A 144,179-nucleotide genomic window follows, 5' to 3' on the forward strand; every position below is an offset into this window, starting at 1 on the left:
TTCGGCCATCCAAGCCTGTGCCGATCTTGATGCCTGCCTAAACTAAAACCTTCTGCACTTCTGGGGACTGTATCCCTCTATTCCCATCCTATTCATGTATTTGTCAAGATGCCTCTTAAACGTCGCGATTGTACCTGCTTCCACCACCTCCCCCGGCAGCAAGTTCCAGGCACTCACCACCCTCTGTGAAAGGAACTTGCCTTGCACATCCCCTCTAAACTTTGCCCCTCTCACCTTAAACCTATGTTCCCCAGTAACTGACTCTTCCACCCTGGGAAAAATCTTCTGACTATCCACTCTGTCCATGCCACTCATAACTTTGTAAACCTCTATCATGCCGCCCCGACACCTCCGTCCTTCCAGTGAAAACAATCTGAGTTTATGCAACCTCTCGTCATAGCTAATCCCCTCCAGACCAGGCAACATCATCTTCTGTACCCTCTCCAAATCCTCCACGTCCTTCTGGTAGTGTGGCGACCAGAATTGCACGCAATATTCTAAGTGTGGCCTAACTAAAGTTCTGTACAGCTGCAGCATGACTTGCCAAGTTTTATACTCTATGCCCCGACCGATGAAGGCAAGCATGCCGTATGCCTTCTTGACTACCTTATCCACCTGCGTTGCCACTTTCAGTGACCTGCGGACCTGTACGCCCAGATCTCTCTGCCTGTCAATACTCCTAAGGGTTCTGCCATTTACTGTATACCTCACACCTGCATTAGACCTTCCAAAATGCACTACCTCACATTTGTCCGGATTAAACTCCATCTGCCATTTCTCCGCCCAAGTCGCCAACCGATCTATATCCTGCTGTATCCTCTGACAATCCTCATCATTATCCGCAACTCCACCAACCTTTGTGTCGTCCGCAAACTTACTAATCAGACCAGCTACATTTTCCTCCAGATCATTTATATATACTACAAAGAGCAAAGGTCCCAGCACTGATCCCTGTGGAACGCCACTAGTCACATCCCTCCATTCAGAAAAGCACCCTTCCACTGATACCCTCTGTCTTCTATGACAGAGCCAGTTCTGTATCCATCTTGCCAGCTCACCTCCGATCCCGTGTGACTTCACTTTTTGTACCAGTCTGCCATGTCCACCTTGTCAAAGACTTTACTGAAGTCCATATAGATCACATCCACTGTCCTTCCTTCATCAATCATCTTCGTCACTTCCTCAAAAAACTCAATCAAATTAGTGAGACACGACCTCCCCTTCACAAAACCATCCTGCCGCTCGCTAATAAGTCAATTTGTTTCCAAATGGGTGTAAATCCTGTCCCGAAGAATCCTCTCTAATAATTTCCCTATCACTGACGTAAGGCTCACCGGCCTATAATTTCCTGGATTATCCTTGCTACCCTTCTTCAACAAAGGAACAACATTGGCTATTCTCCAGTTCTCTGGGACCTCACCTGTAGCCAATGAGGATGCAAAGATTTCTGTCAAGGCCTCAGCAATTTCTTCCCTTGCCTCCCTTAGTATTCTGGGGTAGATCCCATCAGGCCCTGGGGCTTATCTACCTTAATGCCTTGCAAGACACCCAACATCTCCTCCTTTTTGAGAATGAGAAGACTGAGACTATCTAAACTCCCTCCCTTAGGCTCATCATCCACCAAGTCCTTCTCCTTGTTGAATACTGATGCAAAGTACTCATTTAGCACCTCACCCATTTCCTCTGGCTCCACACATAGATTCCCTTCTCTGTTCTTGAGTGGGCCAACCCTTTCCCTGGTTACCCTCTTGCTCTTTATATACGTATAAAAAGTCTTGGGATTTTCCTTAATCCTGTTTGCCAATGACTTTTCATGACCCCTTTTAGCCCTCCTGACTCCTTGCTTAAGTTCCTTCCTACTGTCTTTATATTCCTCAAGGGATTCGTCTGTTCCTCGCCTTCCAGCCCTTAAAAATGCTTCCTTTTTCTTTTTGACAATGCTCACGATATCCCGCGTTATCCAAGGTTCCCGAAACTTGCCAAACATATCCTTCTTCCTCACAGGAACATGCTGGTCCTGGATTCTAATCAACTGACATTTGAAAGACTCTCACATGTCAGATGTTGATTTACCCTCAAACAGCCGCCCCCAATCTAAATTCTTCAGTTCCTGCCTAATATTGTTATAATTAGCCTTCCCCCAATTTAGCACCTTCACCCGAGGACTACTCTTATCCTTATCCACAAGTTCCTTAAAACGTATGGAATTATGGTCACTGTTCCCGAAATGCCCCCCCACTGAAACGTCGAACACCTGGCCAGGCTCATTCCCCAATACCAGGTCCAGTACGGCCCCATCCCCAGTTGGACTATCTACATATTGTTTCAAGAAGCCCTCCTGGATGGTCCTTACAAATTCTGCCCCATCTAAGCCCTTATCACTAAGTGAGTCCCAGTCAATATAGGGGAAGTTAAAATCACCCACCACTACAACCCTGTTACCTTTACATCTTTCCAAAATCTGTCTGCATATCTGCTCCTCTATCTCCGGCTGGCTGTTGAGAAGCCTGCAGAAAACCCCCAACATCGTGACTGCACCCTTCCTATTCCTGAGCTCCACCCATATTGCCTCGCTGCACGACCCCTCCGAGGTGTCCGCCGGCATTACAGCTGTGATATTCTCCTTAACAAGTAATGCAACTCCCCTACCCCTTTTACATCCCCCTCTATCCCGCCTGAAGCTACTAAATCCTGGAACATTTAGCTGCCACTCTTGTCCTTCCCTCAACCAAGTCTCTGTAATAGCAACGTCATAGTTCCAAGTACTAATCCAAGCTCTAAGTTCATCTGCCTTACCTGTTGTACTTCTCGCATTGTAGGCCAGACCAGGTGAGGACAGCAGATTTCCTTCCCTAAAGGCCATTAGTGAAACAGATGGGTTTTTACAACAATCGATAATGGTTTCATAGCCATCATTAGACGAGCTTTAAATTCTAGATTTTTTATTAATTGAATTCAAATTCCACCTTCTGCTGTGGTGGGATTCGAACCCAGCAATACCTGGGGCTCTGGGTTGCTAGTCCAATGACAATACCAGTATGCCACCACCTCCCGATATGAAAAGGAAGAATGTGCAGGGTTATGAGGAGAAGGCGGGGCGATGGAACTGAGGGAGTTGCTCTTTCAGAGGGCCGGTGCAGACATGATGGGCCGAATGGTCTCCTTCTGCACTGTAACGATTCTGTGATTCTGGGAGGCAGCTGCAACCAGTGACCCAGCACCTACCCTGTGCCTGGAAACTCCTCCTCAACAGACAGAATCCATGGAGGCAAAGGCAGCAGAGGGAGAAACGGATTTGTGGCAAGTAGTCAAAAAGAAAACCACAAAGAAGCCCCCAAAAAAGGAACAGGTCACCACCCAAACCAGTGGCAAGAGGAGGCTACCGTCTGAGACGGACTACGGCAGCTGCTCCCCATCGGATGAGGAAGGGCCGGAAAGACGGCACATGCAAAAGAAGTGGCAGAACGCAAAGGAGCTGGAAGAGAAAGCCCCACCAGCTCCGTGGCACTGGAAGCAGCAATGGGCCCAGTGTGCCCCAACCTCAAAGCGCTGAACCCAGTGAGATGCCAAGCGCACCTCAGTTCCGGGAGACCGAGAGCAGCGAAGCGTCCCATGCACTACAGCTCCAGGAAGCCGGGAGCAGTAATGTTCTCAAGGAGGAACAGAGGGGAAAGACACCAGCAGCAGAGGACAGTCCAAACCTCGCTGCCTGCAAGAGCCCCCCTCCCCTCCCACCCCCGATGTCACCCCAGCAGAACAAACCCCCCGTGAGTGACCAGAAGGGTTTCTGAGCCCAATGCATCTGCAACAGTTTCTGCACACTATGGCTATGCAGGAACATACCCAAGGACTGGGACTACTAAGGATACCTGGTATGGTAAACAACATCCAGTTTTAAATGGGTATAAAGATTGTTTCCATTAATGTGTGCAGTGTTAAATCCACTATGTGATGTGTTCCGACCTTGGGTTACCTTGCCAAGGTCAAAGCCAACCTGCTGTTTCTGCAGGTGTGTGGAATTCCACACCTCAGCACCTACAGGCAATGGTCACAATGGTGATCCCACGGGCCATCGATCTGATCAGAGGGAAATGATTACCGTTTCTACGGCCTGGGTATTCAGCTGCGGGGAGGCAACTTCACCATCTCCGAAGTTAAGGAGGTGGTGGGTGGTCACCTCCTCGTAGCAGACATAATATACAACAATGCTCCACTCCGGTTAACTAACGTGTACACCCCGGTTCAATGCAGCGAGTGGCTGACCGTTCTCCAGCAGCTCCCACTGCTGCTTGTGACATCCAGGCCGGTCATTCTAGGTGGTGACTTCAACTGCATCATTAATGCAGCTGGACGATCCGGCAGTGACGACAGCAAACTGGACACTACAAAAGCAAAGGCTTACCGGTTGAGTTGTATTCGTCCCTGTGGGACTGGATCGGCCCAGACCTGCTGGAAGTGTACAAGAGTATGCTTCTGGCCAGCAGCATGTCAGAATCCATGAGGAAAGGCATCATCACCCTCATCTACAAGCGGAAGGGGGAGAGGGCAGAAATCAGAAATTGGCAGCCCATCTCACTGCTTAATGTAGACTCAAGATTCTGTCCAAAGTCATCACCAGTCGGGTCAGGAGTTGGTGATTCACCCTGACCAGACCTGTACTGTACCCGGCAGGAAGATTGCTGATAGCCTCAGGGATATGATCGCCTATGTACGGGACAGTGGGGTGGACACCTGCCTCATCAGCTTAGACCAGGAGAAGGCTTTTGACAAGATATCGCACACATACATGATGCACGTGCTCTCCAAAATGGGGTTTGGGGAGGGAATCCACAATTGGATCAAACTGCTCCACACAAATATCAGTAGCGCAATCTCAATCAATGGGTGGGAATCAGAAAGTTTCCTGATCCAATCTGGATTCAGACAGGGCTGTCCTCTCTCCCCTGTCTTGTTTGTTTGCTGTATCGAACCCTTTGCTGAGTCCATTTGGAAGGATGATCTGCGACCAGTTTGAACTGGCCTCGGGAGACAAAGTAAATCACGGTAAGAGCGAGGCCGTGTTCTTTGGGAACTGGGCTGACCGATCCTTTGTCTCCTTCACCATCAGGTCAGACTACCTGAAGATGCTGGGGATGTGGTTCGGTGGGGCTGGGGCATGCGCCAAAACCTGGGAGGAGCGAGTAGCCAGGGTATACCATAAACTGAGCATGTGGGAGCAGCGTTCTCTCAGCATTGTGGGTAAGAACCTTGTCATCAGGTGCGAGGTGCTCATGTTGTTGCTGTATGTGGCCCAGGTCTGGCTCATACCCAACTCCTGCGTCGTGGCGGTCACCTGAGCCATCTGCCACTTTATCTGGCAATCCAAACTGGACCATGTCTGGAGGGACACGATATTCAAACGTCTGAATAAAGGGGGAAAAAATCTACCCAATGTAGCCCTCATCCTGATGGCCACCTTTGTGTGCGGTTGCATCAAGCTGTCTGTGGAGCCCCAGTACGCAAACACCAAGTGTCACTACGTGCTAAGTTTCTATCGGTCCCCGGTGATGTGAAGGATGGGTCTGGCCACATTGCCGCGGAACGTTCCATCCAGTTGGACCATGCCGTTCCACCTATACTTCGTGGGAAAGTTTGTGCAGAAAAGCACCTTTGACCACCAATTCATCAGGCAGTGTTCTGCATGGAATGTCCTCAAGGTCCTGTGGGAAAAGGAGATGGTGGATCCTGTCGGATGGTTCCTCGAGCAGACTGCCAAAGTCATTTGGCAGACTGCCTCATCACCAGAACTTTCAAACAAGCACCAAGACATAGCCTGTGGTGGGAAAGAGTCTGTTGCCCACCTCCTTTTGGAATGTGACTTTGCAAACCAGGTGTGGAAAGAGATGCAGTGGTTTTTGTCGAGGTTCATCCCGATCAGCTCTGTAACACAGGAGTCTGTGCTCTACGGGCTGTTCCCGGGGACGCACACTGAGATAAACATCAACTGCTGCTGGAGGACCATCAATTCAGTGAAAGACACTCTTTGGTCTGCCTGAAACCTGCTGGTCTTCCAATGCAAAGAGTTGTCCACGATCAAGTGTTGCAGACCAAGGTCCAGGTCTAGATGCTGAGGGATGCAGTAAAGCTTGGGGCAGCCGCCACAAAGGTTCAATGGGGAAAGACCACTGAGTAAGATCCTCCCGCCATAGTGAACTGAAGGGTTGGAACCATGGAAAACCCCTCGGGCTATATACACCAAAATGTTTTTTACTATGTAATACATTGCATTTAAAATGGAGTGGCAAGGATTGTGAGGCATTTCATGTTTTTCAATATCGAAGAAATCTGATCTCTATTGTACTTACCTGAAATGTGAAATTTGAACTTTATTTTAAGGGATTTTATAAAATTTTTATGAATAAAGTATATTTTAGGAAAAAAATGATAAACAGGTCAACCTCCATCATCCCTTTTCCCATTGACTCTCCCCCGGCTCCATCATCCCTTTTCCTATTGGTTCTCCCCCAGCTCCATCATCCCTTTTCCCATTAAGTCTATCCCCCCACGCCCCACCCCCCCAACTTCTTGTCAATTATTCTCTGTGACCTTGTCCGATCAACACCATCCCTTTTGCTATCTCTTGCCCCACCCCCGCTTTATTTTCTTAAAAGCTATTACATTTACATTTCCGAAGAAGGGTCACTGACCCGAAACGTTAACTCTGCTTCTCTTTCCACAGATGCTGCCAGACCTGCTGAGTGAATCCAGCATTTCTTGTTTTTGTTTCAGATTTCCAGCATCCGCAGTATTTTGCTTTTATTACATTTCTAACCTTTGCCTGTTCTGATGAAACGTCACAGACCTGAAAATTTAACTTGGCTTTTCTCTCCATAGATGCTGCCAGACCTGCTGAGTATTTCCTGCACTTTTTGGTTTTATTCTCAGTGATCGGCGGCGCTCACTGGTCTCTGAGTGACGGTGAGGGACAGTTGCAGCTCCAACTGTGTACAGTATTAATATCGTGTAAAATAGCATCAACATAGAGTGATATAGTATTAATATAGAGTGTTAACACAGGGTTTGGTCTGGTTTGATTAATCCACAGTTCGTAGAGTAGATGGAGAATTTCCGGCTCCACTGATGGGATCAGACAGTGTGTAACCCGGGGAGAATGGACTGAGTGAGATCGGACAGTGAGTAACCTGGGGAGGATGGAACCAGCGAGATCAGACAGTGTGTAATCCAGGGAGGATGGACCCAGTGAGATCGGACAGTGTGTAACCCGAGGAGAATGGACCCAGTGAGATCAGACAGTGTGTAACCCGGGGAGGATGGACCCAGTGAGATCGGACAGTGTGTAACCCGAGGAGAATGGACCCAGTGAGATCAGACAGTGTGTAACCCGGGGAGGATGGACCCAGTGAGATCGGACAGTGTGTAACCCGAGGAGAATGGACCCAGTGAGATCGGACAGTGTGTAACCCGGGGAGGATGGAACCAGTGAGTTCAGACAGTGTGTAACCCGGGCAGGATGGACCCAGTGTGATCAGACTGTGTGTAACCCGGGGAGGATGGACCCAGTGAGATCAGACAGTGTGTAATCCGGGGAGGATGGACCCAGTGAGATCGGACAGTGTGTAACCCGGGGAGGATGGACCCAGTGTGATCAGACAGTGTGTAACCCGGGGAGGATGGACCCAGTGAGATCGGATAGTGTGTAATCCGGGGAGGATGGACCCAGTGAGATCGGACAATGTGTAACCCGGTGAGGGTGGACCCAGTGAGATCAGATCGTGTGTAATCCGGGGAGGATGGACCCAGTGAGATCGGACAGTGTGTAACCCGGGGAGGATGGACCCAGTGAGATCAGACAGTGAGTAACCCGGGGAGGATGAACGCAGTGGGATCAGACAGTGTGTAACCCGGGGAGGATGGACCGAGTGAGATCGGACATGGTGTAACCCGGGAAGGGTGGACCCAGTGAGATCAGACATTGCGTAACCCGGGGAAGATGGACCCAGTGTGATCAGACAGTGAATAACCCGGGGAGGATGGACCCAGTGTGATCAGACAGTGTGTAACCCGGGGAGGATGGACCCAGTGAGATCAGACAGTGTGTAACCTGGGGAGGATGGACCCAGTGAGATCGGACGGTGTGTAACCCAGGGAGGATGGACCCAGTGAGATCAGACAGTGTGTAACCCAGGGAGGATGGACCCAGTGAGATCAGACAGTGTGTAACCTAGGGAGGATGGCCCCAGTGTGATCAGACTGTGTGTAAGCCAACGAGGGTTGTTTCAAATGCAGAGTGATACAGCACATTTCTGCCCCCAAACTCTGACGATTTGCTGAAAGTCCACGAGACAGTGATTGGAATTGAACAAATTGACTTTCTCCTTCAGACCCTCAACATTGATCTCATTCTGGTTTGTTATAATTCGATCTCCTGGTGAATGATGGAGTGATGAACAAGTTCTGCAGCTGACAGTAAATAGGGATTGTAGACTGAGGAACAACAGCAGGTGAACCAGCACAGGATTGTGAGAGCACCAACCAGAGAGAACCCTTCCCATTCAAAGAGCTTCTATAGATCAACTGGGGAGAAAGGTAAGAGAAAGTCCCATTTACTGTGAGAAACACTGGTCCTGTAGACAGTACACAAAGGTTACATCGGGTGAGACAGGAAATGGTGAGAATGAGACTGGGAGAATCTGTCTAATACTCCGAAAACATCAGTTCAAACATTGCCATGGAAGCCGGTGGAATTTAAATTAAATAATTAATAAACCTGGAATAAAAAGGCGGTATTATTATTAACAATGCTGCACATTACCGAGGGGATTCCCTCCTGCAGACTAAGTGCAGACTAATCACCTGAAACGCAGCTCCACCTATCCGCTCCGCCTGCTGGTCACGGGTGTGCAGATTGACAACCTCCTCCACCAATAGGACAGGCCGGGGACAAACCGAGCTCCGCCCCATCCCGGCAGCGTGGTCGCTCACGCTCACGTGGCTCGGCCGTTAAACTGACTCTGCGCAAGTCAGGCAGCGATGGTCAGCCTCCTCTCCCCACTGCGCATATCCGTTTTTTGATTGATGCTCGCGAGGCGGAACAATCGGAGGGGGCGGGGCTGTTTAGTGCGCCTGCGCCGGACTCTCCAATGGTCGGCGGGATTTGCTGCTGAGACTCAGTTGAAGAGCGAGTTCAACAGGAAGGGTCACCGGCCTGAGATAACAAGGTAAGAGAGTAAATAGTGAGAATGAGACTGGGAGAGTCTGATCACCCAGTACAATTATCCAGCATGAAGACCTGCAATGGAAGGGCAAGTGGCAGCAATTTCTCTCTCATGACAGGATGGGGAACAAGAGGGCGCAGATTTAAAATAATTGACCAAAGAAGCAGAAGCGACTTTGAGGAAAATCATCTTCAGAGAGCGAGTCGTTCAGGTCTGGAATGTAATGTCTGAGAGTTTGGTGGAGGCAGGTTCAATGGAGACATTCAAAAGGGAATTGGACTCTGATCTGAAAAGGAAGTATGTGCAGGATTTGCGGGCGGGAGATTGACACCAGGTGAATTGCTCATTCGGAGAGCTGGTACAGACAGGATGGGCCGAATGGCCTCCGTCTGCCCTGTAACAATTCTGTGATTGTGATTCTGTGAAAATACACAGTCACAAGTGAATCTTCTGTGTATTTTAGATTAAAGGGATTTGATCTCTGAGTTAGTCTGCCCGGCAGATGTACACTAACTCCCAGCCCCCAATACCAATGGGGAAAGAACTGACCTTTGTGGTCCCCATAATGTTATACTGTGTGTTAATGTAGTCCGAGACAGTGCTACTGAATTCAGATATATTTCATATCCAACTATCAAAATAAATGATTTTATAATGCTGAACTGGATGCTGTGTTGTATTTCAGTTATTTCCCCTCAGCAAATCTATTTCTGGATTTCAAAATTGTCGTTAAATCACTGTCATTCAAATATAAACATGAAGATATGGAAAGCTTATTTTAATAAAAATGTGTTAAAATTAACAATAATCCCTTGGAATTATTTTCAGAACAAAGATTCTCGATCACCCAGTTCAGCTTGGCTGAGAGTTTTAAAAAAAAATTAAACTGAGAACAGTGTTTGTCCGGATACATTCTCTATTCATTTCTGTGCTCGTTCAACACAATCACCTGATTATTCTGGGGATCTTTTATTTCGGGGAGGCGGTGGCGTAGTGGACGAGTAACCCAGAGACCCAGGGTATTGCTCTGGGGACATGGGTTCGAATCCCACCACAGCAGAAGGTGGAATTTGAATTCAATTAATAAATCTGGAATTTAAAAAAAAGCCAGTCAAATGATGGCCATGAAACCATTGTCGATTGTTGTAAAAACCCATCTGGTTCACGAATGCCCTTCAGGGAAGGAAATTTGCTCTCCTTACCTGGTCTGGCCTTTGTGACTCCAGACCCACAGCAATGTGGTTAACTCTTAAATGCCCTCTGAAATGGCCGAGCAAGCCACTCAGTTGTACCTAACCGCTACGAAGTCAATAAAAAGGAATGAAACCGGACAGACCGCCTGGCATCGATCCAGGCACTGGAAACGACAACGGCAAACCCAGCCCTGTCAACCCTGCAAAGTCCTCCTTACGAACATCTGGGGGCTTGTGCCAAAGTTGGGAGAGCTGTCCCGCAGACGAGTCAATCAACAGCCTGACATAGTCATACTCACGGAATCATACCTTACAAACAATGTCCCAGAGACTGCCATCACCTTCCTCGGGTATGTCCTGTCCCACTGGCAGGACAGATCCATCAGAGGAGGCAGCACAGTAGTATACAGTAGGGAGGGAGTTGCCCTGGGAGTCCTGAACATCGACTCTGGACCCCATGAAGTCTCATGGCATCAGGTCAAACATGGGCAAGGTAACGTCTTACTGATTACCACCTACCACCCTCCCTCAGCTGATGACTCAGTACTCCTCCATGTTGAACAGCACTTGGAGGAAGCACTAAGGGTGGCAAGGGCACAGAAGATACTCTGGGTGGGGGACTTCAATGTCCATTACCAAGAGTGGCTCTGTAGCGCCACTATTGACCGAGCTGGCCGAGTCCTAAAGGACATAGCTGCTGGACTGGGTATGCAGCAGGTGGTGAGGGAACCAACAAGAGGGGAAAACATACTTGACTTCGGTCTCACCAATCTGCCTGCCGCAGATGCATCTGTCCATGACAGTATTGGGAGGAGTGACCACCGCACAGTCCTTGTGGAGACGAAGTCCCGCCTTCACATTGAGGATACCCTGCTTCGTATTGTCTGGCACTACCACCGTGCTAAATGGGATAGATTTCGAACAGATCTAGCAATGCAAAACTGGGCATCCATGAGGCGCTGTGGGCCATTAGCAGCAGCAGTACTGTATTCAACCACGATCTGTAACCTCATGGCCCAGCATATCCCCTACCCTATCATTACCATCAAGCCAGGAGACCAACCCTGGTTCAATGAAGAGTGCAGGAGGGCATGCCAGGAGCAGCACCAGGCATACCTCAAAATGAGGTGTCAACCTGGTGAAGCTACAACCCAGGACTATCTGCGTGCCAAACTGCATAAGCAGCATGCGATAGACAGAGCTAAGCGATCGCATAACCAACAGATCAGATCTAAGCTCTGCAGTCCTGCCACATCCAGCTGTGAATGGTGGTGGACAATTAAACAACTAACTGGAGGAGGTGGCTCCACAAATATCCCCATCCTCAATGATGGGGGAGCCCAACACATTTGTGCAAAAGATAAGGCTGAAGCATTTGCAACAAACTTCAGCCAGAAGTGCCGAGTTGATGATCTATCTCGGCCTCCTCCTGAAGTTCCCAGCATCACAGGTGCCAGACTTCAGCCAATTCGATTCACTCCGCGTGATATCAGGAAATGACTGAAGGCACTGTATACTGCAAAGGCTATGGGCCCTGACAATATTTTGGCAATAGTACTGAAGACCTGTGCTCCAGAACTTGCCGCGCCCCGAGCCAAGCTGTTCCAGTACAGCTACAACACTAGCATCGACCCTGCAATGTGGAAAATTGCTCAAGTATGTCCTGTTCGCAAAAAGCAGGACAAGTCCAACCTGGCCAATTACCGCCCCATCAGCCAACTCTCGATCATCAATAAAGTGATGGAAGGTGTCATCTACAGTGCCATCAAGCGGCACTTGCTTATCAATAACCTGCTTAGTGACGCTCAGTTTGGGTTCTGCCAGGGCCACTCAGCTCCTGACCTCATGACAGTCTTGGTTCAAACATGGACAAAAGAGCTGAACACAAGAGGTGAGGTGAGAGTGACTGCCCTTGACATCAAGGCAGCATTTGACCGAGTATGGCCTCAAGGAGCCCTAGCAAAACTGAGGTCAATGGGAATCGGGGGTAAACCCTCTGCTGGCTGGAGTCACACCTAGCGCAAAGGAAGATGGTTGTGGTTGTTGGAGGTCAATCATCTGAGCTCCAGGACATCAATGCAGGAGTTCCTCAGGGTAGCGTCCTTGGCCCAACCATCTTCACCTGCTTCATCAATGACCTTCCATCAATCATAAGGTCAGAAGTGGAGATGTTCGCTGATGTTTGCACAATGTACAGCACCAGTCGTGACTCCTCAGGTACTGAAGCAGTCTGTGTAGAAATGCAGCAATACCTGGACAACATCCAGGCTTGGGCTGATTAGTAGCAAGTAACATTCGTGCCACACAAGTGCCAGGCAATGACCATCTCTAACAAGAGAGAATCTAACCATCTCCCCTTGACATTCAATGGCATTACCATCGCTAAATCCCCCACTATCAACATCCTAGGGGCTACCATTGACCAGAAACTGAACTGGAGTAGCCATATAAATACCGTGGCTACAACAGCAGGTCAGAGGCTAGGAATCCTGAGGCGAGTAACTCACCTCCTGACTCCCCAAAGCCTGTCCACCATCTACAAGGCACAAGTCAGGAGTGTGATGGACTACTCTCCACTTGCCTGGATGGGTGCAGCTCCAGCAACACTCAAGAAGCTCAACACCATCCAGGACAAAGCAGCCCACTTGATTGGCACCCCATCTACAAACATTCACTCCCTCCACCACCGACGCACAGTGGCAGCAGTGTATACCATCTGCAAGATTCACTGCAGCAATGCACCAAGGCTCCTTAGACAGCACCTTCCAAACCCATGACCTCTACCAACCAGAAGGACAAGGGCAGCAAATGCATGGGAACACCACCACCTGCAAGTTCCCCTCCAAGTCACACACCATCCTGATTTGGAACTATATCGCCATTCCTTCACTGTCGCTGGGTCAAAATCCTGGAACTTCCTTCCTAACAGCACTGTGGGTGTACCTAACCCACATGGACTACGGCGGTTCAAGAAGGCAGCTCACCATCACCTTCTCAAGGGCAATTAGGGATGGGCAATAAATGCTGGCCTGGCCAGTGACGCCCACATCCCATGAATGAGTTAAAAAAAAACCTGCTTTTAGCAGAACTTAAAAATGCATCATGTTTCGGCGCTTTAAACACGTCCTGGAGTTTCACAAAATGTTTATCCAAATTTGGTATTTTGGATGTTTGGCGAACCTGATTATATTTTGCAATCAAATTAGTATTTTAGCAGTAATTTAAATGGTCACTGATGTTAGGACCAGGTGAGAAAGGTGTCTAGGGGTCTTTTACTATCTTCACCTGGTCTTATTGTAACAGGGATTAATTTTAAACACACTTTGTTTTACGCTCCCCCTTTGGTGAATGCTTGTTCACAACTTTCCAATTATAAGGCAAAGAAGTTACCACACCAGGTTTTCTTGCGTTTAAAGAAGAAAAGTGAAATGTATTAAACCTTAAACTTAGACTCTAATACAGTTAATGCCGACGGATATACCACGCACCCATAATAGCATGTACATGTGATACACACATGCAAATAGTGACAGAAAAGAGCAGAAGAAAAATAAAATGGAGAGGTTTGAGGCAATCTCTAAAGAGGGTTTTTGTTACTGTGCTTCGAGCTCGCTGTCTTCTTTGGCCTCCTTATCTCGAGAGACAATGGGTAAGTGCCTGGAGGTGGTCAGTGGTGTGTGGAACAGTGCCTGGAGTGCCTATAAAGGCTAATTCCAGAGTGACAGGCTCTTCCACAGTTGCTGCAGCAAAATTGGTTTGTCGGGGCTGTTACACAGTTGGCTCTCCCCTTGCGCTTTTGCCTTTTTTCCTGCCAACTGCGAAGTCTCTTCGACTCGCCATACTTTAGCCCCGCCTTTATGACTGCCCGCCAGCTCTGGCGAACGCTGGCAACTGACTCCCACGACTTGTGATCAATGTCACAGGACTTCATGTCGCGTTTGCAGACGTCTTTGAAGCGGAGACATGGACGGCCGGTGGGTCTGATACCTGTGGCGAGCTTGCTGTACAATGTGTCTTTGGGGATCCTGCCATCTTCCATGTGGCTCACATGGCCAAGCCATCTCAAGCACCGCTGACTCAGTAGTGTGTATAAGCTGGGGATGTTGGTCGCCTCGAGGACTTCTGTGTTGGAGATACGGTCCTGCCACCTGATGCCAAGTATTCGCCGGAGGCAGCGAAGATGGAATGAATTGAGACGCCGCTCTTGGCTGACATACGTTGTCCAGGCCTCGCTGCCATAGAGCAAGGTACTGAGGACACAGGCTTGATACACTCGGACTTTTGTGTTCCGTGTCAGTATGCCATTTTCCCACACTCTCTTGGCCAGTCTGAACATAGCGGTGGAAGCCTTTCCCATGCGCTTGTTGATTTTCTGCATCTAGAGACAGGTTACTGGTGATACTTGAGCCTAGGTAGGTGAACTCTTGAACCACTTCCAGAGCGTGGTCGCCAATATTGATGGATGGAGCATTTCTGACGTCCTGCCCCATGATGTTCGTTTTCTTGAGGCTGATGGTTAGGCCAAATTCATTGCAGGCAGCCGCAAACCTGTCGATGAGACTCTGCAGGCACTCTTCAGTGTGAGATGTTAAAGCAGCATCGTCAGCAAAGATGAGTTCCCTGATGAGGACTTTCTGTCCTTTGGACTTCGCTCTGAGAGGGGCAAGGTTGAACAACCTGCCCCCTGATCTTGTGTGGAGTAAAATTCCTTCATCAGAAGGCTTGAACGCATGTGAAAGAGCAGCAGGGAGAAGAAAATCCCAAAGAGTGTGGGTGCGAGAACACAGCCCTGTTTCATGCCACTCAGGATAGGAAAGGGGTCTGATGAGGTGCCGCCATGTTGAATTGTGCCTTTCATATTGTCATGGAATGAGGTGATGATACTTAGTAGCTTTCGTGGGCATCCAATCTTTTCCAGTAGTCTGAAGAGACCACGTCTGCTGACGAGGTCAAAGGCTTTGGTGAGATCAATGAAAGCAACGTAGAGGGGCATCTATTGTTCGCGGCATTTCTCCTGTATCTGACGAAGGGAGAGCAGCATGTCAACGGTCGATCTCTCTGCACGAAAGCCACACTGTGCCTCAGGGTGGATGCGCTCGGCCAGCTTCTGGAGCCTGTTTAAAGTGACTCGAGCAAAGACATTCCCCACTATGCTGAGCAGGGAGATTCCACGGTAGTTGTTGCAGTCACCGCGGTCACCTTTGTTTTTATAGAGGGTGATGATGTTGGCATCGCGCATGTCCTGGGGTACTGCTCCCTCGTCCCAGCACAGGCATAGCAGTTCATGTAGTGCTGAGAGTGCAGCAGGCTTGGCACTCTTGATTATTTCAGGGATAATGCTATCGTTCCCAGAGGCGTTTCCGCTGGCTAGAGAATCAATGGCATCACTGAGTTCCGATTTTGTTGGCTGTATGTCCAGCTCATCCATGACTGGTAGAGGCTGGGCTGCATTGAGGGCGGTCTCAGTGACAACATTCTCCCTGGAGTACAGTTCTAGGTAGTGCTCAACCCAGTGGTCCATTTGTTTGCGTTGGTCAGTGATTATATCCCCTGATTTAGATTTGAGGGGGGCGATCTTCTTGATGGTTGGCCCAAAAGCTCTCTTAATGCCATCATACATTCCTCTGATGTTTCCGGTGTCTGAGGCCAGCTGAATATGACTGCATAGGTGTTGCCAGTCGTCGTTTGCGCAGTGCCTGGCTGTTGTTTGTGCAGTGCTTCTGGCTGCTTTAGGTGCCATGGATGTTAACTCGCTGGGGGCTTTCTTGTAGTTCAACAGTGCAATGCGCTTAGCGGCTATGACAGGTTCCAGCTCTTCATTATGAGATTGAAACCAGTCTGCATTTCTCTTCGCACGTTTGCCATTGGTGGTCAAAGCTGACTCATAGATGGCGTCTCTGATGTGGGCTCACTTGGTCTCAGCATCCCCTGTGGGAGTGTTTTGAAGGGCTGTTACAAGTGAATTTAGAAATTTTTGTAACAGCTGTGGATGAGAAATTCTGCTCGTGTTGATGCGCGGGTGGCCCTTCTGCTTGGAATGATGCAACTACTTTGGTCTGAGTCTAACCTTGCTGCACACCAGGGAGTGGTCAGTGTCGCAGTCCGCACAGTGGAAGCTGCGTGTGATTTGAACACTGTTTAAAGAGGCTCACCTTGTGACCATGAGGTCCAGCTGGTGCCAATGACCTGATCTTGGGTGCCTCCATGAAACCTGGTGACAGGGTTTAGTGTGAAAGAACGAGTTGGTGATGCAGAGGTTATGATAGGTACACAACTCAAGCAGTCTCTGCCCATTCTCATTCATCCTTGGAACGTCATAGCGCCCAAGGCAGGAGGGCCATGAGTCATGGTCGGCCCCAACCCTGGCATTAAAGTCCCCCAGCAGGAATAGGTGTTCGGTGTTGGGGATGCTGCTAATGATATGGAGTTCCTCGTAGAACTGGTCTTTGGCTTCAGGTGGGGAGCAGAGTGTTGGAGCATAGATGCTGAGTAGGTGTACTGGACCAGAGGTGGTGAGCAGTCGGATGGACAGTATGCATTCCCAGCCATTTGAGGGAGGCTCAACTAATTCAACTAAATGTTCAAAAAGCTTCGTTAAAAGGGTCCGCTCTGGTTGGTGCTCTCATAATCCTGTGCTGGTTCACCTGCTGTTGTTCCTCAGTGTACAATCCTAGTTTACTTCCAGCTGTGGACGTTTCTCATCACTCCGTCATTCACCAGGAGATCTAACTATGACAGAACAGAAAATGAGACAAATATAGACAAATATCATGAATTTGAGTCCCAGGTCACCACATTCCTGTTGTTCGTTTGTTCATTGATGTTTCCTCCTTTCTACCTGAGGATAAAGCCTGTCCTGTGGCCATTCCCTCCCCACAGCAGCACCTCTCAGATCCCAACAAACCCCATTCCATTCTCTAAATTACCAGTTATTTTACCTCAAAGTTCAATACAGTAACTGACAGCTGTTTATTCGATGGGACTGAACTCACAGGGACACCACCCAGCCGCTCCCAGTGATATAATTCTTTATTATAAACACTGTTCCATCTCTTTCCTATTGCGCACTGCAGCTTATGGCACGCTGTGGCTCTCTGCAGTTGACAGCAGGAAATCTATTGCTGTATCGTATCAAAGAATGGTTACTGCACAGAAGGAGGCCATTCAGCCAGTTAATTCAGTGTCACTTCTCTGAGAGCAATTTAGCTACTCCTACTTCCTTGCCTTTCCACGTAGCCCTGCAATTTTGTTCCCCTTCAGATGCTTATCTAATTCCCTTTTGAAAGTCATGATTGAATCTATCTCCACCACATGTTTCAGACCGTGTGTTCCAGATCATAACCACCTGCTGTGTAAAAATGTTTTTTCTCATGCCGCCTTTGGTCCTTTTGCCATTTACCGTAAAGTTGTGTCCTCTATTTCGCAACCCTTTGCCAATGTAAAGTTTCTCTCTATCTACATTGTTTAGACCCTTCATGATTTTTAACACCGTGATCAAATCTCCTCTCAACCTCCTCTAAGGGCAAGAAACCCAGCTTCTTCAATCTACCCATGTAGCTGAAGTCCTTGATCCCCAGAACCGTAAAGCTTTTGCTGCATCCTCTCGAAAGCCATCAGATTCTTCCTGAAGTGTGGTGCCCACAATTGGGCACAATACTCCAGTTGAGGCTATACCAGTGATGTATGAAGGTTGATTATAATTTCCTTGCTTTGTACTCTATACCTCTTATTATAAAGCCCAGATTCCCATGTGCCTTTACAACTATCTTCTCAACCTGCCCCACCACTTTCAACAATTTGTTCACATATACCCCAGGTCCCTCTGCTAATACTGACCCCTGGGGAACACCATTTATACCTTGATCCAGCCCGATGAACAAATGTTCACCATTACTCTCTATCTCCTGTCGCTCAGGAAATTCATATTCGTGCTGTCAATGTCCCTTTTATTCCATGGGCTTCAGATTTGTTGATGTATATTGTGTGTAACAATCTCAGTCTTGAATATACTCATTGACTGATTATCCACAGCCACCTGGGGTAGAAAATTCCATAGATTCACAACCCTCAGACTGAAGAAATTTCTGCTCATTTCAGTTCTCAATGGACCACCCCTTATCTTGCTACTATGATCTCTAGTTCGAGACTCTTCAGCTGCGGCAAGCAGCCTCTCAGCATCTACCCCAACAAGCCTTCTAAGAATTTTATATGTTTCAATGAGATCACCTCTTCTAAACTCCAAAGAATATAGGCTTCATTCTAGTCAATCTCTCCTTATAGACTGTGCCCATCTCAGGAGGCAATCTCGTGAACCTTCATTCATAAGAAATAGGAGCAGGCCAATCAGCCCCTCGAGCCTGCTCCACCATTCAATAAGATCATGGCTGATCTGATTGTGGCTGTAACTTCACTTTCCTGCCTGACCCCTTCCACCCCACCCCGTAACCCTTAAATCCCCTGAAGATCAAAAATCAATCCAACTCAGCCTTGAAGATATGATTCAAATCCAGAAACCCAATTAATTTGTGATTCAAATCTTGAGCGAGCCCCCCAATTAATATAATTCAAATCCCAGACGAGAAACCCAATAAATATGTTACGACTGACCGCTCCTGTCAAAATCCCCAATCAAAATATATTATTCTGATTGTGGTGGGAGACACGCACTGATAATTCACAGATTGCCTAACATATCATTTATAAACTTTCCAAATGAAAGAAAGACCCAGCCAAATTGTACCATCTATTAACCCCCAAATGAGGCTAACCAAACCAGGTGCTTTTAAATCAACAAATTAACTGTTTAATTAAAAAAAATTCTTAAACACTATGAGGATATAAACGACATTTAAAATAGAAAAAAATTAGAGTCCTTGCAAATTAACAGTCCATTGTTGCTTGAAGTCCTCACCGAATGTTGCTTGAAGTCCTCACCGAATGTTGCTTCCTTCTCCAGCGAATTTCAACAGTTAACGACTTGCAAACACTTTCAGTAGAATCAATCTAACTTTAGAGTTTTTTGACGGATAATAGATTGTCACAGTCTAACTTTGCTTCCTCCAGTTTAAATTACCAGAGATCGCTGTTCCGGCTTGGCTTTTTTTTTCAGAATTTTGAGGTAATTAAACGGACAAAAATCCACTTCCTTCAGTTTAAATGGTAGAGAGCTCTTTTTCCAGGTGCTAACACCAGCTGTCTGTGTCTGTGTCTGTGTTCTGTTAGAACAAACTGTCTTCAACTAAAAAGCCAGTTCAAAATTGAATGGTAACACATGTATCGCTTAACACGCACTCCCAGTGGCTGTATCTATGGTAACAAGAATGCACCCTTTGAATCGCAGTCTCCAAATGGCTGTTTCTAAGGCAACGAAAATGCACCTTCCTATAACTCCCGAGGCTTGCTGCATCTTAAAGCAATAGTAATTCTTTGCAAGCCTTAAAGGCAAACCGCATATTTCTGGAAAAAATACTTCAGGACAATGACAATATATTCAATGACCGGGCCTCCACTGCACTCTGGGGAAGTGCTTTCCAAAGATTAACAACCCTCAGAGAAGAAATTCCTCCTCATCTCTGTCTTAAATGGTAGACCCCTTCATTTTAAACTGTGTCCTCTAGTTCTAGATTACCTCAGGAGGGGAAAACATTATCTCAGCATCTACCCTGTCAAGCCCTCTCAGAATCGTATATGTTTCGATAAGATCACATTTAATTCCTCTAAACTCCAATGAGTATAGGCTCAACCTTTTCAATAAGACAACACCTTCATCCCAGGAATCAACCTAATGAACCTTCTCTGAACTGCTTCCAATGCAAGTATATTTCTCCTTAAATACGGAAGCCGAAACTGTACCAAAACTCTAGGTGTGATCTCACCAGTACCCTGTACAGGTGTAGCAAGACTTTCACACTTTTATACTCCATCCCCCTTGCAATAAATGCCAACATTCTGTTGGCCTTCCTAATTACTTGCTGTACCTACAAGTTCACTTATTGTGGTTCACATCAAGATCGCCCAGATCCATCTCTACTGCAGTACTTTGCAGTCTTTCTCCATTTATATAATATTCTACTTTTCTATTCTTCACATTAAAATGGACAATCTCACATTTTCCCACATTATACTCAATCTGACAAATGTTTGCCCACTCACTCAACCTATCTATATCCCTTTGAAGACTGTGTCCTCTCACAACTTGCTTTCTGCCCTCTCTTTATATCTTCAACAAATTTGGCTAAAATACACTTGGTCCCTTCATCTAAGTCATTTTTTTTATTTCATGGGATGTGGGTGTCACTGGGAAGGCCAGCATTTGTTGCCCATCCCTCATTGCCCTTGACAACTGAATGACTTGCGAAGCTATTTCATAGGGCAGTTAAGAGTCAACCACATTGCTGTGGTCTGGAGTCACATGTAGGCCAAATCTGGTAAGGATGGCAGATTTACTTCCTTAAAGGGCATGAGTGAACCAGATGGTGTTTTACAACAATTGATGATAGTTTCATGGCACATTACTGAGACTAGCTTTCAGTTCAAGATTTTTTATTAATTGATTAATTTTAAATTCCACCAGCTGCCATGGTGGGATTTGAACCCATGTCTCCAGGGCATTAGCCTGGACCTCTGTATTATTAGTCCAGTGTGTCAGAGCAGTTTAAAAAAAAATTAAGGGGACTCTGTGTGCCTTTAAGACTGAAAGAAGTTTTAATCTCTGGGAAGGGTGTGTGCGAGGTGCAAGCCTGTTCCTAAGCAACAGCAAGGGAGATGCAGTCACATGTCATATTGTATCAGTTTGACTGTGTGTGAGAACTAGCTGCGAACTGGTTTGATCTGGCAGACCAGCAAAGCGTGCTCTCCCTGAAGGAAGGATTTGTCTCCCCCTTCAGCAGAAAATCTACATTGCCGACAGGCTGTGTTTTGCCTAAAGAGGAAACAACGCTTGGAAAGGAATCTTTGCATTATTGGAAGTAGCAAATTCCTTTGTGCACTCATCTCCAAGAAGTCTCTGCCTCAGGAATGACTTTCTGTTGTCTTTTGTGTTTCTGGGAGTCTAGAAACTCAGTTAAGTTTCTACTGATAGACTGCTAATTCAAAATCTAAATAGACCTTTTGTTATACTCCTTGGTGAAAGATCTGTGTGATGCCTACTGCAGCCAAAGTGCCTTGAAAACCTATCCATTCCAGACTTTTCATCAACTCACCTGGAGAGCTCGAGTGGCATCTGAATATTCGACTCTGCGACACTTCACTGATCTGGGAAAGCAACCAACGAGGACTAAAAACCCAGTTGTTTTATTATTCCTAAGAAACTGCTCAAATTTAAAACATCATTTTAGAACCGGTTAACCGTTGGTTTGTGAATATATGTGTGTGTGCATGAGGGTTAGGAGGAATAAGAAGCATCGATTTATCTCAGTATTGTTTATATTTAGTTTATTAATAAATAGTTAGTTTGTTGTTGTTTAAAGATATCTGATTTGATGTATTTTATTCTGGGGTTAATAAAGTGTTTAATTTGGCTAATTTCTGGTCGGGGGAAAACTTAATAATGTGCTGTGACCTGTGGAGTAATGGGACTGAATTGACAGTGCATTGCTCCCACTTCGGTCATACCAAGTCTCATTACCACTACGCCATTTCCCTTAATATAGATCGCAAATAGGTGAGGCCCCAGCACTGATCCCTGTGGCATTCCAGTAGGACCTTTCCAGAATCTAGGGAATTTTGGAAGAATACAACCAACGTATCCACCATCTCTGCAGCCATCTCTTTTAAGACCCTAGGATGCAGGCCATCAGGTCCAGAGGACTTGTTACCTTTAGTCCCATTCGTTTTCCTGGTACTTTTTCTCTAGTGATGTGGATTGTTTTAAGCTCCTCTTAATTTTCTGCTACTCTTGGGATGCTTTTTGTGTCATCTACCCTGAAGACAGCTACAAAATACTTGTTCAAAGTCTCTGCCACTTTCTTGTTTCCCATTATTAATTCCCTAGTGTTATCCTCTAAGGGACCAACGTTTACTTTAGCTAGTCTGGATTATTACCTGAGCCACATGCAATTTGGCATAGGGCAAATAAGATTAGAGAAATGAATGCATGGCTGAAAGACTGGTGTGGTAGACGTGGATTCTGGTTTGTGAGGCACTGGCACCAGTACTGGGGAAGGTGGGGGGCTGTACCGTTGGTATGGTCTGCACCTGAACCGTGCTGGGACCACTGTTCTAGCGAGCCACACAACTAGAAGTAGAGAGGGTTTAAACTAAATAGTGGGGGCAAGGGATCAAATTTGGGAAAATGTGGTAAATCAAAGAGTAGAGACAAGGCAAGAGAGAAATATATGAAGGTGGCAAATGATAAACAGACCATAACAGGAAGGGACAGAGAGTACAAATATGAGACTAAATCAGAATATCAGCCTAGAGGTTACAAAAATAATAAAAGGACAAAACAAAAGACTTTGTATCTGAATGCATGTAGCATTCGAAACAAAACAGATGAACTGATACCACAAATAGAAAAAAATAAGTATGATCTGATAGCCATTACAGAGACATGGCTGCAGGATGACTTAGATTGGGACCTGAATATTGAAGGGCACTTGACACTTGGAAAGAACCAGAAGCTGAGAAAAGGTGGATGGGTGGCTCTGTTAACTAATGATGATATTAGCACAATAGAGAGGAATGACCTAAGTTCAGGAAACCAGGATGGAGAAGCTGCTTGGTTAGAGATGAGAAATGATAAAGCCAAGACGTCACTTGTGGGAGTGGTGAACAGGACCTCTAACATTAACCACATGGTAGGACGGGGTACAAGGAAAGAAGTAATGGGAGCTATTCAGAAAGGTAGAGCAATAATCATAGGGGATTTTAATCTACATATGGACTGGAAAAATCAGATGGGCAAAGGTAGCCTGGACTGATATTTCTTAGAATGTTTTTGGGATAGTTCTGAAGCCAACCAGAGAGCAGGCTCTACTGGACCTGATATTGGGCAATGAGATAGAATTAATTAATGTCCTCAGAGTGAAGGACACTCCGAGGCAGCAGCAATCATAATATTGAATTTTACATTCAGTTTGAGGGAAAAAGCGGGCCTAAGACTAGTATTTTAAACATAAATAAGGGCAATGTGAGGGCATGAAAGCGGAGAAAGCTGAAGAGAACTGGCAAATTATGTTAAGGGATAGATCAATAGGGATGCAGTGACAGACATTTAAGAAGATATTTCAGAATACATAGAATAGATACATTCCAACGAGAAAGAAAAATTTCAAGGGGGATGACCCATCATCTGTGGTTAACAAAAAAATTAAAGATAGTCTCAATCTTAATGAAAAAGCATATAATTGCACAAAGATAAGTGGTAGGTCAGAAGATTGGACAAAATATAAAATAAGCAAAGAATGACTCAAAGCTTAATAAGGAGGGGAAAAATTAGAGTGCAAGAGAAAACTAGCTAGAAATATAAAACAGATAGTAAGAGTTTCTACAGATACTTAAAAAAGAAGAGTTAACAAAGTGAGCATTGGTCCTATAAAAGCGAGTCTGGGGCATTAAGGAATGAAAATGAAATGACAGATGAATTGAGGAGGTACTTTTCACTGGTCTTCACTGTAGAGGATACAAGTCACATCTCAGAAATAGTTGTAAATCGGGAAATGGAAGGGATAGAGGAATTCAAGAAAATTACAATCACGAGGGAAGTGGTCCCGAGCAAACTGTTGGAACTGTGGACTGACAAGTCCCAGGGTCCTGATGGACTTCATCCCAGGGTCTTAACTAGTGGCTGGTGAGATAGTTGATGCATTGATTTTAATTTTACAAAATTTCCTAGATTTGGGGAAGGTTCTATTAGATTGGAAAATAGTGAATGTAACTCCTTTTATTTTAAAAAGAGGGAGACGGAAAGTCGAAAACAACAAGCCAGCTGGCTTAAGATCTGTCCTTGGGAAAATGTTCGAATCTATAACTGAAGATGTTATAGCAGGGCACTGACAAAAATTCAAAGTAATCAGGCAGAGTCAATATAGTTTTGTGAAAGGGAAATCATGTTTAACCAATTTATTAGAGTACTTTGAAGAAGTAACATGTGCTGTGGATAAAGGGAAACTGGTTGATGTACTGTACTTACATTTCCAGAAGGCATTTGACAAGGTGCCACATCAAAGGTTTTTGCGGAAAATGAAAGCTCATGGTGTTGGGGGTAACATATTGGCATGGATAGAAGATCAGCTAGCTCAGAGGAAACAGGGACCAGACATAAATGCGCCACAGGAATCAGTGCTGGGCCTCAACTTCTTACAAATTATATCAATGACTTGGATTGGATGAACAACTATAGATATGGTTGCTAAATTTGCTGATGACACAAAGATAGGTATCAAAAGTAAGTTGTGAAGAGGTCATAAGGAGACTACAAAGGGCTATGGATAGGTTAAGTGAGTGGGCAAAGATCTGGCAAATGGAGTATAATGTGGAAAATGTGAAATTGTCCATTTTGGCAGGAAGAATAAAAACAAAGCATTTTATCAAAATGGTGAGAGATTGTGCAGCTCTGAGATGCAGAGGGATCTGGGTGTCCTAGTGCATGAATCGCAAAATGTTAGAATGCAGGTTCAGCAAGTAATTAGGAAATCTAATAGAATGCTATTGTTTATTGTGAGGGGAATTGTATATGAAATTAGGGAGGTTTTGCTACAGTTATACAGGATATTGGTGAGACCACATCTAGAGTATTATGTACAGTATTGGTCTCCTTATTTAAGGAAGAATGTAAATGCATTGGAAGCAGTTCAGAAAAGGTTTACTAGATTAATACCTGGAATGGGTGAGTTGTCTTTTGAAGAGAGGTTGGACGGGGTAGGCTTGTATTTGCTGAAGTTTATAAGAGTAAGAGGCAACTTGATTGAAACATGTAAGATCCTGAGGGATCTTGACAGGGTGGATGTGGAAAGGATGTTTCCTCTTGTGGGAGAATCTAGGACTCGGATTCACTGTTTAAAAATAAGGGGTCGCCCATTTAAGACAGAGATGAGGAGAATTATTTCTCTGAGGGTCATGAGTTTTTGGAACTCTCTTCCTCAAAAGGCAGTGGAAGCAAGACTTTGAATATTTTTAAGGCAGAGGTAGATATTCGTGATAAGCAAGGGGGTGAAAAGTTATCGGGGGTAGGTGGAATGTGGGGTTAGAATCAGAGCAGCCCCTTGATCTTGTTGAATGGTGGAGCAGGCTCGAGGGCCCTCGAGTAATTTGTATGTCCATGTAGTTATCAATGACATAGGACTAGGAAAGAGCTTCTCCATCGAGAGTATGAGGAGCTAGGCACTAACTTAAAAAGCAGAACCTCAAAGGTAATAATTTCTAGATTATTAATCGAGCCACGTAAGATGAATAATATTGGAGAGTTAAAATAAAAACAAGAAATGCTGGAAATACTCAGCAGGTCTGGAGCATATGTGGAGAGCGAAGCAGAGGTAGCGTATCAGGTCAGTGATCCTTCATCAGAACTGGCAAATATTAGAAATGTAATAGGTTTTAAGCAAGTAAAGCGGGGGTGGGAGAAGAGATAACTAAAAAGAAAGTGTTGATAGAACAAGGTCACAGAGAATAACTGACCAGAAGGTCATGGAGCAAAGGCAAACGGTATGTTAATGGTGAGCTGAAAGACAAAGAGTTAGTACAGAGAGGGTGTTCATTGACAGAAAAATGAACAGCCTTGGCCCAAAGCACAAACATGAAAAAAACAGTGGGTTGGCACAGTAGAAACAGAAAGTAAACAAACTAAACAAAGAAAAAATAACTAAAAATAAAAAGGTGGGCCCTCCATGCTCTGAAATAATTGAACGCAATGTTCAGTCCGGCAGGCTGTAGCTTGCCTAATCGGTAAATGAGATGCTGTTCCTCGAGCTTGGGTTGATGTTCACTGGAACACTGCAGCAATCCCAGGACAGAGATGTGGGCATGAGAGCAGTGGGGTGTGCTGAAATGGCCAGCAAGCAGAAGCTCGGAGACATGCTTTCGGACTGAGTGGAGGTGTTCCGTAAAGCGGGCACCCAGTCTGAGTTTGGTCTCTCCAAAGTAGAGGAGACCAAATTGTGAGCAGTGAATATAGCATACTAAATTGAAAGAAGTACAAGTAAATCACTGCTTCACCTGAAAGGAGTGTTTGGGGCCTTGGATAGTGAGGAGAGAGGAGGTAAAAGGGGAGGTGTCACACCTCCTGCGATTTCAGGGGCAGGTGCCGTGGGAAGGGAACGAGGTGTTGGGGGTAATGGAGGAGCGGACCAGGGTGTCATGGAGGGAACGATCCCTTCGGAATGCTGTCAGGGAAGGGAAGATGCGTTTGGTAGTGGCATCACGCTGGACATGATGGAAATGGTGGAGGATGATCCTTTGGATATGGAGGCTGGTGGAGTGGAAAGTGAGGACAAGGGGAACCCTGTCACGGTTCTGGGATGGAGGGGAAGGGGTGAGGATAGAGGTGCAGGAAATGGACCGGACACGGTTGAGGGCCCTGTCAACCACAGTGGGGGGTAGTCCTCGGTTGAGCAAAAAGGAAGACATATCAGAAACGCTGTCGAGGAAGGTAGCATCATCAGAGCAGATGCGTCGGAGCTGGAGAAACTGGGCGAATGGAATGGAGTCCTTACAGGAGGCAGGGTGTGAAGAATTGTAGTCGAGGTAGGTGTAGGAGTCACTGGGCGTATAATAAATATTAGTAGATGGTCTATCCCCAGAGATGGAAACAGAGAAGGCGAGGAAGGGAAGGGAAGTGTCGGAGATGGAGCATGTAAAGGTGAGAGTTAAGTGGAAATTGGAAGCAAAGTTGAGATAAAGTTTTCCATTTTGGGGCAGGAGCAGGAAACGGCACCGATACAGTCATCAATGTACCGGAAAAAGAGTCACGGGAGGGGCCTGAGTAGGACTGGAACAAGAAATGCTCGACATATCCCACAGAAAACAGGCATAACCAGGCCGGGCCAGTGGGTGTGGGTGCGGGGCTGGGCCAGTGGGTGTGGGTGCGGGGCCGGGCCAGTGGGTGTGGGTGCGGGGCTGGGTCAGTGGGTGTGGGTCAGTGGGACGGGGCAACAACAACACGTGAACTGGACAGGGTCGATGTGAAGTCAAGGCCTATATTGCAGATCCTCACTGCAAAGAAAAGATTAACTTCAGGAAGTTAGATGAACACACGAGGGGAAGGAATTAGAAGGTTGTGCTTATCGGGTTTGATGAAAAGAGGTGGGAGGAAGATCGTGTGCAGCATAAACAAGGAGCAGTTGTGTCTAATGATCTGTTTCTGTGTTGTTCGTTCTGTGTGAAAAGGGAAGTGACAATGACAGATTTTCTGCAGCAGTTTTGTACAGAGATTATTGGAAACTTTGCTCTAATTCTGTAGTTTGCATTGGAACAAGATTCTAGTCTCCCTGCCAGATTCTGGCACAAGGAATATTCTGTAAAACTGACCTGAGTTTAACTGTTTCTACAATATTAAACCATTAATGAGACTTGTGTTAATGTCTCGGGAGGTGATGAGGTCAGTGACAGTCCTGTGGACAGTAGCTTGATGTTCGATGGTGGGGTCATGGTCTGGGGGAAGTAGGAAGAAGTGTCTGAGAGTAGGCGCTGAGCCTCTGCAAGGTAGAGATCGGTACGCCAGACAACAACAGCACCACCCTTATCTGCAGGTTTTATGACAATGTCAGGGTAAGACCTGAGAGAACACAGTGCAACAAGTTCAAAGGGGGACAGGTTCGAGTGAGTGAGTGAGGGGGCAGAGAAATTGAGATGGCTGATGTCTCACTGACAGTTTTCAATGAAAAGATCAAGAGTGGGTAAGAAGCCAGAGGGAAGGGTCCAGGTGGAGGGAGAATGCTGGGGGTGGGTGAATGGGTCTGCTGGTTGCTGGGAGAACTCCTGGTCAAAGTGAGTCCAGAGGCAAAGGCGACGGAAGAAGAGCTCAAAGTCATGCCGAGGGCGAAATTCATTGAGGTGGGGACGTAAGGGGATAAAACCCAGTCCTTTGCTGAGTACAGAACGTTCAGCGTCAGAGAGGGGAAGGTCAGAGGGTATAGTGAATACATGGCAAAGGGTCAGATCAGGAAGGGTGGGGTCAGAGGGAAGTGAAGGGGAAGAAGGATCTGGAGGGGCATTAGTCCCCATTTGACCGCTGGAGTTTGCGTTCCTTAACATCTGAAAGGAAGAAAAAAGTTTTTTGTTAATGCATCAGATAAGACGAAGGATGAAATGAATCTGCGGAGTAGAACAGCTTTGAGATAAGGTGAGGTGGTGCTTCTGGAGAGAGAGGTTCAGTGTGTGCATGTGGTGGTGCATAGCACTGAATGTGGATCTTAGGATGTGGCTAGAACAGCAGTCCGAGGAACGTTGTATTTCTCGGAGATGCCTGTAATCCTGGGTGGATTCAAAACATGAAGGATGAAACTTCAGTTGGAATCCACATGGAATAAGTCGGAGCCGGAGACAGTCGCTGAGGAAGGAGATGTGGCTGTGAAAATGAGTTTTGGTCGATACTTTATCAAATACCAGGAGGGAAATAGAAAGCAATGAAGGTGAACAAGGTAAAAGAGACAAACGAAAATCCCGTTAGAGAGAAGAGCAGAACTTCTTCAAGGTGGGCATTCCTGGAGAAGTGGCAGTGAATTAAACACTAAAATAAAAGCAAAATACTGCAGATGCTGGAAATCTGAAATAAAACCAAGAAATGCTGGAAATCTTCAGCAGGTCTGGCAGCATCTGTGGAGAGAGAAGCAGAGTTAATGTTTCAGGTCAGTGACCCTGTATTTTATTTTGTTTGTTTTAGTCCAGCAGCTGTTGGTGTTGACTCTCCATGTTCCCATTGACATTTCCTCCACAACATCCAACTTTGTTTTTAACTTTCTTTTGGAATTCCAGATTCTTTCTCAACCTCCTCTGCCGCGCAGGCGCAGTCAGAGTCCTACAACTGCGCAAGCGCAAGTTTAGCCTTACCACTATGCAGGCGCACAGTAACGCCTTTCTTCCGGGTTTTCTCCGCGGCTGGTCTGTGAGTGACGGTGAGGAAGAGTTAGAACATTGTATAGTATTAATACCGAGTAAAATAGCATCAATATAGAGAGATAGAGTATTAATATAGTAATAATACAGTGATATAGTATTAATACAGTGTTAATAGAGGGTTTGGTCTGGTTGGGTTAATCTGCTTCACCGATGAAAATAAAATAATGAAAAGGACAAATAACAAAATTAATAAACTGACAAAATTAATAAACTGACAAAATTAATAAACTGACAGGTTTTAACCAAAATCTGGGTTTTACTAATCACTTATTTCCCATTGTTACATCTGTTTCTCAATTTAACACAATATTGGATGTAATGATTGATCATTAACTGGTGATAAAATTATAATCATGTTATTTTTACAGGATATATTTTTAAACTTGATTAAATGTAATTACTTTGTGTTCTGTCAGAATAAAGAGTTCTCAATGGTCACCTGATCCAGCTCCCAGCCTCGACCGAGGGTTTTTATTAAACTGAGAACAGTGTTTGTTCTGCTACATTGTTGATTCATTGCTGTACTCTTTCAACACAAATCACCTGGTTATTGTTGGGACCTGCTTTCAACAGGAAATGAAACGACCATGTTTCAGCCCTTTAAACACTCACTGGAGTTTTATTCCAGGAATCCAGATGTTCCTACTCCTGAAATGTATGTTGTAATACTCACAATACTTGCACTTCTGAAATATCAAATGTTTTGGCATTGAATTCAGTTTGTTCGCAGCAAGTTAAACAGTTACTGCTAACAATTCGAGGGTTAGATGGACCCAGTGAGATCAGACAGTGTGTAACCCGGGGAGGATGGACCCAGTGAGATCAGGCAGTGTGTAACCCGGGGAGGATGGACCCAGTGTGATCAGACAGTGTGTAACCCGGGGAGGATGGACCCAGTGAGATCAGACAGTGTGTAATCCGGGGAGGATGGACCCAGTGAGATCAGACAGTGTGTAACCTGGGTAGGATGGACCCAGTGTGATCAGACAGTGTGTAACCCGGGGAGGATGGACCCAGTGTGATCAGACAGTGTTTTTACTTTGGGGAAACTTCTAGAAACAGTAATTCGGGACAAAGTTAATCGATGGACAAATTTGGGTTAATTACAGGAAAAAAACAGGCTGAATTCGTTCAGATAAAATCATGTTTAACTGACTTGCTGGAGTTGTTGAAGTGGAAACTGAGATGGTTCATGAGGGATCATAGAAAATAGGAGCAGGAGTAGGCCATTCGGCCCGTCGAGCCTATTCTGCCATTGAAACGGATCATGGCTGATCATCTACCTCTCTGCCATTTTCCCCACTATCCCCATTTACCTTGCTGTTAGTATTCAGAAATCTATCGATTTGTGTATTGAACATGTTCAATGACTGAGCTTCCACAGCCTGCTGGAGTAGAGAAGTCCATAGATTCACCACTCTCTGAGTAAAGAAATTCCTCCTCATCTCAGTCTTAAATAGCCAGCCCCTTATTCTGAAACTGTGTCCCCTAGTTCTAGACTCACCAGCCAGGGGAAACATCTTATCCACATCTACCCTGCCACGTCCCGTAAGAATTTTGTCATTTTCAATGCGATCACCTCTCATTCTTCGAAGCTCGAGAGAATACAGGCCCAGTTTCTGCAATCTTTCCTCGTAAGACAATCCCACCGTCCCAGAGATTAGTCTGGTGAACCCCCATTGCACTCCCTCTATGGCAAGTATATCCTTACATAAGGAGACCAAAATTGTACACAATACTCCAGGTGCATTCTCACCAAGGGTTTATACAAGTGAATCAATACATCTTTACTCCTGTACTCAAATCCACTTGCAATGAAGGCCAATGTACCATTTGTCTCAGTCGCTTGCAGCACCTGCATACTAGCTTTTAGTGACTTGTGAACAAGGACACCCAGGTCTCTTTGGACATCAACATTTCCCAACCTCTCTCCATTTAAGAAATGCTCTGCAATTAATCCCCATATCCAAATCATTTATGTAGATTATATAGAGGGTAATTCTGTTGATGTAGTCTACATAGACTTCCAAAAGGCCATTGATACAGTGCCACACAACAGACTTGTGAGCAAAGTTATATCTCGTGGAATAAATCGATACAGAATTGGCTGAGTGACAGTTGTAGTTAATGGATATAAAAACAAGAAATGCTGGAAATACGCCACAGGTCTGGCAGCATCTGTGGAGAGAGAAGCAGAGTTAACGTTTCAGTTAACATTCTGAAGACAGGTTACTGACCTGAAACGTTAGCTCTGCTTCTCTCTCCGCAGATGCTGCCAGACCTGCAGCGTATTTCCAGAACTTTCTGATTTTATTTCAGAATTCCAGCATCTGCAGTATTTTGCTTTTATTTTAGTGTTTAATGGATGTTTTTGTAGTGGAGTTCCACAGGAGTCAGTGTCGGGACCCTTGATCTTCCTGATGTATATTAATGATTTACACCTTGGTGGACAGGACACAATTTCAAAATTTGCGAATGACAGAAAACTTGGAAGCATTGTGAACTGTGAGGAGGGTAGTGTAGAGCTTCAAGATGGTGGAATGGGGCACAAGTAACAGATGAAGTTCAATGTGGAGAAAAGTGAAGTGGTTCGTTTTAGTAGGAAGAAAATGGCGAGAGAATATAAAATAAAAAGTACAACTCTAAAGGCGGTGCAGGAACAGAGGTACCCAGGTGTCCATGTGCTTATGTTATTGAAGGTGGCAGGATAGGTTGAGAATGAGTAATAATGCAAACAGAATGCTTGGCTTTATGAATAGGGGAATAGAGTACAAGAGCAAGGAGGTTATGTTGAACTTGTATAATATACTAGTTTGGCCTCAACTGGTTTATTGCATCAGGTTCTGGGCGCTGCATTACAGGAAAGATGTGAATACGTTGGAGAGAGTGCAGAAAAGATTCATGAGAATGGTTCCGGGATGAGGAACTTCATTTTCATGGGAGCAGGAGTAGGCCATTCAGCCCAACGAGCCTGCCCCGCCATTCAATACGATCATGGCTGATCACCCACTTTAATGCCTTTTTCCCACACTATCCTCATATTCCTTTCTGTCATTGGTATTTAGAAATCTGTCAATCTCAGCTTTAAACATACTCAATGAACGAGCATCTACATCCCTCTGGGTTAGAGAATTCCAAAGATTCACAACTCTCTGAGTAAAGAAATTTCTCCTCATCTCTGTCCTAAGTGGCTTCCCCCTTATTTTAAAATTGTGTCCCCAGGTTCTAGACTCCCCAACCAGGGGAAACATCTTAGCTACATCTACCATGTCTATCCCTTTAAGTATTTTGTAGGTTTCAATGAGATCACCTCTCATTCTTCAACACTCGAGAGAATACAGGCCCAGTTTCCCCACTTTCTCTTCATAGGACTGTTCCGCCATTCCAGGGACGAGTCTGGTGAACCTTCATTGCACTCCCTGTATGGCAATAATATCCTTCCTAAGGTAAGGAGACCAAAACTGCACACAGTATTCCAGGTGTGGTCTAACCAAGGTTCTATACAATTGAAGCAAGATTGCACTACTCCTGTACTCAAATCCTCTTGTGATAAAGACTAATATACCATTAGCCTTCTTACTTGCTTGCTGCACCTGCATGTTAGCTTTCAGTGACTGATTGACCAGGGCACCCAGGTCCCTTTGTACATCTACATTTTCTAATCTCATACTATTTAAGAAATACTCTGTACATCTTTTCCTCCTACCAAAGTGGATAACCTCACATTTTTCCACATTATATTCCATCTGCCACGTTCTTGCCCATTCACTAAGTCTGTCCACATTCCCTTGAAGCTGCTTTGCATTTTTATCATAACACACATTCCCACCTAGTTTTGTGTCATCCACAAACTTGAAAATATTACATTTGATCCCGACATCCAAATCTCTGATATATTTTGTGAACAACTGGGGCCCAAGTACTGATCCTTGTGCTGCCCCACTAGTCACAGCCCGCCAACGCGAGAATGGCGCGTTTATTCCCACTCTCTATTTTCTGCCTGTTAACCAATCCTTAATCTATGCCAGTATATTACCTCCTATCCCATGTGCTTCAATTTTGCTAACCAACCTCCTGACGGGGAATTCATCAAAAGCCTTCTGAAAATTCTGCAAATATTTGGGGCGGCACAGTGGCGCAGTGGTTAGCACCGCAGCCTCACAGCTCCAGGGACCCGGGTTCGATTCTGGGTACTGCCTGTGCGGAGTTTGCAAGTTCTCCCTGTGTCTGCGTGGGTTTCCTCCGGGTGCTCCGGTTTCCTCCCACACGCCAAAGACTTGCAGGTTGATAGGTTAATTGGCCGTTACAAATTGCCCCTAGTAGAGGTAGGTGGTAGGGAAATATATAGGGACAGGTGGGGATGTGGTAGGAATATGGGATTAGTGGAGGATTAGTATAAATGGGTGGTTGATGGTCGGCACAGACTCGGTGGACCGAAGGGCCTGTTTCAGTGCTGTATCTCTAAAACTAAAACTAAAATTACATCCACCGACTCCCCTTTATCAATTCTGTTAGTAACAGCCTCATAAAACTCCAGCAGATCCGTCAAACATGGTTTCCCTTTCATAAATCCATATTGACGATGCCCAATCAGATCATTGCCTATGTACTGTCATACCTTTTAATGAATTTTCCCAATCCACCTTATCCAATTTGTCCCTCATGCCTTCTTGATTTCCATTGCCAATTTAAATCCTGGCTTCAGATTCAAATACCTCACTTTCAAACATAATGTAAAATTCTAGCATATTATGGTCACTCATCCCTAAAAGTTATTTTACGACAAGATTATTAATTAGCCCTTTCTCATTACATAATATTAGATCTAAAATAGCCTGTTCTCTCATCAGTTCCTCAACATACTGCTCTAGAAAACCATCCCAAACGTGCTCCAGGAACTCGTCCTCCACAGCATTAGTGCTCATTAGGTTTACCCAGTCTATGTGCAGATTGAAGTCACCCATGATTACTGTATTACCCATACCATATGCTTCTCTAATCTCCTGATTAATACCTTACCCCACACTACCGCTACTGTTTGGCCTATCAACAACTCCTACCAATATTTGCTGTACTTTGCTGTTTCTTAGCTCCACCCAAACAGATTCCACATTTGTTCTTCCGATCTGAGATCCTCACTTACTAATGTACTAATCCCATCGCTTATTATCAGCGCAAAACCACCTCCTTTTCCTTTTTGCCTGTTCTTCCTAAAAGTTGAATATCTTTGAATATTCAGTTCCAATCTTGGTCACCCTGTAATCACATTTCCGTTATGGTGATTATTGCCTCTATTTGGGCCTTTAAATCATCTATCTTGTTGTGAATGCTGCATGCATTCAGGTAGAGTGCCCTTAAGCTTGTCTTCTTGACATTATTCTGCATTCTAAGCAAAGTTGACGCTTGCCTTTGTTTTGCCTGCCTTCTGATGTCACTTGCTATTTTTCTACCTCCTGTTACCAGCTTTACTTCCTTCCTACGAAGAGGGATTGGAGAAGTTGGGACTGTTTTCTTTGGAGAACAGAAGGCTGAAAGGAGATTTGATAGAGGTATTCCAAATCGTGAGAGGTCTGGGCAGAGTCGATGGGGAGAAACTGTTCCCAATCCTGAAAGAATCAAGAATGAGAGGGCACAGACCTAAGGTAATTGGCAAAAATAAACAATGGTGACACGAGGGAAAACTTTTTCATGCAGCAAGTGGTTATGATCTGGAATGCACTGCCAGAGAGTGCGATGGAGGCAGGTTCAATTGAGATATTCAAAAGGGAATTATATAGTTATCTGAAAAGGAAGAATGTGCAGGGTTATGGCGAGAAGGCAGGGGAATGGCACAAAATGAATTGTTTACTCGGAGAGCCAGTGCAAATGTGATGGGCTGAATCCTTCAGTGCTGGACTAATTCTGTGGTTATTGGGCAAAGGCAGTTTGTATCGAGTGAGGTCACAGATCAGCTATGATCACATTGCATGGCAGAAAGGGCTCTAGAGCTGGAATGGCCGACTGTAGGTGAGATCAGGGAGGGGGATTGTGATATACTTGAACAAATTAGCGTTGAAAGGGAGGAGGTTTTAACGGGCTTAAAAGTGGATAAATCGCCAGGCCCAGATGAGATGTATCCCAGGCTATTATGTGAGGCAAGGGAGGAGATAGCAGAGGCTCTGACACAAATTTTAAAATCCAGTCTGGCCACAGGAGAAGTGCCAGAGGACTGGAGGACAGTGAATGTGGTACCATTATTCAAGAAGGGTAGTAGGGATAAGCCAGGTAGTTACAGGTCAGTGAGTCTAACATCAGTGGTCGGGACACTATTAGAAAAAATTCTGAGGGACAGGATTAATCTCCACTTGAAGAGGCAGGGATTAATCAAGGATAGTCAGCATGGCTTTGTCAGGGGAAGATCATGTCTAACAAATTTGATTGAATTTTTCGAGGAGGTAACTAGATGTGTCAATGCGGGTAAAGCAGTTGATGTAGTCTACATGGACTTCAGTAAGGCTTTTGATAAAGTCCCACATGGGAGATTGGTCAAGAAGGTAAGAGCCCATGGGATCCAGGGCAAGTTGGCAAATTGGATCCAAAATTGGCTTAGTGGCAGGAGGCAGAGGGTTGTGGTTGAGGGTTGTTTTTGCGAATGGAGGCCTGTGACCAGTGGTGTACCACAGGGATCGGTGCTGGGACCCTTGCTGTTTGTAGTGTACGTTAATGATTTAGACATGAATATAGGAGGTGTGATCAGTAAGTTTGCAGATTACATGAAAATTGGCGGTGTCGTAAATAGTGAGGAGGAAAGCATTAGATTACAGGACGCGATAGATGGGTTGGTAAGATTGGCGGAGCAGTGGCAAATGGAATTTAATCCTGAGAAGTGTGAGGTCATGCATTTTGGGAGGAATAACAAGTCAAGGTAACATACAATGAATGGTAGGACTCTAGGAGGTATAGAGGGTCAGAGGGACCTTGGTGTACTTGTCCATAGATCACTGAAGGCAGCAGCACAGGTAGATAAGGTAGTTAGGAAGGCATATGGGATACTTGCCTTTATTAGCGGAGGCATGGAACATAAGAGCAGGGAGGTTATGATGGAGCTGTATAAAACGCTAGTTAGGCCACAGCTGGAGTACTGTGTACAGTTCTGGGCACCACACAATAGGAAGGATGTGATTGCACTGGAGATGGTAAAGAGGAGATTCACCAGGATGTTGCCTTGGCTGGAGCATTACATCTATGAAGGGAGACTGAAAAAGCTAGGGTTGTTTTCCTTAGAGCAGAGAAGGCTGAGGGGAGACATGATTAAGGTATACAAAATTATGAGGAGCATTGATGGGGTAGATAGGAAGAAACTTTCTCCCTTGGCCGAGGGATCAATACCCAGGGGGGCAGGAGGTTTAGAGGGGATTTGAGGAAAAATGTTTCCACCCAGAGGGTGGTTGGAATCTGAAACACACTGCCTGAAGGGTGGGTAGAGGCAGGAACCCTCTCAACATTGAAGAAGTATTCAGATGAGCACTTGAAACGCCATAGCATACAAGGCTACGGGCCAAGTGCTGGAAAATGGGATTAGAATAGGTAGGCTTGATGGCTGGCATGGACACAGTGGGCCGAAGGGCCTGTTTCTGTCTATGACTCTAATGCTGTTCCTATGAGCTCCAGATACCCTGGGTATAGTTTCTTGACTAATATTTGCTGAGTTTGGAGCAGAGATTGTAGTGAATGAGGAACAATTTTATTCCACAGGAACGTTCCGAGGAGCGGACAGTATATACAGTGACATATGGCTGGAAGAGATTAAAGAGATCGGGAGGATATCAGGCAAGAAGGATTTGTAATCGGCAGGGAAAAATCTTCAAACCAATTTACTGGCAGATTGGGAGCCAGCGGGTCTTGGCACAAAGGCAATGAACAGGTATGAGGGACTTTATCCAGGTCAGTCATTGCAATGTGGCACTGAGAATCATTTCCAAAATTGGCTTAGTGACAGGAAACAAAGGGTAATGGTCGACGGATGTTTTTGTGAGTGCGAAGCAGTTTCCAGTAGCATTCCGCAGGGCTCAGTGTTGGTCACTTGCTGTTTGTGGTATATATTAGTGATTTGCACTTTAATGTGGGAGGCATGATTGGGAAAATTGCAGGTGACAGAAAAATTGGCCATGTAGTTGATAGTGAAGAGGATAGCTGTCGACTCCAGAATGATATCAATGGTTTGGTTGAGTGGGCAGAAAAGTGGCAAATGGAATTCAATCCGGAGAAGTGTGAGGTAATGCATTTGGGGAGGACACATAAAGCAAGGAAGGATATTGAAAGGGGTAGAAGAAGTGAGAGACCTTGGAGTGCATGTCCACAGGTCCCTGAAGGTGGCAGGACAGGTAGACTGGTGAAGAGGGCACATGGAATGATTTCCTATATTGGCTGAGGTATAGAATACAAACGCAGGGATGTAATGCTGGAACTGTATAAAACGCTGGTTAGGCCACAGCTGGAATATTGCGTACAGTTCTGGTCACATTACAGGAAGGACATAATTGCTCTGAAGAGAGTACAGAGGAGATTTACAAGAATGTTGCCAGGGCTTGTAAGTTGCAGCTATGAGGAAAGATCGGATAGGGTAGGGTCGTTTTCCTGAGAACAGAGTGACTTAATTGTGCTGTACAAAATTATGAGGGGCCTAGATAGAGTAGACAGGAAGGACCTGTTTCCTCTGGTGGAGAGGTCAATTACCAGGGGGCGCAGATTTAAGGTGATTGGTAGAAGGATTAGAGGGGACATGAGGAAAAACTTTTTCACCCAGAGGGTGGTGGGTATCTGGAATTCACTGCCCGGATCAGTGGTGGAGGCAGAAACCCTCAACTCATTTAAAAGGTACCTGGACCTGCACATGAAGTGCTGCTGTAACCCACAAGGCTGTGGAGCAGGTGCTGGAAGGTGGGATTAGATTGGAGGCTAGTTTTTTTTCAGCCAGTGCAGTCATGATGGGCTGAATAGCTTCTTTCTGTGCCTTACCCTTTCTCTGGTTCTGTGGTTTTATGGGGGAATTAGGATTGTAGGAGGTGAGGGAGGAATGAAAACTTCGTAAGTTAGGACCATAATAGGTAGACAAACCTGGAAGGAGTAACACGGAGACAGAGGAAAGGGAATTAGACATGGGGGAGTCAGGAGAAATATAATTTTAAGTAAGAAATTAATTTTTAAATTCCTTGAGATTCTAAATTGAATCATCCGTCAGATTTTTAAAAATGAAATTAAATTATAAATTTACAGTCACACAAATGTTAAGGAATTATTCAATGTTACAGTTGTTTCACTTATTTATGACACACATTTGCTGATTCAGTTGCAGTAAGTGAGACTTGGAGTATAATATTCATGGGGGTGAACATCCTGATCAAGGCTGATCAATAAACTGAAGACGGTCTGATGAATTTTATAATCATTGCTCTATTGCTAATAAATTACAATGATTGGTTGACTGTGCATTTTATTCTGGTGTTTGATTCCAAGAATTGCAATCTTTGTCCCTTGCGATCTGTGCCCTTTTATAGTCCAATAATAATCAGGCTTTGTGCTGAACAATGAAATTGGAAACATCCTTTTTCTGTGGCGTTTTCTGAACCACAGGTCACAGAATCGTTACAGTGCCGAACGAGGCCATTCGGCCCATCGTGCCTGCAGCAGCTCTCTCAATGAACAATTCACCTAATACCGTCCCCATGCCTTCTACCTGTAACCCTGCACATACTTCCTATTCAAATAACAGTCTCGTTCTGGTTTGAATGCCTTGATTGAATCATCTTCCACCACACTCTCAGATAGAAGAGTTGAGGGAGAATTTAGACATTGTTACCATACATAGAATCCATGACATTGGATAAAAGCTCAGTAATTCAGTTTGAATTTGACTGAGACCGTGTGGGATTCAGATTCTCCTTGCTCCAAACAACAGGGCGTGTTGTGTTGTAATGAAAAGTCTGAAGGTCATCTTTCTGACTGGAATGTGGGATTAATCTTTAACTAGGGTGTGTGCAGAACACACAACTCTAACCCACCAGGCATTCTGCAACCAGAATCCAGAGACACAGCACAAGGTAAGGACCCTGAATTTACTGAACACAATCATAGACTTTTTATGTACCCGAATGGACTCCTCGCCTTTTCTCTGCGTAGTTGTTCAATGTTATTGATAAGTTGTAATATCCATAATGGATCGAGTTACAAAGAATTGTTTTATTCGGAAATTAACTTACTGGAAACAGCACCATTTAACAAAATAAAACTGCCAAATATAGTCTCGCTCGCTAAAATTCTACTGTTGTAAATAATGTTTAAATATATTTCTAGTGTATGAACAGTGTAAGTCTATAATTGTGCAAAGATGGGAGGCAGGTCAGAAGATTGGACAGAATATTAAAAAAAAGCAAAGAATGACTAAAAGATTGATAAGGAAGGTAAAATTAACATACGAGAGAAAACTAGCTGGAAATATAAAGACAAATTGTAAGAGCTTCTGTAGATATTAAAGATTTAACAAAGTGAGTGTTGGTCCTATCGAAAGTGAGTCTGGGGAACTAATAATGGATAGTAAGGAAATGGCAGATGAACTGAACAGGTATTTTGCATTGGTCTTCACTATTGATGATACAAGTAACATTCCAGAATTAGTTATAAGTTAGGAAATGGAAGGGAGGGAGGAACTTAAGAAAATTACAATCACCAGGGAAGTGATACTGAACAAATTGTTGGAGCTGCAGGCTGACAAGTTCCTGGGTCCTGATGGACTTCATCCTTGGGTGATAAAAGAAGTGGCTAGTGAGATAGTTGATGTGTTAGTTTTAATTTTCCCAAATTCCTTAGGTTCGGGGAAGGTTCTGTTAGATTGGAAAATAGTGAATGTAACTCCTTTATTCAAAAAGGGAGGGAGACAGAAAGCAGGAAACTACAGGCCAGTTAGCATAACATCTGTCTTCGAGAAAATGTTAGAAGCTATTATCAAAGATGTTATAGCAGGGCACTTAGAAAAATTCAAGGTAATCAGGCAGAGTCAACATGGTTTTGTGAGAGGGAAATCATGTTTAACTAATTTATTGGAGTTCTTTGAGGGAGTAATGTGTGCTGTGGATGAAGGGGAACCGGTGGATGTACTGTACTTCGATTTCCAGAAGACATTTGATAAGGTGCCACTTCACAGGTCATTGCAGAAAATAAAAACTCATGGTGTTAGGGGCCAACAAATTGGCATGGATAGAAGATTGGTTAGCTGACAGGAAACAGAGAGTAGGCATAAATGGGTAATTTTCTGGTCGGTAAGAAGTAACGGGTAGTGTGCCACAGGAATCAGTGCTGGGGCCTCAACTTTTTACAATTTATATAAATTACTTAGATGAAGGGACCAAAGATATTGTTGCTAAATTTGCTGATGAAACAAAGATAGGTAGGAAAGTAAGTTGTGACGAGGTCATAAGGAGGCGACAGACGGATATAGATAGTTTAAATGAGTGGGCAAAGACCTGGCAAATGGAGTACAATGTGGAAAAATGTGAAATTGTCCATTTTGGCAGGAAGAATTAAAAAAACAAGCATATTATCTAAATGGTGAGAGGATGCAGAGGGATCTGGGTGTCCTCGTGCATGAATCACTAAAGGTTAGTATGCAAGTACAGCAGGAAATTAGGAAAGCTAATAGAATGTTATTGTTTATAATGAGGGGAATTGAATACAAAAGTAGGGAGGTTCTGCGTCAGTTATACAGGGCATTGGTGAGACCACATCTGGAATACCGTGTACAGTACTGGTCTCCTTATTTAAGGAAGGATGTAAATGCGTTGGAGGCAGTACAGAGAAGGTTTACTAGACTAATACCTGGAATGGACGGACTGTCTTATGAGGAAAGATTGGACAGCCTATGCTTGGATCTGCTGGAAATTAGAAGAGGAAGAGTCGACTTGATTGAATCATATAAGATCCTGAGGGGTCTTGACAGGGTGGATGTGGAAAGGATGTTTAGGATGTTTCCTCTTGTGGGAGAATCTAGAACTAGTGGGTCACTGTTTAAAAATAAGGGGTTGCCCATTTAAGACAGAGATGAGAATTTTTTTCTCTGAGGGTCGTGAATCTTTGGAACTCTCTTCCTCAAAAGGCGGTGGAAGCAGAGTCTTTGAATATTTTTAAGGCAGAGGTAGGTAGATTCTTGAAAAGCAAAGGGGTGGAAGATTATCGGGGGTAGGTGGAAATCTGGAGTTGCAGTTTAGCCATGAACATATTGGATGGCGGAGCAGGCTCTAGGGGTCGAGTGGCCTACTCCTGCTCCTAATACACGTTCGTAAACGGTAATGACCGCAAAGCTAGAGTCCGGGACTCTTCAACATAATCCCTAACTATCACTGAAATTTAAAGTTTCCAACCCTGAGTTTGGGGGAGGGGGTATGGGGTGGTGGGAGTGGAGAGGTTGATGGTTATGGGGTTGTGGTTGGGGGTATTCTTTTATCCGTATTGAGTTCAGGATTCTTCGGTCCCAAAGTGAGTGAAATGCTGCCTTGTTAAAGGGGAGTCGCGATCAGCACTTCTCCAGAATTTAACTCTTGTATTTGTGAATAAGTCTGAAGATTTCAGGTACAATATGAACTGAACACCCATAAACAGGTTATTGTTGGGTCATTGCTGACATTTGATGGCACTATTGATGAGTCCATCTATCACTTTGCTGATCATTGTGAGGTGGCTGATAGGTGATAAGTTTAGACTTTGTGGATAAGATGCAGCTGGTCAATGTTTTATATTGTCCAATATGTCAGTGTCAGATGCTTTGGAATTGCTTGGCTCAGACAGCTTGTGATGGTGCTCAGCTCTTCAGCTGCTACTGGTGGAATGTAGTCACAACCCAGAGTATTCACTTTGTTCCACCATTTCAGCATCATCTTGATATCAAGTACAGTGAACTGAATTGGAGGGACAGTGAGTCAGTAAGTGTAGCAATCTCTTACAATTCTCTTTTAAACTCGCCCCTTTATTTCAGGATAAGCATGTTCATGGATCCACAGAATCAGGGTTAGTTCCTTGGCTTGCAGGAATTGAAGAACTGGGCAGTAAGACGACAGATTATGTGGGAAAGATTATAAACAGCAGGTTTCATGGCGAGCGTTTAAATTGAATTGATGACACAGAAATTATTCAGGCGAGGGAACCGGATTTCCCTTCTGAACAACAAACAGAAAGAACTGGGAGAAATGCAGTCACTGTTACCACGGTTAAAAGATCAGTAATTTCAGTGCTATTTAACATTATTAGGACAGTGTTGTACAGGGCGGGGAATGTAGGGACGATGGATCAAAACAAGAAATGCTGGAAATTCTCAGCAGGTCTGGCAGCATCTGTGGAGAGAGAAGCAGAGTTAACGTTTCAGGGCAGTGACGCTTCTTCAGAACTGGCAAATATTAGAAATGTGAAAGGTTTTAAACAAGTAAAGCGGGGGTGGGGCAAGAGATAACAAAGGAGATGTTGATCGGACAAGGTCACAGAATAGCTGACCAGGAGGTCATGGAGCAAAGGCAAACAATATGTTACTGGTGTGTTGAAAGACAAAGCATAAGTACAGATAGGGTGTTAATGGACTGAAAACTGAACAGCCGCAAGAATAAACATGAAAAAACCCAGTGGGTAAGCAAACTGAACAAATTAAGATGAAATAAAATAAACACACGAAAAAAGAAAAAAATAACTAAAAATAAAAGTAAAATGGGGGACCTGTTATGCTCTGAAATTATTGATCTCAGTGCGCAGGCTGTAGTGTGCCCTAATCAGTAAATGAGATGCTGTTCCTCAAGCATGTGTTGATGTTCACTGGAACACTGCAGTAATCCCAGAACAGAAATCTGAGCATGAGAGCAGGGGGGAGTGTTGAAATGTTGTTGAGTTCCGTCGGGTTGGGTCGTGTAGTCATGCTGTCCGGGCAAATAACATTCGTGCCACACAAGTGCAAGGCAAAGAACATCTCCAGGAAGAGAGAAACTAACCATCTCCCCTTGACATTTAATGGCATTATCATTGCTGCATCCCCCACCGAGATAAACATACAAAATTAGAGCAGGAGTAGGCCACTCGGCCCCTCAAACCCGCTCTGTCATTCAACAAGATCACGGCTGATGGGACTGTAACCTCAACTCCACATTCCCATCTACCACCAATAACCTTTCACTCCCTTGTTTATCAAGAATCTATGTACCTCTGTATTAAAAATATTTGGAGACGCTGCTTCCACCGCCTTTTGAGGAAGAGAGTTCCAAAGATTCACGACCCTCTCCTCATCTCTGTCTTAAATGGGTGAGCTCTTATTTCTAAACTTATTTTGGGGCGGCGCAGTGGTTAGCAGCGCAGCCTCACAGCTCCAGCGACCCGGGTTCAATTCTGGGTACTGCCTGTGTGGAGTTTGCAAGTTCTCCCTGTGTCTGCGTGGGTTTCCTCCGGGTGCTCTGGTTTCCTCCCACATGCCAAAGACTTGCAGGTTGATAGGTTAATTGGCCATTATAAAATTGCCCCTAGTATAGGTAGGTGGTAGGAGAATGGTGGGGATGTGGTAGGGAATATGGGATTAATGTAGGATTAGTATAAATAGGTGGTTTTTGGTCAGTACAGACTCGGTGGGCCGAAGGGCCTGTTTCAGTGCTGTATCTCTAAAAAAAAACAAGGGGTCACAGAGCTGAAACGTTAACTCTGATTTTCTCTTCAGAAATGCTGCCTGACCTGCTGAGCATTTCCAGCATTTTCTGATTTATTTCAGATTTCCAGCATCTGCACTATTTTGCTTTTGTACTAATCGTTCTGTTTAACTCCATTCATGGTCTCCTTCCTCTTCCAGCTCAGCAAGACGCCCTCTGAGAACACTCCATTTCTCAAATTCTGGTCTCTTGTATATTTCACCCTCTCTTCACTCCAACTATGTTGGTCACACTTTCTGCTGGTCCTGATCTCTGCTCTGCAATTCCCACCTAAACCTCTCCACCTCCCTCTCCTCAATTTGGACACTGCTTAAAAATGACTAACTTGATCAATCTTTTGGCCACCCCTCGTTCTACATCCTTTATTCAGCGCCCATCTTTTGTCTGATTTGGCTTCTGTGAAGCGCTTTGGGATGGTTTCCGATGTTTAAAGTGCTGTGAAAATATAATTTGTTGTTAAGTGTTTATTATCCCAGTGTCGGTGAATGAAACAGTAGGTAACTGAATTTTACAAGGTCTCAAATTTGGTTTTCAATTATTGCCGGAAGATAACTTCAGCTATAGTTTGGAGAAATTACTGATGTGACCGAGTCACTTTTAGCTTTCCACAGTGGGTAAAGAAAAGTACGCTGATAGTTTTAATTGAACACACGGGTGAGGGCAGACAAACAGTGAGACACAGATATAGTTGGAGAATTATGATTGCATATAATTGTCAATGTGTAATTACACATTATTGGTGTTTTCTGAGATTGGAATACCCGTTAAGATATTCCACATATCAATGGTCTCACTATCTCACTGTTTAAAAAGGGACAATTACAAACTTAGCGAGACTGTTAATGTTAAAAATATGAGATATAAGCGCCCAAACCAATTTCAAGAATTACAAGACAAAATTTCACATTCTAAGACTTTTTGTATACAACTAAACTAAAAGAAATCCCCATTTACTAAGTAGCTGATACCCCAGATTTACAAATCATGATATTTTCATTACTTATTAAAATACTTGAAAACCTCACAACACACTTAGGCATTACACATTCCTCTTTGATGGTGAAATATTTGTTATTAAAAGTCTCAAACTCCTCCCACCTGCAAAGGGTTGTATCTCCCAGACCTCTTCAATATCAGTCTCCTCTTCGAGTACTTCTCCGAGCTGGGCACCTGTGAATAAGATGATTCCTGGTGATCCATCACAAAATCAGTAAAATTTAATGGGAACCTCACATCAACAGTAAATTCTCCTTTTGAAATAAAGATATTACAGAAGTATGATTTTCAGCAGAGATAACGATGTGACAGGGGAGGATGGTCCCAGTGTGATCAAGCAGTGCGTAACCCAGGGAGGCTGGACCCAGTGTGATCAGACAGTGCGTAACCCGGGGAGGATGGACCCAGTGTGATCAGACAGTGTGTAACCTGGGGAGGATGGACCCAGTATGATCAGACAGTGCGTAACCCGGGGAGGATGGACCCAGTATGATCAGACAGTGCGTAACCCGGGGAGGATGGACCCAGTGTGATCAGACAGTGCGTAACCCGGGGAGGATGAACCCAGTGTGATCAGTCAGTGTGTAACCTGGGGAGGATGGACCCAGTATGATCAGACAGTGTGTAACCTGGGGAGGACGGACCCAGTATGATCAGACAGTGCGTAACCCGGGGAGGATGGACCCAGTGTGATCACAGTGCGTAACCCGGGGAGGATGAACCCAGCGTGATCAGACAGTGTGTAACCCGGGGAGGATGGACCCAGTGTGATCAGACAGTGTGTAACCTGGGGAGGATGGACCCAGTATGATCAGACAGTGCGTAACCCGGGGAGGATGGACCCAGTGTGATCAGACAGTGTGTAACCCGGGGAGGATGGACCCAGTGAGATCAGACAGTGCGTAACCCGGGGAGGATGGACCCAGTGTGATCAGACAGTGCGTAACCCGGGGAGGATGAACCCAGTGTGATCAGACAGTGTGTAACCCGGGGAGGATGACCCAGTGTGATCAGACAGTGTGAAACCTGGGGAGGATGGACCCAGTATGATCAGACAGTGCGTAACCCGGGGAGGATGGACCCAGTGTGATCAGACAGTGTGTAACCCGGGGAGGATGGACCCAGTGTGATCAGACAGTGTGTAACCTGGGGAGGATGGACCCAGTATGATCAGACAGTGCGTAGCCCGGGGAGGATGGACCCAGTGTGATCAGACAGTGTGTAACCTGGGGAGGATGGACCCAATATGATCAGACAGTGTGTAACCTGGGGAGGATGGACCCAGTGTGATCAGACAGTGTGTAACCTGGGGAGGATGGACCCAGTGTGATCAGACAGCGTGTAACCTGGGGAGGATGGACCCAGTATGATCAGACAGTGCGTAACCCGGGGAGGATGGACCCAGTGTGATCAGACAGTGTGTAACCCGGGGAGGATGGACCCAGTATGATCAGACAGTGCGTAACCCGGGGAGGATGGACCCAGTGTGATCAGACAGTGTGTAACCTGGGGAGGATGGACCCAGTATGATCAGAGAGTGTGTAACCTGGGGAGGATGGACCCAGTGTGATCAGACAGTGTGTAACCCGGGGAGGATGGACCCAGTATGATCAGACAGTGTGTAACCTGGGGAGGATGGACCCAGTATGATCAGACAGTGTGTAACCTGGGGAGGATGGACCCAGTGTGATCAGACAGTGTGTAACCTGGGGAGGATGGACCCAGTGTGATCAGACAGTGTGTAACCCGGGGAGGATGGACCCAGTGTGATCAGACAGTGTGTAACCTGGGGAGGATGGACCCAGTGTGATCAGACAGTGTGTTACCTGGGGAGGATGGACCCAGTGTGATCAGACAGTGTGTAACCCGGGGAGGATGGACCCAGTATGATCAGACAGTGTGTAACCTGGGGAGGATGGACCCAGTGTGATCAGACAGTGTGTAACCTGGGGAGGATGGACCCAGTGTGATCAGACAGTGTGTAACCCGGGGAGGATGGACCCAGTGTGATCAGACAGTGTGTAACCCGGGGAGGATGGACCCAGTATGATCAGACAGTGTGTAACCCGGGGAGGATGGACCCAGTATGATCAGACAGTGTGTAACCTGGGGAGGATGGACCCAGTATGATCAGACAGTGTGTAACCTGGGGAGGATGGACCCAGTATGATCAGACAGTGTGTAACCTGGGGAGGATGGACCCAGTGTGATCAGGCAGTGCGTAACCCGGGGAGGATGGACCCAGTATGATCAGACAGTGTGTAACCTGGGGAGGATGGACCCAGTGTGATCAGACAGTGTGTAACCTGGGGAGGATGGACCCAGTGTGATCAGACAGTGTGTAACCCGGGGAGGATGGACCCAGTGTGATCAGACAGTGTGTAACCTGGGGAGGATGGACCCAGTGTGATCAGACAGTGTGTTACCTGGGGAGGATGGACCCAGTGTGATCAGACAGTGTGTAACCCGGGAGGGATGGACCCAGTATGATCAGATAGTGTGTAACCTGGGGAGGATGGACCCAGTGTGATCAGACAGTGTGTAACCTGGGGAGGATGGACCCAGTGTGATCAGACAGTGTGTAACCCGGGGAGGATGGACCCAGTGTGATCAGACAGTGTGTAACCCGGCGAGGATGGACCCAGTATGATCAGACAGTGTGTAACCCGGGGAGGATGGACCCAGTATGATCAGACAGTGTGTAACCTGGGGAGGATGGACCCAGTATGATCAGACTGTGTGTAACCTGGGGAGGATGGACCCAGTATGATCAGACAGTGTGTAACCTGGGGAGGATGGACCCAGTGTGATCAGGCAGTGAGTATCCTGGGGAGGATGGACCCAGTGATTTAAAAAAAAAAATCTTTCACCTAACTCCATAGAGCTGCCTTTGCCCGATATCCCTTTAAATGAGATTAGGGAACAAATATGCATTAATTTGAGGTGTAGGTCTATCATTTGGCCCAGCATCAATTGCTGTTTGCAGCAGAGTGTTCCAAATTTCTGCCACCCTTCACATGTCGAAGTGTTACCACACACCTCATTCTCTAATTTGTAGACTCTTTCCCCTCATCCTAAATTCCCCAACCAACAGAAATGGCTTCTTTCTATTTACCATAACCATTCCCATAATATGTTGAAAATTTCACTCAAATCACCTTCTTAATTCCAGGGGATGCAACCCAAACCTCTGGAATCTCTCTTTTGAAATTTAACCCTTGAAGTTCCAGTATCACTGTTGCAAATCTGTGCTGCACTCTCTCCAAGGCCAATATATCCTTCCTAAGATGCCCAGAACTAACCACAGTACTCCAGGTTAATGTGTGTCTGGAGAAATGGTGCAGGAGAGAGTTTCGGATTCTGGGGCAATGGGATAAGGTCTGGGGCAGGATAGACCTGGAGAAGATGGAGAGGTTACACCTGAACACAGCTGGGATCAGTGTCCTCACTGTATAGTTCACTGGTACTTTGGGAGATGGTTTAAGTTAATTGGGCAGTGGGGTGAGCACCAGAATAAAATGTCGTGCGGGGAAACTAGATGCACAGAGGACTGGGAGAAGCAAATGGAACTAGTGTAAATAATAGTGCAATAATACAAGGGAATGGAAAGCAGCCAAATGTGAAGCAGTCTAAGATGTGTTTGGAGTGCAGATACCTGAATACATGTGGCATGGTAAATAAGGTCGGTGAGATACAGGCGCAATTCGCCACATAGAAGAATGATACAATGGCAGTAGCAGAGATACTCCAAGAAGGAGCAAATTGGGAACTTAATATTCCTGATTACAAGGTATTAGGGAACGTTAAGAAGGGATATGTTTGCTGTATAGATCAAAAAACTATTGTAGCTCTGGAGAGGGTTGATGTTGTTGAGTGGAGAAGGACAAGAATGTATTTGATTACAATTAACCAACAATAGAGGAGCTATTGCATTACTGAGTAATATAGACCACCAAATAATGGAAAAGTGATTGAGGAGCAAATTGCAGGCAATTTATAGGAAGATGTAAGAACTGCAGTGTAGTGATGAAGGGAAATTTCAATCATCCTAATATAGACTGGGATAATAACAGTGTAACATGCAAAGAGTGGGAGCAATTCCTAAAATGTATACAAGAAAACTTCCTTTATCAGTGTTTCCAGCCTAACAAGGAAGGAAGTTTTGCTGAATCTAGTTCTATGAAGATAAGAACATAAGAAATAGGAACAGGAGGCCCCTTGAGTCTGTTCCAGCATTCAGTACGATCATGGCTGATCTTCTGCCTCAACTCCACTTTCCCGCTCACTCCCCATATCTCTCGATTCCCTGAGAGATCAAAAATCTATCTATCTCGGATTTAAATATTCTTAATGAGGGAACATCCACAACTCTCTGGGGTAGAGAATTCTCAAGATTCCCTCTGGGGAATAAAGTGGAGAAATGTAGCATGTTTTAGTGGGAGAGCATTTGTGGAACTGTGATCATAATCTCATCCAGCTTCGAATAATAACAGTAACGGAAAAGGACAAGGTACAATCAAACATACTTCAGTACAGGAGGACTCACTTTACTGAGTTGAAAAGGGATCTGGCTCAGATGGATTGGAATCAAAAATTGTCCAGCAAAACAATAATGAAAAATGGGAGGACGTCAAATAGGAGATGCTTCATCCAGAGTAGACACATTCCTATTGGAGCACGGGAAGAAGGAAGGAACGGCATTCACACCTGGAGCACCCTGGGTGATAAACGATATACAGGTCAAAATGAGATGGAAAAATACAGTACATGGGAATTGTAAAGTTCGGACTACAGTAGAGAACAAAACTGAATATAACAAATGCAGAGGAGATCTTAAAGGGAATATGAAGGGCCAAGAGAGCATATGAGAATAGATTAGTGGCAAACATAAAAGGGAATCCAGAATTGTTTTATAAATACATAATAATGAAAGGGTAGTCAGAGGAATAGTGGACCTGATTAGGGACCAAAAAATGAGAATTTGTGGAGGCAGAGGGCATGGATAAGGTATTAAATGAGTAATTTACATGTGCTTTCACTAGGGAAGAGGAGGCTGTCAATGCAGCATGAAAGGAGGAGGCAGGAGTGATATTGAGTAGAATAAAAATAGACAAAGAGAATGTCCTTAAAAGGTTGGCAGTCCTTTCAAGTAGAAAAGTCATCAGGTCTGATTGGGATGTATCCTGAATTACTGAGGGAAGGAAGGGTGGAAATTGAGGAGACTGTGACCACAATCTTCTAATCCTCCTCGGATGATGGGTGGTGCCAGCGGACTGGAGGATTGCAAATGTTACATCCCTGTTCAAAAAAGGGAAGAGGGATACACCTGCCAACAACAGGCCAACCAGCCGAATGTCAATGATGGGGAATCTTTTGGAAACAATAATCCGAATAAAAATTAATTGGCGCTTGTAAACTTATGGGCCAATAAATGAAAGTCAGTCCGGATCTGTTAAAGGCAAATTAAGTTTGCCTAAAGTCATCAACTTCTTCAATGAAGTCATGGAGTGGGTTAATGAGGGTAGTGTGTTGATTTTGTACACATGGACTTTCAAATGCTGCCTGACAAAGTACCATATAATAGACTTGTTAGCAAAATGAAAGGCCATAGGGTTAAAGGGACTGGTGGATACAAAATTGTCTAAGGGACGGAAAGCGGGGAACGGTGGTGCGATGATGTTTTTCAGACTGGAGAAAAAAATATAATGGTGCTCCCAGGGGTTGGTATCAGGACCACTGCACTATTGTGTGTATATTAATGACCTGAACTTGGGTATACAGGGCACAAAACCCAGTAAACAGTTCGGGGAATAATGACATGCTTCTGGAGGACATTGACAGACAGGTAAATTGGGCAAACACATGGCAGATGAAATTTAGCAGAGAAGTGTGCATGGTAAATTTTGGCAGGAAGAATAAGGAGAGGCAATATGTATGTAATGGAGTACAATTTTAAACAAGTGCAGCAACAGAGACATGTTGGTGTACCTGAAGGGCTGGAGGCAGATCACGTTGAGAAGGATGTTTAAAAAACATATTTGTGATCCTTGGCTTTCTTCATAGAGGATTAGATTAAAATAAAACAAGGAGTTTATGCTAAACCTTTACAAAACACTGGTTAGTACTCAGCTGGAATATTGTGTTCAATTCTGGCACCACAATATAAGAAGGATATCAAGGCCTTGCAGAGGATGTGGAAGAGACTTACTAGAATAGGAGAAAGGATGAGGGACTTCATACTCTGCTGTAACCTGGAATACAATGTTTTGCAGATAACATATCAACTGAAATGGAGAATTCATCAAGTAATCAACGTCAGATTCAACACCCTGCTGCAAGGGAAGGTGATCAGGACACAGGAACCGGTACCAGTGAACAAAGTCAGATTCAACACCCTGCTACAAGGGAAGGTGATCAGGACACAGGAACCAGTACCAGGGAAGCGACTCATTCTCCCAGAGATGTAATACTTGAGAATAATACAAGTATTGAACGAAATACAGGTTAGTAGAATTAAACTCATTACAGTTGTTCCAAGAATATCTGATACCTCAATTACTACAGCAAAACTCTCCATTCCTTTACTGACCAACAAAAAATATGTAATAGACATGGAACAGTAGTTCACAGCTGTAATTGGTGCATATTCTGGATTCTCTTTGCTGCACCTGTCTTTTATTATTTCATTTTGTTAAGGAAGAAGTGCTAATGAGGTAGTAATTGCTTTTAACGTGCAAAATAGGCACTGCCCCGATCCGCCCGCGCTCGCACCCCGATCCGCCCCCGCTTGCACCCCGATCCTCCCGCGCTTGCACCCCGATCCTCCCGCGCTTGCACCCCGATCCGCCCCCGCTTGCACCCCGATCCGCCCCCGCTCGCACCCCGATCCGCCCCCGCTCGCACCCCGATCCGCCCCCGCTCGCACCCCGATCCGCCCCCGCTCGCACCCCGATCCGCCCCCGCTCGCACCCCGATCCGCCCCCGCTCGCACCCCGATCCTCCCGCGCTCGCACCCCGATCCGCCCGCGCTCGCACCCCGATCCGCCCCCGCTCGCCCCCCGATCCGCCCCCGCTCGCCCCCCGATCCGCCCCCGCTCGCCCCCCGATCCGCCCCCGCTCGCACCCCGATCCTCCCGCGCTCGCACCCCAATCCGAGTTCCAGGATTTTGACACAGCGACAGTGAAGGAACGGCGATATAGTTCTCAGTCAGGATGGCGTGTGGCTTGGAGGGGAACTTGCCGGTGGTGGTATTCCCATGTGTCCCATGTCCCTGTTCATCTTGGTGGTGGAGGTTGTGGTTTTCGAAGGTGCTGTTGAAGGTGGCTTTGTAAGTTACTGTAGTGCATCTTTTAGATGGTCCACACTGCTGCCACTGCACACTGGTGGAGGGAGTGAATGTTTAAACTGGTGGATGGGGTGTTGATCTAGCTGACTGCTTTGTCTTAGATGGTATCGACCTTCTTGAGTGTTGTTAGAGCTGCACTCATCCTGGCAAGTGGAGAGTATTCCATCAGATTCCTGACTGTAGACAGTGAACAGGCTTTGGGGTGTCAGGAGGTGGGTTACTCACTGCAGAATTCCCAGCCTCCGACCTGCTCTTGTAGCTACAGTATTTATAGAGCTGCTCCTGTTCAGTTTCTGGTCAGTGGTAACTCTCAGGATGTTGATGGTGGTGGGGTGGGTGTGGGGATGAGGTGCTCAGTGATGGTAATGCCGTTGAACATCAATGGATGGTGGTTAGATTCTCTCTTGTTGGAGATGGCCATTGCCTGGTGCTTGCCTGGTGTGAATGTTACTTGCCATTTACAGCCTAAGCCTGAATGTTGTCCAGGTCTCGCCTGCAGGCACGGACTGCTTCAATATCTGAGGATTTGTGAATGGTACTGAAAACAGTGCAATCATCAGCGAACATCCCCACTCCTGACCTTATAATGGAGGAAGGGTCATTGATGAGGAGTTGAAGATGGTTGGGCCTGGGACACTTCCCTGAGGAAGTCCTGCAGCCTATGGTGCAACCTAACAGTGCGTGAACAATTATGTAATAGTGATAATATGATTGAGTTTAATTTGTGTTTTGAAAGGGAGAAACGCGAAGCAGCTGCTAAGATTCCACATTTAGGTAAGGCTGACTTCAATATGATGAGACAAAGACTGTCAACAGTAAACTAGGCAAAGCTGTTAATGGGTAAAATGATAGCGAATCAGTGGGAGGTGTTAAAAGAAGAATTTGTGATGCAGAACCAGTTTATATCCCTAAGACTGCAATCGATCAAATGCTGCCTTGATGTCAAGGCCAGTCGCACTCTCATCTCACCTCTGGAGTTCAGCTCATCTGTCCATGTTTGGATCACGGCTGTGATGAGGTCAGGAGCCGAGCGGCTCTGGTGGAACCCAAACTGAACATCAGAACTGTCAATGATACCTTCAATAACTTTGCTGATGATTGGGAGCAGACTGATGGGGCAATAATTGACTGGATTATATTTGTCCTGCTTTTGTCACAGGACATACTTGGGCAATTTTCCACTTTGCCGGGTAGGTGCCAGTGTTGTAGCTGTACTGGAACAGTTTGTCTAAGCTAGTCCTGGAGGACAGGTCTTCAGTACTACTGTCAGCATATTGTCAGGGCCCATAGCCTTTGCTGTATCCAGTGCCTTTGGACGTTTCTTGCTGTCACTTGGACTGACTCTAATTGCAGATATCCTAACTATAATCTTCCAAAGTTCTCTCGAGTCAGGAACCATTCTATTAGATTTGAATATTGTGCTGCTATTTAAGAAAGGTGAGAGAGTGAAACCAGGGAATTAGAGACCAGTTAGCCTAACATATGTTATCAGGAAATTCCTAAAGTCTGTCATAAAGATAGAGTGACTGAACACCTTGGAAAATTTTCAGCTGATCAGATAGAGCCTTCAGAGATCTGTAAAGGGTAAGGTGTCATGCTTTCGAGAATTGTGACATTGAAAAATTACAGACTGCAGCAGAAGAGTTATAAAAATTGACTTTGCCTTTCAAGAAAATGGATAATCCTGCAAATGATGGCCACACATGCATTCGGATAGTGGCACATTGTCTGTTTAGAACAAAGAATATCTTCAAAGCTAAGAGCTGTCAATTGTTCCCATCCTACACCCATCCTGAAACATTCCTGAGTTGAATGGAATAAAAACAATAAAGGCCTGAAATACTCGGCAGGTCTGGCAGCATCTGTGGAGAGAGAAGCAGAGTTAATGTTTCAGGTCAGTGACCATCAGAAATGGCAAAGGCTGGAAATGTAATAGGTTTTAAGCAAATAATGCGGGGTTGGGCAAGAGATAAGCAAAGAGAAGTCCCCCTCTGAACTTTCTGCACTCCGTTCTCTCAGGTCTAACCCTGACAGTGCCATCAAACCTGCAGACAAGGGTGGTGCTGTTATTGACTGGTGTACCAACCTCTACCTTGCAGAGGCTTAGCGCCAACTCTCAGACACTTCTTCCTACTTCCCCCTGGACCATGACCCCACCACTGAACATCAAGCTACTGTCTACAGGACTGTCACTGACCTCATCTCCTCTGCAGATCTTCCCTTTACAGGTTCCAACCTCATAGTCCTGCAACCCTGGACAGCCCGCTTCTACCTCCTTCCCAAAATCCACAAACAGGACTGTCCCGGCAGACTCATTGTTTCAGCCTGTTCCTGCCCCACTGAACTTATTTCTTCCTATCTTGACAATAACTTTTCACCCCTGGTCCAGTCTCTTCCCACCTGTGGTGGTGCAGTGATAATGTCACTAGACTAGTAATTCAGAACCCAGTTCTGGGGACATGGGTTTGGATCCCACCACCACAGATGGTGAACTTTGAATTCAATTCATAAATCTGGAATTAAAAGCTGGTCTAATGATGACCAGGAAATCACTGTCGACTGCTGTAAAAATCCATCTGGGTCACTAATGTCCTTTAGGGTAAGAAATCTTTTCCTGGTCTGGCCTACATGTGACTCCAAACCCACAGCAATGTGGTTGACTTTTAAAAATGCCTTCTGAAATGGCCAAGCAATCTGCTCAGTCCAAGGGCAGTTAGGGATGGACAACAAATGCTGGCCTCGCCAGCGACACCCAGATCCCACAAACAGATAAAAAAACATGCGTGACTCTTCTGACACCCTACGTCATTTTGACAATTTTCAGTTTCCTGGCCCTAACCGCCTCCTCTTCAGTATGGACATCTAATCTTTCTACACCTCAATTCTCCACCAGGACGGTTTGAGGGCTCTCTGCTTCTTCCTTGAACAGAGGCCCAACCAGTCACCATCCACCATCACTCTCCTCCACCTGGCTGAACTTGTTCTCACATTGAACAACTTTTCCTTCAACTCCACTCACTTCCTTCAAGTAAAAGGTGTTGCTATCGGTACCCGCACGGGTCCTAGTTATGCCTGTCTTTTTGTGGGATATGTCGAACATTCCTTGTTCCAGTCCCACTCAGGCCCCCTCCCCCAACTCTTTTTCTGGTAAATTGATGACTGTGTTGGTGCCGTTTCATGCTCCCGCCCTGAACTGGAAATCTTTCTCAACATTGCTTCTAATTTCCACTCTTCTCTCACCTTTACATGGTCCATCTCTGTCACTTCTTCCTTTCCTCAACTTCTCTATCTCCATCTCTGGGGATAGGCTGTCTACTAATATTCATAAGCCCACTGACTCCCACGACTACCTTGACTACAATTCTTCACACCCTGCCTCCTGTAAGGACTCCATTCTATTCTCCCAGTTTCTCTGTCTCCGATGCATCTGCTGTGCTGATGCAACCTTCCACGACAGTGCGTCTGATATATCTTCCTTTTTCCTCAACCGAGGATTCCCCCCCCCGCTGTGGTTGACAGGGCCCTCAACCGTGTCCAGCCCATTTTCCGCACTTCTACCCTCACCCCGAAGAACAGCGACAGGGTTCCCTCTGTCCTCACTTTCCACCCACCAGCCTCCACATCCAAAGGATTATCCCCCGCCATTTCCACCACATCCAGCGTGATGCCACTACCAAATGCATCTTCCCCTCCCTTCCCCTGTCAGCATTCTGAAGGGATCGTTAGCTCCGCGACACCCTGGTCCACTCTTCCATTACTCCCGACACCTCATCCCCTTCCCACGGCACCTTCCCATGCAAATCACAGGAGGTGTATTACCTGCCCATTTACCTCCTCTCTCCTCACTATCCATGGCCCCAAACACACCTTTCAGGTGAAGCAGCGATTTACTTGTACTTCTTTCAATGTAGTATACTGTATTCGCTGCTCACAATGTGGTCTCCTGTACACTGGGGAGACCAAACGCAGACTGGGTGACAGCTTTGCGGAACACCTCCGCTCAGTTCGAAAGCAGGACCCCAAGCTTCCGGTTGCTTGCCATTTCAACACACCCCCCTGCTCTCATGCCCACATCTCTGTCCTGGGATTGCTGCAGTGTTCCAGTGAACATCAACACAAGCTCGAGGAACAGCATCTCATTCCCCGATTAGGCATGCTGCATCCTGCCGGATTGAACATTGCATTTAATAATTTCAGAGCATGAAGGGTTAGTTATTTTTTCTTTTTTACTTTTTATTTGCTTGTTTTATTTTGTTTCATCATTCATTTTTTTTAACCATGTGCCTACCCACTGCTTTTTTCATGTTTGTGCTTTGGGCCAGGCTGTTCTATTGTTCTGTCAATTAACACCCTCTGTGCTTTGTCTTTTACCACACCATTAACGTACCATTTGTCTTTGTCCCATGATCTTCTGGTCAGTTATTCTCTGTGACCTTGTCCTATCAACACTTTCTCTTTGGTTATCTCTTGCCCCACCCCCACTTTCTTTGTTTGGTAATGCTCACAGGAGGTTTCAGCTGTTTGATATCAGAGGAAATGTAACAGTTTGGATAGAATACCGACAATGTGTTTAGTTTTCTCCATTTGTGTTCACAGATCCGAACTCCACAATCACTGATTTCCTGACAAAGTGCGACGATTACCAGCTGTTCAAGTTGATGAAATTCTACCGGGACAGACTAGAACAGGCGATTGAAGAAGGAGTGGAGGGACTCAGTCTCATATTAAAAGAGGAGGACCATTTCACTGGACAAGAGCATCAAGTAAGTGGGAAGGATACAGCATGAGGTTAATTTGTTCTAATGTCACAGAACTGATAGAATATTGTAACATGGGAGCATAGGAAATGCTGGGTAAAAAATGACCAAGGTCTGACTCACCTTCTAACATTTGGGCAGTCACATACTGCACTGATAATGGAGTTGTTAATTGTTAACTGATCTCTATCAGCTAGTCTACAACAGACCCAGGTATGTGGAAAAGCCCAGAGGTGGAGAGCTTTGGGAACCAGAGGTCTAAAGTCACCTGTTCCTTCCAAGCATGTTACACTCACCACGTTTGGGTCCAGTGACATAGTGATCATGTTACTGGATTGTTATACCAGAGATCTGGATCAATAATCCAGACACCTGAGATCAAATCTCACTGTGGCAGTTTGTGAGTTTGAATTCATTAAATAATATTGGATATTTGTCAAAACCCAGCTGGTTCAGTAACATCCTTTAGGGAAGAAAACCTGCCATCCTTATCCAGCTTGACCTACCTGTGACTCCAGACAAAGTGGCGTGGTTGACTCTTAATTGCCCTTTGAAATGGCCTAGAAAGCCACTCAAACTGCTACAAAAAAGTAGAATAGTAAAACCAGGTGGACCGACCAGAATCATATTCTGTCACACAGCCCGCTGACCCTCCAAATTCCTCAGTAACATCTGCAGACTTGGAAAAAAAATTGAAAGAACTTATCCCACAGCTCAGTTAAGCAACAGCCTGACCTAGGTATGATCGAGTCTAACCATCAATCAATATCCCAGACTCCTCCATCACTATTCCTAGGTATGTCTTTTCCCACCAGACAGAACGATGGGAGATGGTGGCCCAGTGATATACAGTAAACAGGGTGGGCCACGAAAGACCTCAACATTGACTCTGAATCCCGTGAAATCTCATGACCTGAGGTCAGACATGGACGAGGAAACCACTTTCTGATTATTGTCCTCCCTCAGTTGAGGAATCTGTATTCCTTCATGTCACGTGGAAGAAGCAAGGGCCCAGAATGTACTCTGGAGGAGGTGAGGGTGGAGAATCTGTAATGTCCATCAAGAGTGGGTCAGTAGAACCACTCCTGACCGAGCTGGCCAATCCTGAAGGACATATCTGGCAGACTGGGCATGCAGAGGATGGCGAGAGAACCAACACAAGGGAAAAAATCTACTTGTCCTCACCCATCTATCTGTCGCAGATGTATCTGTCCATGACCGTATTGGTAGGAGTGATCACCACACAGTCCCTGTGGAGACTAAGTCACGTTTGGGAACTGAAGACTCCTCCATCATGTTGTGTGCACTACCACCGTTCTAAATGTGATGATACAGAATAGATCTATCATCCAAAACTGAGCATCCATGAGGTGCTGGGAGCCACGAGCAGCAGCAGAATGATATTTCACTACATTCTGTGACCTCATGGCCTGTCGTATCCCTCACTCTACCATTATCATCAAGCCAGGGACCAACTCTGGTTCAATGAGGAGAGTAGGAGAGCATGTCAGGAGCAGCAACAGGCAAACTGAAATTGAGGTGCCAACATAGTGAAGCTACATCACAGGACTACATGCTGAACAGCAGAAGTGGCATGCTGTAAACAGACAAGCGATCCCACAACCAACAAATCATAAAACTTTACAGTCCTGTCACACCCAGTCATATAGTGCTGGACAATTAAACAACTAACTGAAGAGGACGTTCCACAAACATCTGCATCATCCATAATGGCGAAGCCCAGAGTGCAGAAAACAAAGCTGAAGCATTCGCAGCCATCTTCAGCCAGAAGTTTCAAGTAGATGATCCATCTCTGCCTCATCCTGAGGTCCACACCTTCACAGATGCCGGTCTTCAGCCGGTTTGATTTACCCTACGTGATAAAAGAAATGGCTGAGTGCACTGGACACAGCAACTTCTATGGGCCCCGGCGATATCACATCTGTAGTGATGAAGTAACCACATCTCTAGGAAGCTGGTCCAACACTGGCAGCTGCCTGACAAATTGGAAGAATTGCCAATGTATGTCCTGCTCCACAAAACGCAGGACAAATCCATCACCCAATCAATTACCGCCCCATAGGCTACTCACAATCATCAGCAAAGTGATAGAAGTTGTCGTCAACAATGCTGTCAAGAGGCACTTACCAATAATCTGCTCATCGATGCTCAGTTTGGGTTCCACCACAGACACCCAGCTCCAGACCTCATTCTGGCCTTGGTCCAACTCTGGATAAAGAACCAAATTCTAGAGGAAAGGAGAGAGTGTTGGCCCTTGACAGCAAGACAACATTTGACCGAATGTGACATCAAGAAGCCCTAGTACAATTGAAGTCAATGGGAATCGAGGAAAACTCTCCACTGGCTGGAGTCATGTCTAGCACAAAGGAAGATGGTTGTGGTTGTTGGAGGCCAATCATCTCAGCCCCAGGACATCACTACAGGAATTCCTCAGGGCAGTGTCCTCGGCCCAAAGATCTTAAGCTGCTTCAGCGATGACCTTCCCTCCATCATATGGTCAGAAATGGGGATGAAGATTGCACCGTGTTCAGTTCCATTTGCAACTCCTCAGATAATGAAGCAGTCTGTGACCACATAGAGAAAGACTTGGACAACATTCAGGCTTGAGCTCACAAATGGCAAATAACATTCGTGCCATACAAGTACCAAGGTACAAATCAGGAGTGTGATGGAATATTCTCCACTTGCCTGGATGAGTGCGGCTCCAGCAACACTCAAGAAACACAGCACCATCCAAAACAAAACAGCCTGCTTGATTGGCACCCCATCCACCACCTTAAATATTCGCTCTCTCCACCATCGACGCACAGTGGCAGCAGTATGCACCATCTACAAGATGCACTGCAGTAACTCATCAAAGCTCCTTCGACAGCACCTTTCAAACCCATGACCTCTACCACCTAGAAGTACAAGGGAAGCAGGTGCACGGGAACATCACCACCTCCAAATTCCCCTCCAAGTCACACACCATCCTGACTTGGAAATATATTGTCATTCCTTCATTGTCACTGGGTCAGAATCCTGGAACTCTAACAGCAGTGTGGGTGTACCATCACCACATGGACTGCAGCGGTTCAGGAAGGCAGCTCACCCCCCACCTTCTCATGGGTAATAAATGCTGGCCATGCCAGAGGCATCCACATCCCATGAATGAATAAATAAAAACTGTCATATCTTAAATTACACTAATAGTGCATCTCAAAATGTTATTTTCTGAAATATATCTGTCTAATTCACAGTTGAATGAATCAATACTAACTCCAACCTCCCTAGGGAGTGTGTCCGACAGACTGACTGTTCACTCACTGTAATATTGTTATGAGAGATTAGTTGTGAATTTACCCTCCTTGAAGCTCAGGCTGTGTCCTCTGTTTCTACTGTACTGCACAAAGTGAAACAGCAATCATATCACCTCTCAACATTCTCTTTTCCAGTGAGGACATTCCCAGATTACACAATAGTTCCTCAATTCCAACCACTTCCTTCTCTCAGTTATTCTACTTCCTCTTTTCAGTAGCAACATTAACGTTTATGTACTGAGTCAATCAGAATTCTACAGTCATCTAAGTGCAGTCACATGAATGATTTTCGGAAGTGACAGGATTATCTCATTCTTTCAGCTCAATCTTGCACTGTTAATACACCCCAACATGTAATTTGCTTCCACGCTGCCACTGAGAATTGTTGCAATGTTAGATCTTCAAATTGCAGATTGTTAAAGGATAGAAACTGGGAAATAGGAAAGAAAGGATAAAATGGCAAATACCATGAATCTGAAACAATGTTCTGAAGAGGTGAAAATATTAGTGGATCCATCAGTATCTGTACAAAGAACAGGGTAGTGGTTCGAGTGTAACTGGAGTCTGGACTGAAAACAAAGGGAAAGAGTTTTAGTCGGATTGGAAAAAAGAGAGAAGAGAGGCAACAGGCAGGAATTGGCGGGAAGGCAATGAACCAGCCAGGAAACTGCTTAATAGTAAATTGGGGAACTTTAGATGACAAAAATAGCCTGTGGGTTAAACAAAAGCCATTTAAACACAAAGAGCTGAAATGATGAAAATGTGAGAAATACAAAACGGGAAAACAACCCAAAAAGAAACTGAAGGGACAGAATAACCTGGTTTCCCATTAATACTCTGCATTTAATTCATCGCATACTTACAGTCTTGAAGACTTCCATCAACTCATCCCTTAATTTTCTCACCTTGCGGGAATGATTGCTAAATTCTCAAATCCCACATTAACTCCTTAGTCTCTGGTAACATCCTGATGAATCTGCAGGACAGTGTCTCGATTGTTTTATTTCATTCCAAAACTGTCCACAACTTGCTCAGTTACTTTCCCCTGTGCCCTTGGTGTGCAGCGTCACTTCCCAGGTGGAATATCAGGAAATTGAACTCATTCAGTGTGTAATTTTCTGCCCTTGTGCTCTCGGTGTGGAATGTCGCTCTCCATGTTCTCCATTAGATATTGGGAAGATTGACACCACAAACTCCATCTCTTCACCTCTTGATTTTTCCCCCTGCCAGACAACCAGTGATATTCACCAACATGTTGCAGCACAGACATTTGACAAAATTATTGACTCAACCATGGACATGGGGACAGTTAATCTGCATATAAAGTCTATAGCCAACCTAATGTCATCAAAACAGAGTAAATTTAAAACACATTTCTCCCTATAAATAAAGTAGCTAAACATCACTGGAAAGCAGTACAACTGTATTTGCTAACAAGCAAGTAAAACAGTATGTGATGCCAGTGTGAATTACTTTTGTTGACAGAATAGAGCTCGCTACACCATGTGCTAACATTGTATTTGCATATAGGCAGAGAGCTAAACTATTATGTGACAAAAACCAGACTGCGAGAAGTAACAGTCTCTTTCCCAAGCTGGGTTGAATAATCTTTCTTTTCGAAGTTAACGCCACGTTTTTTTAATGGGTAAGAACAAAAGCGGGAAAAAACATTAACATCCAATTAGAATTCACAGCTACTTCCCAAGTCCCTCCTTGGTCATTGAGGACACTTAATACATGTTAGACTTTATAAAATATGTTCCAGTCCAAAACTTGAATGAGATGTGACTGTGGAGTTTGATGTCCTTCGCAAAGTTAACATCAGAACCTGCGCAATATTGCTGTGGTCTTTGTGAAACGGTTCATTTACTCAACTTCCCATTCTTCTCCTTTCTCTAATGCTAAACTAGTATTTTTGGGGGAGTTTCTAGTTTGTTTCGGTCAGAGGTGTTTTTTTTAATGAAAGGAATTGTTGTCATTCTGCATCACTTGTTCTCCCTCTTTCCAGCAGGTTTTCTCTAACACACACACCCCACCTGTGCTGTGTCTCAAATCGTTCTTCCCACCCCTCCCCCTCCCCCAGGCCCCTTTATAACTGAAATAAGTTTCTTTCAAGTTTTGGGGTTTGATGTTACAGTTTATTCATCTTTATTTCCTCCAAAAGAGCTGGAACGCTGATGGCCGTTAACCCGGACCTGTCACCAGGAGAAGCTCCGCACTTGCCGTCCCGTGGGACCGGGAGCTGCTTATTGGGGGTGTTTGTGAAGCATTACCGCCCACCCACCCGCTGGCTCCGTCCCCCCAGACCCCCACCCGCCGGCTCCGTCCCTCCATTCCTCCACCCGCCGGCTCCGTCCCCCCCAGACCCCCACCCGCTGGCTCCATCCCTCCATTCCTCCACCCGCCAGCTCCAGTACTTTCCTGCATTCTGCCGACCCCCTCTCTCCATCTCCAGCACCTGCTCCAGTCATACACCAGCACCATGCCTGTTCCCATCACAGTCAGTGATCTGCCCCACCCGGAGAGGCCCTGATGCTTTTTAATTACCTTCGCTCCTGATATTTTTAAATATCTTGCTCCAAGCCTTTAAACTTGTGTTTTAAAATAACCGAGCGGCTAAGGTTATTTTAAAACACAAGTTTAAAGGCTTGGAGCAAGACATTTACAATTACCACGGACTTCAACATTTTTAACCACACTGGTGTCGGTGTGCAGACACATTGTCAACTCCTGCTGGCCACTGCCTGAGGCTAAGACAGACTGTCTGTGATTTCAGCATCCACCCTCAATCTGAACTCCATATCCGACATTCTCTCCATCTATGTAACATTGCCAGTCTCTACCCCTACTTCAGCCCATCTCCTGCTGAGCCCTCGTCCATGCTTCCAGACACGACTATTCCAATGTTCTCCTGCCCAACCTCCCACCTTATACACTCTGTAATCTTCAGCTACTCAGAGTCTGCTGCCTGTACCCTGTCCCCTCCAGGTCCCATTTCTGATATCACATGTGTGTTCACATACCTAAAATGGCTTCCAACCCTCAGGCCTTCAATTTAAAATTCCTGTCCTTCTATTTAAATAGTTTGATGACCCCATTGCTTCCTTTCGCAGTTCCCTTCTTCAGTTCTCATACCACTGGAATTTTCCATTGCTCTGACACTGTCCTTTTGTACAGCCCTTCCTTCACACCACCACTGGTGGTCAAACTTTCAGCTATCTTGGGCCTCACACTCTGAAATTCACTACTGAAACCGATCCCCATCCCATTCCTTCTTAAAACTTACCTTTTCTTTAGGTTTTGGTCACCTGTGCCAATTTATCCTGCTCTGTCTCGGGCCCACTGTCTGATTCAGCCTCTGTGAAACATCTTGGGTTGTTTATCGACATTAAAATTCCAATATTAAATGTAAGTTGGCGATGGAAGTCCTGACTATCCATTGCTGGATATGTTCTCCCAGTTACTGAGGTTTCATACTGGCAGTGGGTGTACAAAACATTGCGTATCTGACATTTCAATTACTGAGGGGAATATATATGGAGTGATTGGATTTTCAGTATTATAATTATTGGTCAATTCTCCTGACTGATAAATCAACAGGGGTTGTTTCGATTGGTTGGTGATAATTTCTCAGACGGTTTTCTCGCTGTTTCCCTCAGTTCAGAATCGTCCTTCCCTGTCACTTGAGTTCTGATTCGCTGCTGTTTTATTTCTGAGTAAATCACAAAGTGTGACAGCAGGAAATAAGTGTGAGAAACAAGTGGATCATATTGTCAATCAGTATCTGATGTCATGTTGGACACTGAAGGACAGAGAAAACTAATCCCATTAAAATACTGCAGATTCTCAGTGATTTCTCACTCTCTGAGAACAATACTTCTGATTTTGAATTTAGTTTTATCACATTTATTTGCCATTAATGTCTGAATCAAGATGTTTACAGAATATTCAGCCCATGTTCAGAATGGATCAGTACCCGGCCCAGTGACTGCTTTCTGTGCTCAAAACTGAGAATTTAGATATTCATTACTATTCTTTACAGAAAGTCACTGAGCTCGTGGAGAAGGGAAACCGGGCGGACAGTTCCAAACTTCTCCTAAATCTGGTGATGGAGAAAGACTCTCGGGTCCGAAGGCTGATGTGGGAATCCTTTGTGAAAATGTGCCACAGGTTACCAAAGTTGTACAAAATACTGAAAGAAATACAGGAACTCGGTACGGTAAAATCACACACTGAATTCAACTTCAGATTCAAACACGGCAGAATTTACTGTAATATTACACAAATCTGATTTCATGAAAATTGATTGATTTTAACAGGTTGTGATTCATTTGATTATATGGACATCGCACGAGGTTTATCTGAAATACCCAGTGACCTGAAAGGTAAGTGATGACATGGAGATTTCAAACTGTTTATTTCACTTCCGAGAATCAGAATGATTGACTGTAGCCGTTTGTTTAAGAGATTGACAGAATCTGGGAATCAGATAATCAAAGGCTGGAGAAACAAGATTGAAAATTGTTTGGATTTGTTGTCAATTCTCAAATATTCTGCATAGATTCAAGTTACAATTCATATGATTTCTGTCATATCCTGTAAATATGTGAACATTGTATTATTTCACTTAATCCAGCTGCTGATCATTATTATTTCTGAAATCTTAGACACATCTGGCAGGATCCTGATAAGCTGTGAATCTTAATACAAACCTCCTGTGTGCTGCACGGATGCTCTGGGCTCACAGTAAAGAGCAGTGCCTTGACCCAGATGTTAAGGGTTCCTGCATCCCGAGCAATATGTCCCACCAAAATGATGAGCAGGAAGAGACCAGATGCTCCATCAAACCCACCCCATTCCACGAAGGCTCGAGCATTATAGCTAAAAACTTCATCCCTCCCTCGCCCCTTACCCCCACAAGACACCACTCCCACAGTCAAGCAAAACATGGAAACATTTTTTTTAAATTCATTCACAGGATGTGGGCGTCACTGGCCAGGCCAGCATTTATTGCCCATCCCTAATTGCCCTTGAGAAGGTGGTAGTGAGCTGCCTTCTTGAACCGCTGCGGTCCATGTGGGGTAGGTACACCCACAGTGCTGTTAGGAAGGGAGTTCCAGGATTTTGACCCAGCGACAGTGAAGGAACGGCGATATAGTTCCAAGTCAGGGTGGTGTGTGACTTGGAGGGGAATTTGCAGGTGGTGGTGTTCCCATGTTTTTGCTGCCCTTGTCCTTCTAGTTGGTAGAGGTCGCGGGTTTGGAAGGTGCTGTCAAAGGAGCCTTGGTGCATTGCTGTAGTGCATCTTGTAGCTGGTACACACTGCTGCCACTGTGCGTCGGTGGTGGAGGGAGTGAATGTTTGTAGATGGGGTGCCAATCAAGCGGGCCGCTTTGTCCTGGATGGTGTCAAGCTTCTTGAGTGTTGTTGGAGCTGCACCCATCCAGGCAAGTGGAGAGTATTCCATCACACTCCTGACTTGTGCCTTGTAGATTGTGGACAGGCTTTGGGGAGTCAGGAGGTGAGTTACTCGCCTCAGGATTCCAAGCCTCTGACCTGCTCTTGTAGCCACGGTATTTATATGGCTACTCCAGTTCAGTTTTCGGTCAATGGTAGCCCCTAGGATGTTGATAGTGGGGGATTCAGCGATGGTAATGCCGTTGAATGTCAAAGGGAGATGGTTAGATTCTCTTTTGTTGGAGATGGTCATTGCCTGGCACTTGTGTGGCGCGAAGGTTACTTGCCACTTATCAGCCCAAGCCTGGATATTGTCCAAGTCTTGCTGCATTTCTGCACAGACTGCTTCAGTATCTGAGGAGTTGCGAATGGTGCTGAACATTGTGCAATCATCAGCGAACATCCTCACTTCTGACCTTATGATTGAAGGAAGGTCATTGATGAAGCTGCTGAAGATGGTTGGGCCTAGGACACTACCCTGAGGTACTCCTGCAGTGATGTCCTGGAGCTCAGATGATTGACCTCCAACAACCACAACCATCTTCCTTTGTGCTAGGTATGACTCCAGCCAGCGGAGGGTTTTCCCCCTGATTCCCATTGACCTCAGTTTTGCTAGGGCTCCTTGATGCCATTCTCGGTCAAATGCTGCCTTGATGTCAAGGGCAGTCACTCTCACCTCACCTCTTGAGTTCAGCTCTTTTGTCCATGTTTGAACCAAGGCTGTAATGAGGTCAGGAGCTGAGTGGCCCTGGCGGAACCCAAACTGAGCATCACTGAGCAGGTTGTTGCGAAGCAAGTGTCGCTTGATGGCTGTTGATGACACCTTCCATCACTTTACTGATGATTGAGAGTAGGCTAATGGGGCGGTCGTTGGCTGGGTTGGATTTGTCCTGCTTTTTGTGTACAGGACATACCTGGGCAATACCCAGAGTCAATATGGGAAAATGTGCTCTGTGATATTCCTCTCTGACTGCTCCCCCCCCCCCCCCCCCCAATCCCCGTGCAATCCAGGAGATTACATGGGCCACATTTTACCTGGAAAGACACTTACCTTCTACATGGTGAGATCTCTGTCCCAGTCAGGAACCGGTCCAGCTCCCTCTTGAAGGTATACAGAGAGTCAGCAGCCAGCAGCACATTCCAGAGGCTCACAATTCTCTGGGAAAGAAGAACCATCGAACATCCAGTTTATTCCTACATTTGCATAGTTTAAATGTGTGTTTGCTGATCCTCCCAATCTGATAAACTAGAATAATCTATCTATAATATACTCTATCCAGCCATTCAGTTATTTAACATACCTCTATCAGGTTGCCTGTAAGTCTGTGCTGCTCTAAAATAAATAGACCAAGGTCCTTGACATTGTCTCAGTAGCTCAGGTTCCCTAAGATCGGAATCATTCCTGAAGATTTCCTCTGTACCTTTTCCAATGGCACTATATCATCCACCATGTGGGGGAACCAAGACTGGGCACAGTATCCAGATGTGGTCTGACCAGTGACCTGTCCAGTGTCAAAGTGGTGCCTTGTCTTTTATACTGAGTGGTTCGATTAATATAACCCAGTACTTTGGTAACTTTAGCAATGATTTCTTTACATTGGTCATTAACCTTCAGTGATCTGTGTACAATAACACCAAGATCTTTTTTCCCTCTCACACTCTCTCACTATTGATGCCTCCGAATGATTCCTGTGTTCTCTGATTGCCCGATCAATATGTGTGGCACTACATTTAACTAAATTAAATGCCATTTCCCATGTTTGCTTCACTCTCCTGGCACATCTACAATGTTTTTGGATTTGATTGCCCTCCTCAACCGTTTTAACCGTTGCACATATGTTAGTGCCATCTGCAAACCTACTTCCCATCCTCCCAACGCCACTGTCCAGGTCATTAATACAGACTGTGAAAAGTAGCAGGTCTAGGACCAGTCACTTGTAACATGTCTTCAAGCTGAATCACATCTGTTAATTATAACATTTTGGCTGCAGGATTGAAGACAATTCCTAATCCAGCATTTCAAATTTCTACTGATACATCAAGATTCCATCTTCTGAAGTAACCTAGTGTGAGGAACCTTATCCAAGACTTTCTGAAAGTCCAAGTAGACAATGTGCACAGGATTTCCCTCATCCACCATCCCAATGACTTCCTCAAAATAATACTCTGCAAAATTTGTTGGGCAGAAGCTATTTTCTCAGAAGTTCAGTTATAAATTTCTATTGGTCCCTTCATTTCCCTGTAAACATAAAGGACATCTTTTCTGATCCCATTAGCATCTTCCCAATAAGGGATGTCAGCATGATAGGCCTGTAGTTCCCTGGCTCTGATTTGTCTCCTTTTAAACTGTAGGGAAAGAGGTGGAGAAATGTGAAATATTAAAACGTTATCATTTCACAGCAAAGAATGAGACATCAGAATGTGTTTGATCCAATCTGAGAATATATGTTAATGTTCACACAATAGAACATTAATCTGTGGAGAAATGTGAGGAAAAGACAATGTTCAGAGTGACTGGAAAGTTAGTTATTGGCCAACTTCCTAATGACAGTGAAAGAGAGAATCTCATTCTACTCAAAGAATAATCCTTTAACTCTGGAGTTGTTTTTGAACCCAATGTAATGACTAACAGAAACATATTTTTAATTTCCTAAACCTGCATTGTAGGAAATCAAGACCAAAACAAAACAATGCAGTATAATTATTGGTAGAACAGTTCAGATGAACTGCGAATGTTTTCTGCTCTAACATTACACTGAGTGAAGTGGGCAGTAGTTCAATTTCTAATTCTAATCAGTAACATGACCGGACTGTTATCAAACCACAATCAATGAATGTATGTGTAAAACTGCTGAATAATTGTTAGCTTCCAGTCGCCTGTAATTTTAATTAGCAGCATAGGAACAAAGGAGCAGGAGTAGGTCATTCTGCCCATTGAGCCTGCTCCACTATTCAGTTAGATCATGGCTGATCATTTACCTCAATGCCACTACCCTACGTTATCTCCATATCTCTTGATGTTATTAGCATCCAGATAGCTATCAATTTCTGTCTTGAACATGCTCAATGATTGAACTTTCACAGCCCTCTGGAGTAGAGAATTCCAAAGATTTCCTACCCTCTGCGTGAAGAAATTCCTCCTCATCTCAGTCTTAAATGGCCTATCCCTTATTCTGAGACTAGGTCCCCCGGTTCTAGACTCACAAGCCAGGAGACACATCCTAGCTACATCCACCCTGTCACACCCTGTAAGAATTTTGTATGTTTCAATGAGATCACCTCTCATTTTTTTGAAAATCTAGAGAATACAAACCCAGTTTCCTCAATCTCTTCTCATAAGACAGTGTCCCTGGGACAAGTCTGGTGAATCTGCATTGTACTCCCTCTATGGCAAGTATATCCTTCCTTAAATGAGGATACAAAAACTGTGCACAATATTCCAGGGTTGGTCTCACCAAGGCTCTATACAACTGCAGCAAGACATTTTTACTCTTGTATTCTCATCCTCTTACAATGAAGGCCAACATACCTTTTATCTTCCTAATTGCTTGCTGCACCTGCACGCTCGCTTTTAATGACTCATGAACAAGGACACCAGGTCCTTTTCGACATGAACATTTCCCAACCTCTCACCATTTAAGAATTACTCTGTTGTACTGTTTTTTCTACGAAAGTGGATAACTTCATACCTATTCACATTGTAGTCACCAAGGTGGGAGTAATGCACTGCTAATTCAGTCCCACTACTTCACGGGTCACAACATACTAGTAAAGTTTCCTTCCTACTGAAAATTAGCCAAATTAAACACTTTATTTATCCCCCAGAATAAAGTACACCAAACCAGGTTTCTTTAAACAACAACAAAATTAACTATTTACTATTAAACTAAATCTTAAACAGTAATGGGTTAAATCTGTATACATAAAAGACCGCAATTGTTGACAACGCGATCGGTAGGTGGCGCTGTTTTGGCACATGCGCAAATACAGCATGTGCCACGAAAACGTCACAGCTTGCGACTGTAGCAGCTGCCAGGACTAAAGATGGCGCTGCTCAAAGAATCACAGTGATAAAACCTAACAAACACGTGGCAGAATACAATGGCCGGAGTGAGAGAGTGGAGCGGGCCGGGGAGAGCAGCGCAGGGAGCGGGGAGAGCAGCGCGGGGAGACCAGCGGTAGCGGTGCCGGGGGGTGGGGGGGAGAAAGAGGGAGAGGGAGGGGGGGAGAAAGAGGGAGAGGGAGGGGGGAGAATGAGGGAGAGGGAGGGGGGGAGAAAGAGGGAGGGGGAAGGAGGGAGGGGTAAAGAAGGGGGGCGGGGGAGAGTTGGGGGAAGTGGGGGGGAGGGGGAGAGGGAGGGGGAAGTGGGGGGGGGAGGGGGAGGAAGGGGAGAGAGTGGGGGGGAGCAGCGCAACGGAAGAGGAGTGCCTTTTTCTGTGCATGCGCCATAAACACAACAGCAAAAGACTTACTGGCCAGTCCCTGGACCCGGTGACACCAAGGTCTTCGCACGCTCGCTTCCGGCCCTCTCCATTCAGCCGTTCCCTCCAGCTGCGGATGCCCAATCCAGTTGCTTTCTCCCCTTCTCCACAGTACTTCAGGCATTGCAACTGTCTGGTCCCTGCATTTTGCATGCTCCCTCTCCCTCTCCCCACCCCTCCCCCTCTTCACCCACCCCTCCCTCTACCCCCTTACCTCCACCCCTCCACCATAGTTGAATATCTGAAGTGCAGTTGCAAAGTCGGGGAAATAGCATGCAAAATAAAACCTCAACAATTCTGGGTTTAATTATTGAAAAGTTTTATTAAGTTCATTAAGTATCCGAGGAACTGCTGTGCATGGATGTGTCCAGCATTCCCGTTAGACAGACAGGCCGAGTCTCTGCCATGCACAGCTAAAGAGATTCTTCCTGGAGAGCCTTGTGGTGAATAAACGCTTGGCTCTCTATTCCACTACTGTATTGTCCATGTGAAGAAGGCAAAGTCACAAGAGTCTGAGCTCAGTCTATTCTTGGTGAATGTTCCCCAAGCGCATCCCAATGTGCATTCCCAATTCATCCATAAATGCAACGTTCCTTTCCACATCGTGATGAGCTCCGCAGCATGATCCAGTTGCCTTCGTTGCTTGAATGCTGACCGTAAGTCTCGAGGATTGTTTTCTCGACGGCATGTTTTACATGAAAAGAAATAAAGCAAATCAGAGTCAGAGCTTGCCTCCCTCCATCCACTGAAATTACTGTTGTGCACACCTTTTTAAGTTCTGCAGTGAAGGCACCAATTGATAACGTCGCCAATGAAGCACTTATTACCCACCTCAGATGCAGGAATCATCACATCCTTGCGTCATCTCCTGCACTGCCTCCTTTGCTGGAATGCCGTCCTTAAGTGTCAAGGATTGTTTTCTCAAGGGCACATTTTACATGAAAGGAAATAACGAAAGAACATCAGTGTCAGAGCTTCCCTCCCTCCAATGAAATTACTGTTGCGCATGCTTTATGCTCTGCAGTATAGGCCAATGAATCACTTAGTACCCACCTCAGCTGTAGGAGTCAGGATGATGTAACTGCCCCTATCTCGTGATGGTTCAATGCTGCTCTCAGGGAAAACATGAATGATGTGAGGGTGCTGGAAAAAGAAGCACATTTCTTTTGGACTATGAACATAAAGCTGGCCATTTAGCCCAGCTGATCCCTGCTAGTGGTTATGCTACTCGTGCGCCTTCCCATCCATTCCCATTTAATCCTGCCTACTACTATCAGCATCATCTTCCATTTCTTTCACTCTTATCTACCTTTGCCTTAAAGCAACACTGAGGATGGAGAATGGTGTGGCTGCACTCCCACCTCACCAGTTGTGTACGCAGCAAGAGCATTCACATTTGTGCTACCACTGGACACGGCATGCTTGTTTCTTTTAGTGCTCAGTCTCTTCTTGCTGAATGTTCCCCAAGTGCTTGACCCCTTTGGATGCCTTCTCTGCTTGACAGGCAGCAGCTGGCAATTGCGGAGTCTCACAAGGCTCTGCATGGTTGTTTCAAGGGCGGATGGGGAAACGTGGCTGTGTGTCCACGTGCACTGCTTGGATGGGTGCAGGAACAGGTGACTGTGTGTCCATGTGCACTGCTTGGATGGGTGTAGGAACAGGTGACTGTGTAACTGAACAGCAAGGAGAGGGTACCGCAGGTGCGGGTAGTGGAGCTTTGAACAGGCAGGCGTATGTATGGTCCATCAGATCATTAGGCCAGGGGGTGAAACGCTCAGGATCCATGGATTGTGGCACATGACTGATGTTCAGCGCGTGGCCACCTCCATCCGAAGGTGCTTCCGGGCAATTGTTGGGCAAATTAATTGGCTCCATCTCATCAGCCAGTCCTTGTGTTTATGGCGCATGCACAGAAAAAGGCACTCCCCTGCCGCTCCGCTGCTCCCCCCCGACCTCCCTTCCCCCCTCCCTTCCCTCCCTTCCCTCCTCCCTTCCCTCCTCCCTTCCCTCCTTCCTTCCCTCCCTCCCTCCCTTCCTTCCCTCCCTTCCCTTCCCTCCCTTCCCTCCCTTGAAATGTATTTTCAGAGCAACTTACCTTGGAACAATCTCCTCTGTCTAATAAAAATGAAGCAAATGTCCAAAATGACTAAATAATTGAGCTAAAATGCCCGACGAAACCTCTCCTCCTTCCATTTTCAAAAACTCGCGCTGAAGCTTTTGGAAGATTGACGCACATGCGCACACGGGCTCCGGTCATCTGCGCATGCGCTGCGGTCCGGATTGCCAGGACCAGTTGGCGCATGCGCAAAGGCCAACCTGGCGTGTTCCCCGAGGAAGATGACGTTCGTGATGACGTCATCTGCGCCTGCACAAACTGGTCCTGGCAATCCGGACCGCAGCGCATGCGCAGAGGGCCTGAGACCGTGTGCGCATGTGCGCACCGCGGCGCATTCTGATGACGTAGCGTTGTCATCAATCACTTTGTATATAAAAGGATTTTATAACTTCTTATTCTTCCTAGCCCTCATGCACACACACATGCATTCAAAAATCAGTTAACTGGGGGAAAAAGCTTTTTGGTGTTCAACTATTTCTTAGCAATAATGAGATAGTTGGTGGTCATGGGCTGGTAGGATATTTCTAGATCGGAGAGGGATCCCAGAATCGAATAGTCAGATGCTACTCGAAGTCTCTCCAGGCGGGTTTGATGAACAGTCTGTGATGGGTAGGCGTGCAAGGTAATTCATCTGCAGCAGGTGTCAAACGGGTCTTTCAGCAAAGGATACAGCAACAGCTCTACCTAAATTTTAAAGTAACAGTCTAGCAATAGAAGCTTTCTTGAAATTTCAAGATCTCCCAAAACACAAAGAACAGGAATCACTCTTGAGGCAGAGATTTTCCAGAACGTGGAGGCAATAGCAATTTGCTACCTTTAACAATGCAGGGCTTCCTCTTAGCAAAGGAGCCTTTCTCCATAGAGAGCAGCAACTCCTCTTTCTCTGGGTCTTTTCCTCTCCAGGGCTGTTTTTCTCTCTCCAGGTAGAACACAGCCACAACTTCATCCGATGAAGGGTCACTGACCCGAAACGTTAACTCTGCTTCTCTTTCCACAGATGCTGCCAGACCTGCGGAGTGGTTCCAGCATTTCTTGTTTTTATTTCAGATTTCCAGCATCCGCAGTATTTTGCTTTTATTTCAGATGTAGGATTCCCTTTCTTAAGAGAGACAAGTCTTCTGTTCAGGGAGAGGTCTTTCTCTGGTTTGCAAAAAGAAAAACGAACAAAAAAAAACAACTGCCTGCCAGTTTGTTCTGCCTCCTGCCTGTCCAGCACTGGTCTTTCACAAAGCAAAAGTGAAACTGAACTCTTAACAGTAAGTCAGGTGACCTGTCAGTTCCCTTGCTGTTGTTTGGAAACAGGTTGCCTTGCAATCTATACCCACCCAGTTCAGCATTCAGTGTTCTCAGAGAGAAATCCCTTTTTCTCCTAGTCTTTCAAAACACAAAACTCGAAGTTTTCTTTTGAAAAATAAAACACTTGTAACACCTCCGCCCTTGGTGAAATGAAACGCCAACAGTATAAACACATTTTCGCATTCATACCCATCATTCATTCTACTGGTCGTTAACACAATTTTTCTTTGTAGCATTGTTGCTCCTGGAACTGAAATAAGGTTAAATTTGTGACAAAGCATCGGCGATAACGTCGTTTTTTCCCCCCAAAATGTGTCCAATCTTCAAATGATAAGGCTGTAACAATAAACTTTATCTTTATAGTCTAGCATTTTGGTTTAAACATTTTTTTTTTTACAAAGGTTGTTTCCATCAGCCAATTGCAACCTTCAAACATAGTCTCCTGGTTTTTCCATGTGTTGTTTCCAAGTATTCCTAAAGACCAGCACCTCAGCAAGATGACCTGCATCGTTAGGTACACTGGCCACTACTGGGTTCACTAGTCTCTGAATTTTTATTTTGAGTCGGTAATCTGTGTGGTATCACTTGACACTGGAAAATCCCGTCCATTGTAACAAAAACAGCTTCTTTCTGAGCTTGGGGTGTCAAAGGAATTTGCCAGTATCTCTCGAACCAAATTTACCTCTAATACAAATGGCACTGCCCACTCTGTAAATATTCTTCCAAGCGAGAAATTGAGCAAGAGTCTGCCTTCATTACTGCATTGACTTTTTTGTAGCCTATGCAAAGTTGGGTTGACCTGTCAGATTTAAACACTAATAACTATTGGTGAACTCCAGCTGCTTTGACTCCATTCAGTTACGTTGTTTTCCAGCATGGATTTCTGCTTTTACTTGAGCCTGTTTGTCTGGACTTAAGCGGTAAGGATGGTGTTTTATAGGCTAAAATAAAAGCAAAATACTGCAGATGCTGGAAATCTGAAATAAAAACAAGAAATGCTGGAAATACTCAGCAGGTCTGGCAGCATCTGTGGAGAAAGAAGCAGAGTTAATGTTTCAGGTCAGTGACCATTCCTCAGAACTAGCAAAGGTAAGAAATGGAATAGGTTTTAAGCAAATAAAGCAGGGGTGGGGCAAGAGATAACAAGTTTTATCGGAATGGATTCCACTATATCCACATCATGTGTGGCTAAGGTTGTACATCCTGGCTTATCCCGACGGACTCTTAAACGCTGTGAAAAGTCTTGTTAGGTCTTCACGTTGTTCTGTCTGTAAGTACAAAAGCATGTTGTCCAATTTTCCTTGCCATTCTGTATTAGCTAACTGGACAGTAGGAGGTTCAATCTGAAAATTGTCTAGGCCTGCTTCTACCTCATCCTCACTATCCTTTTCCTTCTCAATAGTCCCCCATTACCTAGCATACCTGCACTGGTTTATCCTCCTCCCTGTGGTAATATTGCATCAACATATTGATATCAAACAGCCAATTCTTTTCCCAGTGATCACGGGTTTCAATCAAGTAATTTACCGTACCCACTCTTTTCACCACTTCATACTGAACCTGCTTTTAATAGTTCACCCTGTAAAGGTAATAATACTAATATCTCATCCCCTAGTTGAAAATTTTGGGTCTTTGCATTCTTGTCTGCCCATTTTTTTCATATTGGCTTGGGATGATTTAAGATGTTCCTGAGCGACGTTACAAGCTTTCGTGAGCCTTTCCTGGAACACAGATACATCGTCGCGTATCGAAGGTTCATTCCTTTGTTCTAAGAATCTGTCTTCGATGAGTCTTATTTCTTGTCTGCGGGGAGGCAGTGGTGTAGTGGTATTGTCACTGGACTAGTAACCCAGAGACTCGGTATTTTTCTGGGGACATGGGTTCAAATCCCATCAGAGCAGAAGGTGAAATGGGAATTCAATTAATAAATCTGGAATTTAAAGCTAGTCTAATGATGGCCATGAAACAATTGTCGATCATTGTAAAAACCCATCTGGTTCACTAATGTCCTTTAGGGAAGGAAATCTGCTGTCCTTACCTGGTCTGGTCTACATGTGACTCCAGACCCACAGCAATGTGGTTAACTCTTACATGCCCTCTGAAATGGCCTAGCAAGCCACTCAGTTGTACCTATTGTACGAAGTCAATAAAACAGAATGAAACCGGACAGACCACCTGGCATTGACCGAGGCATCGGAAATTACGACAGCAAACCCAGCCCTGTCGACCCTGCAAAGCCCTCCTTAATAACATCTGGGGGCTTGTGCCAAAGTCGGGAGAGCTGTCTCACAGACGAGTCAAGCAACAACATACCATAGTCATACTCACGGAATCATACCTGCCAGATACTGGCATCACCGTCCCTGGGTATGTCCTGTCCTACTGGCAGGACAGATCCAGCAGAGGTGTTGGCACAGTAGAATACAGTCGGAAGGGAGTTTCCCTGGGAGTCCTCAAGATCGACTGCGGACCTGATGAAGTTTCATGGTATCAGGTCAAACTTGGGTAGGGAAACCTCCTGCTGATTACCACCTACCGCCCTCCCTCAACTGTGAATCAGTACTCCTCCATGTTGAACACCACTTGGAGGAAACACTGAGGGTGGCAAGGGCACAGAATGTACTCCGGGTGGGGGACTTCAATGTCCATCACCAAGAGTGGCTCGGTTACACCACTACTGACCGAACTGGCCGAGTCCTAAAGGACATAGCTGCTAGACTGGGTCTGCGGCAGGTGGTGGGGGAACCAACAAGAGGGAAAAACATTCTTGACCTCGTCCTCACCAATCTGCCTGCCACAGATGCACCTGTCCATGACAGTGTTGGTAGGAGTGACCTCCGCACAGTCCTTGGAGAGATAAAGTTCCGCCTTCACATTGAGGATACCCTCCATCGTGTTGTGTGGCACTACCACTGTGCTCAATGGGATAGTTTTCGAACAGATCTAGTAATGCAACACTGGGCATCCATGAGGTGCTGTGGGCCATCAGCAGCAGCAGAATTGTACTCAACCTCAATCTGTAACCTCAAGGCCCGGCATATCCCCCACTCTACCATTACCATCAAGCCAGGAGACAAAACCTGGTTCAATGCAGAGTGCAGGAGAGCATGCCAGGAGCAGCACCAGGCATACCTCAAAATGAGGTGTCAACCTGGTGAAGCGACAAACGATTCTGTGATTATGAATATCTTAGGCTGTTGCCTGACTAGTCTGTGAGACAGCTCTCTGAATTTTGGCACAAGATGTTGGTGAAGAGGAGTTTACAGGGTTAACTGGGCTGGTTATGCATGTGGTGTCAGGAGCCTCCGTCAGCACCAGGTGGTTTGTCTGGTTTTATACTGCTTACACTTTTTTTTACCAAATTGATAGAACTGAGTAACTTGCCAGGCCATTTCAGCCAGCAGTCAGCCACATTGTTGTGTGTCTGTAGTCACCTAGAACCAGACTGGATGGACGGCAGATTTCTTTCCCTAAACGACATTAGTGAACCAGGTGGGTTTTCATGACAATCTGGTAGTTTTCATGAACAACATTCTTGATACTAGCTTTATTCCAGATTTATTTACTGAACAGAATTTACATTCCCCAGCTCCCATGGTTGTATATAAACTCATATCTCCGGATCACTCGTCCAGTGCCATAACTGTGTTACTCTACCCTTGGTGGAACACAGGAGCCTCAGAGTTTTGTCAGGCTGGAGGTGGTTACAGAGATAGTGAGGGTCCAGGCCATGGAGGGATTTGAAAATAATGAGAATTTTTAAATTAATATGTTGCTGAACTGAGAGCCAATGTCCAGCCAGATAAACTGCTCATTGTCTGATACAATAACAGTGGGATTACTGACAATTCACAGTATAACCCACTTGTGTTCGATGTCAAATTTTCCATTTTTACAGAAGGTAAACACTGCTGATGGTTTTAAAAATGAATCCAATGGAATCTCTACTGTCTAATAACCAGGATCACGTGTGGATTTGTAATGAGATTTCTAATTGTACAGGGCAGGACAGATCATGTTAACCATCAGAGGGAAAATATCACCTGTGTAGGCATCTCCATGTTCAGTAAATGTTAGAATCAAATCAGGATTTAAAACTTCTTTTCACCATTGTTCACTTTCAAGTGAGGTTTTCATTAACTGAGTTTTAATTTATACACACACCTCTATTGAAGCTGTGAATTAAATCTTGCAACATTTATTGAATAATAAAATGTTTTCAGAAGTTGTTTTTATATCAATACAGCTAACATTGAAAACCACTTCCTGTCTGTTCTAATTAAAGATGTTCAACAGAAACACAAGGAAACACTCCGGGTACAAACTGAAACACTGAGAGTGAACACTATCCTAATAAAGGAGAAGGTTAAGATTTTCCAGCTGGTTGATCGATACGCTGAGCTAACGGTCATTTCTACTGTTCGAGATCGGACACTTGTCGAACATGAGCTTCTGGCAAGAGGCCGAGACCATGAAGAGTGGAGAGAGAAACATCTCCAGAAAGAACTGGAAAAAATCCGAACTGATCAATTGTTCCAGAGCAGTTTTTCCCAGAGAAAATCCAAATCTGGGAGTTCAGCAGCAGTGAGTGGAGTCCCGGGGATTGGAAAAACAACAATGGTACAAAAGATTGTTTATGACTGGGCCACTGGGAAAATATACCCAAACTTTCAATTTGTTTTCAGTTTTAAATTCCAGGATTTGAAGACTATTAACTACAGAATAAATCTGAGGAATCTGATACTGGATCTGTATCCTTACTTTGGGAATATTTTGGGAGAGCTCTGGAAGAATCCAGAGGGATTGCTGTTTATATTTGATGGTTTGGATGAATTCAAGGACACGATCGATTTTACTGACAATCGGAGAAATACAGAACCTCAGTACATGTGCACAGATCCCGAATGCTGCTGTGAAGTGTCTGACATTGTGTACAGTTTAATACAACACAAGCTGCTCCCAGGATGTTCTGTGTTAGTGACCAGTCGTCCCACTGCATTACATTTATTGGAAAAGGCTGAGATCAGTGTCTGGGCTGAAATCCTGGGATTTGTTGGTGATGAACGGAAGGAATATTTCAACAAGTTTTTTGAAGATCAGACGGTGGCAGCAGCTGTTTTCAAACACGTGGAGGAGAACGAGATCCTGTACACCATGTGCTACAACCCTTCCTACTGCTCGATCCTCTGTCTGTCACTGGGTCCCTTCTTTACACAAAGAGACAGGAAACAGCAGCAAGTTCCAAAGACCATCACCCAGCTATATTCCTACTATATTTACAACATTCTGAAAAACCATAGCCGAGAGATTGAAAACCCCCGTGATGTGTTACTGAAGATCGGTGAGATGGCCTTCACAGGAGTCTCCAGGAAGAAGATTGTGTTTAGAAATGGAGATTTGATCAAGTACAATCTGCAACCTTCCCAGTTCCTGTCTGGATTCCTGATGGAACTTTTGGAGAGAGATGATTCTGTCCAGAGTGTGGTTTACACATTCCCGCACCTCACCATCCAAGAGTTTGTAGCCGCACTTGCACAATTCCTGACTCCAAATCCCGGGGACATCTGGAATCTCCTCAGTGAAACTCACAGTGAGGAAGATGGGAGATTTGAGATATTTCTGCGTTTTGTTGCTGGTCTCTCCTCCCCACAGGCAGCTCGACCCCTGGAGGAGTTTCTGGGTCAATTTCCTCATCAAAAAACCTGTCGAGTGATTGACTGGGTGAAGGAGAAGGTTAAAGGACAGATTGGAAAAAACATGAATGTAACTGGTAAATGGAAGCTCCTGAACACATTGCACTACCTATTTGAGTCTCAGAATAAAGCACTGGTTCAGGACACAGTGGGATCTGTTGAAATACTTACATTTAGTGGATTGCAACTGACCCCAATTGACTGTGCCGTCCTGTCTCACGTTATTGGTCTCTGTGATACCATAAAAAACATTGATCTGTATGGCTGCAACATTCAGTGTGAAGGACTCCAGCGGCTGAGTCCCGTACTGCACAAATTCCAGGAGTTGAGGTAACTGTTTATTTGTCTCTAACTGTTGAACAGTCACAGATTGTCTTGTTGCTCTGTAATGAAGGGAAAGAAACCGTTCTGTTGACCCTCAAACTCGGGTGTCAACTGTCGTGGCGGACAAAAGACACCTGCACGAGATACTTCGTATAAACACTTTTATTGTTACTTAAATCACTTAGCTACTTGTTATTTCACTTGTTAAACTACTTGTTACAATAAATCACAAGTCTCACGGCTTGGACTTCAATACGACCCGTTGTGAGGTGAGGTGATCAGTCTCCCTCTGATGGGTTCTCTTCACTGAAGTGGACTCAGGGTTCCCTTTCCATGATGGTCCTGCAGGTCTTCTCCTTTCGGGGCTCCTCGCCTCCCCTTCTTATCCAGCTTCTCCCAGCATTGCGAATCTTCTTTGTCACGTACACTCAGGGCCTGGAGTCGTCTGTCTGCTTAGTTTTAAAATCAAAATACATCTGCTGGCCTTCCTTCTTATCTGTAACCTTGTTACCACGGCATCCCACAGTCTCATCGAATGTTTTATCACCCACTGCCTAGCAGGCTGGAAAATAATGACTTCAGCTGCTTCACAGCTCCTTCTCCTTGTGTAAAGCTGGCAACTTTTCCCATCATACCTTGCACAGCTTTAGCTGTTAACCTTCGGCTGCAGTTCAGTTAAACCAGAGAGAAACAGATTCAACACAACAATGACAAATAATAAGAGGATTGTTTAGTTTTACCATCAGGGCTGGAAAATCTAAAATGGATCCTTGTGAACCATCAGGGATTTTACAATCTGTATGGAATCAGTAAATACAGGTCACTGAAAGAGTCTGATTCAATTACAATAAATCATCATTAATAAGTCTGGACAGCAAAATGTAAATATAAAATATAAACCAGCAGAACAGAAAATTAATGTCAAATATTTTCCACATCCAGCATTTTAACTAGAAACAGGACAGAAACCTGAGTTTAAATAATTAACATTAGATATTTAATCCAATCCCATGCAGGATGTGTATGTCGAGGGAGACGTTTCCTGGATTGGGAGTATTGGGGAAGCAGGAATTATTTTAGCTGTAAATGTTTAGAATTATTCACAGTCCTGAACATTAAAGAGTGACATTTGGGAGGTTAAACTTGCTGATAAAAAGACTCCAATCTAACGTGTTGTGGGGTATTAACCCCAGAGTACAGACACACACCGGTCAGTGGTGGGGCCTCACAGCAGCAGCTCCTGGGAAAAACCTGGGGCCTGAACCCAGGGATTTCCCATAATCTGTCCCCTGTGCGTGAGGCCCCAATCAGGAAGGGAACTCCCAAAGATTCCCCAAAAACTGTCAGACCAGTTACACTTGAAATAAATGCAGTGCCAGTTTAATGGGGAATAAAGTGAGAGACTCCCCTCCCCTGTAAAATAGGAGCACAGGCACATTTAAAACTTACAATGGGACAGAATCAATTCTCCTTGTTATATAAACTCCTGGGAGAATGGATTTTACAGCAGCAGTTAGCACCATTTCACAATATAACTCACCCCAGGTATTATACAGATTGATCTACTGTACAGAGTAAAAAGTACAGGAAATCACCGTTTTATCATTTAATTCAGGGGAAATCACCCCATTCCCATAAAATCCAGGATTTAAGAAGTGACAAAAATGAGACCATTTTCCCCAAACATGACGAGGCTGGTCACTAATCTCCAGGAGGGTAATTCCGATCATCAGGTAATGAGACCAGACTGAGGGACAGTTAAAGACTTCACACAGACAGTACTGTATTACATCGGATATACAGCACAGAAACAGGCCATTCGGCCCAACCAGTCCATGCAGGCATTTATGCTGCACTCGAGCCTCCTCCCGTCTTTCCTCATCTAATTCTATCAACATAACTCTCTATTGTCTTCTCACTCATCTGATTATCCAGACTCTCCTTCAATGTATATAAACTATTCACCACAAATACCTACTGTGGTAGCAGGTTCCACATTCTCATTCGAGAGTCTTTATGTCACAGAAGGAGGCCATTTGACCCATTGAGTCCATGCCAGCTCTCTGTATTGTAGTTCACTCAGTCCCCTGCTCTATCCCCATTGTCCTGCAATTTTATTTCCATGAAGTGCCGATCCAATTCTCTTTTGAAATCATTGATCATCTCCACTTCCAACACCCTCATAGGCAGTGAGTTCCAAGTCATTACTACTTATTAATGGCCCTGGAAATAGTGGATGTATTGGTGGTCATTTTCCAAAATTCTGTAGACCCTGGAGCAGTTCCTACAGATGTAACCCTACTGTTTAAAAAAGGAGAGAGATAAAAAACAGGGAATTACAGACCAGTTAGCCTTTCATCAGTAGTGGGGAAAATGCTGGAGTCTATTATAAAGGATGTGATAGCAGAACATCTGGAAAGCATAAACGGGGTTGGACAAAGTCAGCATTGGTTTACAAAAGGGAAATCATGCTTAACAAATTTACTGGAGTTTTTTGAGGATGTAACTAGTAGAATAGATAAGGGAGAACCAGTGGATGTGGTGTATTTGGATTTCCAGAAGGCTTTTGATAAGGTCCCACATAAGAGGTTAGTGTTCAAAATTATAGCACATGGGATAGGGGGTAATATACTGGCATGGATTGAGAATTGGTTGACAGACAGGAAACGGAGAGTAGGATTAAACGGGTCTTATTCCGGGTTGCAGGCACTGACTAGTGGGGTACCGCAGGGATCAATGCTTGAGCCCCAGCTATTCACAATTTATATTAATGACTTTTTTGAGGGAACTAAATGTAACATTTCCAAGTTCGCAGACGACGCAATGTTGGGGGGAAATGTGAGCTCTGAGGACGATCCAAAGAGGCTCCAATGTGATTTGGACAAGTTGGGTGAGTGGACAAATGCATGGCAGATGCAGTATAACGTGGATAAATATGAGGCTATCCACTTTGGTTGTAAAAACAAAAAGGCAGATTGTTTGAATTATGATAGATTGGGGAAGGGGAAGGTGCAATGAGAACTGGGTGTCCTTGGACACCAGTTGCTGAAAGCAAGCAGTTGGGAAGGTGAATGGTATGTTGGCTTTCATTGCAAGAGGATTTGAGTACAGGAGCAAGGATGTCTTACTGCAGTTATCCAGAACACATCTGGAGTATTGTGTGCAATTTTGACCTCCTTATCTGAGGAAGGATGTTCTTGCCATGGAGGGAGTGCAATGAAGATTTGCTAGGCTGATTCCTGGGATGGTAGGATTGACGTGTAAGGAGAGATTGGGTTGACTGGGCATATATTCACGAGAGTTTCGAAGAATGAGAGGGGATCTCATAGAAACCGATAAAATTCTAACAGGACTAGACAGGCTAGATGCTGGGAGGATGTTCCCGATGGGTGGGGAGTCCAGAACCAGGGGTCACAGTCTCAGGATACGGGGTATGACATTTAGAACTGAGATGAGGAGATATTTCTGCACTCAGAGGGTGGTGAACCTGTGGAATTCTTTACCCCAGAAGGCAGTGGAGGCCAAATCATTAAATATATTCAAGAAAGAGATAGATGTATTTCTTAATTCCAACAGGATCAAGGAATAAGGAGAGAAAGCGGGAACAGAGTACTGAATTAGACCATCAGCCATGATCTTTTTTGAGTGGCAGAGCAGGGCTAAATGGCTGAATGGCCTACTCCTCCTATTTTCTATGTTTCTATGTTTCTCACTGTAAAAAAAAAAGTTACTCCTCATGTACCCCCTGTATGTTTTGCTCAAAAACTTAAACTTTGTCCAGTCCTTGTACCATCAGCTAATGGGAAAAAATATTCTTAGTCTCCGTTATCTAAACCTGTCATAATCTTGTACATCTCTATCAGATCTCCTCTCAACCTTCTTTTCTCCAGGGCATTTTACCAGCAGCGGGAACCTCAGTGGCACTGCCACCTACCGGGCAGCCAATTGAGGCAATTAAGTGCCCAGTGAAGAGGCAACTCCCACCCTCGCTGATATTGGGAGAGTGCCAGGTAAATCCTCCTTTATGGCTGCTCCATGGTCCATGAAGAGGTCTCCTGCTCACAATGGTCACCCTCGTGGCGACAGCACCAATGATGGAAGATGAATTTTTCTCTCCTCCCGATCGCTGAGGTCTGCCTGCCTGGCTCGGGCAGAGTCTGAATTGGCTGCTGCTGTTAAAATGCTTTCTCAGGGTCCAGCCGCCCACTGGCACGGGGTCGGGTCGCCTCACCCACCGGCGCGGAGTCGGGTCGCCTCACCCACCGGCGCGGAGTCGGGTCGCCTCACCCACCGGCGCGGAGTCGGGTCGCCTCACCCACCGGCGCGGAGTCGGGTCCCACAGTCTGCTGAATAAGACATTTCGAATGCAGTCACCCTTACCATCATGCTGTTGATCAGTCTATTTAACAGTTCCTTTGTTAAATTAATACCCTGAAACAAACTCAGATCCTTTAGAAGGTAATTAATCCTTAAAACTGGCATCGAAAAATCCAAAATCCTTCAGGTGTTTGGTTCCCAGCTGAGGTTTGTGCAGTGATTGGTGGACCAGACCAGGAATGTATGTGATCAAAGAACCACAGAAAAATTACAGCACAGAAGGAGGCCATTAAACCCGTCATGTCCCTGCCGGCTGAAAACTATCCTCCCAATTTAATTTCACCTTTCAGTGACTGGTCCATAGTCCCGCAGGTTACAGCACTTCAGGTACATGTCCAGGTACGTTTTAAAAGAATTGAGAGTTTCTGCCTCCACCACCATTCCTGGCAGTGAATTCCAGACACCCACCACCCTCTGGGTGAAAACAGTTTTCCTCATGTCCCTCTAATCCTTCTACCAATCACTTAAATCTGTGCTCCCTGGTAATTGACCTCTGCGCTAGTGGAAACAGGTCCTTCCTGTCTACTCTATCGAGGCCCCTCATGATTTTGTACACCTCAATTAAATCACCTCTCTGCCTTCTCTGTTCTAAGGAAAACAACCCTAGCCTATCCAATCTTTCCTCATACCTGTAACTTTCAAGCCCTGGCAACATTCTAGCAAATCTCATCTGCTCTCTCTCCGAGCAATTATGCCCTTCCTGTAATGTAATGACCAGAACTGTATACAATACTCCAACTGTGGCTGAAACAGCGTTTTGTGCAGTTCCAGCATTACTTTCCTGCTTTTGAATTGTATACCTTGCCCAATAAAGGAAAGCATTCTATATGCCTTCTTCACCACTCGATCTACCTGTCCTGCCACCTTTGGGGACCTGTGGACATGCACTCCAAGGTGTCTCACTTCTTCTATCCCTCTCAATATCCTCCCGTTTATTGTGTGTTCCCTCGCTTTATTTGCCCTCCCCAAGTGCATTACCTCATACTTCTCCGGATTGAATTCCATTTGTCACTTTCCCACCCACTGAACCAAACCATTTACTTCATTCTGGAGTCTACAGCTATCCTCTTCACTATCAACTACACGACCAATTTTTGTGTCATTGGCAAATTTCCCCATCATGCCTCCCACATTTAAGTCCAAATTATGAATATATACCACAAACAGCAAGCGACCAACACTGAGCCCTGTGGAACGCCATTGGAAACAGATTACCATTCACAAAAGCATCCGTCCACTACCACACTTTGCTTCCTGTCACCGAGCCAATTTTGGATCCAACCTGCCACATTCCCCTGTATCCCATGGGCTTTCATTTTACTGATCAGTCTGCCATGTAGGACCTTATCAAATGTTTTACTAAAATCCATATAAACCTCCTTGTTACTTCCTCAAAGAATTCAATTAAGTTGGTAAGACATGACCTTCCCTTAACAAATCCATGCTGACTATCCCTGATCAAAGTGGCAGTTTATCCTGTCCTTCAGAATTGATTCTAATAATCTACCCACCACCGAGGTCAGACTGAGTGGTCTATAATTATCTGGCCTACCCCTCGCACCCTTTTTAAACAATGGTGTAACGTTCGCAGACCTCCAGTCGTCTGGCACCTCGCCCGTATCCAGTGAGGATTTGAAGATGATCCTCAGTGCATCAGCTATTTCCTACCTGGCTTCCTTTAACAACCCGGGATACAATCCATCCGGCCCTGGTGAAGGATATTTACTTTCACCTTCTCTTGACACCAACACACCTCGTCCTCATTTACAGCCATGTTCCAGACACCTGGGGAACTACTTTGGCTCAATTGACAACCTCCCTTCATGCAGCTGCCGACTGTGCTTTTACTGAAGGGTGACACTCAATCTCAAGTAGAACCATCCTCCTTTAGTGCACTTCCTGCACGAACTCCAACTCTTTAACATCAAAGGACATAGTGTTGCCCACATGTCTCCACTGTGTCATTATGTACAATGAAAACTTCTCCTTTTGTAAAAATCTACAGCCCTTTAAGAACTGCTGTAGGACTGGATTTTACAAGCACTAGTCCAGTGAGCTACAGGGCAAGTTCTCTTGATAAAATGTTCCATTTTTTTAGTCTTACAAACATGAAGGGCTTTGATCGAGCAGATCGGGAGAAACTGTTTCCACTGGTGGGAGGGGCCATAACCAGAAAACACAGGTTTAAGATAATTAGCAACAGAATCAGGGAGAAGGTGAGGCAAATCTTTTTACCGAATCACTGAATTGTTACAGTGCAGACTGAGGCCATGCGGCCCATCATGTCCTCACTGGCTCTCTGAAAGAGAAACTCCCTCAGTCCCATTCCCCTGCCTTCTCCCCATAACACAGTCCATTCTTCCTTTTCATATAACTCTCTAATTTTCTTTTTGAATGCTTCAATTGAACCTGCTGCAACCACATTCCCAGGCAGCGCATTCCAGACCTTAACCACTCGCTGTGTGAAAAAGTTTTTCCTCATGTCATTTTTGCTTCTCTTACCAAACACTTTAAATCTGTGCCCTCTCATTCGAGATCCTTTCACAATTGGGAACAGTTTTTCTCTGTCGACTCTGTCCAGATCCCTCATGATTTTGTACACCTCTATCAAATCACCTCTCTGCCTTCTCTGAGGAAAACAGTCCTAACTTCCCCAGTCTATCTTCATAACTGAAGTTCCTCATCCCTGGAACCATTCTTTTTAATCTTTTCTGTACTTTCTCCAAAGCCCTCACGTCTTCCCTCAAGTGTGGTGCCTAGAATTGGACGGAATACTCCAGCTGAGGCTGAAGTAGTGTCTTACACAGTCATTTGCTGTGATCTGGATTGCACTGCCTGAAATGACAGTGAAGCAGATTTAATCATAACTTTCAAAAGGGAATACTTGAAAGGAAAGATTTGCAGGAGGCTGGCATTCGGTGAATTGCTCATTCAGAGGGCTTATGCACACACGATGGGCTGAATGGCCTCCTTCTGCACTGTAACAATTCTGTGATTCTGAAATTGTCCATTTTGGCAGGAAGAATAAAAGAAACATGTTATCCAAATGGTGAGAGATTGCAGAGCTCGGAGATGCAGAGGGATCTGGGTGTCCAAGTGCATGAATCACAAAAAGTTAGTATCCAGGTACAGCAAGTAATTAGGAAAGCTAATAGAATGTTATCCTTTATTGTGAGGGGAATTGAATACAAAAGTAGGGAGGTTATGCTTCAGTTATACAGGGTATTGTTGAGACCACATCTGGAGTAATGTGTACTGTATTGGTCTCCTTATTTAAGGAAGGATGGAAATGTATTGGATGCAGTTCAAAGAAGGTTTACTAGAGTAATACCTGGAATGGGTGGGTTGTCCTATGAGGAAAGGCTGGACAGGCTAGACTTGTAACTGCTGGAAGTTCAGAAGAGTAAGAGGCGACTTGATTGAAACATATAAGAATCTGATGGGTCTTGACAAGGTGGATGTGGAAAGGACGTTTCCTTTTGAGGGAGAATCTAGAATCAGGGGTCACTGTTTAAAAATAAGGGGTCACCCATTTAAGACAGAGATGAGAATTTTTTTTCTCTCAGGTTTGAGAGTCTTTGGATCTTCCTTTCTCAAAAGGTGGTGGAAGCAGAGTCTTTGAATGCTTTTAAGTAAGAGGTAGATAGACTCTTCATACGCAAGGGGGTGAAAGGTTATTGAGGGTAGGCAGGAGATCAGCCTTGATCATGTTGAATGGTGGAGCAGACTCAAGGGGCTGATTGGCCTTCTCCTGCTCCTAATTCAGATGTAAAGAGAACAACCCCAGATTTTCCAATCTAACCTTGTCGCTAAAATCCCCCATCCCCGGAATTGTTCTGTTAAATCTCTACTGCACCCTCTCGGGGACCCTCACATCCTTCCGAATGTGTGGTGACCAAATCTGGACGTAATACTCCAATTGTGGCCTAACCAGAGCTTTATAAAGATGCTACATAACTTCCCTGCTTTTGTACTCAATACTTCTATTTATGAAGCCCAAGATCTCATAAACTTTGTTAACTACTCTCCCAATATGTCCTGTCACGTTCAAAGATACAGGCACATGAACCCCCAGATCCCTCTGTTCCTGCAAATTCTAGAACTGTGCCATTAAGTCTATGTTGCCTCTCCCTATCTCTTCTGCCAAATGCAACACCTTACACTTCTCTGTATGACATTCCATCTGCTATTTGTTTGCCCATTCTGATAGCCTATCTATGTCCTGATGCAGGCGATTGGTATCATCCTCATAAGAACATTAGAAATAGTAGCAGGAGTAGGCCATTCAGCCCCTTGAATCTGTTCCGTCATTCAATAAGATCATGACTGATCTAATTGTGGTTTTAACTCTGCTTTCCTGCCTGCCCCCAATAAACCTTGACTCCCTTGTCAATCAAAAACCTGTCTAACTCAGCCTTGAATATATTCAATGATCCAGCCTCCACTGCTCTCTGGGGAAGAGTGTTCCAAACACTAACAACCCTCAGAGAAGTTGTTCCTCCTCATCTCCGTCTTAAATGGGAGGCCCCTTAGTTTGAAACTGTGCCCCACCCCCTCCCCGACCCCCCCACCCCATTCTACATTCCCCACTAGGGTAAACATCCCCTCAGCATCTACTCTGTCAAGTCCCCTCAGAATCTTATATTTTTCAATTCGATCACATCTCAATCTCCTAAACTCCAATGAGTATACGTCCAACTTGCTCAACCTTTCCTCATCAGACAAACCCCTTGTTGACCCTTTTTCTCTGTAGGGTATCAACTGATGTGACAGACAAAGATACACTAAAACCTAAGTATCGCATCACTTCACTTTATTACTACTGGAATCACTTAAAGCATACAAAAGCTTACAACAGTTTTATTTAGACACCAAATAAGTACAAGTCTCACTTCTTGTACAAGATACTACCCGTCAACACAGAGGTGATCAGTCTCTTGTCACGGTTGATCACTGAGCCTCCAGACTCAGGGTCCTGTCTTCGAGAGTTGTTCCCGGGTTCTCGCTGAGAATACCCTCCAGTGTTAACCCTTATATATTCTTTGAAGGCTCCTTGCTCAACCCATGGCTCACATGATCTTGTTTTGCACAAATCTTCAAGCATTATCTCATCTTTGGACAACATTAGCCATTTAGCCATCTGAACAGAAGTCCAGACTTGTTTCCAATAGCCACCTATATCTGTTCCTCTTTTATCTATTCTTGTTCAACACTTTGGTCTCATGGTCACATATCCCTAACCATAAGCTTTGACATGTCTGTTAGCTTACCAGCCAAAGACTTGCAGGTTGATAGGTAAATTGGCCATTGTAAATTGCCCCTATTGTAGGTTGGTGGTAGGAGAATGGTGGGGATGTGGTAGGGAATATGGGATTAATGTAGGATTAGTATAAATAGGTGGTTGCTGGTCGGCACAGACTCGGTGGGCCGAAGGGCCTGTTTCAGTGCTGTATCTCTCTATGACTCTTAAGTTCTGTGCTTATGTTTAGCTGCCTTAGAGCATGCTGGGTACAAAGTGTTACTTGACCAACATTTCAGGCCTACACCCTCATTCAGGAATCAGCCTAGTGGCCTCTGAACTACTTTCAATACAAGTGTGTCCCCCCTTAAATAAGTGACCAAAACTGTACACAGTACTGCAGATGCGGATACAACAATGATCTGTACTGTTGTAGCAAGACTTGCCTATTTTTATATGCCATCCCCTTTGCAATGAAGGCCAACATTCATTTGCCTTCCTAATTACTTGGTGTACCTGCATGCTGACTGTTTGTGAGTCATGTACAAGGTCACCCAGGTCCCTCTGGACCACAGCATTCTGCAGTCTCTCTCCATGTAAATAATTGTATTCCTGCTGGCAGATGGAGTATAATGTGAAAAATGTGAGGTTGTCCACTTTAGCAGGAATAAACTTATAGTGTTTGCAAATTTGGCTACAATGCATTTGGTCTCTTCATCAAAATCATTCATATCGATTGTAAGTAGTTACAGTTTGCCGTCCTGAAAATGACCCATTTATCCCGACTCTCTGTTTCCTGTCAGTTAGCCAGTCCTCAATCCATGTTAATATATCATCTCAACACCAGGAGCTCTTATCTTGTGCAGTAACCTTTTATGAGTCACCTTATCGAATACCTTTTGGAAATCCACATACACTACATCTACTGGTTCCCCTTTATCCACCCTGCTTGTTACATCCTCAAAGAACTCTCATAAATTTGTCAAACACGATTTCCCTTTCACAAAACCATGTTGACTCTGCCTGACTGTGTTGTGATTTTTCCAGATGTCCTGCTCTACCTCTTTAAATAATGGATTCTAGCATTTTCCCAACGATAAATGTTAGGCTAACTGGCCTGTAGTTTCCTGCTTTCTGTCCTTTCTTGAACAGAGGTGTTATACTCGTGTTTTTTCCAATCCACTGGGACCTTTCCAGAATCTCGGGAATTTTGGAAGATTAAAACCAATGCATCCACTATCTCTGCAGCCACTTCCTTAAAGACGCTCGGGCACAGGCCATCAGGACCAGGGGACTTAGTTTTAGTTTAGTTTAGAGATACAGCACTGAAACAGGCCCTTCGGCCCACCGAGTCTGTGCCGACCATCGACCACCCATATATACTAATCCTACACAAATCCCATATTCCTACCACATCCTCACCTGTCTCTATATTTCCCTACCACCTACCTATACTAGGGGCAATTTATAATGGCCAATTTACCTACCAACCTGCAAGTCTTTTGGCTTGTGGGAGGAAACCGGAGCACCCGGAGAAAACCCATGCAGACACAGGGAGAACTTGCAAACTCCACACAGGCAGTACCCAGAATTGAACCCGGGTTGCTGGAGCTGTGAGACTGCGGTGCTAACCACAGAGTGATTGTTTTAAATTCCTCCCTCTCTTTTGCCTCCTGATTTTCACTGTTTTTGACATCTCCAAGTTTGGTATCATTGGCAAATTTTGAAATTCGACTCTGTATTCCAATATCTAAGTCATTTGTATATATCAAAAAAGCAGTGATCCCAGTACTAACACCTGTCTACCATCCTCCACTCTGAAAAACAACAAGGCTCACTGTTTTCTGTCCTTAAGCCAATGCTTTATCCAGACTGACACTGACCCTCCAATTCCGGCCTTTTATTTTTATGTGGTACTTTGTCAAATGTTTTCTTATATATAGATAACATCCACCGAATTCCCTTTATCAACCTTCCCTGTTACTTCATTAAAAAAAAAATCAGTTACTTTCGTCAAATACTATTTGCTGTTAAAACCTCTCTACGTGCTGATCAATGTTTTTTCCCTGATTATTGTTTCTAAAACCTTTCCCACCACTGATGTTAAACTGCCCGTCCTGTAGTTACTACGAATGTCCTTACACCCTATCTTGAGTCGGTGTGTCATATTTACCACTTTCCAATCCTCTGGCACCTCCCCGTATCTCGGGAAGATTGGAAGATTATGACAAGCCCTTCTGCTCTCTCCACCCCACCTCCCTGAGCAACCTGGGATGCAAGCCATCCGGACCAGACGACCTATCCACTCCAAGCAAAGCCAGCCTTTCCAGTCCATCCGGCCGAGCCATTTTCACCCGTCCATTACTTCCAGCATCTCCACTTCTGCTATTTTGTCAGTATCATCTTCCTTAGCAGACACCAATACAAAGTACTCATTAGGTATTTTAACCATGCCCTGTGTCTCAAAACATATATCACTAAGTTACTGATGGAACCCACCCTGCCTCTGACTATTCACTTACCATTTACATGCCTGCAGAAGATTTTTGGATTCCCTTTTATATTAACTGCCATTCTATTCTTATATTCTCTCTTTGCCAGTCTTATTTTGCTCTTCACTTCCCCTTTCAACTTATTGTATTTGTCCTGGTTCTGTCATGAAGAATCCAGCTGACATGCATCAGACACCCTTTTCTTGTTTCAGTATATTCTCTATCTCGTTCATCATCCCAGGAGTCCTGGCTTTGGTTCCACTAACTTTTACCCTTGTTGGAATGTAATGAACCTGTACCTGAAACATCTCCTCCCATTGGAGACTGCTGAGAATGACAACACATTGGAGAGCAGTCCAGACCATGGCACCAATGAGCAAGAGACTGCACAGGGGGGAACAGCAAAGTGTAGGAATGCAGTGGTTATCGGAGATTCCATCGTCAGGTATTTCTGTAACTCTCATTGTGAGTCCCACATGGTGTGTTGTCTCCCTAATGCCGGGGTAAAGGAGAGAGTGTAGAATAGTTTGCAGGGGGAAGGAAGCGAGCTAGAAGTTGTGGTACACATCAGTACCAACGACATAGAGAGGGCAGGTATTGAGGTCCTATAGTCTGATTTTCAGGAGCTCGGGAGAAAATTAAAAAGTCGGACCTCAAAGATAATAATCTCTGGATTAGTCCCAGTGTCACACACCAGTGAGAGTATAAATTGGAAGACAGGGAGCATCAATATGTGGCTTGAAGCATGGTGCAGGAGGGAGGGCTTCAGATTCTTGGGACATTGGGGCCAGTTCTGGGGCTGAAGGCACCTATTCAAAAGGGAAATGTTCCACCCCAACAGGACTGGGACCAATGGCCGCGTGGGGATGTTCACTAGCGCGGTTGCGGAGGGTTTAAATTAAAGTGGCAGGAGGATGATCACCAGCATATAGAAGTACAATAGAGGAATAAGGTACATAAAGGAGTGAGTATATTGGATAGTACTAGAGAAGGAGGGAGGACCATATTAGATACAAGCATACACCTTAGTAGGTGGAGTCGGCTATTCGGCCCATCGAACCTGTTCCAACATTTGAGCAGATCATGACTGATCTGATTGCGGCCCCAACTCTACTTTCCTGTCTAGCTGCTATAACCTTTGACACTCCTGTCAATCAATAATCTGTTGAACTCCGCCTTAAAAATATTCAATGACCCTGCCTCCACTGCTCTCTGGAGAAGAGAATTCCGCAGACTAACAACCCTATGAGAGAAAACATTTCTCATCATCTCTGTCTTAAATGGGAGACCCTTTATTTTTAAACTGTGTTCCTTAATTTTAGTCTCTCCCACAAGGAGAAACATCTTTTCAGCATCCACCTGTCAAGTCCCCTCAGGATCTTATATGTTTCAATAAGATCACCTCTCATTCTTCTAAACTCCAGTGAAAACAGACCCAACCTGTCCAACCTTTCCTCTTCTGATCACCCCTTCATCCCAGGAAACAGTCGAGTGAATCTTCTCTGAACTGTTTCTAATGCAATTCTATCCTTTCTTAAGTAAGGAGACAAAAACTGAATGCAGTACTTCAGATGTGGTCTCACCAACACTCTGTACAACTGTAGCTAAGCTTCCCTACTTTTATATTTTATTCCCCTTGTAATAAACAACAACGTTCCATTTCCTTCCTAATCACTTACTGTACCTGCATACTAACTTTGTGAATCATGTACCAGGACACCCAGATCCCTCTGTACTGCAGAGTTCTGCAATCTCTCTCCATTTAAATAATATACTGCTTTTCAATTCTTCCTGCCAAAGTGAACAAGTACTCACTTTTCCACATTATACTCCATCTGCCAAAATTTTGCCTCCTCACTTAACCTATCTATATCTCTATGTAGACTCTTTATGTACTTCATTGGCTGTAAAGTGCTTTGAGATGTTTGGTGGTTGTGAAAAGCGATATAGAAATGCAAGTATTTTTCTTTACATGGAGATATTGGATCAGGTGATCAAAAGCTTGGAAAAGTCAGTTTGAAGGAGTGTCTTATTGGAGGAAAGTGTTCTGGGGAGGGTATTCCAGAGCTTGGGGCCTAGAAAACTGAAGGTCACCAATGGTGGAGCGATTAAAATCAGGGATGTACAAGAGGCCAGAATTAGAGGAGCACAGATATCTCGGAGGGTTGTGGGGCTGGAGGAGATTACAGAGATAGAGAGATTAAGAAGGATTACAAGGAATACAAAGACATGTTTAGACATATGTGTACAAGCACAAAGTGTGGTGAATAAGTTTGTTGAGCTACAAGTACAAACAGCATGTGGGAATATGAAATAAAAACAGAAAGTGCAGTCAATACTCAGCAGGTCAGGCAGCATCTGTGGAGAGAGAAGCAGAGTTAATGTTTCAGGTCTGTGACCTTTCATCAGAACTGATGTAAAGATAGGGAAGGATAAAAGGGAAGAGTGGTGACAGTACTGATTAGGGAAGACATTGTCCCTCTGTCTCTCCACACTCTTTAGAACTATGGCATTAAGTCTATATTGCCTCTCCCTCCCCATTCTGCCAAAATGCATCACCTCACACTTCACTGTATTAAATTCCATCTGCCACTTGTCTGCCTATATTACTAGTCTATCTCTGCCCTGTTACAGTCGATTGGTGACATCCTCACAGTCTGCTACATCTCCGAGTTTGGTATCATCAGTAAATTTTGAAATTTTACTCCATTTGAACATCCAAGTCATTTATATATGTCACAAATAAAATCAGTGCACCAGCACTGACCCTTGGGGAATGTCAATGTCCACCATCCAGTAGTCTGATAAACAATCATTTACCACCACTCGCTGGTTTCCATACTTAAACCAGTTTTTTTGTCTAAGCTGACACTGACCTTTCTATTCCAGACACCTCGATGTTTTTTTATTAACCAGCCTTTTATGTGGAACTTTGTCAAAAGGTATTTTAAAAACCATATAGAGAATGTCCACCGAATTCCCCTCATCGACCTTCTCTCTTACATCATTAAAAACATTCAGTTAGATTAGTCAAGCATGATCTGCCTTTTACAAATCCGTACTGACTCTCCTTAATTAACTCAAACCTCTCCAAATACCTGTTAATTTTTTCCCTGATCATTGTTTCCAAAATCTTACCCAACACAGTTAAACCGACTGGTCTGTAGTTACGATGCATGTTCTTACAAAGTTTCTTGAACAAGGGTGTCACATTTGTCACTGTCCAATCCTCTAGCACCTTCCCCGTATCTGGGGAAGATTAGAAGATTATGGCAAGCCCTTCCATATCTCCACCCTCACTTCCTTAAACAACCTGGATGCAAGACATCCAGACCAGGTGACATATGCACTCTAAGCAGAGCCGGCCTTTCCAGTACATCCTGCCGATCAATCTTCACCCCATCCATTACCCCTACCATCTCCGCTTCAACTGGTATTTTGTCACATTCCACTTCCTTAGTAAACACCGATACGAAATATTCATTTCATGTTCTAGCCTTGCCCTGCACCTCTAAGCATATATCACCCTCTTTGACCCTAATCGGCCTCACCCCACATCTTACTACCCCCTTAAACCCTTAAGGTGATTGGTAGAAGGATTAGAGGGGACATGAGAGGAAACGTTTTCACCCAGAGGGTGGTGGGTGTCTGGAATTCACTGTCAGGAATGGTGGTGGAGGCAGAAACTCTCAATTCTTTTCAATGGTACCTGGACATGTACCGAGGGTGCTGTAACCTGCAGGGCGGTGGACCAGGGGCTGGAAGGTGGTATTAGTTTGGGTGGATAGCTTCTTTAGCCAGCATGGACACGATGGGCTGAATGGCCTCATTCTATGCTGTACTTTTTCTGTGTTTCTATGTTTCTTACCATTTACATGCTGTTAGAGGATTTTTGGGTTCCCTTTTGCGTTAACTGCCATTCCATTCTCAGATGATCACACACATCAGAGCCACAGCAATCTCCCACACGGCAGCTCATTTAAAGCCAGCACAGCCACCCCCAACGTGGAGGGGGTAGGCTGTCTGACACCGGCAATGGTTTCAGATGCCTGTGTGCAGGAGCTGGTCCCATCTTTCAAGGGCAACCAGTGCTGCCCCCAAAATTTACCTAACAAAATTGTAATGCCCCTTTCCCACCCCCAATAAGAATTACATTAACTATTTTCCCTTCCCCCCCCACAAAATACTTAACTTTGAAACGTGACCTTTGTTCCCTGAGACTGTACAAAGTTTAAAGTTCATCCCTTCCCACAATCCCATATACTGATGATGATTATTTGACCCCGTCCCCCCATCACTGCTCCCCCCCCCCACACTAAATATCTTAATTTCCCCCCGCCCCCCCACCCCACACCAGTGTCCTGCCTGCTTTTCCCAGATGGGGAAGTGAAGGTGTGGGAGTGCCGGCTGCTGCACTGGAGATCGTGGTGGGCCCGGAAGATTCGAGGTAAGTTTATTTCAATCTATTCATTAAAATATTTCAATGCAGGTCCCGTTGCCCAGCGACAGGGGTGCCGTCACAGAGCCTTGTCACCACCAGGAGGATCAGGCCTGGCCCTCCCGGAATCGGGCTCCATGGTGAACCTCTGCCAGAAGCATCTTCCACCTCCCCCACCACGGAGCCTGAAACCAGGGGCTCGGTAAAATCCAGCCCATTGTGTTTGGCCTGGTTCGTGCTTGAATAATTCACCTGACATGCTCCATACACTGTTTTTTTATTTTGTCATATTCTCTATCTCCCTCATTATCCAAGGAGCCCTGGCTTTGTTTCCCCGACCTTTCCAGCTTGTTGGAATGTACTTAGCCCATTCTCCGTGATGTCCTTTACCCCAGTACCAGGGAGGTAACACATCATCTAGGACTGACCAATCTGAATTCACTGTTTGATTTGTGGGTGACTATCTTACATTGATGGCCTCTAGTTTTGCTTTTCCGCACAAGTGGAAACATTCTCTGTGTCTCCTCTATTGAAACCTTTCATACTTTTAAACACCTCTATTAGGTCACCCCTCAGCCTGCTCCTTTTTTTTTAGAGAAAAGAGACCAGTCTGTTCATTCCCTCCTGATCGGTATTCCCTGCATTTCTGGTATCATCCTTGTGAATATTTTTCACACTCTCCAGTGCCTCCATATCTTTTTTATAATATGATGAACAGAATTGTCTGCAGTATTCCAGGTGTGGTCCAACCAGGGTTTGACACAAGTTTAGCATAACTTCGATACTTTTCAATTCTACCCCCTAGGAATAAACCTTAGTGCTTGGTTTACTGTTAACCTGTGTAATTACTTTTAGTGATTTGTGTATTTGTTCTCCCAGATCACTTACCTCCTCTGCCCTATTTAGATTCTTATTTTGTAAGTAATATGTAACCTCTTTACTTTTCTTTCCAAAATGTAATACCTCACATTTATCAATGTTGATATTAATTTGTCAATTACATGTCTATTCTGCAAGTTTGTGAATATCTTCATGTAATTTGTTGCTATCCTCCTCAGATTAACTATCCCCCCAACCCCAAGTTTGGTGCCATCTGAAGATTTAGAAATTGTGTTTTTGATTCCAAAGTCTAAATCATTAATATAAATTGTAAAACAGTGATCCCAGCACTGATCCTTGTGGAACATCACTTTCCACCTTCTGCCATTCTGAGTAACTACACTTTATCCCGACTCTCTGCTTTCTGTTTTGAAGCCAGCTAGCTGTCCATTCTGCTTGTTCCCTTATCCTGCAATCTCTGACCTTATTCATTAGTCTGTTCTGTGATACCTTATCGAAGACTCTTTGAAAATCTGGATAAATTGTATCTACTGCATTAGCATTGTCTACTTTCTCTGTCACCTCTTCAAAAAATTCAACAAGGTTGGTTAAGCAAGACTTTCTCTTTAAATTCATGCTGACTATTCATTATTATATCTTTGGTTTCCAGATATTCTTCTATTCCCACCTTTAGTAGAGATTCCATTATTTTTCCTATCACTGATGTTAAGCCAACTGGTCTATAGTTCCCTGTACATGTTCTATCTCCTTTCTTAAATATCGGTATAATGTTAGCTATCGGCCAGTCTTCTGACACTACACCTTTCTCTAAAGAATGATTAAAAATGTGTAGTAATGTCTCTGCTATCTCTTCCCTAGATTTTTTTAAAATGTGTGGATGTAATCCATTTGGACCAGGGGTTTTTATCCTCTGAGTTTGATTAGTTTATTTAAAACTTCACCTTTTTATTTTCAATGCTGTTATCTGATTTCTAATCTGTCCACCTATCCTGTTTTCCTGGTAAATATTGAAGCAAGGTCATTATTTAATATTTCTGTCATTTCTCTATCATTGCCTGTTGTGATATAATCCTGACCATCAATAATTGACCCTTTTCCATCATGATTTTCCTTTTTTTATTTATGTGCCTATAAAATATTTTACTATTTGTTCCTTGATAATTTAATTGTTCCTTTTTGTCCTTTTTTTAAAATGTCTAATCTCTTTGTCATGCTCTCCCCTGCTGCTCATGTACTTAATGTCTGTCTTTTTCCAAGACCTCATTTTTCTTTATCTGATATCTTTGTTCATCCATGGTAACTCATTAGTGTTTCACTTGTTCTTGTCTTTTACACAGAATATATTTTTCCTGGACTATGTCGAACATGGTTTTAAATGTTTCCCATTGCTGTTCTACATCACTGTTTGACAATAGGGCGGCACAGTGGCGCAGTGGTTAGCACCGCAGCCTCACAGCTCCAGGGACCCGGGTTCAATTCCGGGTACTGCCTGTGTGGAGTTTGCAAGTTCTCCCTGTGTCTGCGTGGGTTTTCTCCGGGTGCTCCGGTTTCCTCCCACAAGCCAAAAGACTTGCAGGTTGATAAGTAAATTGGCCATTATAAATTGTCACTAGTATAGGTAGGTGGTAGGGAAATTTAGGGACAGGTGGGGATGTTTGGTAGGAATATGGGATTAGTGGAGGATTAGTATAAATGGGTGGTTGATGTTCAGCACAGACTCGAAGGGCCTGTTTCAGTGCTGTATCTCTAATCTAATCTAATATTGTTGTCAGTTTTATTTCCCTCAGCTCTATTCTCAGACCCTCAAAATCCACTTTTCTCCAATCTATTCCCTGGTCTTCGTCATACTTACGTCCTTCTCAATTATTGTCTTAAAGTATATAATATTAATGTTCACTATTGTCTAGATGTTCCCCTACTTTTACTTCTTTTATCTGCTCTGGCTCATTCCCCATTACTCGATCCAGTAGGGAATCCTCCCTTGTTGAGCTTCTTACATAGTGGGTTAGAAAGGAGTCTTGTACATATTGTAGTAACTCCATTCCCTTATTTCATTTACATATCTCTTCTGGCCAATTAATCTCATGTTAGTTGAAATTCCCCCATGATTATTCCATGTTTTTTTATTAATTTCCCTAATTTCTTTGTATACTTCTCCCTCACCTTCCTTCCACTATTATGTGGTCCGTCGACTATCCCTGTTAATGTGGTTAATCCTTTATTATCTTTTATCTTTATCCATGTGGATTCTATTTCTCTCTTGCTGATGTCCATGTCACTTTTTGCTACTGCCATTGTTTTCAGTATTAAGTACAGCTACTCCACCTCCCCAATTTCCCCTCTATCTTTTCTAAGTAGTTTATATCCTGCAATGTTTAATGCTCAGTCCAGATTTTTCCATAGCTGTGTCTCAGTAATCCCTAATATGGATCCTCACAATGTAGTATTGCCTCCAGTTCCCCTGTTTTATTACTGACACTGTGTGTATTGCTGTATGAAAACTTTAACTCATTTGTAATAACAGTTCCTCTTACTTCATTTTTTTTACCAGCTTTTTACAATCATACTCCATAATTCTATTTACCTCCTTTCTATCGAAGTACTCACTTTTTTCTTTCCAATGAGTGCTACTAAAGAGTGTTTTTTTTTCAATTCAGTGTAGCTTATTAAGGACTTTATATCGTAGTGGGTAGAACAAGGCCCCTGGTGTAATTAGTATTTTGTAAAGGAAGTAACTAAATTAATTTAAAGGTAAGTCATGGCAGGAGAGCTCAGCCCTGTGGTATACTCCTCCTGCACTATGTGAGAAATCAGGGATGCTTCCAGTATCCCTGGTGACCATGTGTGCAGGAAGTGTATCCATCAGCAGCCACTGGCTACCTACATTACAGAGCTGGAGCTGTGGGTGGATTCACTGTGGAGCATCCGCGATGCTGAGGACGTCGTGGATAGCACGTTTAGTGAGGTGGTCACACCGCAGGTAATGGCTGCACAGGCAGAAAAGAGATGGGTGACCACCAGACGGAGTAGTAGGCACAGGCAGGTAATGCTGGAGTCCCCTGTGGTCATCCCCCTCTCAAACAGATATACCGCTTTGGATACTGTTGGGGGGAATGAGCTCCCAGGGGAAAGCAGCAACAGCCAGGTCTGTGGCACCATGGAGGGCTCTGCTGCACAGCAAGGGAGGAAAAAGGGGTGGAAGAGCTACAGTGATAGGAGGATTCTATCGTAAGGGGTGCAGATAGGCGTTTCTGTGGCCACAAATGAGACTCCAGGATGGTATGTTGCCTCCCTGGTGCTATGGTCAAGGATGTCTCAGAGCGGCTGCTGGACATTCTGAAAGGGGAGGTTGAGCAGTCAGAGCTCATGGTGCATTTTGGTACTAACGACATAGGCAGGAAGAGAGATGAGGTCCTGCAAAGTGAATATAGGGAGTTAGGCAGAAGGTTAAAAAGCAGGACCTCTAGGGTTGTAATCTCAGGATTACTCCCTGTGCCACGTGCTCGTGAGGGTAGGAATAGGAGGATAAGGTAAATGAATGTGTGGCTGAAGAGCTGGTGTAGGCAGGAGGGCTTCAGCTACTTGCATCATTGGGATCTCTTCTGGTGCAGAGGTGACCTGTACAAGAGGGACAGGTTGCATCTAAACTGGAAGGGGACCAATATCCTTGCGAGGAGGTTTGCTAGTACTACTCGGGAGGGTTTAAACTAGTCTGGCAGGGGGGTGGGACCTTTCTGATGAGATAGTTGAGACAAATGTGGAGGTTAAAGCAAGCAAGTCCAGTAGGCAGGACAGGGAGTGTGGATAGTCTGGTAGGCTAAATTGCATTTACTTTAATGCAAGAATCCTTACAGGGAAGGCAGATGAACTCAGAGCATGGATCGGTGCATGGGATTGTGATATTATAGCTATTACGGAAACGTGGTTGAGGGATGGGCAGGACTGGCAGTTCAATGTTCCGGGGTACCGAAGCTTCCCGTGTGACAGAGGTGAAGGTAAGAGAGATGGGGGAGTTGCACTATTGATTAGGGAGGATATCACGGCAGTACTGAGAGAGGATGTCCTGGGGGGAATGTCCAGCGAGGCCATATGGGTAGAACTGAGAAAATAAGAAAGGGGTGATCGCTTTGATGGGATTATACTATAGGCCCCCCAATAGTCAGAGGGAATTGGAGGAGCATATATATAGGGAAATCACAGATAGGTGTCGGAATTATAGGGTTGTAATAGTAGGTGATTTTAACTTCCCCAATATTGACTGGGACTGCCTTAGTGCTAAGGGATCAGATGGGGAAGAAGTTGTTAAGTGTGTCCAGGATAGTTTTCTGAAGCAGTGTGTGGATGGCTCGACTAGAAAAGGGGCTACACTTGACCTCCTCTTAGGAAATGAGGCTGGGCAGGTGGTTGATGTGTCAGTGGGGGAGCACTTTGGGACCAGTGACCATAACTCTATTAGCTTCAAGATAGTTATGGAAAAGGATAGGACTGGTCCTCAGGTTGAAGTCTTAAATTGGGGGAAGGCTAATTTCGATGGCATCAGACAGGAACTCTCAGAAGGAGGCAAATATCAGGTATAGGCAGCTGGGATAAAGCGAGTCCCTCGAGGAGTATAGGGGATGCAGGAGTACACTTAAGAAGGAAATTAGGAGGGCGAAAAGGGGCCATGAGATTTCCCTGGCAGATAAGATAAAAGTAGAATGTTAAAAGATTCTATAAGTATATTAAGAGTAAAAGGGTAGCTAGGGAGAAAGTAGGTTCCTTTAAAGATCAGTGTGGCAATCTATGTGTGGAGCCATGGGAAATGGGTGAGGTCTTAAAGTGAATACTTCTCATCTGTATTTACCGTGGAGAAGGTCATGGAAGCTAGTGAGTTCAAGGGAGGGAACAGCGATATCCTGGAGCATATCAACATTACAAAGGAGGAGGTGTTGGAGGTTTTGAAGCGCATTAAGGTGGATAAATCCCCAGGGCCTGACCAGGTGTATCCTATGATGCTATGGGAAGCAAGGGAGGAGATTGCTGGGGCCCTGGCAGATATTTTTGTATCATCATTAGTCACGGTAGAGGTACCGGAAGACTGGAGGATAGCTAATGTTGTGTCTTTATTTAAGAAGGGCAGCAGGGATAAGCCAGGGAACTACAGGCCAGTGAGACTTACATCAGTGGTGGGAAAGTTATTGGAAGGGATTCTGAGAGACAGGATTTATATGCATCTGGAAAGGCATGGTCTGATTAGGGATAGTCAGCATGGCTTTGTGCGTGGGAAATCATGTCTCACGAATTTGATTGAGTTTTTTGAGGATTTGACCAAGAGGATTGACGAGGGCAGGGTGATGGACGTTGTCTACATGGACTTTAGCAAGGCCTTTGACTAGGTCCCGCATGGTAGGCTGGTCCGGAAGGTTTGAACACATGGGATCCAGGGTGAGCTAACCAATTGGATACAAAAATTGGCTTGGTGATAGGAGGCAGAGGGTGGTGGTGGAGGGTTGTTTTTCAGATTGGAGGCCGGTGACCAGTGGTGTGCCGCAGGGATTGATGCTGGGCCCTCTGTTGTTTGTCATATATATTAATGACTTGGATGTGAATGTCGGGCATGGTCAGTACGTTTGCAGATGACACCAAAATTGGAGGGAGAGTGGACAGTCAAGAAGGTTGTCTAAGGTTACAAAAGGATATAGATCAACTGGGAAAGTGGGCAAGGGATTGGCAAGTGGAATTTAATGCAGACAAGTGTGAGGTGATGCATTTTGGGAACTTAAACCAGGGCAGGACATAGACAGTGAATGGCAGGACCCTGGGGAGTGTTGTTGAGTCGAGCGGCCTTGGTGTGCAAGTACATAGTTCCCTGAAAGTGGCAACACAGGTAGACAGGGTGGTGAAGAAGGCGTATGGCATGCTTGCCGAGGCATTGACTACAAGAGTTGGGACGTCATGTTACAGTTGTACATAACGTTGGTTCGGCCACACTTGGAGGACTGTGTGCAGTTCTGGTTGCCGCACTACAGGAAAGATGTGATTAAGCTAGAGAGGATGCAGAAAAGATTCACAAGGATGTTACCTGGTTTGGAGGGCCTGAGTTATAAAGAGAGATTGGATAGGCTGGGTCTGTTTTCCCTGGAGCGAAGGAGGCTGACAGGGGACATGATGGAGGTATATAAAATTATGAGAGGGGTAGATAGCCAGAGTCTACTTCCCATGATAGGAGTGACTAAAACTAGAGGCCATAGATTTAAGGTGAGAGGGAGGAGTTTTAAAGGGGATCAAAGGGGTAAATTGTTCACACAAAGAATAGTGGGTATCTGGAATGAGCTGCCAGAGGAGGTGGTGGAGGCAGGTACAGTAGCGACATTTAAGAGGCATCTGGACTGGTACTTGAATGAGAGAGTCATAGAGGGATATGGAATTAATGCAGGCAGGTGGGATTCGGCATGGACACAGTGGGCCGAAGGGCCTGTTTCTATGCTGTACGACTCTATGAGAATGCTCCACTTTCCTGTATTGTTTCTATTCAGGCTGAATTCATTTTCTGTTCGTCCCTCCCCATCTCCCCCACACCCCCTCACCCCCACCCTGCCCCGTCTTATTAGTTTAAAGCCTTTACCATCTCCTTGTTTGCCCTTTCCACTCGGACACAGGTCCCATCCCGGTTCAGGTGGAGTCTGTAAACTCAGTATAACTCCTTCCTGTGCCAGTACCGGTGCCAATGTTTCATTTAAAGGAACCCCTCTTTCCCACACCAGCTCTTTAGCCACACTTGAATTCTCCTGATCTGACTGTTTCTTTGCCAATTTACATGTGGCTTGGGAAATAATCCAGTGATTATTGCCCTTGAGGTCCTGCTTTTTAATTTAGCTCCAAACACCTGATATTCCCTCAGCAGGATCTCCTCCCGGTTCCTACATATGTCGTTTGTTCCAACATCGACCACGACAACTGGATTATTCCCACCCCTTCCAAATTGCTCTCCTGCCACCATAAGATATCCCTTACCCTGGCACCTTGTAGACAACGCACCCGACAGGATTCTCATTCATGTCTGCAGAGGACACTATCCATCCCTCTAATTAGAGAAACCCTTATCACTACCACATTCTATTCTGCTCTTTCCCTCTTGGACAGTCTTCTGAGCCACAGTACCTTGGTCTACATTGTGACTGTCCTCCCCACAGTCTTTCTCCTTGTCCTCACAGGTAACAAGTACATTGTACCTTTTGGACAGGACCTGTGTTTGAGGAACCTCCTTCTCAATCTCTCCTCAGTCCTCACCATGCTGCTCCCTAATGGTTACACCCTCTTCTTGAACCTGTGATTTTCTCTGAACTGTGACTGTGTTCTGGATAAAACTGTGAAGAAATTCCTCCCCCTCCCTTATGTTTGGGAATGTCTCTAACTCACATTCCTGCCCATTGACTCTGAGCTGGAATGACTGAAGATGGAGACATTTCCTGCTGGTGTGGGAATGTGGGACAGTCTCACTATCCACAAACTCCCACATCCTACAGTCACAACACGTAGCCTGCCCTGTCATCTCTAGTCTTTTATAATTAATTTGTTTATTGATAACCTGAATAAATGTAATTAGGTCTTTTAAAACAATTCATAATAAATGTATTAATTAGTTCATTTATCAAATTAATTTAATAAAGTAATAGATTTATTACCCCAAGCAATACTTTATTCAAATGCTGTCACTTAGAGAGACAAAAACACACTGTAATACTCACCAACCAATCACCTACCTTCTATCCCGTTACTTCCCTCTTTGATGTTTATTGACAGCTCCTGAATATATGAGGAGTTCTACAGTGTGAGATTCATTGTCAGTGATGGGAAAATCTGGTTATTAATTTCCTCAAGTCTTTTTCAGTGTTTCCTGTAACATTCAACAGAAAGTGAATTGTATCAGGTCCGGGTTTGATTCAGTTTGTTTCTCACTCTCTGTCTGTTTGTGTTTAGACTGGATTCCAATAATCTGGGAGATTCAGGAGTGAAACTATTGTCTGAGGCTTTGAGGAACCCAGACTGTAAAATACAGGACCTGGGGTAAGTACCAGATTGTGTGAGATTGTGTTTATAATAACTGGGTATCTGACACTGTACATTACTATTAATATCAGTAATAGTGTTATTAATAAACACTGGGAATTTACTCTAATTCCTGTCATTTCTCCATCTTTGATTCCAGGCTGGGAGGAAACAATCTCACAGATTCTTGTATCGAAGATCTTGCCTCCGCTCTCAGTACAAACCGGTCACTGACAGATCTGGACCTGAGTGATAATAATCTGGGAGATTCAGGAGTGAAACTACGGTCTGAAGCTCTGAGGAACACGGACTGTAAAATACAGAAATTGTGGTGAGTACCAGACTGTGTGAGATTGTGTTTATAATAACTGGATGTCTGACACTGTACGTTACTATTAATATCAGTAATGGTGTTATTAATAAACACTGGGAATTTACTCTAATTCCTGTTATTTCTCCATCTTTGATTCCAGGCTGGGAGGAAACAATCTCTCAGATTCTTGTATCGAGGATCTCGCCTCCGCTCTCAGTACAAACAGGTCACTGACGGATCTGGACCTGAGTGGTAATAATCTGGGAGATTCAGGAGTGAAACTACTGTCTGAGGCTCTGAAGAACCCAGACTGTAAAATACAGGAACTGTGGTAAGTGCCAGACTGTGTGAGATTGTGTTTATAATAACTGGGTATCTGACACTATGTTGCTATTAATATCAGTAATAGTGTTATTAATAAACACTGTGCATTATTATTAGTATCAGCAATGGTGTTATTACTAAGCACTGCATATTACTCTAGTAATAACATGATCAGTAATAATGTTATTAATAAACACTGGGGATTTACTCTAATTCCTGTTATTTCTCTATCTTTGATCCCAGGTTGGTAGGAAACAATCTCACAACTTCGTGTATCGATGATCTCGCATCTGCTCTCAGTACAAACCGATCACTGACGGATCTGAACCTGAATTATAATGAACTGGGAGATTCAGGAGTGAAACTACTGTCTGAGGCTCTGAGGAACCCGGACTGTAAAATACAGAAATTGTGGTAAGTGCGAATTGTATGTTAGTTGTATATTAATTGTGTGCAGATAGTGGGCATTGACTGGGGTTTCAATTCAGCACATATAAAGAGCCACTTATTGACACTGTGGTGTGATTGAGTGAGGAGGTGTATGTTTGTAATGCTAAACTCTAAATTAATGTAAGACTGAGTAAAGATTAGCTCCAGTAATATTCTTCACCAACTGGATTTCCAGAGTAGAATATGGTAACAGAGAATGGTCGCCTCAAGGTGAAGGTCGAAGGTTATGAAAAAAAGGCTGCGTTTGCTGACAATGTAACCACTAGGTGGCGCTGCACTGGCACAAGTGTAAATACAGCCTGCTGCACTAAAACGTCACTGTCTGCGGTGTTCGGGTAGCTGCCAGGACTAAAGATGGCGGTGCTCAAATAATCACAGAAAGGCAACTGAAACACATGGCAGCACACAATCGCTGTACATGGAGCGGGGTGGGTGGGTGGCGGGAGATGTGAGGGGTGAGGCAGCGGGCGGCCAGAGTGAGGATAGTGGGTGAGGAGCGGGGGGGAGTGGGGAAGGAGAACGAAGAGGGGTGGGGAGCAAGTGGTGGGGGGAGTGAGCGGGAGGAAGCAGGGAATGAGTGGCCTGCAGTCAGTGGCCGGGGGCTGGGGAGGAGGAGTGCACACTCGGACCCACCGCCACCAAGTTCTTCAGGCTGCTCTCCCCCCCCCGCTTCCCCCCTTGCTCACCCCCCGCTTCCCCCCCTCGCTCTCTCCCCGCTTCCCCCCCTCGCTCTCTGCCCACTTCCCCCTTTGCTCTCTCCCCGCTTCCCCCCCGCTTCCCCCTCTCGCTCACCCCCCGCTTACCCCCTCACTCTCCCGCCACTTCCCCCCTTGCTCAACCCCGCTTCCTCCCCTCGCTCTCCCTGCTTCCTCCCTCACTCTCTCCCCACTTCCCCCCTTGCTCAACCCCCGCTTTCTCCCCGCTTCCCCCCCCTCGCTCTCCCTGCTTCCCCCCTTACTCTCTCGCCGCATCCCCCCTTGCTCTCTCCCCGCCTCCCCCTTATTCTCTTCCCGCTTCCACCTTGCTCTCTCCCTGCTTTCCCCTCACTCTCTCCCTGCTTCCCCCTCGCTCTCTCCCTGCTTTCCCCCCACGCTCTCCCCATTGCCCCCCCAATGCTCTCTCCCCATTGCCCCCCCAATGCTCTCTCCCCATTGTCCCCCCAATGCTCTCTCCCCGCTTCCCCCCTCGCTCTCTCCCTGCTTCCCCCCACACTCTCTCCCCACTTCCCCCCTTGCTCACCCCCCGCTTTCTCCCCGCTTCCCCTCCCTCGCTCTCCCTGCTTCCCCCCTTACTCTCTCGCCGCATCCCCCCTTGCTCTCTCCCCGCATCCCCCCTTGCTCTCTCCCCGCCTCCCCCTTATTCTCTTCCCGTTTCCACCTCGCTCTCTCCCTGCTTCCCCCTCGCTCTCTCCCTGCTTCCCCCTCGCTCTCTCCCTGCTTCCCCCCTCGCTCTCTCCCTGCTTCCCCCCTCGCTCTCTCCCTGCTTCCCCCCTCGCTCTCTCCCCATTGCCCCCCCCAATGCTCTCTCCCCATTGCCCCCCCAATGCTCTCTCCCCATTGCCCCCCCAATGCTCTCTCCCCATTGCCCCCCCAATGCTCTCTCCCCATTGCCCCCCCAATGCTCTCTCCCCATTGCACCCCCCAATGCACTCTCCCCATTGCCCCCCCAATGCTCTCTCCCCATTGCCCCCACAATGCTCTCTCCCCATTGCCCCCCAATGCTCTCTCCCCGCTTCTCCCTTGCTCTCTCCCCGCTTCCCCCTCGCTCTCTCCCCGCTTGCCACGTGCTCTCTTCCCACTTCACCCGCCCCGCTCTCTCCCCATCTCCCCCCCCTCGCTCTCTCCCCGCTTCCCCCTCGCTCTCTCCCCGCTTCCCCCTCGCTCTCTCCCCGCTTCCCCCCTCGCTCTCTCCCCGCTTCCCCCCTCGCTCTCTCCCCGCTTCCCCCCTCGCTCTCTCCCCGCTTCCCCCCTCGCTCTCTCCCCGCTTCCCCCCTCGCTCTCTCCCCGCTTCCCCCCTCGATCTCTCCCCGCTTCCCCCCTCGCTCTCTCCCCGCTTCCCCCCTCGCTCTCTCCCCGCTTCCCCCCTCGCTCTCTCCCCGCTTCCCCCCTCGCTCTCTCCCCACTTCCCCCCTCGCTCTCTCCCCGCTTCCCCCCTCGCTCTCTCCCCGCTACCCCCTCGCTCTCTCCCCGCTTGCCCCTCGCTCTCTCCCCGCTTCCCCCCTCGCTCTCTCCCCGCTTCCCCCCTCGCTCTCTCCCCGCTTCCCCCCTCGCTCTCTCCCCGCTTCCCCCCTCGCTCTCTCCCCGCTTCCCCCCTCGCTCTCTCCCCGCTTCCCCCCTCGCTCTCTCCCCGCTTCCCCCCTCGCTCTCTCCCCGCTTCCCCCCTCGCTCTCTCCCCGCTTCCCCCCTCGCTCTCTCCCCGCTTCCCCCCTCGCTCTCTCCCCCGCTTCTCCGATCGCTCTCTCCCGCCTTCCCCCTCGCTCTCTCCCCGCTTCCCCCCCTCTCTCCCCGCTTCTCCCATCGCTCTCTCTCCCGCTTACCCCCTCGCTCTCTCCCCGCTTACCCCCTCGCTCTCTCCCCGCTTCCCCCCTCGCTCTCTCCCCGCTTCCCCCTCGCTCTCTCCCCGCTTCCCCCCTCGCTCTCTCCCCGCTTCCCCCCTCGCTCTCTCCCAGCTTCCCCCCTCGCTCTCTCCCCGCTTCCCCCTCGCTCTCTCCCCGCTTCCCCCCTCGCTCTCTCCCCGCTTCCCCCCTCGCTCTCTCCCCGCTTCCCCCCTCGCTCTCTCCCCGCTTCCCCCCTCGCTCTCTCCCCCGCTTCTCCCATCGCTCTCTCTCCCGCTTCCCCCCCTCGCTCTCTCCCCGCTTCCCCCCTCGCTCTCTCCCCGCTTCCCCCCCTCGCTCTCTCCCCGCTTCCCCCCCTCCATCTCTTTGCGCTTCCCCCTTGCTCTCTTCCTGCTTCCCCCCCTCGCTCTCTTGCCGCTTCCCCCCTCGCTCTCTTGCCGCTTCCCCCCTCGCTCTCTTGCCGCTTCCCCCCTCGCTCTCTTGCCGCTTCCCCCCTCGCTCTCTTGCCGCTTCCCCCCCTCGCTCTCTTGCCGCTTCCCCCCCTCGCTCTCTTGCCGCTTCCCCCCCTCGCTCTCTTGCCGCTTCCCCCCCTCGCTCTCTTGCCGCTTCCCCCCCTCGCTCTCTTGCCGCTTCCCCCCCTCGCTCTCTTGCCGCTTCCCCCCCTCGCTCTCTTGCCGCTTCCCCCCCTCGCTCTCTTGCCGCTTCCCCCCCTCGCTCTCTTGCCGCTTCCCCCCCTCGCTCTCTTGCCGCTTCCCCCCTCGCTCTCTTGCCGCTTCCCCCCCTCGCTCTCTTGCCGCTTCCCCCCCTCGCTCTCTTGCCGCTTCCCCCCCTCGCTCTCTTGCCGCTTCCCCCCCTCGCTCTCTTGCCGCTTCCCCCCCTCGCTCTCTTGCCGCTTCCCCCCCTCGCTCTCTTGCCGCTTCCCCCCTCGCTCTCTTGCCGCTTCCCCCCCGCTCTCTTGCCGCTTCCCCCCCCCGCTCTCTTGCCGCTTCCCCCCCTCGCTCTCTTGCCGCTTCCCCCCCTCGCTCTCTTGCCGCATTTCCCCCCTCGCCCTCTTGCCGCTTCCCCCCTCGCTCTCTTGCCGCTTCCCCCCCTCGCTCTCTTGCCGCTTCCCCCCCTCGCTCTCTTGCCGCTTCACCCCCTCGCTCTCTCCCCGCTTCCCCCCTCGCTCTCTCCCCGCTTCCCCCTCCGCTTCCCCCTCTCGCTCACCCCCCGCTTCCCCCTCTCGCTCACCCCCCGCTTCCCCCCTCACTCTCCCCCCACTTCCCCCCTTGCTCAACCCCGCCTCCCCCCCTCGCTGTCCCTGCTTCCTCCCTCACTCTCTCCCCACTTCCCCCCTTGCTCACCCCCCGCTTTCTCCCCGCTTCCCCCCCTCGCTCTCCCTGCTTCCCCCTTACTCTCTCGCCGCATTCCCCCTTGCTCTCTCCCCGCCTCCCCCTTATTCTCTTCCCGCTTCCACCTTGCTCTCTCCCTGCTTCACCCTCGTTCTCTCCCTGCTTCCCCCTCGCTCTCTCCCTGCTTCCCCCTCGCTCTCTCCCTGCTTCCCCCCCCACGCTCTCCCAATTGCCCCCCCAATGCTCTCTCCCCATTGCCCCCCCAATGCTCACTCCCCGCTTCCCCCCTCGCTCTCTCCCTGCTTGCCCCCTCGCTCTCCCTGCTTCCCCCTCACTCTCTCCCCACTTCCCCCCTTGCTCACCCCCCGCTTTCTCCGCGCTTCCCCCCCTCGCTCTCCCTGCTTCCCCCCTTACTCTCTCGCCGCATCCCCCCTTGCTCTCTCCCAGCCTCCCCCTTATTCTCTTTCCGCTTCCACCTTGCTCTCTCCCTGCTTCCCCCTCGCTCTCTCCCTGCTTCCCCCTCGCTCTCTCCCTGCTTCCCCCTCGCTCTCTCCCTGCTTCCCCCTCGCTCTCTCCCTGCTTCCCCCTCGCTCTCTCCCTGCTTCCCCCTCGCTCTCTCCCTGCTTCCCCCTCGCTCTCTCCCTGCTTCCCCCTCGCTCTCTCCCTGCTTCCCCCTCGCTCTCTCCCTGCTTCCCCCTCGCTCTCTCCCTGCTTCCCCCTCGCTCTCTCCCTGCTTCCCCCTCGCTCTCTCCCTGCTTCCCCCTCGCTCTCTCCCTGCTTCCCCCTCGCTCTCTCCCTGCTTCCCCCTCGCTCTCTCCCTGCTTCCCCCTCGCTCTCTCCCTGCTTCCCCCTCTCTCTCTCCCTGCTTCCCCCTCGCTCTCTCCCTGCTTCCCCCTCGCTCTCTCCCTGCTTCCCCCTCGCTCTCTCCCTGCTTCCCCCTCGCTCTCTCCCTGCTTCCCCCTCGCTCTCTCCCTGCTTCCCCCTCGCTCTCTCCCTGCTTCCCCCTCGCTCTCTCCCTGCTTCCCCCTCGCTCTCTTGCCGCTTCCCCCCTCGCTCTCTTGCCGCTTCCCCCCTCGCTCTCTTGCCGCTTCCCCCCCTCGCTCTCTTGCCGCTTCCCCCCCTCGCTCTCTTGCCGCTTCCCCCCCTCGCTCTCTTGCCGCTTCCCCCCCTCGCTCTCTTGCCGCTTCCCCCCCTCCCTCTCTTGCCGCTTCCCCCCCACGCTCTCTTGCCGCTTCCCCCCCTCGCTCTCTTGCCGCATTCCCCCCTCGCTCTCTTGCCGCTTCACCCCCTCGCTCTCTTCCCGCTTCACCCACTCGCTCTCTCGCCGCTTCCCCCCCTCGCTCTCTTCCCGCTTCACCCACTCGCTCTCCACCCACTCCCCCCCCGCCTCGCTTTCCACCCACTTGCCCCCTTGCTGTCTACCCGCTTCCCCCCCTCTCTCCCCGCTTCCCACCTTTATAATAAATGGCTATCTGACACTGTACGTTACTATTAATATACATTGTGCATTATTATTAGTATCAGTAATGGTGTTATTACTAAGCACTGCATATTACTCTAGTAATAACACCATCAGTAATAATGTTATTAATAAACGCTGGGGATTGACTCTAATTCCTGTTATTTCTCTATCTTTGATCCCAGGCTGGTAGGAAACAATCTCACAGATTCTTGTATCGAAGATCTCGCATCTACTCTCAGTACAAACCGATCACTGACGGATCTGGACCTGAGTTATAATAAACTGGGAGATTCAGGAGTGAAACTACTGTCTGAGGCTCTGAGGAACCCGGACTGTAAAATACAGAAACTGGAGTATGTGCTAATTATATATTAATTATGTGCAGATAGTGGGCATTGACTAGGGTTTCAGTTGAGCACATATAAAGAGACACTTATTGATATTGTGGTGTGTTTGAGTGAGGCGGTGTATGTTTGTAATGCTAAACTCTAAATTAATGTAAGACTGAGTAAAGATTAGCTCCAGTAATATTCTTCACCAACTGGATTTCCAGAGTAGAATATGGTAACAGAGAATGGTCGCCTCAAGGTGAAGGTCGAAGGTTATGAAAAAAAGGCTGCGTTTGCTGACAATGTAACCACTAGGTGGCGCTGCACTGGCACAAGTGTAAATGCAGCCTGCTGCACTGAAACGTCACTGTCTGCGGTGTTCGGGCAGCTGCCAGGACTAAAGATGGCAGTGTTCAAATAATCACAGAAAGGCAACCAAACCCATGGCAGCACACAATCGAGGGGGGAGGGGGGAGAGGGAGGGGTGAGGCAGTGGGCGGCCAGAGTGAGGATAGTGGGTGAGGAGCGGGGGGGGAGTGGGGAAGGAGAACGAAGAGGGGTGGGGAGAGGGGAGCGAAGAGGGGAGTGGGGAGCGAGTGGTCAGGGGAGTGAGCGGGGGGAAGCAGGGAGTGAGTGGCCTGCAGTCAGTGGCCGGGGGCTGGGGAGGAGGAGTGCACACTCGCATCCACTGCCACCATGTTCTGCAGGCTGCTCTCCCCCCGCTTTCCCCCCCTCGCTCTCCCCTGGCTTCCCCCCCTCGCTCTCTCCCCGGCTTTCCCCCCTCGCTCTCTCCCCGGCTTCCCCCCCCTCGCTCTCTCCCCGGCTCCCCCCCCCCCTCGCTCTCTCACCGGCTTCCCCCCCCCCTCGCTCTCTCACCGGTTTCCCCCCCCCTCGCTCTCTCACCGGCTTCCCCCCCCTCGCTCTCTCACCGGCTTCCCCCCCCCTCGCTCTCTCACCGGCTTCCCCCCCCTCGCTCTCTCACCGGCTTCCCCCCCCCTCGCTCTCTCACCGGCTTCCCCCCCTCGCTCTCTCACCGGCTTCCCCCTCCTCGCTCTCTCACCGGCTTCCCCCCCCTCGCTCTCTCATCGGCTTCCCCCCTCGCTCTCTCAACGGCTTCCCCCCCTCGCTCTCTCCCCGCTTCCCCCCCTCGCTCTCTCCCCGCTTCCCCCCCTCGCTCTCCCCTCGCTCTCCCCTCGCTTCCCCCCTCGCTCTCCCCTCGCTTCCCCCCCTCGCTCTCCCCTCGCTTACCCCCCTCGATCTCTCCTCGCTTCCCCCCCTCGCTCTCTCCTCGCTTCCCCCCCCTCGCTTCCCCCGCTTCCCTCCCTCGCTCTCTCCCCGCATCCTCCCCTCGCCCTCTCCCCGCTTACCCCCCCCTTGCTCTCTCCCTGCTTCCCCCCCTCGCTCTCTCCCCGGCTTTCCCCCCTCGCTCTCTCCCCGGCTTCCCCCCCCTCGCTCTCTCCCCGGCTTCCCCCCCCCTCGCTCTCTCACCGGCTTCCCCCCCCCTCGCTCTCTCACCGGTTTCCCCCCCCTCGCTCTCTCACCGGCTTCCCCCCCCCTCGCTCTCTCACCGGCTTCCCCCCCCTCGCTCTCTCACCGGCTTCCCCCCCTCGCTCTCTCACCGGCTTCCCCCCCCCTCGCTCTCTCACCGGCTTCCCCCCCCTCGCTCTCTCACCGGCTTCCCCCCCCTCGCTCTCTCACCGGCTTCCCCCCCCTCGCTCTCTCACCGGCTTCCCCCCCCTCGCTCTCTCACCGGCTTCCCCCCCCTCGCTCTCTCAACGGCTTCCCCCCCCTCGCTCTCTCAACGGCTTCCCCCCCCTCGCTCTCTCCCCGCTTCCCCCCCTCGCTCTCTCCCCGCTTCCCCCCCTCGCTCTCCCCTCGCTCTCTCCCCTCTTCCCCCCCCTCGCTCTCTCCCCGCTTCCCCCCCTCGCTCTCTCCCCGCTTCCCCCCCCTCGCTCTCTCCCCGCTTCCCCCCCTCGCTCTCTCCCCGTTTCCCCCCCTCGCTCTCTCCCCGCTTCCCCCCCTCGCTCTCTCCCCGCTTCCCCCCTCGCTCTCTCCCCGCTTCCCCCCCTCGCTCTCTCCCCGCTTCCCCCCCTCGCTCTCTCCCCGCTTCCCCCCCTCGCTCTCTCCCCGCTTCCCCCCCTCGCTCTCTCCCCGCTTCCCCCCCTCGCTCTCTCCCCGCTTCCCCCCCTCGCTCTCTCCCCGCTTCCCCCCTCGCTCTTTCCCCGCTTCCCCCCCTCGCTCTCTCCCCGCTTCCCCCCCTCGCTCTCTTCCCGCTTCCCCCTCTCTCTCTTCCCGCTTCCCCCTCTCTCTCTTCCCGCTTCCCCCTCGCTCTCTTACCACTTCCCCCTCCTCGCTCTCATCTTGCTTCCCCCCCCTCGCTCTCATCTTGCTACCTCCCCGCTCTCATCTCGCTTCCTCCCCTCGCTCTCTTCCCGCTTTCCCCCTCGCTCTCTTCCCGCTTTCCCCCTCGCTCTCTTCCCGCTTCCCCCTCTCTCTCTTCCCGCTTCCCCCTCTCTCTCTTCCCGCTTCCCCCTCTCTCTCTTCCCGCTTCCCCCTCTCTCTCTTCCCGCTTCCCCCTCTCTCTCTTCCCGCTTCCCCCTCGCTCTCTTCCCGCTTCCCCCTCGCTCTCTTTCCACTTCCCCCTCCCCGCTCTCATCTCGCTTCCCCCCCGCGCTCTCTTTCTGCTTCCCCCACCCAGCTTTCTTCCCGCTTCCCCCCCTCGCTCTCTTCCTGCTTCCCCCCTTTATAATAATTGGGTATCTGACACTACGTTACTATTAATATCAGTGATAGTGTTATTAATATACATTGTGCATTATTATTAGTATCAGCAATAGTGTTATTACTAAGCACTGCATATTACTCTAGTAATAACAGCATCAGTAATAATGTTATTAGTAAACACTAGGGATTTACTCTAATTCCTGTTATTTCTCCATCTTTGATCCCAGGCTGGAAAATAACAATCTCACAGCTTCTTGTATCGAAGTTCTCGCCTCCGCTGTCAGTACAAACCGGTCACTGACGGATCTGGACCTGAGTGATAATAAACTGGGAGATTCAGGAGTGAAACAACTTTCTGAGGCTCTGAGGAACCCGGACTGTAAAATGCAGGATCTGTGGTAAGTGCTAATTGCATATTAATTCTGTTTAGATAGTGGGCAGTAACTGGGGTTTCACTTGAGCTCCTATCAAGAGACACTTATCAATACTGTGGTGTGGTTGAGTGAGGAGGTGTCTGTTTGTAATGCTAAACTCTAAACTAATGTAAGACTGAATAAAGATTAACTCCAGTAATATTCTTCACCAACTGGCTTTCCAGAGTAGAATATGGGAACACAGAATGGTTGCCTCAAGGTGAAGGTCGAAGGTTATGAAAAAAAGGCTGCGTTTGCTGACAATGTAACCACTAGGTGGCGCTGCACTGGCACAAGTGTAAATACAGCCTGCTGCACTGAAACGTCGATGTCTGCGGTGTTCGGGTAGCTGCCAGGACTAAATATGGCGCTGCTCAAATAATCACAGAAAGGCAACCAAACCCATGGCAGCACACACGTGCCAACCAGTCCTGGCAATGCGGAATGCCACACACGTGCAGAGAGTAGGAGCCTGTTTGCACATGTGTACAGCTCGGTGTAGTCTGATGATGTCAGGCTGCTCAATTCAACACAAAACAAAAACAATCGAACCCGAACTGCTTCACCCCTCAATAGCAGTGATCACCACTTCCACCCCCTGTCAAATACACCACTCCCTCCCGCGATTGCCGCTTCTCTTTCCCGCTCCCTCCCACACACATCTTCCTGCCACTCCCGACTTCTTGCCACTCCATTTCACCATTCTCTCCCGTACCCGTCTGCTCGCTGTTCCCTCCCGCTGCTCGATCCCCACCTCACCACCCAGAGAAGCAGCGGGGATGCTGGGGCTGCGTGTGTGGGTGACAGAAGTGAGTACGGCAGGAAGCGAGTGGCGGGATGGAGCAGCAGAGGTGGCCGGGGCAGTTGGAGGGTGTGGGTGGGGATTTAGCAGCGAGGCAGGATGGAGCAGTGAAGAGTCGGGAGTGGAGAGCAGGCGGGCACGGGAGAGAACAGTGGGAGAGAGTGAGGAAGAGAAGCAGCGACTGAGGTGTGACGGCGGGAGGGAGCGGGGTACTGTTGGAGGGAGAGAGATTGTGAACACGGCCACTGAGGGGTGAAGCAACACTCGGACATTATTACGTCTGATGTCATTACGTGGTGACGTTGACACAACCGTGCACAGACCCATACTGGCAAGCTGGCCACTAATAACAGACAAAAATCTACAATCCTCGCAGCAATGATCAGAAATAGCCGAAAGCAAGTGTAAATTGTTGGGCTTTGATTACCCTCCGATGTTCTCGGAATCTGAACCATATGACCAGGTTAGGTGAAAGTGATTGTTCTTGATATCGAGGCAGCATTTGACCGAGTGGGACATCAAGGAGCCCGAGGCAAATTGAAGTTAGTGGGAATCAGGGGGAAAACTCTCCACTGGTTGGTGTTATGAGCGAGGATGGAGGAGTGCACTGTCTTTCTCTAGTTCCACTTCTCCACAGGTCACAACATATATTTAAATGTTTTACCCAGTTACCGATACAGACAATTATATACTTCATCTATTTCAGTTTCTGAATAAAAATCTACCAACCAAGTTTCTTTAATAATAAACAAAATTATTAATTTATTATAAAACAAGACTCATTTCATAAAGATGCAAAGGTTATTAACACACAGGTTGAAATGTGAAAGTATAAATATATTCCCTTCGAACATCAACACTTACAAGTTTCACACCATTTAAAAAACACTCTGCTTTTCTATTTTTACAACCAAAGTGAATAACTTTACACTTCCCGACATTATATTCCATCTACCATTCTCAACTGCTCAGATACTGAAGTAGTCCATGTCCCCATGAGGCCAGACCTGGACAACATCCAGGCTTGGGCTGACAAGTGCTAAGTAACATTCATGCCAAACAAGTGCCAGGCAATGCTCATCTTCAACAAGTGAGAATCTAACCATCTCCCCTTGACATTCAACGGCATTAACATCACTGGATCCCCACTATCAACATCCTGGGTGTTACCATTGACCAGAAACTGAACTGGAGCAGCATTATAAATACTGTGTCTACAAGAGCAGGTCTGAGGCTGGAAATTCTCCAGTGAGTAGTCAACCCCCTGACTCCCCAAACCTGTCTACCATCTACAAGGCACAAATCAAGAGTGTGATAGAATACTGTCCACTTGCCTGAATGAGGGCAGCTCCAACAACACTCAGGAAGTTCAACACCATCCAGGATAAATGCAGCCCATTTGATCGACACCCCATCCACCACCTTAAACATTCACTCCCTCCACCAGGGACAGACAGTGACAGCAGAGTGTACCAGATACAAGATGTACTACAGCAACTCACCATGCCTCCTTCAACAGCATCTTCCAAACCCGCGACCTCTTCCATCTCGAAGGAAAAGGCAGCAGATGCGTGGGAAGTTTTCCTCCAGGCCACACACCATCCTGACTTGAGAATATATCACCGTTCCTTCACTGTTGCGAGATCAACATCCTGGAATTCCCTCTCTAACAGCATTGTGGATATACCTACACCAGATAGACTGCAGAGCTTCAAGAAGGCAGCTCACCACCACCTTCCCAAGGGCAATTAGGGATGGGCAACAAATACTGGTCTTTCCAGTGACACCCACATCCCACAAAACAAATAAGTATAAAAAATAACCAGTGGAAGAATGAAGTGGAGATGTGGATATGGGTTGTGTCCCGATGAGAAATCTGGAGAAATGTGTGTTTAAGTTCCCATCCCTAGGTGACCCAAAGAACATGAAACTAGTCATTTTTAGCGATGGTTTACATGCTAATCTTCCTGATGGGTATTCTAGTGCAGCTGGTTTCATAATATTACTGATGGGTGAAAATGGGAGATACTGTCCTTCAGCTTGGGAAGCTCAGAAAATAAAAAGGGTTGTTAAAAGTACTTCAGCTGATTGACACACTGGCCCTTGTGGAGACAGTGGATATGGGATTCTATTTGTCAAATATTGTAAGTGAGATTCTATACCAGGGGTTTACTGAAGATCACATACTCATTGAATGTTATGTAGATAATTGTTCATTGTTGGCTGATGCACATTCTACTAAAAGTGTCAGAAAAGGTTCCAGATCGATCTTGCTGGCTTGAAAGAAATGCCGGTTCAGTGTGAAAGAACGAGTTGGTGATGCAGAGGTTATGATAGGTACACAACTCCAGCAGTCTCTGTCCATTCGAATTCATCCTTCCAATGCCATAGCGCCCGAGGCAGGAGGGCCATGAGTCATGGTCGGCCCCAACCCTGGCGTTAAAGTCCCCCAGCAGGAACAGATGTTCAGTATTGGGGATGCTACTAATGATATTATGGAGTTCCTCGTAGAACTGGTCTTTAACTTCAGGTGGGGAGCAGAGTGTTAGAGCTTAGATGCTGAGTAAGTGTACTGGACCAGAGGCGGTGAGCAGTCCAATGGACAGTATGCGTTCCGAGCTATTTGAAGGTGGCTCGATCATGCTGAGCAAAAGATTTCTGATGGCGAAGCACACTCCATGCTGTCTTGGTTCTTCAGGATCCCTACCCTGCCAGTAGAAGGTGTAGTCTTGCTCTCTTAGAGATCCACTCACAGGCAGGCGTGTCTCCTGAAGTGCTGCAATGAAGTGCTGGCATTGAGTCCACTGAGCTCATTGTCAATGATGGCAGTCTTCCAAGAATCGTTGGTTTGTGTAAGGTTTTCCGACATGCCAGGAGACATAGTTCTGACATTCCAGTTTGCAAAACGACGGGCTGGTACCTTCTTTCCTTTTTTTGTCATGCTTGGTGCAGTGTTACATTCCACTTGTCGGGCAATGACCCTGAGTTCCAAGCACCCATTGAAGCAGGTGGACTGTGGTGGGACAGAACCTTAGTGACCGGGGGCTGCCCAGTTTGAGGCGGGCAGTAGCTGTCCAGTGAGATGCGATGACCTCTCCCAGTCTTTCCTGTTCAGTTTGTTCAAATCTCATCTACTTTGTGGAAATGGTGAAAAACCTTTCAACATCTTTACTAATGAATATTATTATTAATTATTATTTATTAATATAAGTAATAGTGTTATTAATGAACGCTGGAGATTTACACATTCCTGTTATTTCTCTCTCTGATCCCCAGTCTATGGGGTGTCGGTCTCACAGATTCTTGTGCCGAGGCTCTTGCCTCTGCTCTCAGTGCAAACCAGTCACTGATGGAGCTGAAACTGGGATCAAACTCCTTCACAGACCAATCTGTCCCTGCTTTCCACCGCCTCATACTGAACTGCAGGAGTCTGGAGAAGATCTGGTGAGTGTTTGTGTTAATGTTTAATGTAATAAATAAAATATAAATGGGATTCAGTCATTCTTATCAGTAATATCTCTGTAATTATTATTGAAATATTAATCCCAGTCTCCCTGTTATTTACACTATTGTTCAATCTGTTTATTTCCTGTTTAATCTTTAATCTGTTTCAGTTTAGGGGGGAATCAGTTCAGTTCAAATGTAAAGAATCAGCTGAAGTCGCTGCAGGGTACAGGACCCGGACTGGATGTGTTTCTGTGAACATTTCAATTTGTAAATATCACTGGTCTCTCTACATGAATATTTTTGGCCAATTTTCTGTCCTTCCCCTTTAATTGGCCGTGCTCCAGGTTTAATTCTTATTGGCTGTTTCACTGTTTCTAGTTCGAGCTGAGCGAGTGTCATCTCCCATTGTGACTTGAGAGGCCCAGCAACAGGGTCACGTGACTCAGCCGCCCGGCCCCACAGCGCTGTTTCTGTAGGATATCCGGGACTGAATGTTCCCCAATGGGGCACTGGGGAAATGTACAGACAGGAAGGGTCCAGGGTGGGGCTCAGTCTGGGCTGCAGTGGAACACTGGTAATTACACTCAATATCCCTGACCCTGCTGGGAAGTGAACCTGTGTGTGTTCAGGATGGAGACAGGCTCTGTTCAGCTTGGATAGATCCCACCGTCCAATAGATACCAATACCCAGTGTCTGGGGTCACCCAGAGAGAGTATCCTATTGGGGAGGTTCCTGAAACTGGTGCACCCAGGATGGGTCAGCACTGCGAGAGGAGAAATGGGGAAAGTGTCAGTCAGGAATCCCACTGTTCTGTCTGGGTGATCGTGAGCATTTGTAGTGTTTAAGGATCCTGAACTTAACGTGTTTCTGGCACCAACATGGGAGCAGGTACTGGTGTTACCATGGAAATTAAACATTGTGTACTTACTGTGGACTGAATTTTCAAACGGAATCACCTGAGACTGCAAACCATGAGATTGTGAAAAGGTGCAATGACCCTGTGAAACATCCTGAGGAAACTGAGGGGTCGATGAACGGACTTGTTACCTGTACTCACCTGGATTTGTATAATGACTTCCACTTGGAAATGTTTTATTAAACTTCACCTCTGTATCACTGCCTCCTGGATGATGTAACAGTACTGATGAGAATTGTTATTGTGTGATGTTGAATTAAATGATGTATTATCTTAACAAGTACATCTCAGGACTTCTTAACAACTTCAAATTTGAGAACAGTTTGAGAGTTTTGACCATGGAATCCCTTCTTATATTTTCTGGTCATAGAAAAGCCTCTGGAGACTGAGTTCATTCAATCGTGACCTCACTATTGTTTGAATTGTCCAATTAGGAAACGATCTGTCCACCCAAACCAGGTCAGAATCTCAAAATCTCTGACTTCCCACACTCGGACTCCTATCAGCTCGAATGTGAACACCTGGTAAAAGCAAGTCGAAATGATGTGGCCTTAACATCCAGCTAATTTGCCTCGGCACTACCTATATCTGAGCCTCTGAGATTCTGCTAAGGTGTTTATCTTTTACTTCTCACACAGCAGGTCACCTGTTTTCACACTCTACTGCATCTCTGTTGAAGTTTACTATTGACCAGGGTTATAAAGTTACAATCAGATCTAGGCTGATCAGGGTGATGTCAGGAAGCACTTCCCCCAATAAGAAAAGTGGAAATCTGGATCCTCACCGAAACGACTGTGGATGCTGAGGGTGTATTTGAAAAGTGAAAACATATTGATGGACCTGACTGATGAGTTAGACAATGTGAAAAGGCCGGTCAACGGGTTCAAGACACAGAGGGATTGAATGACCTCCTAGTGGTCATGTTTGAGTTGTTATCATCACAGAGATGAGATTAATATACTGTTCATTTATGCCCCAGGAGGATTTATACAACGGAAGGTTTCGGGCCTTTTAGAATTGTTGATTCCAGACAGATTTGTTCACTATTAGCTAGAGGGAGAATATGTGTGAGCAAAAAGGTAGAAAGGGTTAGGAAACAAATGTGAGTAAATTGAATTAAGAGACGGCAGGTTGATTGGCCTCTTATTATTGTTAAAGCTGGTCTATTCGTACTGAGTCCATTAGTCAGCCCTGAAAACGGTTTACTAGACAAACTAAGGCAAAGTGTGAAATCCCAGATATTACCTAAACCGGGGAATGTTACCTGTATTTTCTGCTTTTATTACTTGTTAAACTGGCTGCTTTATTCAAATTACTCTGAAAATATTCAGCAAAGGGGCGAGTAATCTTTCTGATCTCTTGGGCACCGCACCTTCCACTTACTGAGTTCAGTATTTACATTTCAGGGTTTTGTGTTACTTCAAATAATTCAAATAAATATGATATTGAGTGAACCGCTGAATTTCACGCATGTAAAAAGGTTAGTCTAGCAGAATACACCTTGTGTCCGTAAGTCACTGCTTAAAATATCAGACTTTGGTTCTCCGTCCACTCCGTTCATTACCACAGAGTCAGACAGTCACAGACTCATTTACGGCACAGAAGGCGGATATTCCGCCCATCAAGTCCATGCCAGCTCTCCACAGAGCTATGCTGTCAGTCCCACTCCCTGGCTTGATCCCCGTAGCCCTGCAAGTCTATTTCTCTCAGGTGACTATCCAACTTCCTCTTGAAGTCATTGATCGTCTCCACTTCCACCACCCTTGTGGGCAGTGAGTTCCAGGTCATTACCACCCACTGTGTAAAAAAGTGTTTCCTCATATTCCCCCCGGCATCTTTTGCACAAAACTTTCAATCTGTGTCCCCAAGTCCTTGTAACATTTGTTAATGGGAACAGCTTTTCCTTGTTTAACTTATCGAAGCCTGTTATAATCTGAGACACATCTATTAAATCTCCCCTCAATCTCCTTTGTTCTAAAGAAAATTAACCCAGCTTTTCCACCTTAACCTTGTAACTAAATTCTCCATCCCTGGAACCAGTCTGGTAAATCTCCTCTGCACCCTCTCAAGGACCCTCACATCCTTCCTGAAGTGTGGTGACCAGAACTGGACACAGTTTTCTCCAGTTGGGGCCGAACCAGAGCTTTATAAAGTTTCACCAAAACTTCCCTGCTTTTGTATCCCAAGATCCCACATACTTTACTAACCACTCTCTCAATATGCCCTGCCACATTCAAAGATCTATGCACAATCTATGACTTAAAATGGTAAACAGATATATGTATAGTTTTACTGAGGTTCTGAGAGAGCAGAGAGCAACTGTTGGAGACACACACACAAATACAGACACAGAAACACACACAGACACAGATACACACACAGACAGACAGAGTGACTGAGGGACAAAGAGCGACAGAAGTATTTTTAAATTTCCAGAAGGAATTCAATAAAGTCAATCTTTGATTTAAAAATAAACAATTGATTTTGCATCAATGAGTATTTGCAGAAGACATTTCCAAACGAATACCACCTTTTGTGTGGAGAAGTGTTTCCTAACTTCACTCCTGAAATGTCTGCCTCTCATTTTTAGACTATGCTCACTTGTCCCAGACTCCCCAACCTACCGAAATAGTTTTACCCAAGATATCCCATCAATTCCCTTTAATACCTCAACAACATTGATCAAATCAGCCCTGACCCACCTAAATTCGAGGGAATACATCCCTAACTTGTGTAATATCACCTCGTAATTAACTCTTGGAGTCCAGTTATCATTCTGGTAAATCTACACTGCACTCAAATGGACATGGAACCACCACCCACCCCCCCCCTCCCCAAAGTCTCTTTGCACCTCCAGTGTTTCTAGTTTTTCATATCTATAAAGTTTCTGTTCTGTTCTTTTTTGCTGACATTGAAATCCATCCACCACAGTTTTGCTCATTCACGTGAGACATTAATATCTCTTTGTAAATTTATGCTTCTAGCTACACTGCTGACAATGCTGCCTATTTCTGTGTCAATGGGAAACCTGGGAATGTGGCATTCTACCCCATCATCTTCAATCATTAATAAATACAGAAAAACTAAGACACACACGGGCTTTGTACCAGCAGACAGGAGGGAATCATTCCATCCTAGAGGTTTTTAATTCCAGATTTATGTTTTTTCAAAGAAAAAATCAGAATTCAAATTCCCAGCAGTTAGTGTGGATTTGAACTCCTGCTTTTTTCAATCATCAGCTCAGGCCTTCAAATTAAAACCATTAAAAAGAGATTCACTTTCCTACTGCTATTGCCTGACTGTCTCAGGTTTTGTATATTGTTCCCTTCATGTGGTGAATTGTAAATACCTTCAATTCTGTGTATTTGCAAGGGATACAAATCAAATTCTCACCTTATCTCATCAACCAAAACCTGCAAGTCCATTCAAACACCCCTAATTCCTGTCTCTGTAAAGATATCTCACATTTCTACAATGCAGGAATGTCTGAATGGAAACAGCTTTTGACACATTTCCCGACACATTTCAGGATGAGGAGCTAGTTACAACTCATAGATTCCAAGCCCCAAATTGAGCTTTTTGGTAGAAAAGGTAACATAGATGAAATCCCTGTTCTCTCTGTTCTGGCACCAATTCTAACATTGTACCATTTAGTTTATATCACTCAGCCTTCCTTCCAAAATGCATCATTTCACATTTCTCAGCATTGAAGTTAACCTGCTATGTGTCTGTCCAATGATAGGTTGGATAGTAAGCTGTCAAGAGGACATAAAGAGTCTACAAAGAGATTTCGGTAGGTTAAGTGAGCAAAAAAGATGGAGTATAATGTGGGAAAATGTGAGCTTGTCCACTTTAGCAGGAAGAATAAAAAGCAGTATATTATTTAAATGGAGAGAGACTGCAGAACTGTACAGTACAGAGGGATCTGGGTGTCCTGGTACATGAATCACAAAATGTTACTATGCAGGTACAGCGAGTGATTCGGAAGGCAAATGGAATGTTGTTGTTTATTGCAAGGTGAATAGAATATAAAAGTAGGGAAGGGTTGCTACAGCTGTACAGAGCATAAGTTAGAGCACATCTGGAGTACTGTGGACAGTTTTGGTCTCCTTAGAAATTATATAATTGCATCAGAAGTAGTTCAGAGAAGGTTCACTAGGCTGATTCCTGGATGAAGGGGTTATCTTACGAGGAAAGGTTGAACAGGTTGGGCCTATACCCACTGGAGATTTGAAGAATGAGAGGTGATCTTATTGAAACAGTCCTGAGGGAACTGGACAGGGAGGATTCTGAGAGAATGTTTCCACTTGTTGGGGAGACTAGAACGAGGGGACACAGTTTAAAAATTAGGGACGTCCCATTTAAAACTGAGATCGGGAGAAATGTTTTTCTCTCAGAGGGTGGTTAGTCTGTGGAATTCTCTTCCCCAGAGAGCAGTGGAGGCTGGATCATTGAATATATTCAAGGCTGAGTTAGATAGATTTTTGATCAATTAGGGAGTCAAGGGTTATGGAGGTCAGACAGGAAAGTGGAGTTGAGGTCACAATCAGATCAGCCATTGAATGGCAGAGCAGGCTCGAGGGGCCGAATGGTCTAATCCTGCTCCGAATTCATTTGTTCTTGTGTGTTCCATTTCACCAGACTGCCTCTATCCTCCTGAAGTCTGCTACTACTCCCTTCCCTGTTTATTACATTGCAGATGACACAAACATTGGCAAACATTGAAGTTATGCCCTGTAAACCCAAGTCCAAGTCATTAGTATATATCAAAAAGAGCAGTGGTCCTAATATAAACCTCCACTGTATACCTCCCTTCAGTCTGAAACAACCATTGTCCACTCTCTCAGCCAATGTCGTATCCACTCAGCCACTGCCCCTTTCATCCATGGAGCACTAATATTGCTAACTGGTCTATTATGAGGCACCGTTAAGTCCTCCCCATGAGGACCCTGGTCCCAGACCTCTCTGTTTCTACTCTCCCATCAACATTCCCCAGACAGATACAGCACGGATTAGATACAGAGTAATGCTCCCTCTACACTGTCCCATCCAACATTCCCAGGGCAGGAAGATCATGGGGTGGATACAGAAAGAATCTCACTCTACACTGTCAGAAACAGACACAGTGAGAGACAGAAAGTGAGAAACAGAGAGACATAGACTGACAGGGTGACTGAGAGTGAAAGAAGGATATTTAACATCGGATATTGGAAGAGGAGGATGCAATTTAACCCCACAACCCTGTTCCAGCATTCAATGGAGTGTTTGATGGGCTACATTAATCGGCCATATACAGTCCTGTATCAGGCTGTGAGGAAGCAGAGCATGTTCAGTACACAACGGGTCAAAGGGAATGATTCACACCTGCCTGATACTGGGAAGAAAGACTGACCTTGACATCAAGGCAGCGTTTGACTGAGTGTGGCAACGAGGAGCCTGAGTAAAATTGAAGTCAGCGGGAATCGGGGAAAACGCTGTGCTGGTTGGAATCATACCGAGCACAAAGGAAGATGGTTGTGGTTGTTGGAGGTCAATCATCTCAGTCCCAGGACATCACCGCAGGAGTTCCTCAGGGTCATGTCCTCAGCCCAACCATCTTCAGCTGAGATCCCAGCAGAAAATGCTGGATATACTGAGCAGGGCAAGTAGCATCTGTGGAGAGAGAAACAGTGTTAGTGATTCAGCTCAATGGTTTCCAGATTTCCAGCATCCACAGTATTTGCCTCAGATAATGAAGCAATCCAGAGCCACATGCACCAAGGCTCGGACAACATTCAGGCTTGGGCCGACCAGTGGCAATTAACATTCCCGTCACCCAAGTGCCAGGCAATGACCATCTGCAATACGAGAGAATCCAACCACCTCCCCATGGCATTCAAAGCATTATCCCATCGCTGAATCCACCAGCATCAACATCCTGGGGAAACATTGACATCAAACTTAACTGAACGAAACACATCAATAGTATTTTCACCATCTCTCTGAGACAGAGACACAGATAAAGAATGTGAGTGGACCTTGACAGAGCCTCAGTAAATTGTTCCAACCGTTGATAATGATATAAATCAAGGATTATATCAGAGCAAAGGAAGAGGCATATAACGTTAGCCCCTTTATAACTGTATCCTTTAGTTTAGATTGCCTCTCCTCCTTCTTCCTACCTGTGGAGGTGGATGATGTGGGCATGGTTCTTAATGAATACTTGTGTCTGTCTTCATAAAAGAGGGGGAACGATGCAGACATTGTAGTTAAAGAGGAGGGTGTGAAATATTGGATGGGATAAACAGAGTGAGAGGGAAATATTAAGGTGTTTGGCAGTTTTGAAAGTGAATAAATGGTCAGGCCTGGATGCATTGGAATCAGTTCAGAGAAGGTTCACTGGGCTCATTCCTGGGATGAAGGGGTTTTCCTATGAGGAATGGTTGACCAGGTTGGGCCTGCACACATTGGAGCTTACAAGAATGAGAGGTGATCTTATTGTAACAAACAAGATTCTGAGGGGACTTTACAGGGCGGATGCTGGGTGGGTGTTCCACTTGTGGGGGAGTCTGGAACTAAGGGGCACAGTTTAAAAATAAAGAGTCTCCCATTTATGACAAAGATGAGGAGGAATTTTTCTCTCTCAGCGGTTGGTTAGACTCTGGAATTCTCTTCCCCAGAGAGCAGTGGAGGTTGTGTCATTGAATATATTCAAGGCTCAGTTAGACAGATTTATGAGCAACAAGGGAGTCAAAGGTTATGGGGGGCAGGCAGGAAAGTGAAGTTAAGACCTCGACCAGATCAGTCGTGATCTTATTGAATGGCAGAGCAGGCCCGAGGGGCTGAATGGCCTCCTACTCCTATTTCTTATGATCTTGTGTATAAAATGGAGGGTGTTCTCACCAGATGTGTAAAATGGAGGGCGGGGCCACATACACCTCTCACATTTTAACCCAATTTTTATAACAGAGACAAGGCCATGTGTAAGATGGGGTCTAGTGCAGTCCTAACTAGTGCATTGATAACTGAGGCTAGTGTAAAAGGTAGTGAGGATGCAGAATTCTTCAAATGCATTCAGGGAAACTATTTTAGGCCAGTACGGAGCAAGGCCAACAAGAGATGGGTCAGTTCTACACTTAGTTTTCGGGAATGAAGCTGGGCCGCTGGAAGGCGAGTTAGAAAAAGTGGACTGGGAAAAACCTACTTGAAGGTAAATCAGTGTCAGAGCAGTGAGAGTGAATCATTTCATCTTGGAGGATTTATTATTCCAGATTTATTCTTTATTTTCAGAGAAATTCAAGTTCACAAAAGACATTCACCTTCCGACTGTTGACTGACTGTCTCAGCTTTTGCATATTAGAACAAAGAACAGTACAGCACAGGAACAGGCCATTCGGCCCTCCAAGCCTGCGCTGATCTTGATGCCTGCCTAAACTAAAACCTTCTGCACTTCCGGGGACCATATCCCTCTATTCCTATCCTATTCATGTGTTTGTCAAGATGCCTCTTAAACGTCGCTATCGTATATTGTCCCCAATCTTTTTCTTTCATGTGTCTAATGTTAGTCAGACATTGTGAACCACTTCAATCTCTCAGGACATCTACTGTAAAGACCTTCAGTTGTGTGTATCTGCAAGGGACGCAATCCACAATCGAATTCACAGCATATTCAATCAAACAAAATCTTCAACTTCATTCAAACACCCCGATATCCTGTCTCTGCACAGATAACTGACAGTTCCACAATGCAGGAATGTCTGAATTGAAAGAAAGAAACGTCAGCTGTATTTTAAGCATTGAGACTGAAATATTTCAGGAGCCTACTCAACCAAGAAGTATTCAGAGAAAAGTCAGGATAGGTATTGAAAGAGAAAGAGAGTGAGCGAAATGGAAAGACAGAGAGAGACAGAGAGACTGCCTGCTCCTGTATGTGTAACGTACTGTGGGTAGAACGTCAAGTCTCTCTGTTCCTGTACCCGTTTTAACATTGTACCATTTAGTTTATATTGCCTGTCCCACAGTCTTCCTTCTAAAATCCATCACTTCACATTTCTCAGCATTGAAGTTAACCAGCCATGTGTCTGTCCAATTCACCAGACTGCCAATAGCTTCCTGAAGTCTGCTACTATTCTCTTCTCTCTTTACTACATTTCCAAAGTTTTGTGTTATCGAAACAGAGAAAAATAGGAGCAGGAGTAGGCCATTCGGCCCTTCGAGCCTGCTCCGCCATTCAATATCATCATGGCTTATCATCCAAACTCAGTAACCTCTTCCCACTTTCTCCCCGTATCCCTTGATCTCATTAGCCCTGAGATCTATATCTAACGCTTTCTTGAATATATTTAATGATTTGGCCTCAACTGCTTTCTGTGGTAGAGAATTCTACAGGTTCACCACTCTCTGGGTGAAGCAATCTCTCTGCATCTCAATCCTAAATGGCTTACACCTTATCCTTAGACTGTGACCCCTTGTCATGGACTCCCCCCACATCGGGAACATCCTTCCTGTATCTAGTCTGTCCAGTCCTGTTAGAATTTTGCAGGTTTCTATGAGATCCCCTCTCATTCTTCTAAACTTTAACGAATACAAGCCTAATCAACCCAATCTCTCTTCATACGTTAGTCCCAGGAATCAGTCCAGTAAACCTTCTTTACACTCCCTCCAGAGCAAGAACATCCTTCCTCAGATAAGGAGACCAAAACTGCACACAATCCTCCAGATGTGGTCTCACCAAGGCCTTGTATAATTGCAGCAAGACATCCTCGCTCCTGTACTCGAATCCTCTCACTATGAAGGCCAACATACCATTTGCCTTCTTAACTGCCTGCTGCACCTGCATGCTTACTTTCAGCGATGGTGCACAAGGACGCCCAGGTCTCGCTGCACCTCCCCCTTTCCCAATTTATCGCTGTTCAGATAATAATCTGCCTTTCTGTTTTTTGCCACCAAAGTGGATAACCTCACAGTTATCCACATCTGCCATGTATTTGCCCACTCACTCAACCTGTCCAAATCACACTGGAGTTTCTCTGCATCCTCCTCACAGCTCACACTCCTTTGATGTTCTGCCCTGGAAACCCAAGTCAGGTCATTAATATACATCAGCAAGAGCAGTGGTTCCATACAAACCTCTGGGGGACATCACTCTATACCTCCCTCCAGTCTGAAACAACCGTTCACCACTACTCTCTGTGTTCTGTCTCTTGGTCAATGTTAGATACAGAAGTGAGGGAGGCATAGAGAGAGACAGAGAGAGGGTGGGGGAGAGACAAAGAGACAGAGAGAGGGAGGGAGAGAAACAGAGAGGGAGGCAGAGAGAGTGAGAGAGAGGTTGGGAGAGAGACAGAGAGAGGGAGGGAGAGAAGAGAGAAAGAGCAAGTCGTGGGAGAGATAGAGAGAGGGAGGCATAGATTGACAGAGAGGGTGGGAGAGAGACAGAGAGAGGGAGGGAAAGAAAGAGAGAGTGCGAGGGAAGGAGAGATAGAGAGAAGGAGGTATAGAGATACAGAGAGAGGGAGGGAGAGAAAGAGAGAGCAAGGGAGGGTGAGCGAGAGAGAGCGAGGGAGGGAGAGCTAGAGAGAGAGTGAGGGAGGGAGAGATAGAGAGGGAGGCATAGAGAGACAGAGAGAGGGTGGGATAGAGAGGTGAGACATCAAAGAGAGTGAGACAGAGTGAGAGAGAGACACAGCAAGGGAGACAGAGAGAGGTAGAGAGGGAGCGAGACAGAAGCATGGAGTGATAGAGTGACAGAAACAGAGAGAGGGAGAGCGAGATAGACAGAGGGAGAGGGAGAGAGAGAGAGAGACAGAAAGAGGATGCGAGAGAGGAAGAGAGGGAGAGAGAGACAGAGCAAGAGGGACAGACAGGCATGGAGTGAGAGAGTGACAGAAACAGAGAGAGGGAGAGTGAGATAGAGGGCGAGCGAGAGGGAAAAGAGAGGGAGAGAGAGACGGAACAGGGAGAGAGAGAGACAGAGCAGGGAGACAGGCAGGCATGGAGTGAGAGAGTGACAGAAACAGAGAGATGGAGGGAAAGAGAGAGAGAGAGAGATGGAGACAAGGAGACAGAGTGAGAAGGAGAGAGAGACAGAGAGGGAGGGAGAGAGAAAGAGGGAGGGATGGAGGGAGAGACAAAGAGGAGACATCGAGACAGAGAGAGGGAGGGAGAGATAAACAGAGAGACAGAGAGAGGGAGACGAAGTGAGGGAGACATAGAGAGACAGAGAGGGAGGCAGAGAGAGACAAAGGGGGAAAGAGAAAAAGAGAGATGTAGAGAGTGAGGGAGGGAGAGAGAGAGAGGGAGGCATAGAGAGACAGAGAGGGAGGCAGAGAGAGACAAAGGGGGAAAGAGAAAAAGAGAGATGTCGAGAGTGAGGGAGGGAGAGAGAGAGAGGGAGGCATAGAGAGACAGAGAGAAGGAGGGTGAGAGAGAGACATAGAGTGGGAGGGAGGGAGAGAGAGAGAGACAGAGAGGGATGGAATGGGAGACGAAGTGAGGGGGTAGAGAGACAGACATACAGAGAGAGGGAGCAAGAAAGAGAGGGAGGGAGAGACATGTAGGGAGAGAGAGAGAGAGAGAAATAGAGGGAGGGGAGTGAAAGAAAGGCAGAGAGGGAGAAGAGAGCGAGACAGAGAGAGAGACAGAGACAGAGCAAGGGAGACAGAGAGAGCAAGGGAGACAGAGAGAGTAAGAGAGGGCAGACAGAGGCATGGAGTGAGAGAGTGACAGAAACAGAGAGAGGGAGGGAGAGAGAGAGAAAGCGAAAGGGAGGGAGAGAGACAGAGAGATGGTTTCCAGATTTCCAGCATCCACAAAATTTTGCCTCAGATTAAGGGACCCTGCACTGCCAGAACTGTCCCAACCTTTTAACCTGTCTGGACCCCTCATGACTTTGAACAGAGAACACAGAACAAACCTAAAATGTCTGACTGATGTCTGGTCTTTACGTTCTGAGAGAGGAGAGAGAGTCAGACAGGCAGATAGAGAGAAAACACAGACCGAGAGGGTGAGTGAGACACAGAGAGTGATAGCAGTAATTTTGTCATCGAATATAGGAAGAGAAGGAGGCCATTTAGCCCTTCAACCCTGTTCTGTCATTAAACGAGCTCATGGCTGATCTGTGATCTAAGACCATATACCAGTCTTGGCCCCTTATCACTTAATACTTTTGGTTAACAATAATCTATCAAACTCAGATTTAAACATTAACAAGTGGCTCAGCATCAATTGCTGTTTGTGGAAGAGAGTTTCACTCTGGTACAGTTTGAGATTTAAAAAATCCTCCTTCCCCGTAAATCCCCTCAGCCTTTTCACTCAGCTCCCTCCAGACGGAATTGGCAACAAGACAGCAAGAAACAAACAGGAAACAGGGATTTCAGGAGAGAAAGGTTTCACCTGATGTTCTTGTCACAGGATTCTCTGTCATGGGAGAGGTCATCGCAGATCCTACAGAAATAAACAACTCATTAATATCAGACAGAGAATTGGAGTAAAATAGAGACCAGATCGGTGAAAGCTTTCAGTCTGTCATAAAAAGTGAAATGGTTAAACAATGTTGTTATGGGAGAGGCCTGGCCTCCATTTGACTCCATTCAGATGGATGGATGGATATTAATATAAATAAAGATATATATTTGTCTCAGTTGGAGATGTAATCATTTCTGGTTGTTAGAATATCTTCAGTCTTGTTACTAGCTATCAGCCGCTGTATACAATTTCTAATTGCTCTGGTTTGATGTGGGTAATATTTATGTTTGAAAGGATGGGGTGAATCTTATAACAATCTCGCAGAGATGAAGTGGGATTGAGGGACTGGAGTAAAGGTCAATAACAGTGCAATGCACTTTACACGACTGAGTAACAAACTCTGTTGTGTTAAAGTTTAATAAATCACACTTGTGTTGCACTGTGACAATTGTTAGCAGTTTTTTTTAAACAAATGGGGATTGTTTTACTCACAGGATTTTCGATTGTATTTTCCTTTATTGGCCGATGTATAGAATATAAGAGCAGGGACGTTATGCTGGAACTGCATAAAACACTAGTTAGACCACAGCTAGAGTACTGCATACAGTTCTGGTCAGCACATTACAGGAAGGATGTGATTGTAGGAGAGAGGATACAGAGGAGATTTATAGAGGATGTTGCCAGGAATGAAGAATTTTAGCTATGAGGAAAGATTGGACAGGCTGGAGTTATTTTTTTTGGAACAGAGGAGGCTGAGGGGAGATTTAATGGAGGTGTATAAAATTGTGAAGAGCCTAGATAGAGTGGATAGGAAGGACCGATGAAGAACAACCCAAGCTCTCCAATCTATCCATATATCTGAAAGAACTGAAATAAAGACAGAGAGAGAGAGAAAGAGGGACAGAGAGAGAGCGAGAGAGATAGAGAGGGGGCGGGAGGGGGAGAAAAAGAGAGCGAGTGGGAGGGGGAGAGGGAGGGCAAGTGAGAGAGTGGGAGGGAGGGAGAGAGAAACGGGGAGAGAGAGACTGGCGGAGAGAGAGAGAGAGAGAGACGGACTGAAGGCGGGGTGGGGGGGGTGGGGGGGAGAGAGAGAGAGAGACTGGCTGAGGGACAGAGAGAGAGACCGGGTGAAGGAGAGGGTGAAGAATATAATATCCCAAAGGGATGGAACAAGTTTGAGGGGCCGAACGGCCTCCTCCTATCTTCCTAAGGGCTTTACTAATATTACAAGGTCGTGATGATAATTTTGAATAAATAAAATGGAATTAATTGACAATAGTTTCTCCTTTAAGATTACTGATCCTATCACCTCCTAATGTGTTATAGTACTCTATGATTCGATGGTCCTGTTCTGAGAGAGAGAGAGAATGAGATGGGGTAAGAGAGAGAGAGAGAGATGGGGTGAGGGAGAGACAGAGAGAGAGATGGGTTTGGGAGAGAGAGAGAAAGAAAGATACAGAGATGGGGTGATAGAGAGAGAGACGGGGTGAGAGAGAGATAGACAGAGACAGGGTGAGGGAGGGAGAGAGACAGGTAAGGACGAGAGAGAGAGACTGGCTGAGGGACAGAGAGAGACACACACAGTAAGGGAGAGGGTGAGGAATAAAATATCTCAAAGAGATAGGACGGGCTCGAGGGGCCGAACGGCCTCCTCCTCTCTTCCTAAGGGCTTTATGAATATTAAATACTGCACTAAACAAGGTCATGATGATAATTTTTAGCAAATTAAATGGAATTAACTAACAATAGTTTCTCCTTTAAAATTATTAATCCGAATTCACAATTTTACTTGTGTGAATTTGGGCTTGACAAATAATTTGCTGTTTATTAACATCACTGAATAAATAAATATTTGAAGATTCAATGTCACTTTGTTCCCATCCTTGTTCAAACTCCTCCTGACTCACTCGAAGGTTTAAATCTGAGGAGCAGTTCTGGCGGTGCGGGGTCCCTTTAAGAGGTTGGGACTAACCCCCTCCTTGTGCCCCCTCGAGGTCACAACACTGGGTCAGGGGTCACAGACTGCATAGACACTGGCATTGACCCATAACCCCCTAACCCCAGGAAAAGGAAAGCAAAACTTCTGGTCCCTGTGAAATCAGATTGACAATAAATTTAAACCCCAAGAGTGAAATATGAAAGGATAAAAAGAGAGATTTTGATGTTTGTAAAAACATTATTTACACAGAGGGAAGTGTTTGTGTTTACCTGCCTAAGTTGGTCAATGTGAATATATGTGTCTCGGTGCGGGTTTCTCTCTCTCTCTTGCTCAGTGGGAATGGTGTCCCCATCTCACTGCAGTTACTGCCCCCTCTCACCATCTCCATCTGCTGGTGTCCCCATCTCACTGCAGTTACTGCCCCCTCTCACCATCTCCATCTGCTGGTGTCCCCGTCTCACTGCAGTTACTGCCCCCTCTCACCATCTCCATCTGCTGGTGTCCCCATCTCACTGCAGTTACTGCCCCCTCTCACCATCTCCATCTCCCGGTGTCCTTGTCTCACTGCAGTTACTGCCCCCTCTCACCATCTCCATCTGCTGGTGTCCCCATCTCACTGCAGTTACTGCCCCCTCTCACCATCTCCATCTCCCGGTGTCCCCATCTCACTGCAGTTACTGCCCCCTCTCACCATCTCCATCTGCTGGTGTCCCCATCTCACTGCAGTTACTGCCCCCTCTCACCAGCTCCATCTGCTGGTGTCCCTGTCTCACTGCAGTTACAGCCCCCTCTCACCATCTCCATCTGCTGGTGCCCCTGTCTCACTGCAGTTACTGCCCCCTCTCACCATCTCCATCTCCCGGTGTCCCTGTCTCACTACAGTTACTGCCCCCTCTCACCATCTCCATCTCCCGGTGTCCTTGTCTCACTGCAGTTACTGCCCCCTCTCACCATCTCCATCTGCTGGTGTCCCTCTCTCACAGCAGTTACTGCCCCCTCTCACCATCTCCATCTCCTGGTGTCCTTGTCTCACTGCAGTTACTGCCCCCTCTCACCATTTCCATCTGCTGGTGTCCTTGTCTCACTGCAGTTACTGGCCCCTCTCACCATCTCCATCTGCTGGTGTCCCCATCTCACTGCAGTTACTGCCCCCTCTCACCATCTTCATCTGCTGGTGTCCCCATCTCACTGCAGTTACTGCCCCCTCTCACCATCTCCATCTGTTGGTGTCCTTGTCTCACTGCAGTTACTGCCCCCCTCACCATCTCCATCTGCTGGTGTCCCTCTCTCACTGCAGTTACTGCCCCCTCTCATCATCTCCATCTGCTGGTGTCCTTGTCTCACTGCAGTTACTGCCCCCTCTCACCATCTCCATCTGCTGGTGTCCTTGTCTCACTGCGGTTACTGCCCCCTCTCACCATCTCCATCTGCTGGTGTCCCCATCTCACTGCAGTTACTGCCCCCCTCACCATCTCCATCTCCTGGTGTCCTTGTCTCACTGCAGCTTCTGCCCCTCTTCATCGTCATTACAAGCAGGCAATGATCTGAATTAATGGCTGTACTTGGGCAAGTGAAGGCTTTCTTGATGTTGTTCTTGTTTCTTTCACTGATCATCAGAAAATCGAAAAGCAAAATACTGCGGATGCTGGAAATCTGAAATAAAAACAAGAAATGCTGGAACCACTCAGCAGGTCTGGCAACATCTGTGGAAAGAGAAGCAGAGTTAACTGACCCTTCTTCTAAATTGTTGATGTTGAGTCTAAACAACTCTTTCATGCAGATGTCTATTTTACCACTCTGGTCGGGTGGCCTCACATTCCATTTTTCGCTGTTCAAAACTTCTTGTCTGGGTTTGAGAGTTCCTCAACATTAACACCTCCAGTACTGCCCACCTCAACATTCAACCCGCTGAGAAATAAAAAGTCACCTCAACATCAAATTCCCTCAATGAAACCCCGCCTTAACATCGGACCCTCCCAGTAATGCCCGCCTCAACATTCAACTCGGGTCCTGGGCCCTGTCCCAGCTCCTGCCACTCACCAGTCCTTTCCACTCCTCTGTCATCGCCACATCCTTGCTTCCACTGCTCCTCGGGTATCGCTGCTTGCTGGCTCCCGCTACTCCTCAGCCCTCGATGTTTCCTGGCTCCCGCCACTCCTCGGCCATTGCTGCTCTCTGTCTCCTGGCGCTCCTCGGCTCTAATAGATCATGTTTCATGAATCAAACTCCTCTGCCATTCGTCGACTCTCCATGCCACCTCCTTCCAAGTCAACATATTACTTTTTCTGGTTCCCTCTATTTCTTGTTTCCGTCCATGTCTTTTAATGACTGTTAATTATTTCGCACACCTCGAACAACTGTTATTTATGTTAGCTCAATGTTTTTTTTAACAAACAGTCCAATACACTTTGCCATTTATTTAAACGTTTTTAAAATGTTTTGGAAAATTTAAAAAAATCAACGTTTATAAAAGTTTTACTCACCAGTTTTAGGGGAAAAAGGACTTAATAGGTTAGGTAAACACTACTCACCTTCCTGTAAGCTCCAGGTAACTTTTGGGACATGCCTTATGCTGCTGTTAGTTTTGGCTGATTCCGTGAGCCTGTCTCCTCTTCACTCCTGTACGTGCTCTAACGTTTACAATTACATTGAACTATGCTGGAGAGATCTGGTGGGACCCACATCCTGAGGAAATCATCTGGGAATCCCATTACAATTTTCACCTGGATCATAAAGTTCGGGAAGTTGACATTTTTGGTCGAGGTCAGCGGCAAGCACAGTAACTTCACTGCTGACTGCAAAATAGGGGCCAGAGAATCAATCAGAACAGCATTCCACCCATCACTGTCTGTGCTGACTCTTTCAAAGAATGATCTGTGATGTAGAGCAAATTTTGTGGTCCGTGCATGGCATCTGGTCATGTAACTTGCACACAATTTGTTTTCTCTATTTCTCTCCTTTGTGCACCACAGACTGGGCTACAGATTCATGGAGGTCTTATTTCTATAAGTTAATTTGTTGTTATATACTTCTTAAAACGTTGACTCCCTTTCTGGCAACCTGTGGCTTTGAACAATTTTTAAGGAGGTTTTGACTCACTGCCAATGAGTCCCACTCTCCTGCTCTTCCCCGACATTGCTGCAATGTTTTCCGCTAGAAGTATATATCATGTTCCCTTTTGAAAGTTCCGACTGAATCAGCTGTGACCAGATTTTTCAGACAAAATATTTGAGATAACAACGACTTTTCTTTTGCTGATAGTGACATCAAAGTGATATTCAGTGTAGAGGTTGATCTCTCAGACTGTTGGAGAAATGGGATTAGCTGGGATATTTCTCCTGAATTCACCACAATTTTCAGGGAGAGCGGTTTGATCCGGAGAAAGTGGGCCTCTTTGAAGAAATTGAGAGCTTCCATCCAGCCAATCTTGATGTTGAGAGTTGAGTGCAGAACTTCTTGAAAACATTGTTCAGAGGAAACTGCCTTCATTCCACTTATGGGGATATGAGGACAGATGACCAACAGATTGGTCAATGAGATATGCTTTAAGGAGCGTCTTAAAGTATGAGAAAGAGGCAGCGAGGTTTAGGCCCAAAACACTGAAGGAATAGCTGCCAATAGCGGCTGGAAGAAGTGGGAGATGCTGTAGAGGCCAAAGAAGGAGCAATGGAAAGTTCTGGAAGGGCCACATTTTTTTTCTATCCCCTCAAAATGTGCTGGAAAACAGAAACATTTCTCTCTGAATCCTGGAAAAACCCAGGCTCTATCGAATAGATAGTAGATAACATCTCTCATACTTCTGGCTTTCCAAATATGTTTGAATAATTTGGACATTCACAGACAAAACATTCAACAATCACTCCAATTTTCAGTCATTTTGACTTTTTAATTTTAAAAGTACCCAGCATTTCCCTCTCACAATTTCAAAGCCACATTCCTTACTCCTGCTAATACATTTTCACCATTTTATATTTTTTTATGTTTCTGTTCCAACAATACTATTAATTCCGCTCTCTAGTCTCGGATCCGGATATTCCCACTCACCCATCCAGTCATAAAGGCTGATGGTCCTTCAATGGCTTCATGTACTTTTCCTGTAAATCCATTTTTGGTGATCAGTTCAGATCGCAGCCATCCCTTCCCTTCCCTTCCCCCTCAACTCACTTTCGTGCCTAAACAAGGTGCCTTTCCTCCTGCACCAGCACTGCTACCACACCTACCTTATATTTCCAACCATAGACAGCGCAGTGGGAAACAATCTCGAAATCACCACCATGATGTCTTGTTTTAGTTTACAGCTCAGGCCCTAATATTCCCCTTATAAATGTATTTCTATCTGTATTATTGGTTCTGACCATAACAAGTGTCTGCTCTCATTTTCATCAAACAGATGATGCCACCCGTTCCAGGATATTCTTTCCTCTGGCACCAGTGAGACCGTTTTCCATTCAGGTCCTGCTGCTGTCTGCAAATCTGTTTCTCTATCCCCCCGGGAGAGAATTTACCAGCTCTATTGCTCTGCTATTCTTGTGTCCCTTTTGCTTCGCTTCTCACCCCACGCCACTCGAAATGGTCCCCTGACCCATGGTGCTACGCTGTCGCTCAGGAAGATCCATCTCTATCCACCTTTCAGTCCCAAATGCCAGGTATCTATCAGACAGTTCCAGTACTCAAGGACTCCCTCCACCTGTGACTGCAATACCCCTATAGGCGGTCACTAAGTCCCTCTTTCTACTCATCCTCTGTCCTGTTCACTTTGAATCTTGCCCTCTGCTTGAACCTTCAGCCATGGCAGGAACAGACTTTCCCATATTCTGATGCTATTTAACAAGGAAAAGCCGGTATTTAACATTGTTGTAGAAAGTTGCACATTTACCTTGACAGTTGTTAGTGAGATAGTTTGCAGCACCTGTTCCTACTTTAACAAATCACAACCTGTCAACCCAGATATTTGCACTTTATTGAAGTACAAGCAGAAACATTAGTTTTTGTTGTTGCATAGAACCCAAACATAGTATCAGGCACACGGAATTTCCTGTGCAGTAAATCCAAGTATTCTCCTAAAACATGGAGATTCTGTTGCAAGAAAGGTGTTTTTGTTGTCCTGAAAGATAAAGGCTGTGAAATCGGACAAATCTTTCATTCCCTCCTTTATCTCCTGACTAAACAATTGCTTGGGGTGGGATGTGGGAGGCGTGGTGTTTACATCCCAGTGTAGGTATAAGGATGTTTGATGTCTGACTTGGTTTGCATTTAACCCAGTTCGGATCAAAATGAATTTCATTTATCAACCATCGATTTGGTTATCCTCAAGCTGCTGAGTGAGTGAGTTAACTATTTCTTGCAAACCGGTAAGGAAGAATGCAAACCTTACGTCATGCACTGACCAAATTGAACTCTTACAAATCACAACTTAGAGTTAAAGCTGGGAACAGAGGTGATTTATAGACATTAAAACATGGAAACAGAGTTAGCGAGCAATTGAGTAGCAAAACACCAAAGGGTAAAGTTACTTAATTAAATCGTAAAGATTTCCCTAGCAATTAGTATATCACTATGGATAAGGATGATGTAGGTGGAGAGATCAGGAAGGGGGATTGTGATATGCTTGAACATATTAACAAATGTGGTACCATTATTCAACAAGGGTAGCAGGGACAGACCAGGTTATTACAGGCCGGTGAGTCTAACATCAGTGGTTGGGAAACTATTGGACAAAATTCTGAGGGACAGGATTAATATCCACTTGGAGAAGCAGGGAATAATCAGGAATAGTCAGCATGGCTTTGTCAGGGGGAGATCGTGTCAACTTGATTGAATTTTTCGAGGAGATGACTAGATGTGTAGATGAAGATAAAGCAGTTGATGTTGCCTACACAGACTTCAGTAAGGCTTTTGGTAAGGTCCTGCATGGGAGATTGGTTAAGAAGGTAAGAGCTCATGGGATCCAGGTCAACTTGGCAAATTGGATCCAAAATTGGCTTAGTGGCCTGAAACAGAGGTAAATGGTTGAGGGTTGTTTTTGCGAATGGAGGGTTGTGACCAGTGGTGTATCACAAAGATCGGTGCTGGGACCCCTGCTGTTTGTAGTGTACATTAATGATTTAGAGTGAATATAGGAGGTATGATAAGTAAGTTCGCAGATGACACAAAAATTGGTGGTGTCATAAATAGTGAGGAGGAAAGCCTTAGATTACAGGGAGATATTGATGGGCTGGTAAGATGGGCGGAGATGTGGCAAATGGAATTTAATCCTGAGATGTGTGAGGCGATGCATTTTGGGAGGACTAGCAAGCCAATGGAATATACAATGATGGTAGGACTCTAGGAAGTACAGAAGGTCAGAGGGACATTGATGCACTTGTCCATAGATCACTGAAGACAGCAGCACAGGTAGATAAGGTGTTTAGGGAGGCATATAGGATTCTTGTCTTTATTAGCCGAGGCATAGAATATAAGAGCAGCGAGGTTACGATGGCACTGTATAAAATCCTAGTTAGGCCACAGCTGGAGTACTGTGTACAGCTCTGGGCACCACACTATAGGAAGGATGTGATTGCACTGGAGAATGTGCAGAGGAGATTCACCAGGATGTTGCCTGGGCTGGAGCATTTCAGCTATGAAGAGAGACTGAAAAGGCTAGGGTTGCTTTCCTTAGAACAGAGAAGGATGAGGGGGGACATGATTGAGGGACACAGAATTAAGAGGAGCATTGATAGGTTAGATAGGAAGAGACTTTTTCCCTTAGCAGAGGGGTCACTAACCAGGGGGCATAGATTTTAGGTAAGGGGCAGGAGGTTTAGAGGGGATTTGAGGAAAACAAATTCACCCAGAGGGTGTTTGGAATCTGGAATACACTGCCTGAAGGGATGGTAGAGGCAGGAACCCTCACAAAATTTAAGAAGTATTTTGATGAGCACTTGAAACGCCATAGCATACAAGACTACGGGTCATGTGCTGGAAAATGGGATTAGAATTGATGGCTGGCACAGACACGATGAGCCGAATGGCCTGTTTCTGTGCTGTATAACTTGATGACCTCATGTCTCTATGAACATCAAAGAGTGCTGGACATTAAGAACAACAGCAACCAGCCTCTGAGGTTATAACTTAGTCAGACATTGTTTATTCATTCAGGGGATGTGGGCGTGGTTGGAAAGTCAAACATTTATTTAATCATTCCTAATTGTCCCTGAGGAGGTGGTAATGAGCCAGCTTCTTGAACTGCTGCAGCGCGTGTTACTCATATGTTACTCCAATAGTGCTGTTTGATAAGGAGCTCCAGGATTTTGACCCAGTGACAATAACCGAACAGTGTGTGCTTGGAAGGAAACTTGGAGGTGGTGTTATTCCCATGTGCCTGTCTGCTTTGTTCTTTAGCTGCTATCGGTCGCAGGTTTGAAATATGCTGTCAAAGTCATTTGGCGGAATGCCTCATCACCAGAACTTTCAAACAAGCACCAAGATGTAGCTTGGCTGGTGGTGAGAAGGGCCCTCCCCGTCAGATCCTTCATGCACACCCGAAGTTTCGCCCCCTCCGCACAGTGCCCCCGCGTTGGCTGTGGTGGGGAAGAGACGGTTGCCCACCTCCTCCTGGAATGTGCCTTTGCAAAGCAGGTGTGAAAAGAGATGCAGTGGTTTTCGTCAAGGTTCATCCCAAGCAGCTCTGTAACACAGGAGTCTGTGCTCTACAGGCTGTTCCCAGGGACGCACACCGAGACAAATATCAACTGCTGCTGGAGGACTATCAATTCGGTGAAAGACGCCCTTTGGTCTGCCCGAAACTTGCTGGTCTTCCAGCGCAAAGAGTTGTCCACCGCCGAATGTTGCAGACTGGCACATTCCAAGGTCCAGGACTACGTGCTGAGGGACGCACTAAAGCTTGGGGCAGCTGCAGCAAAGGCTCAATGGGGAAAGACCACAGTGTAAGGTTCCCCCACCAAGCTGAACTGAGGGGCTGGATCCATGGGAAACCCCTCGAACTGTATCGTTAATATTCTCAATTGCTGTAAATGTAAAACTGTAATTGACATGACAATTGTGAAACGGAAGGGTTGGGAAGAAACTCATGACAGTATTGAAGGAAACTGATCTCCCTTGCAGTGTTTGTATTTTTTGGTGCTGTTTGGAAACTGTTTGGCAATGTAATTTTTACAGATTTTTATGAATAAAGTATATTTTGGAAATAAAAAAAAAAGAAATATGCTGTCAAAGTATCCTTGGTGAGTTGTTGCAGTGCATCTTGGAGATAATGCACAACAAAAGCAGGTTGCGTTGCTGGTGGAGAGAGTTAATGTTTATTGGATGCCAATCATGCAGGCTGTTTCTTGGTCCTGGATGGTGTCGAGTTCCTTGAGTGTTGTTGGAGCTGCACTCATCCACACTTCTGACTTGTGCCTTCTCGGTAGTGGAAAGGTTTTGATAGTCAGGAGGAGAGTCACTTGCTGGTCCAGTTAAGTTCCTGATCAATGACAACGCCCAGGATGTTGATAGTGTGAGATTCCACAATGGTAATTTCATTGAAAGACAAGGGTAGATGGGTAGACTCTCTCAATTTGAAGGTACTCATTGCCTGCCAGTTGTGTGGCACAATTTTGCTGAACACTTTTCAGCCCAAGTCGGAATGTTGTTCAGGGTTTGCTTCATGCAGGACATGGACTTCTTCAGTGTCTGAATGGTTGAGAATGGAATTTAGCACTGTTTAATCAAAGCTTTTTCCCAGGGTGGAAGAGTCAGTTACTGGGGGACATAGGTTTAAGGTGCAAGGGGCAAAGTTTAGAGGGGACGTGCAAAGTTTTTTACACAGAGGGTGCTGAGTGCCTGGAACTTGCTGCCAGGGGAGGTGGTGGAAGCAGATACGATAGCGACGTTTAAGAGACATCTTGACAAATATATGAATGGAAAGGGAATAGAGGGATATGGGCCCTGGAAGTGCAGAAGGTGTCAGTTTAGGCAGGCATCAAGATCGGCGCAGGCTTGGAGGGCCGAATGGCCTGTTCCTGTACTGTACTGTTCTTTGTTCTTTGTTCTTTTTATCACGGAGCATCCCCACTTCTGACCTGATGATGGAGGGAAGGTCAAAAGCAGCAGACTATGATTGGGTGTAGGACACTACCCTGGGGAACTCCTGCAGCACATGCTAGGGCTAATATGATTGGCCTTCAACAACCAGAAACATCTTTTATGCTAGCAATGACATCAGGCAGTGGATAGATTTCCCCGATTCCCACTGACTTATATTTTACCATGGCCCCTTATTACCACACTTAGTGAAATGCTGCCTTGATGACAGGAGCAGTCACTCTCACCTGACCTCTGGAATCCAACTCTTTTGTTTGTATGGACCAAGGCTGCAATGAGGTCTGGAGCTTACCAGTGTTGGCAAAATCCAAGCAGGACATCAGTGAGCAGGTTTTCGGTTAGTAAGTTTCTGGATATATACTTGAGGTGCTGAAACCAGCAGGGCTATGGACCAAGAACTGGAAAGTGCCATTGATACTGCATAACACTTTTTCTGAAGGCACAAAAACATTATGGTTTGAATGGTCTCCTTCAGAACCATAATGTTTTCCATCTTCTAGGTTTCTATAAAGCCCAGGGAATGGACTGAAGCAGATCCCAGTAAAGGCGATGGTCCAAGATATAAAACCGAGAGGAATGAACTGAAATGGGCCATAACACAGAGCATTGTCTGGGATATAAACCCCAGGGGATGGGCTGAATCTGGTCAGGAAAGAGGGGACATTCTGGAAATGGGGTTTGGTATGGTTAGTGTGTAGTTTACAGAAAATGACACATTTGCACTTCTATGAGTGAAAATACAGCTGTGTCAGATGAATGGACTTTGAGAGAACAAAAAACTTCAAGCGGAACAAACAGACAGACAGTGTGTAATCCAGGGAGGATGGACCCAGTGTGATCAAACAGTGTGTAACCTGGGGAGGATGGACCCAGTGAGATCAGACAGTGTGTAATCCAGGGAGGATGGGCCCAGTGAGATCAGACAGTGTGTAACCCGGGGAGGATGGACCCAGTGTGATCAGACAGTGTGTAACCCGGGGAGGATGGACCCAGTGTGATCAGAGAGCGTGTAACCCGGGGAGAATGGACCCAGTGTGATCAGAGAGCGTGTAACCCGGGGAGAATGGACCCAGTGTGATCAGACAGTGTGTAACCCAAGGAAGACAGAGCCAATGAGATCAGACAGTGTGCAACCCGGGGAGAATGGGCCCAGTGTGATCAGACAGTGTGTAACCCAGGGAGGATGGACCCAGTGTGATCAGACAGTGTGTAACCCAAGGAAGACAGAGCCAGTGAGATCAGACAGTGTGCAACCCGGGGAGAATGGGCCCAGTGTGATCAGACA

At 46.0% G+C, this 144,179-nt stretch overlaps 1 protein-coding gene across 9 annotated transcripts; it reads left to right on the forward strand.

The window, feature by feature from the left end:
• The first annotated feature begins 9,194 nt into the window (after nucleotides 1-9,194).
• On the forward strand, nucleotides 9,195-119,838 carry LOC137361430 (NACHT, LRR and PYD domains-containing protein 3-like). Of its 9 annotated transcripts, XM_068026287.1 has the most exons (18): nucleotides 29,409-29,457; nucleotides 34,925-35,103; nucleotides 37,196-37,364; nucleotides 39,471-39,540; nucleotides 51,432-51,662; nucleotides 57,102-57,268; nucleotides 64,625-64,796; nucleotides 64,902-64,967; nucleotides 77,302-77,424; nucleotides 78,218-79,955; nucleotides 105,295-105,381; nucleotides 105,524-105,694; nucleotides 105,837-106,007; nucleotides 106,244-106,414; nucleotides 111,980-112,150; nucleotides 115,078-115,248; nucleotides 119,342-119,509; nucleotides 119,680-119,838. In XM_068026287.1, the coding sequence occupies exons 5-18, from the start codon at nucleotides 51,449-51,451 to the stop codon at nucleotides 119,765-119,767; spliced, it is 3,678 nt and encodes a 1,225-aa protein (XP_067882388.1). In that variant the 5' UTR covers nucleotides 29,409-29,457; nucleotides 34,925-35,103; nucleotides 37,196-37,364; nucleotides 39,471-39,540; nucleotides 51,432-51,448; the 3' UTR covers nucleotides 119,768-119,838. The 9 variants fall into 9 exon arrangements, with proteins under 9 accessions (XP_067882389.1, XP_067882388.1, XP_067882383.1 ...); XM_068026282.1 differs by lacking the exon at nucleotides 39,471-39,540; XM_068026284.1 differs by lacking the exons at nucleotides 29,409-29,457; nucleotides 39,471-39,540 and adding an exon at nucleotides 30,021-30,116.
• The last annotated feature ends 24,341 nt before the right edge of the window (nucleotides 119,839-144,179 follow it).

Source organism: Heterodontus francisci, unplaced genomic scaffold, assembly GCF_036365525.1.
Source record: "Heterodontus francisci isolate sHetFra1 unplaced genomic scaffold, sHetFra1.hap1 HAP1_SCAFFOLD_106, whole genome shotgun sequence".
In the NCBI taxonomy this organism is placed as follows: domain Eukaryota; kingdom Metazoa; phylum Chordata; class Chondrichthyes; order Heterodontiformes; family Heterodontidae; genus Heterodontus; species Heterodontus francisci.

What these genes read in the sequence shown, in the direction of transcription:
- LOC137361430 (XM_068026288.1), top strand. Translation starts at nt 51,449, where the DNA reads ATGGAGAATTCATCAAGTAATCAACGTCAGATTCAACACCCTGCTGCA. An exon ending in AAGTATTGAACGAAATACAG is followed by an intron (nt 51,663 to 57,101) that starts GTTAGTAGAATT and finishes TTGTGTTCACAG; the next exon opens with ATCCGAACTCCACAATCACT. An exon ending in TGTAAAATACAGAAATTGTG is followed by an intron (nt 106,415 to 111,979) that starts GTAAGTGCGAAT and finishes CTTTGATCCCAG; the next exon opens with GCTGGTAGGAAACAATCTCA.